Here is a 115,907-nt window from a genome sequence, read left to right on the forward strand (position 1 = left end):
CCGCTTTTGAAAAACAGCCTCTTTATTTAATGATTATAATGATCTTTTGCATTTAATTAATTATATTTTCTCAAAAGGCAGCCACAATGCGTGGGCAAATCCAAATTTTAAAGTTTTAGTAGTTCACATTCATTGATTAATCACACTCAAAATAAATGGCAAATTGTCGGCAAATATGGAGATTAATTAAATTTTAGTTCCCATTAAAAATTAAAAAAATGGGAACAAAACATCAATTTTGAACATTATCATAATAAAATCAAATGTAAATACTATCAAAATTAAATATTTTAGTTTAGTCATAACAAAAATGGAAGATTGAAAATCAACAATGTATAACATGTGGGCCATTGTTTTTTTCTCATAAAATTATGATTTTCTGAATTCTTTCTTACTCATTTTAAAATTTCACAAAATATTAAATTTGAATTAAATTCTATGAATTTCTAACTAATTTTTACAATTATGGGATTACTGATTAATTTATAAACTTGTGGGACATGCGTTAAATATTTATAAACGATTTATTGGGATGGGCATATTTGTAATTTCGGAAGGAGGGGGGAGCAAGAAGCGTGTGGGAGAGCGAGAGGCCGACATGAGGCGGTGGGGTCCACGGATGTCGAGCCCTCTGCCGGCTGCCATCGTGTGGGCCCCCACCTTTTTATGAGCGTCGGCGGAATTTGTGGACTACACTCTGGTTTCCTCTTTCCCCTACCTAGCTCACCTTCCTATTTATATCCTCTCATTTTTTATATTCCACATATTTACCAATTTTTATTTTTGTATTCCTTTTGGTTTGTTATTTTCACACCAACATCTACAATTATTGGTAATCGAATATTTCTTGTTTAAAAAAGTGTGGGAATGTTTGATTGGGTCAAGTGAGATTAAGTTGTGGGTGCAAATTAAAGATAAGTTGCGGAAAAAAGAATTCATTTCATCTTTGTTCCAATTCACTACGTGTTTATTCGAGATCGGTCTTAATTTCTTCCTAATTTGTTTTAGACATTAAATCATTGTGTTTCTTTCTGAGTGATGCTAAATGGCCATAATGTGGCCGGCAATAAAGAATTAATTTAGTCCATTTACATGTATAAAAAAATTAGAATTACCGATATAAACTTATATGTGTGTGAATAAATTTGTGAGTTGATACTTATCTTTGAATTCCATTACGTAAAACACATTAATATCACGAATTACTGTATACGTTGAGCAACAATCAAGAAATGACAGTAGTAATAAGTTGAGCAAAAACTACGAAAGAGCAACACTAACATGTTGAGCAACATATAATGAAGATGATATAAAAGTTAAATCAAGTAGTATTAAACCAAAAATTTGAAAAAAAAAATCAATTTTTTTGTTGTTTAATTAATTTATGGCTGGCCATAATATGGCCGCATAGCATTATTCTTTCTTTAATTCTTCTTAGACAAAATAAACGACTGTATATGATACGCGATAAAGATATCACACGTGCACACTGAACCAAATGCCTCAACTTTGTTACCTACTGTATGTTTTCATGTTTTTGTTGAAACCTTTTTCACACACGGAACCTCATATGTTTTTTTCTTCATTTTGTTATGTTATTTTTACACCAACATCGAGAATTCTTGTCACTTAGAATAATTTTTGTTTGTATAAAATATGTAGTGGGAATATTTGATTGGGCAAGATTTATTTAGTAGTGACAAATCCATAATATTACAGTGTGTTTATAATATTTTTATAATATAGTACTCCCTCAGTTTCTTTATAGTTGAGGCAAAACTTTTCGGCACAGAGTTTAAGAAATAGATATTGAATTTGTTAAATAAATAGATAAAAAAGTAAGAGAGGAAAAAAAGTAGAGATAATAAAGTAGAAAGTGAATAAAACAGAGAGAATAAAGTAAGATAGAGTAAAGTAAGAAAGAAAAAAAAGTTACCATATAGGAAAATGACTCAATTATGAGGGAATTTTTCAAAATAAAAAAAATGACTCAACTATGGAGAAACGGAAGAAGTAATAAATTAAAACCCGGAAAGGGATATTTAATTTAGTGGCCCTCTCTCTCAAAATTCGGAAAGTGGTATTCAATTTGCCTTGGGTTCTTTTATTATATGTAGGGAGTACATTTTTGTTCAAGGCTTTATTCCTACATTTTGCAAGGATATACAAGCATAGAAGATGCTATAGATACTCCATCACCTATAAAATATTATGGTTATAGTTTAGAAAAAGCTAAAACCAAGACCTAATTGCATTTTGTCGTTTCAATGTCCAATTATTCTCAATTAAAATAAACTCATTTTACAACCATTTAAATTTTAAACCTATCGTACAAAAATTCTACTAATTTTCAAAATTTAAAAATACAACCTCGATCTGCGTCGACGACCCATGTTCCTAAATACACGTACTAAACTAGGGTCATTATCATATCATATGCTTCTTTTTGTTTACATTCACAAAAATAGAATAATTCTCAAATGTGTAGGAAGAAAATAATGATCTTTCATTAATAATAAAACTGAAAATTTTCAATACATCAATATACCACACTATCCCCTATAGCCGTTAATACGATTTGGAAAATTTTATTAAAATCGATCTTTGAAACTCTCGTCAACTTGGTGTGGCAACTTCACCTTACTTTTTTAGGAGTAATGGTTTCACTATCGCACTTTGTTAAGCTTCATTGCAAGCAACAATGGTCTAGCTAACTGTGTCAAATCCTATGAACTTTATATGTCTTAACCTTTTGAAGCTGGTGTCGATATTTTTCACCATGTCGGGTTCTATGAATTTTACGTCTTAACCTTTCGAAGCTGGTGATAATCTCTTTCACATTGTTGAATCCTACTAGTTACATTTCTAGATCTGACATTGTTCTATTCCCCATTAGCAATAAGAATTGTTGCGTCGACACTAAAAAATTTGGTAAATTTTCACCGATTTTAGAGTTTGAATATCAACTTTAACATTTGTCTATAAATGGTTGAACGATTGATATGTTTTGGTTTTATAACTGAACTATTGATAACTTAGGTGAAACGACCGACCGTCAACTAAAATGACGTCACGTCGTAGACAATAAAATAAAATCTCGGTATAACAAACTAAACAAATTTTCCTTCATTAAATTATTATTTACCATATTAAGAGATTCGGGGCACAACAAATAAAACATTTAATGTTGATCGCTGCCAGCAATGTGACATAGCTTTGTTTTTATTTTTCTTACATTATTTTAGTTGACTTCAAGTAAATATACTCTCTCCGTCCCGCACTACTCGCACCTTTCCTTTTGGGCACGGAGATTAAGGAATGAGTGATAGAAAAAGTCAACAATTACGGCTGTAGGTATAAATTGTTACTAAAAATGGAAAGAGTGCAAATAACTTGGGACGCCCAGAAAGGAAATAAGTGCAAGTAGTGCGGGACGGAGGGAGTATATTCTTTCATTTCAGTTCAAATGATTGACTGATTTTCGGCGCGAAAATATTAAAAAATAGTTAAATTAGAGAAAAATAAAATAAGCGAAAGAAGTGGGACCTAGGCAAGGCTATAGTGGAAATGGTTGACGTGGAGAATAAAAAACAAAGCAGACGTAGGAGAGAGAGGACGCGGCGGTGGAGCTCGTGAGAGGCGGACGTGTCGTGACAGAGAGAGGCGGCCGGCAGAATCGGCTGTCACGTGGGGGCCGCCAACTGCTCAGAAGTTGCGTAATTATTCGCCACGTCTCACGTGCGCCCCACCCGTGTCGTCATCACAAGCATCCTATCCCAAGGCGGCTGCCCCATCTCTCTCCCTCATTATTCAGTTATCTTTGTTTTTTTTTTCAAATTAAACGTCGGTTTATTGGGTCGCCGTTAGTTTGCCATTGTAGATAGATGGTAGTTGGATAGCTGACGTGTCACTCTAACTATATCCATAAAATGCAAAATTAGTAGGATTAGTAGTCTAACTCGTCTAAAGAAGATAACTCCTTTAACATGAATTGAATAAAGCTAGACAGATGAAATAAATAGAGGTAAATGATTTTTTTAATAAAAAGAAAGTAGATTATCTTTAATTGAATGTCATTGCAAGTCTGTGCGCGTAAGTGGCTTGTGTTATGTCTTGTTGGAATCGTATGCTCGGTCAAAGGACTTTGACCAATAATATTTTCAATGAGACATTTAATTTTTGTGAAATTAAATAATATAGCGTCGATCTACGTTCGAAGTAGATGACCGTGGTATATTCATTTTTCTCAGATCTGATTCCCGGTGAGTGAGAAATAATGGATTAAAGTCGCGCAAAATTGTGAGCTAATTAAATGAGCTATGAGAGAACTCATGTGATTAATTAAGAGTTAATTATCCCACATTGAAAGTAACAAACTTATTAACAAGTATTTAATAAGAAGGATTATTACATGTAATAATTCTAGTGGACTAAGATGGGCTGTAGAGCCCACACGCCCTTCCCGCCGCGAGCCCGAGCCCGAGCCCATGTCCTTGGACTTGGACTTGGACTTTGTCGAGGGGCTCGGTGCTTGGGTTAGACCCAAGGCTGGTTGGTCTAGTTCTTTTTAGAGCACCAACGTTTTCACGTCAGCGAGCCAAGCGGATGACACCTCGTCAGTATGACGAGGTAAAGCCTACATGGCTGACACGTGATGAAGCACACGTCATGAACGAACCTAGACGCGCAGCGTGTCCCGATACGTCCGTCCAGGGTCAGCCTCTCCAGCTCTCGTAACGCCTTGTAACGGTCGGCGGTTACAGACTCGCAACGATAACATCCATTATGGCTGGTTGACCCCTGCAGTGGACTAAGCCTATAAATAAGCTAGTCATCCCATGCATTTCGACACCAATTCACAAGCATACACAACGTAAGATCTCTCCCTCTCTGCATTGTCTTTTCCGTCGAAGCTCTGCCATCTCCTCCATCCAGTTCGTCGGAGCTCTGCTGATAGCGATGCTGCTTCATCAGAGACGTAGCCGTTTTATCTTCGGGGACGAAACGCCAATCTGAGAGCACTACCGGGGCGTATCTCATCTTGCGGAAAGAGGACTCCTCGACTCAGCTAAAATAGTCATTATGGTTTACTGTTTCAATTTTTTCTTGTAATTCAATTTCAGTTATTTCATTTGTATTCCTTCTTTTGGAATGTATTATGTCCAGCTTATATCTTGTAATTCCAAAAACCAACATGTATGTGGCTTGCCACGCTACCTAAAATATCATTCCCTCGATCGTGCCTCAAATCCAAACTGATAAAGTGCACCGTTGTTAGTGCTATTAGTAAAAATAAGGGAAGTATTCAAGTCGTTCAAGCTTGGCTTATAAACTATTTTATATTAAGTATTTCCATTTTGACGTTTTCAAGATTACATTATGCAAATTAATTAAGACAAAAGTCGAACATTGTGTGGAAATAATATCATTGGTATGAGACGTAGGAGTGCAAAATTTGACAGATATCATGAATTTTATATTGGGAGAAGCCGCAATTACAAGTCCAATGTAGAGAAACTGATTTAACTGGACTTATTAATGTTTGGATCACTTGGCCCAGTGCTCAGTCCAGTTATTCAGTTTTGGATAATAATATTGGACTTCTACTTAGCCCTTTATTTTTAAGTAGTACTAAAAATTCTCTTAAAACACAAGAAAAATATTTAAATAACAAAAATAAATAAATAAATAAATAAAAATAAGATGAAGGTTCTCGAGTCCATACTATATCTACAAAGTATGGGTCCATGCCTCAATGTCTCATCAATTGCAACATTCAATGATCTAACCCTTTTTTTATATAAAAAATAAATGCTTATATATAAAATTGGTTAGCAACGTAGTACCAATGTAGAATAGAAACAACAATAAAAACAATGAAATTAAAACATACACACAAAATATACTCTACCCAAAACTATTGTAGAAGAGAAAACTACGAACTAACATAAGAAAATATGAGCAAAATAACAACAGACGTTTTCATTTTGTACACATAGGTGGTGTTCGGTTTCTAAGATAAAATAATACCAAGATACAATCTAGGATTGAATTGTGAGATTATTTTAGTCATATGGGGTTAGCTATGACTAATTATCCCATGATTATCCATCTAGGATTGAGTTGTGAGGTTGAATCTCATGAACCAAAAACACTACAAATTTAATCCCGTATACAATCTTGCAAACCGAACACCCCATATTAGATTGTTCTAGTAAAATTTTTCCTAAAACATAGTATCTCTCTTCCTCCAAATGGGTATAGATAAAAGTGTAGATGTGTTGAGACATGTGAGTGGTAATAATTAATGGAGGGCCCTAAATTGATGCTAAGTAGGCCACTTTAAGCATATGTTGTAGTTGTGGATAAAGTTGAGACATAGAGTTGTGAATTGAGGGCAAGAGTCCACCTAAGTTTGGAAAAATCCTCACATACTTTTTATTGTGGTCTCATCAATCAAGCAATGAATCTCTACCCTACTTCCCTTGCTATCCACCACATGAGCTCCCTTCCTAGGAAACACACATACATTGCATATCAAATTATTCATTTTCTTGTCCCAATGTCATTACACCATCCTCTTCTTCTACTATTTTCAACAACTTCATAAATAATACTATCTACATCTTTATGTCTATCTATAACTTATCAATATTATACTATTACAATATATATACTCCCATCCTCTGTCTCTTCTAAGTAGAAGATTTCTTATTCGGCAAAAGTTATGAACATTCCGAAAAATAAAATCAAATAGATTTCTCGCCCCCTTACGATATTAAATATTGATGCTGCAATTATCCAGCAATGAGACACATCCACTGTGAAATTTTACTATGCTAAGCTAAAAATTATTCTCCAATGTTGTTGTCAATATAGGCTTTGATTTGACAAAATTAATGATTGTCCTTATTAGTGGTGTGAAAATTTCTAGCCATTTTAGGTTATATCATCTGTTACTTTTGTAGGCTATTAAAGACTGAAAGTTTTGGTGTATCATTTACAATCACTATTTAATGTGACAGATCGCCAGCAATTCTAGCTGGTATTTTCTTTTGATTCAAGTAATTCTAGTACATAACTTTTTTTCTATTGTATATATCTCTCATTTATTAGAAGGCACACTTATAAATAATTAATTAATTGATATCATCCCCAGAGCCCGCACAGCTGTGTCAATGTACTAACTTTGAACTGAGATTTTTCTGATAATATCTATTAGTTACATTTAAAATCAAATAATTAGTATTCGAATTGACTGTTTTTAACATGTTTAAATATAAAATCAAAATTTGTTATGAATGTATTATTCGAATTGACTTTTATACATTTATAAGTTTAGTCTTCAGTTTCTTAGAATATGCAATCGTGCAATCAAAAAAGATAGTGTGAAGAGTTGCTCCAAATAATCTAATCTAGACATAATATGAGCACTTACAAAAATATAACAAATATAACAAATATAACAAATAATAGGTTATCCTAATCTCAGACTCACCACGTGGCGTGTTTGCATGTGTGCCATGTATGTAAGACTCATATTCCTGATTATTCCATCTTATTATATTTTTTTAAATTTGCATTCATTTTAATATTACAGCATAATGTACACAAATCTAAAATGTTTCTACAATAAAATAGTATAGTTAAACCAAGAATCTTTTCATTCCTTATATAAGTATGAAGTTCATCATAATTTCTTTTACTGCAGATATAATAATAACCCCATAAATACAAAACCACACACATTCTATTTCTTTTAGCTCACATGTAAAGTGATTGACCAAATTACAAATGATATTATACGATTTGGTATTATATAGAGACAATTATGCAATTAACAGAAGTAGATGTTCATTAATTAAGTACAAAAGGATCAGTTATACAATACATGATCACATTACAATCCACAGTGATCATCAAAACAAGAATTACACCTCCAAAATTCCCAACTTAATTAACAAGACACCTAATTTAAACAACAATTCCACAAAAATAATCACATCCTCATATATAAATCAGGATAAGGATCACGAACCCGCGCGATCCCGATAACTACCATTCATGTCAGCAGATCATTGACCCACCCGAGATCCGGCCCACCGGAGACACCCTCACCGGCATTAAACCTGCTTTCATTCATCAAATTCCTACCGGAATATTCTCCTTGGATAAACTTGCTCTCCCCGGAATAGAATTTGCTATGTCCACGGCTCACCGGAGTTGAAGTCGACGGCGACATCACAAACTGTGGCTCCTCCACATTGAAATTCACATCCAGCCACGGCAGGCCGCCCTGAGGGCGGCCTACCGCCTCGCTCGGGCTCATAGCCTCAAACGAGACCATGAGCTCTGCGAGCGCATCCTTGTACGAGTCCAAGGACCCAAAACCCATGTCATTACCTATGTCGCCCCTGTATAGGGGCGACATAGGCGGGGAGATGTTCTGGGCCATGTGGCCCATAAGGGTTGAAGTCGGCGACGACTTCAAGTCATGGTGGCAGTAGGCACAGCAATGGGTGGAAGATTTCCTCTTGTCGTCCGGGGCGAGTTCAGGGTCGGGGACGAGGCGGAGCTGGCGGGAGGAGTGCGCGAAGAAGCACACCTTCCGCTTGCAGGCCTTCCCGTCCTTGCAGGCCTCGGTGCGGTAGCGGGAGGGGTGGAGCCAGCACTCGAAGACGCCGTGCGAGAACTCGCAGGCGTCGCCCTTCCCACAGTGGCCCTTCCGGTACTCGGGGCAGACGAGCCCGGAGTAGCAGAAGCGCCTGGGGTCGCGGCGCCGGGCCTTCTCGCCCGGGTGGGCGAAGGGGCAGTCGGTCCAGTCGTGGCTGCGGCTCCGGCTGCACTTCCGGACCTTGAACTCGTAGATGCGGAAGTGGTCGGAGGCGTAGGGCTCGTCGTCGGAGTCGTCGGCGTCGTTGCACGGGAGGAATTTCGAGAAGGCGGCAGCGGTCGGGGAGCGGGAGAGGAGGAGCTGGTGCTGCCGGCGGGGAGGGATGTCGATGGTTCCCATCATCATATCATAAATAAATAAAAATTACCTTTTGATTTATAAATTTGTGGTGTGATGAGAGAGAAGGGGGTTTATATATTGAGAGAGAGGGATGGGCAGAGAGGTGCGTGGCGGCATAGTATTAGGGATGTTTGCATGCAGAGGGAGATAATGTGGCAGCTCACTAACACACTATTGCATGCAGTGATGCAAACATCTCTATTCATTTTTTTTCTCTCTCTTGGCCATGTTCTTGTAGTTTCCTAACAATTTTGATGCCATGGTTATATTTTAGTAATTTTTTTTGTGTCGTATGTGAATGCTATTCTTGAGAAAAGACAGGGTTGATTGTGGGTTTCAATTTTATTTTGTTTGGAGATGGTAACGTTTTTGTTTGATTTTATGTTTTCATTGTGATTGATCCGTGGCTATCTAATTCTTGTGGGCGGATTAGGAGTTATTTGGTGTAACTCTAAGACAAAATAAAAATAAAAATAATTTAAAGCAATTGGTAGAGGTTAAGATAGAATTGATTGATAAAAGTATGTATTTATCTTTCTAACATGATTTTATTTAAGAAGAATTTTAATGAAATGGGTGGAGCGAAACCAAAATATGAACTCTAGTAATAAATGAAAGTAAGGAGGTGTGACATGTAATGGACTATGTTGCATTTCCTACTTCTTTACTTGTTGGATATCTTCGAAGTCATTTTATTATATTTAAAATAAATGTACCTTGATATATAATAATTGAACACATAATGTATATAATAGAGAAATCTAATAAATGACAAGAATGCTGCCTACCACATATATGTTTGGATTTTCGTTGTAGAAATACTTGATACTAGCCATTTGTACTATGATTTCCATGTTTCTCTCTTTTGATTTTGCCAAAATTTGTGAAGTCAATCTACACACAGTTAAATATGACTTAGTCACTATATAAAACAAATACCCAGCACGGAATTCGTCAAAATAAAAAATAGAATGGTCACAAAAAGCAAATTCCTATGTCCGTCATGTATATAATATGATCCATAAATTGGATATCAGCAGCCCAATATATGGTTATAGCCCAATGTACTCATGTTTGCAAATATAAATTTTCGCTTTTATTCCTATTATTTTACGAGTAATTCTCTTAACAAAAATTTTTTTAATCTTAATTGTAAAATATATATCCATTTTCATAATCTCAACAAAAATGATCAATCGTCACCACACAAACACTAAATAAATTTAGAATTTATACTTCTAAGTTTATAATTAATTATTTCACAAAATCTAAAATGTAAACAATTAGTTTTGTGACAAGGATAAAATTGAAACCAACGTCATTATATATTAAAATCCCGAGATAGAACGCATAGTTGAGTTTATAATTCATCTAAAGAGGAGTGTTTATTCACAGTAATTTCGCAGTTATTTTTTATTTGAATTACTTATGTAATTCTATTTTATTACTCACTGTTTTTTAGCTTTGAATATATCTCTAGTAGTAGTATCAAAAGGATAAAAATATATTTATTAGTTTATAATTGAGTCTTATTTTTTTTTATTTGAGATTAACAACGAAAATAGTCGAATATATTAAGTTTTTTTTATATAATAAAATAAATTTACTAATACTTTTATCATTTTCTTCTCTATTCATATTTATTATTTTATATTATAATTATATAGTTAATTATTTGATAATAGAAGAAGAAAGTATAATTTTATATTCTATAAATAAATAAATAGATAAATAAATAAAATACAATAAAAACTTCAGCTAGGCCTTTTGTCTATATCACACTCTAAGAGCATCTCCAGTGGTCGGCGGACAAGCAATAGCCCAGCCATAGCCTAGCCATGCCACATCAGCAGCACTAAATTCCTCCTGCCACATCAGTTGGACAAGCAACTGGACAAGCAATAGCCCAACCATAGCCTTGCCACATCATCAACACTAAAAACAAATAATTAAACAATAATACAAAATACGGAATTAAATTTTCGCCGATCGGGAGGCTACAATAGCGGCGAGCCGATCGGCGAAAGAATCGGCGAGCGCCCGGGAATCGGCATACCCTCGCCGAAATTCTCGCCGATTTGGCGCTCGCCGGCTGCAATAGTTCGGCTAGCGCCAAAAATCGGCGAGCCGCTCGCTCGCAGACCATAGGAGATGCTCTAATGCCACTGATACATTAATTGGCTACAGTAGAGGTTGTTTTGATGGACGCTGAAACGTGTCATCAAATAAAAGGAGTATTCCAAAAATGGATAAGTTAATGAAATTTTGTCGTGTAGTGAAGGCTCAAAGTTTGGGCCGAACCTCTGCCATTGGGCCGAGGAGCGTGTGATCTGCACGTGGGAATACTACGTTTCAACATGAGAAATACAATATGAGAAATCAAATGTTTTAAATTTTGCAAAAATTAGTGATGGCTTATTATAATGGAATATCCAAAATAGGAATACGATTATGGTAATGAAAGAAGTAAAAATTATCATTACTTAATTGGTAAGCCATTTCTTGTTAACCAAATAAATTACTGTAAGAAACATAATCAAAATTTTATGATTGACATCAATACATGTTGGGTTGATGATACATTGATTTTTAGCCTATTTATTGTTTATATCTTAATTTTGATAGTTACCAATCATATCTAATCATTTTCCACTTATCAATTATATCCTAATTATTTCAATTTTTGATTTAATAAATATGCAAAAAAGGGTAATATCTAAATATGCAATTATAAAATTCACATATTTTGTTATAGTAGTATACAAAAGTATGTCATTCAACATGCAAAAATCAAGGGATTCTCAAGTAGAAAAAAATATCATTCAGCTTCTAGCAAATTAAATTCAAATCCTAAGTAGCTAGCTAACTAAGGGAAAAACCTATGTAATCAAACTATTGAAACCTAACGACGACGCAGGAGATGTCGTCCCTGCTTTTCCTCGACAGCGCCTCATCAACGAGATGCTTCGCTGCTGCGTGTGGCTCCTTGATCGCCTTGATGGAGTTGACCGCGTCCTGGTTCGACATTACCTGCAGAAATTTAAGGGCAAGTAAATGAGCCCTCAGTTGCGAAATCGACTCAAGAATGCGTATAAGGATATTTTTATGGATAGTATCGCACGGTCCACACTCCATCGCTCGCTAATATTAAGAACTCAACATCATCATCTATGGTCTGAACTGCTATATCAGGCTCCGAGGTCACGTGTTTCTTCAAGCTCTTGTCGCCAAATGCTCTGGCCACCGCCAGCTGGCCATCTACGCGAGGAACGTCGCCTGTGACCATTGAGAAAGAAATGGCACCAAAACGTTAAAATTTATGGAAAAAAAGAGGGATTATTTGGTAGAATCATTAAATGAGACAATGTAGTACGTACCTGGCAGGTTTGACACGAATCCACCCTTGCTCTCGATCATCTTCTTTTCCCTAGTAGGGTCGTGATCAACAGATAGTTGTTTAGCGACGCCTTTCTTGCTGATTACAGCTCGGGAGTCCCCCACGTTTGCAACCACGAGCTTCTGTCCGTTGATCAAGATTGCATTTACCGCTGTCGACCCTCCTTTGCCCAATTCAAAGGACTTCTCCAATATTTCTTTATCTGTCTTCTGATACGCACTCTTTATTGCGATTTTGATGTCAGTCCAGAAATCACCCTGCTCGGAAAAGAAGGTTATCGTGCGAATTTAGGAAATATACGAACATTCCAACAAAGGAAGCGTTGCACCCTACCTGCTTCAGAATATTGTCGAAGAGGTTCAGTTGCAAGTAGTTTGCAACAGCATGCCCCATGTGTCCGTCATATATAGCAAACAATCCCAACGCGTCCTCGTCTATCATCTTCTGTTCAGAGACTAGATAGTCTTCCATGGGACGATTCGACTTTCCTTTCATTAGATAGGAGCCATGTGTGACTTGTCTTGAGAATTTGCCACCGCCTTTCTTTGCATCCGGAGTCAGAGGAGAGGAAAAGCACGCCTTCTCCTAAGCACGAAAAAGAGTGAGAGATAGAGTTAATACCAACTCGAAATGCACAAATGCTTAAGCTACATACGCGAAAAGCGCAAAGCCAGGCACAAAAGTTACAAGGCCTAGTCCTTATCTACCGAAGTTATTGCACGAGACACAACACAGATGCTACCACCGATCACGATCAAGAATCAGAAGACAAGTAAACGACAAATAACGCTCTTTTTAGAATGTAACCGGCTAAAAAGTGCATCAACATTTCAACGTCTCAACCTACATAAACAGAGTTATTGCCTCTAAGCAAGATAAGCAACAAAAAAGAAGTTTCCGGACGATCAAACTAATATACAACGAGGCACTGCTCAGACGCAACAAAGAACGAAAAAGTTGCACGAGAAGCTGGACTTCACTGCAGGCTGTGCTGCAACTTATCATGATCAAGAATTAGAAGACAAGTAGGCGACGAAAAAAGCTCTTTTTAGAATGAAATCGTATCAACGATTCAACATCTTCATCGGAATAAACAGAACACAGCATTCAATGTATCAGATTGGCATCATACAGAATGCCTACATCCCTTACACCATCCACATTTCATCACAGTGAGACAAAAAGCAAGAAATATACCCGAAATTCGAATGCATGAGTTCTTTGTGCTACTAAAATGCTGAATTTAAGTAAGAAAATGCAATTATAACAATAAGCCTCTATAACCACTTTGATCATATCTTTGTACAAATTTCAACACTCAAAATCATGCATTCGAATTTCGTCTAATTCATGATTCAAACTATGCTGATTGATCAAATACTAACCAAGAAACCCCCCTAGAAACACACACACAAACACACACAAATTGTGAAAAATTGAGTAAAGAAAGTTAGAAAATACAACAATCAAGAACTCCAAAAATGAACTACTTTTTCCGACATAATAGAAATGAGAAATTGCCCATTAAATAATAAATAGCATGAGAGAAAGAGAGAGGGAAGGAAGTAACCTTCATCTTGTGGAGGAGGTCTCTACCTATCATGGCTGTCTCTTTCTCCAGAAATCTTGTATTTTGGAAGCTACTCTAAAACTCATGAAACCCAGAAAACTATCGAATTCGATTATTTATAGAAGCACAAAAAGATTGGATTTTTATAATGCTTCTGTTCCGAAATTGCTGTTACCTGATTTTAATTATCTATAAAGATATTTATCAACCGTTGACCTCGCGATTCCTTTCACAGTTCGCGTCTTGGTTTTACTTTTTTTTTCTGATAAATTGAGCAATAAAATAGGAATAAAAAGGTGTTTAAATGAGAAATGGGTTAGGATTTATAGAGATATAATAGGGATTGGTTTGTGATTTTATAGTATTTTTTTAAATTCTGAAATTTGAATTTGAATATTTAACGTGTGGATATTCTTATCTTCTTTATTAAGATTACAATAATTTTTTTAATGTTTTAAATTGAGAAAATAAATATATTCTGTTTCATCAATAAAAAATATCAGCAATAAAAAGCATTAATTGAAATAAAAATCCTCTTTGGGTTCTTTAAAATCTAGCGATATACACTCAATGTGATTTTTATATTCAAAGCTTATTTTCATGATAGTATTAGTATCATTATAATTCATATCAATCTTGTTAATGTTGAATAAATATATTATATTTTTGGATAATAATATTTAGTTAAATTTGATTATCTTAATCTAAGTTATATTGATGTATATATTTGGTTAAAACGTAAACTACAAGTATGAAAAGAATATCATTTTCCAGATTATCATTCAAGTTTCCCAAATTTATTGTATTACGCGTATATATCAATATCTAATTTATTTCTAATATCTTACAAATTTGGGAGGTAGGGAATAAAATACATATATAATCTAAATGTCTAGGTACAAGATTGTTGGTTCAAAATTTTATGATAGAAAAATCACTAATTGCAATATCACATATGTCAACTTTTTCATCCAGGGATATTAAAAAAAATGAAATTTATGAGTTCGGTTCAGGTCCGTAGCTTAAAACTCCAAATTTAATATAGTTTTTCAACACTCATGAAATGGCAGTGGAAACGGTCGACCCATCCCGGTCCAATGCCCGGTCCCGTTGGACCTTCGTTGTATTAAAATCAGGAATTTAGAAGAAATTTTGCAGTCACCAACAGTTTTTACACATCTGAATTGTTGATTTGTAGTACTATATCTTAACATTAACCATACCATGTATTTGAATTTGATAAACATATAGAAAAACTAAGTATAACTTCTTTAAATAATTCCACCAATAATGGAAACAAATTTACTAACATATACTGATATCCATACTACTACTAACTATGAATCAAATAATGGTAGAGACTAATCTTTCAAACGATCCTGCACCAAAACAAACAATTACTTAAATTAAATAATAAAAACAAATTGAACATAAATCAACTTTTTGATATGTGTATGTTTATTTACCTATAGCAATTCATGCGCTCCTAAATCGGAAAACTCAAGTGTGTGTTGCACTTGAGAGGCAGTTCTCAGATGCGCGATTCATTGAACGGATTGGAGGCTTTATAACTCACAAAATGCTCTATACATTTGCATATTCTTATAGAACCACCCGTTTCTTGCTTCGCCATAGAATTCAAATTCGTTACACTATGGCAGCACGTTGGTGTCGGGCTGATGCCTTCTCCTTGAATATAGTCCCCACATCGGCTAAAATCGTCGAACACGTCTTTGCAGCCTTTGCATGGCCATGCTGCGATTGGTCTCGATAAAGCGAATGCAAGAGTGAAAAGAAGAATAAGATGATTCATATTGGTGTTGTATAAGTTCTTTACATTGATAAAGAATGCGTTTGATGTGTGTATATATAGGTATATTGTAACAAGCCTTTATCTTCGAAGATTAATTAGGGTTGTGCATCAATTCAAGAATCGTGAATATATTTCATTTTCTACTTTAATTAAATTGTTCATGCGTTTTGTGTTGCCGATGGATAGGACTAAAATGTTGGGAGCTATTTTGGATTAAGCATTTGATTAATTGATAGGAAGTAGGGGATAATTATCATTCTAGTATATTTTATAAAAAAAAATATACTCTCTCCGCTACGTCCCACAGTAAGTGAGACATATTTCTCTTAATTAGGTCATCCCAACTAAATCATGATGCTTTTTGACTGAAACAAGAGAAATGTCTCATTTTTTTCACCTCTCTTACTTTTTTTTCTCCATTCTACTTTATTCTCATTTTAATTAACCACTAAATAACCCTACCTAAAATTTTATGCCCTAAAATCTTAGGGTGGAACGGTGAGTAGTAAATTTTTAATATGTAAAATGCGATTGCTTTTACAATTTTTATGTTATTAGGGCATCTACACTGGAACCAGAATTGGGGTCTATTTTCTTAAATTAGTTCAATTGCAACTAAAATCATGATGCTGCGACTGAAACAAAGAGTTAAATTACAACATTATGAAATTATAATAGTAACTTTTTTTTATTTATGTTCCACGAATACATCGAAACAATATAATAATAGCCCTTATTTATGTTTCGCGAATACATCGAAACAATATAATAATAGCCCTTACAACCTTATTACATGACATAAACATACTTTGAACAAGTATTAACCAAAGGGTAGAGATTAATCTTTCAAACAGCCCTGCACCAAAACAAACAATTACTTCAATTGGATAATAAATCAACTTTTAATCATACATAAATTCTTAAGATATGTTTATTTACCTGTTACAGTTCATGTGCTCCGAAATATGAAAACTCAAATGCGTGTTGCACTTATGAGGCAGGTCCTTGATGCGTGCAGCAACGAATCGGTGGTGTCTATAACTTGCAAAAGACTCTATGCATTTGCATATTCTTACCGAACCACCCATTTCATGTTTCGCGATGACATTCAGATTCGTTACACTTTGGCAACACGTCCGCGTTGGTTTGTTGCCTAGCCCTTGAATATAGCTCGCACAATGGCTAAAATTGTTGAACACGTCTCTGCAGCCTTTGTCGCGCGACGCGGTGATTGGCTTCGAGAGAGCGAGTGCAAGTGCGAGCGTGAAGAGAAGGATAAGAGGCTTCATATTGTGGTGTATAAGTTGTTATGTTTGAAAAAGAATGCAGTTGATGTGTGTATATATAGATATATTGTGACAAGCTTAGTTAGGGATGAAATATTCATGCGTTTTGTGTTGCCGGTTGATAGGGCTTAAATGTTGGAAGTGTTGGTTAGATTAAGCATTTGATTTATATGAACTTTTGTAGTAGTAAGTTTTAAATAAAATTACAAAATAATGTTAGTACTTCAATTGTTTTTATCCTTGATCAATATCATTCAAGATTATTTTGTAAAATATATAATTTTGAATATCTTGAATAATCTTCATTTTGTAGAAAGATTTACTTTTTTTTCTTGTGTATTAACATATTTTCATTTATATATATGTGTGATCAATTATATAGTTAATGAAAAAAATTAATAATAATAATAATAATAATAATAAAAAATTAGTATTTTCATTTATAGGAAAAACGCGTAGCCGAAAGGTGACGACTTACACAAAAGTTGATAATCTTCTTGACCAACTTTCTAATTTTCACATTAATTTAGAGGCATCGCACAAAGCCAACATTTGAAAGGTGACATGTTAATCAATTTCTTAATTCTTTATTCAAACAAAAAGTATCAAGAATATACTACTACATCTTATTAGTAAAGATTTCACAACTCGATTCGGAAAAAATAATTAAAACTTACATCTTTGATTTTAATTGGCCTTATATTAGAACATTAATATCCACAATTAGAGGACAAAGAATGTTGGTAGATAGCTTAATTTGGGCCTTCATACAAATGGAATGACGTGTTAGTATATTAGTAGTTTATGTACTAATTTGGATTTTAATTTTAGTTATTGTCCCTATAATGTATCTTTTATTCTACTAATACAAATTCTTAATGTTACATAGTAATAATATATTCTGTAACTTCTTTTTACCAAAACATTATTACCCAAATAATTAGTAGTTTATAGCCATGCCTTTTATTCTACTAATACAAATTTTTAATGTTACATAGTAATAATATATTCTGTAACTTCTTTTTACCAAAACATTATTACCCAAATAATTAGTAGTTTATAGTCATGCCTTTTTAAGAGTTTCTATTTTTGAGGACTATTACCTAGGCCTGGTTCAGGCCCTTCTTCCAATTTAATTTATTCAAATAATTGCATTAGAGTAGGGGTGAGCAAAAAAACCGGAAACCGAATATCCGAACCGAACTAAACCGAAATTTTAAAATTCGGTTCGGTTTTAAAAATAAAAAAAATTCGGTTTTTCGGTTCGGTTTAGTTCGGTTCGGGCGAAAAAAAACCCGAAAAACCAAAAAACCGAATTATATATATATTCTATTAATTTAATATATTATATTATATATAATATATATTCTACTATATAATATATATTATATGTATTATTAATTTTATATTATATATAAATATTCTATTAGTATATATAAAATAAAATAAAATAAAATACACATATATAAACATATATTTATATTATATTTATTTTTTTCAGGATTTTCGGTTTTTTTTTTCAGGTTTTTCGGTTTTGTTCGGGTTTTTCAGTTTTTTAAGTTCGGTTTTCGGTTTTTCGGGTTCGGTTTGGTTTGGATTTTGAACTAAATTTGGTTTTTCGGTTTTGGTTCGGTTTTGGCAAAAAACCGAACCGAAACCCGAATGCACACCCCTACATTAGAGCATCAACATCGGTGACACCACGCCGTCTGTCTGTGCTAGCGGCGGGGCGCTGCTCTATTAACCGAGCACGTCCGTGCCAGCGAGCAGCACACGTGTCAACGCCTGATTGGCCAACGACAATGCAGTTGGAATTTCTTTTTTTTTTTAAATCGGATTTTAATTTAAAAAATCCGATTAAAAATAAAAAAAAAATTCTCACTTCCCAAAAAATTATATCCGTTTTCTCCTCACTTTTAATTTATTTTCAAATTTTCCCCAAAAATTCACATTTTCATCTATAAATACCCCCACTTCTACACAAAAAATTTCACACCACACTACACAATTCTCATCTAATTCTCTCATTTACATTCTTACAATTCTCAAACTTTCTTTCACTCTTACAGCAAAAAAATGTCCGGCTCCGGCGATCACCCCACCGACTCCCGCGGTTGGAACCACGAATGGTTCGGCCCGCAACCATTTCCTAGTCCGGAAACGGAATTTTCGGCCCCTCCTCAAACCCAAAGTTTGCAAGCTCCGGGTGGCTATCGGCCTTACCCGGTGGACGACCAAGATGCCCCCGATGGGCAATACGGGTGGGCACCCGAACCACCCGTACCTAGAGTGGGAGGGAGCTGCAGCTCTCAAACTCCTCATCTTCCTACTCGTGGTGTCCGCACCCCGTACACTCCGGGGGAGATGAATCAATTATTCAAAGCGTTTTTGTCTATCTCCGAAGATCCGGGGATTGGCACGAACCAATCCGGGGACCATTTTTTGTGGCGCGTCTGTCGCCGGTACAATCAAAACCGGTTGGCTGGAACAATCGAGCGCAATGAGAGTATGGTGCGTAATGCCATATACAGAGCCAATGAAGAAATCTAAAAGTTCCAGTGGTATTACCTCCAGGAAGAGCGGTCGGCGGGGAGCGGCAGAAGCGAGGTCGACATCATCAGTGCCGCGTTGGCGACCTACCAATCCCAACACTACAAACCGTTCAAGTACCTCAATGTTTGGCAGAAGGTGCGTGTGCATCAAGTATAGGGGAGACGTATCATCCTCCTCTAGCTCCTCCAGCAAACGGTCGAGGTCGGTATCCCTATCCGACGCCGGCTCCGATGAGGTGTCCACCCAGCTCGCCGGAGCTAACTTGGGTAGCCCCGACGCCGGCCCGAGTAGTTCCCAACGCCGGCTGCAAGGAAGGAAGAAGTCGATGGCCAACCGCCGTCGCGCCGCGACTCCATCCGCCCCCGATCCCTTTGTGCCACCTCAACCCCCCACCAACTCGTTGTGGGGGGGTTTTGTCCCAACTCAATTTGGCCGATAGGTCAACTATGACCCCCGAGCAACTTCGATCGCATGTGGCAATGATATGGGGTCTCCAAAGAACATTGGGGTAGAGCCAGATGAATAGTCGGGGGTATTTTTAACCTTTAATTATGTAATTTTTATTTTTTAGGAGTTTAATTATGTAATTTTTATTTTTTAGGAGTTTAATTATGTAATTTTTAATTTTTAGAATTTTAATTATGTAATTTTTATTTTTTTTATAATTTGTAATAGTATTCGAGTAATTTTAATGCATTTTAATATTGTGGAAATGTTTTTATTTAAATTGAATAATAGAATGGTGGGACCCTTGAACTTGTCCTTGCGGAAGAGCACGGATGTGAGTGTTGTGCTCTTGCCTAAGGACATGGAGTAAAAGTGGGTCCGAGCCCACATCCCTACTCGTTGGCAAGAGCACGGATGGGGATGCTCTTGAGACATTCATACTTTTTAGACAACAATATACATTTTGTATACTTTTAAAATCATCAAACAATTATATATGTCAACTACAGCAAAAAAATAATCATATACTCCAAATAATTTGAAACTCTTTGTATGCTACTACGTCAACTTTATAGTAACATTTAATAAAAATATTTAAAAATATTTAAGAAATTCGAGACATGCATAAAATAAATACTGTCCATCTATCTTGGTCCATTCTACATATACTTACCAAATGGATTTAGATTACCAAATGGGTTTAGATTAGATTAGAATGAATCCAAATTTTTTAAAGAAAATTAAGCTTGAACTTATTCAGTCATGAACCAAGATTGGATCGACCTGATCCATTTAAGGATTCTAGAAGTATAACACCAAGGATTACAAATAAATAGATGTGATTATGTGATTAAAGATGCCTTAAAGTTTTTTCCTGATTAAGTAAAAACAATACACACCACATAAATACATGAATAAACTGCAAAATTATCCGAGATTTAGGAGTAAAAATACTACCTAAACAGTTTTATTAGTAATTAATTTTACCATCCAACTCACTACCCTAAAATGGAATCTACTTTAAAAAATATAAAATAAAATAAAAATGGAATCCACTTAATCTTTGGTCAATAATTTACATGAATTTAATTAATAATTTTATCGTAGGAGTATATTTTTACTCACAATATTATAATTTCAGGTAAATAAACCATGCATACACCATTAAAATACAAATTTAAGTATGTAATTATTTGAAATACATTGAAAATACACCATAATTAAATGTTTAATTTTAGAATTAATTTTGTTTCCATGTAAACGGTCACCAGCTCCATTTTCCCCTTTTTTCAAAATTTCGACCGTTAAACAAAATTTCGACCGTTAATAGCCTTCCCCCTTCTCTCTCTAAACAACGCAACACAGCGCCATTTTCTTAGTCACTGATCGTATATACAGCCGCACATTTCTCTCTCTTCCCAGCAATCTGCGAATTGCCGGGACAGTTGGTTAATCGATCGACAATACCCGATAGAATATGGCAGCGGTGGAAGAGTCGAGTAATCTGTTCGTGGTCGACGAGGCCTATGAGTTCTCAGCGCCGCGATTTCATGATTTCATGGCGGAGGAGACTGATGAGGAACTTCGCAGCGCGGAGCTATGGTTCGAGAGCGCCTTCACTCATGCCCCTTCTCGTGCGTCCGATTTCCCCTCTTTTTGCTTAATTGGATATACTAATTTCCATTTTCCCTAAAATTTCACTGATAATGACTTGAATTGTATGCCGATTACGGAGGCATGGATTCTGAGAGGATCTCTTTTTGGATCGCTCTTCTACATTTGTCAGTTGTCACGATTTATTTAGAGTTCTAGGGTTTGCATTCTGTGATTTCTCAATCGGAGAGAGGGGGAAAGATTAGGATCATAATTGACATCTCGCATCATTTATCTCTGAGTTTTTGACAAAATCATTTATCTTTTGAATTTCTTGAATCAATTGATGTTCTATAATGTTCTTCAGTGGCTTGGCAACGAGTGTTTCTGGAAATTTGTGAATTTGAGTGAGGATTCATATTTAGCATTATTTTTGGATTTGCAGCGTTTATGCCTAGAATCAGATCTACCAGAACAGTTCAACAGATTCTTTGCAATTTCAATGAAGATGAGCAAATTCAGAAGGTGGAATTTCTTTTTATCATGTTTGTGGATTCATTGTCTTATCAATGTGATGATGGATATATGTGACAGATGTAAAATGTTTCAACTTGTTTCAGCCACCGAAATCATCTGAAAATGCATCGAATTCTGCTCAAGAATCAGCTCCAAAATCACTAAACCAGACACTGTTAGTAACATTTAATTACTGTGTCTTGTTGCTGTTATATTTCTTCGGAGGAAGCGACTCAATTTTTTCCTGCATTACAGAGATAAAGTGATGGCAATTTCAGCTGAAACAACGGAGAAGACACCTAATATAGAAAACTCATGCTCTCAGGAAAAGCAAAAGTAGGTTCATTTCTCACTCACCTGTTCTTATAATGTTGGTAGCCTCTTAAATAGTCTAACCAGCAACAAATTTTCCGGTTCCGATTTCTCAGCGGCCAGGAGATTTACTGCACTCCAGCACCACAAAAGCAGGGGGGTGATAGGAAGCTTCAGACAGCAAAAAAGATTGCTAGTATGCTGAAAAATTCTTCAGCGACCAGTTCAAAGAAACAGCTGCCAAAATCACAAGCCAAGAGTGCTAAACCTGCTAGTGTTAGGAGGTGTGGAATTGTTTGTTTTAGTATTTTTTTATCACTAGTTAATCATTTATCACCATGTGCTAAGAAATTGTTAATTTGTTCAGGGACGGTAATAAGAACATTGTTGGAACTCCCGGCTTTGCCCATGAAAACCATGCCATAAAGAAGCAAAAACTGGATGGAGGAAAATCTCGACAGGTAGATATAATGCTTATACCGGAGTGTCTTCATGGTTTTCGAAAATTCACATTTTTAACATACGGTTTTTCAGATTCTTGGAGTCAACAAACCTTCAAGCCTTTCTCACAAAACAAGAACTGGAATTGTCAGCAGTAGCAGCTCCACCTTCTGCCCTGCAACTGCTAAAACTTGTAAAGAAGATAGAAAGGTATGGTGTCTGTCAACATTAATTCAAGCGTATTACTTTGTTTTTCACCACGAATGTTGTTATTAGGATGATTTAATCATATTCTTCGTGTAGATGTATGTCCGAGAACCAGCAGCACCATTTGTTTCTATGGCGGAAATGATGAAGAAATTTCAATCAGGGACGAGAGAGATGCCTTCGATGCGTAGCAGCTGCTCTCTTTCTCAGAGCGATGCCGCTGGAGCAACGCAGAGGAAGCATAAGCTTGTGCTCACAAGGCCTAAAACACCTGAATTCGAAACATCTCAGCGCGTGCGTTCTGTTAAAATCAAAAGCTCAGCGGAAATTGAGGAAGAGATGATGGCTAAGCTTCCCAAGTTCAAGGCTCGTCCACTAAACAAAAAGGTAGAAAATCTTCAATTTTAACAGTCTTTGAAACAAATTTTCGACATGAGTGTTCATCCTTCCTAATCTGGTTTTATCTTGTAGATCTTTGAAGCCGCAACTTTACCGCCATTGCCAAGAAGCACACCACAGCTTCCTGAGTTCAAGGTAGATTAATGTCTCTTATCAGTGAAAGCCCAAAAAAGTGAAATATTATTCAAGCAGATTATATAAAACAATGTCTTCATTTTGACAGGAATTCCGTCTAGAAACAATGTCAAGGGCCACTCAGAATGCAGAAACATCCTCTGTGGCTTCGGTTGAACCAACAGAGGTATTGAGCCTCAGTTCATGGTCTCAAATGTTTAGCTTATTCGTTGACTTGTTTCCACAATGCATTGAAACTCAGCATATACACACACCCTTGCTTTTTATGCAGAGCCATCAATGGAAACCACGTCATCTTACTGCCCCGAAGTCACCTGCTCTCCAAACATCTCTCCGAGCGCGTCCTCCCAAGATCAAGAGTTCCGAGGAGTTGGAGAAAGAGGAGCTTGAAAATATTTCACATTTCAAGGCTAGACCATTGAATAGAAAGGTAGATTCATGACCTTCTGGGGAATTTTTTTCTGTTAGAATGCTGTCTTTTTACTTAACCACCATTATATAATAAATTTTTGATTGTTCAGATATTTGAGAGCAAAGGGGAGATGGGAATGTTCTGCAACATGAAGAAGCAAGTTACCATTCCTCAGGAATTTAATTTTGCCATAGATAAAAGGATCCCTCCACCAACTTCGGTGGTTGATCTCTTCGACAAGGTAGCAGCAGAACATGTTTTCCCAAGTCTCTTTTGTTAGTTATGTAGCTAAACACTGAATCCTTTTCTACTCCTTTCAGCTTTCAATATGTTCAGAATCTCAACGTGAGAAGCCTCTCACTAGAAACACTACACCAAATCCATTCCATCTCCACACAGAGGTATGAAATATCTTCTCCATATAATCATGAATTCACCGGTGTTATTTTTCCCACTTCGACTCATGTTTTTCCTTCGTCCGATCAGGAAAGAGGGGCAGAGAAAGAGCGAAGGATAGCCGCAGAACTCATGCAGAAACAGTTAGAAGAGGAGAGGGCTAGGATACCGAGAGCTCATCCGTATCCTTACACAACTGATTTTCCTGTGGTATGTATCCTTACTCTTTACCGTTTATCTCTGACTCATTAATGTGACCCCAACCCTTAAGAATGATAATCTTGACATGTAATTTTCTCTATTGCAGATTCCGCCAAAGCCAGAGGCAAAGCCATGTACGAAACCAGAGCCATTCGAATTGGAAAGTTTGGCGAGGCATGAACAGGAGATGCAGAGAGAAATGGAGGAAAGGATGAGGATGGAAATGGAAGAAGCTGAGAGGAGAAGATTCAAAGCCCATCCTATCTTGAAAGAGTACGAATTCAATGAAAATTAATTTCAATCATTACCATCTTCCTGTTTTCCTCTTATCATGGCTCTAATTGATCACGTTGAATCCAATTTCAATCAGGGACCCGATGCCACTCCCAGAGAAAGACCGAAAGCCCCTCACAGAGGTTCAAGGATTCAATCTACACCTCGTGAACAGGGCTGTTGAGAGAGCAGAATTCGATAAAAAGGTTACTTTCCTTTCCCTTTCCCTTTCCAGCTTCAATAAGCGCAAATTTCCTTGTCAACGGTTGTATTTTTACCATTCTTACCAAGGGTTGTGTTTTTTACCAGATTAAGGAGACAGAAATGGTCTACAAGAGATACAGAGAGGAAACAGAAGCTGCAAGGATGGTGAGCACATACATTTCATCGAATCCATTCAGCCTTTATGTCATTCAATAATTATTGAGAATCAAGATTTTAATTCATCGTAAAAACACACAGATGGAGGAGGAGAAGGCCTTGAAACAGTTGAGGAGGACTATGGTTCCTCATGCAAGACCAGTACCTAAATTCAACCACCCTTTCTTACCACAGAAGTATGCATCTCTTCAGACATCAATTTTTTTTGTTTCCTACGTTGCGCTGTTTCTGATATCATATTTACCGAATGAACACAGGTCTACTAAAGACACCACAAAACCCAAGTCACCAAAACTGCGTGTGGATTATAGGAAGGAGAAACGAAGGATGGTCCCTTCTGGTAAAGCTTCGGGTGCAGCAGCGTGCTATATGAGGTGACCTGTGATTGGTTGTGTAGTTTAAGTCACCTTGAACTATAACCATTATTATTCATTAGGATTGTGGGACGTTGGTTGCTCCAGTCCTATAATCCTGTATTATTTTGTACAAGAGTGTGATGCTATTGTAATGCAATACAATACAATACAAATACTTCATCTGATCTTATTGTAGAAATGAAATTGCAAGAAGCCAAATATTTTGGTCAGTGTTATAACAACTCTTCAGTTTTGTATAATATACTCTTTGTATCAGGTAAATTCCGAATTATCATATTTATCTAATCGCATGGCTTGATTTGCTATCTTGTTTGATTGACTTAGTACTGTCATCGAGTTGCGAATACAAAGTGAGAAATCGACAGGAACAACGTTGATTGAATGGAGTAACAAATCTCAGTAAAGCACAAAGTATATATGGCAGGATTTCGATAGAAGCCTCGTCCGACAGTTGACATAACAATATCACTATCTCCAGCCATTACAAGTTGTTCCTTCTCCAACAACCTCTATCTTCCTGGTGACAGATTCTTGCACAGTTCCAGTTTTACCTCTCGGGTACGGAATGGGTACAAGCATATCCTTCCTCCACCTTTCCACTCAAGAGTTCTTATGTGTTTCCACGCGCCCTGAAAAGTGGACAAATTCCTTTTCTCAAGTCTTAAGAACGCATGCAAGATTCGTCTTAGATCTTGGTTCGGTTTATGCATGGCGAAAGGGGGTATTGGAATGGTCTTAGCTCCCGACTAAAATCGTCTCAGATGAGTTTAGTATCTCTTCGCATACCAGAGAAGGGTTGAGACAGAGGCAGAGCCATCGTACGCCATGCCAGAGACTGATTAATGGAGTTTTTAGCCATACTCATGAAAATGTGGTGGGATCAATCGACCCCGCCCGGCTCATCGAGTCTGCCACTACCTACGTGATAAATAAAGAACCATTATTGGTCGTTAAGAAAAAACACCATGTGTAGCATTGAAGAGTTGTACCCTCAAAAAGTACACATCTTGGACCCAATGAGATTAATTCTTAACATAACAAGGTACAACCAAGACCCTGAAAAATTGGTTGGCCTCATCTACCCGTGCAGTGTGCAATGCTATACCCCTTCCCCACCACCACTAGTGCATGCATGAGAGGGTTGTACCTTCGAAAGGGCAGAAACCACATGCAAATCACTACATTCGAAACATAGTGAAATCGACCACGTTTCGATCTTTGATTGAACAAAGGAGATCTAGCCAATGAGAGAATAGGAAATGTATTTATGAAATTTACGAATTTCACACAAAATCACAAACCCTAACTTCAATTTTTGTGCAAGCCAACGTTTTGCCCTTTATTTGAACTGTGGAGGGGGCCACCTCCACTCACGAGAACTTTGATCCCTCTTTTGTTTTTGTTACTTTATTTTTTTTTCTTTTTTTGTGAGAATTTAATTCGTGGATGAGTTCTTGATGAGACATGCACCCTTGTTAGGGTTCTCTCTATATCTATTTCTATCTCTAGATTGTTATGCTTGATGATGATAAAATGTTATGTATTGAAATATAGTGTTGTCGGATTTATAGAGAAAATCATATTGAGTTTGGGAAAATATTAAATAAGAGTGTGGAGCTTATGATTTTGCTTTGTATTTGTGTTCTTGTTTCTTCATCTATTAGACTATTACATCAGCTATTTATAGGATTGATTCCTATTATAAATGAGGAATATATATAAATGAAATGCTAACATTCTACTTTAATCTTGATGTTTTACTTTATTGAATAGGAAATTATAGCTGAAGTTATCTTCTAGATTCTATTCACGACCTTGCTTGAAAATGATTTGTTCTATAGGCTTGTATAACTGTATCTTTGATTTCTCAAGAGATAGGAAACCATGTCCAGTGAATGAATCGTGGCTGCCTTGCCAGAGTGTGATTAACAACGTCTATGTTAGGTTTCTTTCTGGCCACGGTGTGGTAGACTATTGTTCCTGGTTTGACTTTGGTCCAACTTAGATGGCTAGACAACTATCTGACAGATTTTAAATAATACCATCGATTCTATTCTGGATTACTCTTGGTTCTTGGTTTCGCTCCCATTTCACCACCCTCACTTAAGCTGAATATTGTATTTAACTTACTATGACCTTCTATTTGTTTCATATTTCTTGTCTTCATTCCAACAAATATGCTCCTAAACTGAAGCGCAAAAATAATGAGAAATCGACGGAACCTCCAGTTTCATTTAAACGTGATGGCAAACCATAGCTAACCTAGATAACCTGGGATCACAATTACGGTTGAATCGTTTGCACCTCGTTCCATTTCCAATCCGGAATCAGCAGTAAACCACGGTTAAAATCGTGCATGTCTACTCGTGACACATCTATGCGTTTATATGAACTTTATCCATGATTTTATGTAGCAAGTAGTACTATATAATATTACTAGTACTGCCATTGAGTCTAGTATCGATGCTCAAGAATAGTATATATGTATATATATACATGTGATTTATCAATTTATAACCAATAAGAGAAAGCATGACAACGCCATGGACGATTGTAATCCCACGTCCATTTCTTTGATGTGATCTTTGTACTCACTCACTATGTAGCTTCCCCACATACACAAGAATAGAGATAGATACCTTGTTCTTGACATTCCACTTCACACACACACACACACACACACATAACTAGAGAAATTTATTTTTTTAAAAGAAAAAAATTGTGGTCCTCAAGCATCTCCACCTTTCCTCTCAAAATTCCCACAACCCCACCACCCAATATCTCCCCTCATTTGATCAATACTACTACTACTACTATATATATATGTATATTTATTAAACATTAACATGATGAATGAGAGCAAGCCCAAAGAGGGGGAGATGATGAAGAGAGACAGTGGCGACTCCGACGATGATGAGGTGGTGCCCGACGAGGAGAAGCGGAAGAGGGTCGCCGGCGCCAAGAAAGGCGGCGGTGACCCCTCCATGAAGAGCTGCCAGGCTGAGAAGTGCGCCGCTAATCTCACCACCGCCAAGGCATACCACCGCCGCCATAAGGTCTGCGAGCACCACGCCAAGGCGCAGGTCGCCGTCGTCGCCGGAATCCGCCAGCGCTTCTGCCAGCAATGCAGCAGGTTTTCTTCTCTTCTAGTTGGATTTAATATTTTTCAAATTTATACTAATATGTTATGTCACATTTTTGTTTTGAACAAAAGAATTAAATAATGTATCACTAAAAAAAAATTCACTTCTGCAAGAATTCTTAATTATTACATCTTGTACGAATAATTGGATAGGATTATAAGTAGTTTAATGTTTTTAATTTACTGAGGAAGATCATCTTAAAATGGTACTATTAGGTTATGATGACATGTGAACAAAAATGGTCGCAAACTTGAAAGTTGAAACAAAATTCAAGAGGATTTAGTCCCCTGTATTATTGTAACATATCACCAATTTGTCTGTCTGGTATCAAATTAAGATTAATTAAGATTATATAAGTTTAGTTGGTCTGTCTTGGTATCAAATTATTGCCCACTCACAATTTTTTTGTGTTTTTTAGGTATTTTTTATGAGAAAAGTTGAGTGCACGTAACATTAAATTGGACTACCTAGTACTTATCGATTATATACACCATTAAATTAACAATTTCATACTCGATTAAAATATATACCAAACATAATCAACTTTAACCCCATGAAGTTCTTGGGTGTAAAAAAGTACACATTAATTGTCATCGATTATATCCACCATCAAATCAACAATTTCATACTCGACTAAATATATAGTACTCCACCAATCATGATCAATTTTACCCCCATGAAATTCTTGGGTGTAAAAAAGTACACATTCATTGCCATTTAATTCCGTTCACAAAAAATAGTCACTTTCAATTATCTTTATTTACTAGCAATTATTTTTGAAACAATTTATGGTGCAGGTTCCACGAGCTATCGGAATTCGACGATGCTAAGAGGAGCTGCCGGAGGCGGTTGGCTGGCCACAACGAGCGGAGGAGGAAGAATCCGGGCGACGGTTCTCAGGCAGAAGGGTCCACTAGCGGCCGAATCAAGGGCGCCGGCGTGTGGGCAAGTGGATGATAGGGGAAGGATTCAAATGAGTGTCCAAGAAAATTCAACCTACAAACATTTCCATGTCCGATAAATTCACCTAGCTCCCTCTCTTCTGTCAATAATCTAATTATAAGTAGCATGTATTATTGAGCTGATCTCGACCTTAATTATTTTATAATTAATAAATGAGGATAATGAATAAAGTACGAGATGTGTGCTGCTCATTTTCTTATGTTTTTGTCCGCTATAATCAAATTTCAATGTAATGTGTGTATTTTGTGTTTTCATGCACATTATTCAAACTAATAATGCGAGCAGCTTAGATGATATTTGATGAAATCAACTAAATATGAAAGCATTTTAAATACTATGCACAGTTGACATGAGCTTCCATAGTCTATTCTTAAATGTTTTTGTATGTTGTTGCTGTATCTGTCTTGAATGGTTAATTCGAGTTAGTTGCATTTGGCTAGTTATGGAAATATTAGATGCAATATCTATAAATGGTTCTTGGTTAGGTAGGTTACTTAGCGGGGCCGTCCCGACAAAATCAGAGGCCCTGTGCAAAAATCTAAAATGAGGCCTACCACTATAGAAAAAAAGACAATGCGTTTGCGCTGCTCCCAATCGCAATGGCCGACGATGGCAGGCGCTGCAGAAGCGATCAACGATGGCTCTGGTGAGCTGGTCCCTGTTGCGGCGTTCGTCGATGAGGAACACCGAACACGAACAGGCGGCTCCCAGGTCTACGATCGGGAAAAGAAACCGATCAGAATTGGAGTCACGATGCTAGAAAAAGGCCTGGGCGTTGCTATAAAAGAGAAATAGATTTGTTGGGCTGAAAAAATAGGAATACATGTATATGGGCTGAAATATTTCAGAGGCCCCTGAAAATTGGGGGCCCTGTGCGGTCGCACAGGCCGCACGGGCCAAGGGACGGGCCTGTTACTTAGGCAGGATAGTAAAAAGATGAAGTTAATCTGTATCTTGTGTGTGTGTGTGTTTATTTTGTTGGATGATCTCTTATTATACTAGTATCTGTTAGTATTTTAAAATACACACAGCATGTGAAAGTTTTGGTCTAGTTTAAAATACACATTATATACAAATACATTTAATGTGTGTTATGCGAATATTGGCATTTGGTTTTAGATGCTTAGTGATAGAATAATGCTACTATTTTTTTTATGTAGAGCCTGTTTAGGCGTTGAGACTCAGAATTTAGCTTTATATTAAGCCTATTAAATATACTATTACTTGTTTACTTTGTGCCAGATCATTTCCCGGGTCAAATACATGTGATGGCATGATTAAAAAAATTGTCTATACATTTTGGTTATACTTGAATTCAAATGTTGACACATGTTAACTGTGAAACTAAATCTGTTGTTAATTTAAATTATTGATCTATCAAATTTTGTTATAGTCGTAGCTTCGAATTATATCCTACAAAATCTCCAAAAGAAGCCGAATCATAATCACCAACGACTTTCCACTTTCCTTTATGCCGTGACACGTTATTAGTGGGGTATAAAATTTTAACACTTTCCAATTTTTACAGAGGAATAAGAATCTCAATAACCACCGCCAGCAATGATATAAAGAAATGAGTCATCGGCTATAATATGATTTGTTATAATTTCGATACAAAATTGAAATTAATTCGTTCGTTATTGTGAATAAATATTTAATTCGCCTAAAAATATAGTAGGTGTAGTACATTTTTTTATAATGAAGGTTATGCTTTCTTTGTTCCATAATAATTGGAACATTGATTTTATATATATAGATTAAGGAATAATTAGTTAGAAAGTAAGTCGAAGAAAAACTAAATTAGAGAATAATAAAATAGGTAAATAGAAAGAAAATAAAATAGAAAACAATAATAAAAATAGGCAATTGAAAGAGAGTGAAGTAGTGGTAAAATTAAATATATAGTTTTTGTTATAAAGAAAAATGACTTCATTACAAAAAATATTAGAAAATGATTATCTAAGATTGGACAGGCGAGTACCTATTATGGACTATTGTGTATTTTAGATTTGATTCAAATCGGACCGTCAACTAAAATTGATATCAGACGAATGGTTTTAGTTTAAGAACCGAAATCTCCTCTCATGGATTGAAATGGAACTGGCGTGTCGTTCCTATGGATCCGGTTTAGAATTTTTGAAATTGTTATTAGTGATTAACCACCAACTTTATGAAAAAACTATTAGTACTAGCTAAAACTATTTTAAAAAATTAATGATTTGGAAATGAAATGGACTTTTCCGTTGGGCTAATTGTGGTTCTAATATTTTTGGGAAGCACCGAAACTAGATGTTGTTGAACATGCGGTATTGTTATATCTCTCTCAATTAAGCAAAAAATGGATAATACTCCCTCCGTCCCGTGCTACTCGCACGTTTACTTTTCGGCTCGTCACAAAGTCCTTACACTATTTATAATTTAAGTTAGAATTAATGCATTTAATTAATATGTTAGTTTAAGTTAAGAGCTCTTTTATTAAGTGATGTCTCATTACACCTCAAATTCTTTTTTAATTACAAAAAAAATCAATCCCAAATTTACGGCCTAAAATGAAAAGTGCGAGTAGCATGGGACGGAGGGAGTAATATAAAGTGATTTGAGGATTAAATAAGATTAATAATTTATAAATATTTCATTAATCAAAATTAAAAAGAAAAAGAGTTACTACTACCGCTCTGCATTGAAGAATTTCATGACCAAAATCGGCCAATCAAACCAACCATCACGTTTCCCCTCTCCCAGCCGTCCGATCCCCTCCCTATCGACGGCTCCCATCTCGGCACGTGCCGCCCACTTATCTGGATACAAGCGGCCACAAACACCGCCACGTGTCGCGTCACTGCAAAATATCACACCCCTCTTTCCTTCCTCTCTCTTTCTCCTCTTCTCCAGCTCCTCCAATCACCACTCCGCCGCCGCTCGCACAGCCCCCCAAAACCCACAACAATCCCAAACCATAAAACAAAAAATTTCAAATCCACCCCTTTCGATACACCTTTCCGCCAAAAACCCCTCTTCCAACATCAAAATTCCGCCCTAAAAATCCGATCTTTTTCACTAAACATCAAATTCCCGCTTCGGAAAACTCCAATTCGGAGCTTCAGTTGTCGATTGATCGGGAAAAATGGCGGATTCGGACAACGATTCGGGCGGGCACAGCAACAGCAACGCGAGCAGCCGGGAGCAGGACCGGTTCCTGCCGATCGCGAACGTGAGCAGGATCATGAAGAAGGCGCTGCCGGCGAACGCCAAGATATCCAAGGACGCGAAGGAGACGGTGCAGGAGTGCGTCTCCGAGTTCATCAGCTTTGTCACCGGCGAGGCCTCCGACAAGTGCCAGAGGGAGAAGCGGAAGACGATCAACGGCGACGACCTTCTCTGGGCCATGACCACGCTCGGATTCGAGGAGTATGTGGAGCCACTGAAGGTCTACTTGGCCAAGTATAGGGAGATGGAGGGGGAGAAAAGCTCCGTCGCCGGAGTCAAGGAGGGCGGCGGTGGCGGCGCTGGTGGTGGTGGAGGGGCGGTGGGCTCTGGTGGGGGGATTTATGGGGGTAATGTGATGGGGTATCACCCCGGAGGGCAGATGTACGGCGGCGGCGGCGGCGGTGGAGGGGGTTTGGGGAATATGGGGGGATACGGGGGCGGCGGCGGCGGGAGGCCAAGGTAGAGATGGTGGTGGAGATGGAGATGATCAAGAATGAATTGGTGACTGTTTTTTAACCTTTTTTTAAAATCTATGGATTTTGTGTTTGTTGTTTGGGATTAGCATAACTGTTTAGTGTAATTTGGGGATTTGATGTTGATGATGATGATGAAGAAGAAGATGAAGCATAGAGTGATAGAGAAATGGTGTAAACTTGACTTTGTATTTTGTAAAATTTAAAAAACAGATTCATGTTTGGGTTAAAGACTGTGTTTTTATGATGTGGTTTCTTGAAATTGGCTTTGTTTGGTTTTGGGGATATTGGTTTTGAGTGTTCTGTTCTTACTTATCTGATGATTTGAGTGGTTTTGTTACTTATTTGATGATAATGGATGGGAAGCAAACTGGTCAGATTTGTTGTCTGAAATATTGTATTCATGAAATGGCATTGGAAATTGGTCTTGTGGTTCTTTTGTTCTCTATGCTTCTTTTATCCCTTACTCTTGGTAGGATATTTACATTCTTGATGAAATTATTAGTGAAATGTCTTTGAAATATTGGAGTGTTTGGACCAATTGGACAATTTCTTTGATGTGTGTTGGATTTTCTTGTGAAACATGATGCTACCAACAACCTAATATATTGGTAGTTAGGTATGTTGGTTATTTCTGTGGTGCTGTTTGTTTAGACTTTAGAGCAATGTGAACTTAGAGCAACTTGCCTTGTGTTCCGGCAGTTGGGGCTCACTCTGAGGACACCAGCTCCTATAAATGTGGCGGTGTCGGTCGATTAGGGTGTTATTGGCGGCGTGGGAAGATAGAGATCGGAAGCGCTTCGATAGAGTGCAAAAGAATTATCCTTAGTTATCGGCTATGGTTTTTAGTTTGTTAGTCATAATTCAAGTAGGAGTCTTTAGTTGGTGTGTGTATCTTTTAAAGTTCGAGTTTGTTCCTTTCAATTATTCCGACTATGTGAGTATGTTTTTTATGCCATTACATAGCCTTATGTTTTTGGTTCAACCGATTTTCATTTGTATCAGACATGTTTTGAAAGTGAAATTGAAATGGTGCATGAACAAATTCAAGAGTGAAGCATTTGTAAGTGCTAAGTTTGGAAATCAAAAGAAAAGAGAGAAATCAAATTACACATTTTGATATCTATCAGATAGAAAGTCAAATTGATTTACCAAATTTATGACTATTAATATGAAAAAGTTAACATAGAAAACAAAGAAATCAATATATAATCACTAAAACACAATTTTGTATCCTACTATGATATTATGTCATGTCCAAGTCAATCCAATCAAATAGCAAAGACTAAATTGTTTTTACCCTTCCACTATAAATTCCCTGAGGTTATTTTCTAATACCTTAAAATTTAAGAAATACTGAAATTCTTATTGGGACTCACCTGTCTTCTTAATTTCCACCATCAGAAAACTACACAAAGGGAGACATGTCATTTTCTTTCAAATTATCCTCTTCTTAAATCCACAACATACTCAATTAATCATCTCATGTATAGTACTATCATAATATAGCTAATATCTTGAAGTATTTAATAAAACTATTGCACAAACTAGGATTGTCTTGATCAATTTTAGTGCTCTTTAACTATTTAGACTTCCCAACATGAGTCGTGTGGTTGTGGATTCAGAAAACATAACTTGTTAGAATCAAATATGGTAAAAGAAGGTCGTCGATGATACTGTGAGATAGAAATGATGCAGCGGCTGAAGTGGTAGTATCAGGTCCTTTAGCTATTGTTCTTGAAAAATGACCCGGTTTGGCCCATTGCTCGAAAGAAGTTTTTACGATGTCCTTATATACCAAGATATATTAGCAGTACTGCATCAAATTAAAGCTGCAGTCGTCGATTCTCTCAAGAGATCACAATGACCACAAGCAATCATATTAATGACGAGAAAGTTTGACAATACAGACGAAGAACGAAAAGTAAACCTTAATTATGAAGAGTTGGGGCAAAGATGCCCCATTGCGTACTCGACAAGAACTCTAAAAACCGTATTTAATATATTTCTCTGACTCTTATGGACTGGCAGTTAAGTTGGTCGACCCTCACCTCACCTTAGCACATCATTATACTCATGCACACCACCTGCCCCACCCAGGATTCTTAGTTCAAAACCACAAATGATACTATCATGATATCATCAATATAATAAAAGACAAAATACTACTTTGAAAACGAAGATCTAAGTTCATCTTATCAAGACATGAAAATGGTAAAAACACAATCATGTTGGCTGCCATTTAGTGATGGTATAAGGTCGCTGTAATTGGTAGTTGTAACAATGAATATTGAGAAATCATATCCACCTCAAATCTATATATATTCTTATACCAAACCTAAGACATCTCCAATAAAGAAATAAACCTTCATCATCTAAATCTAATCACCCTAACCAATCAAAATGCCCTCAAACCCCCTCTCCCATGCCACACTATTCCTCCTCCTTCTACTCCTCTCCACCACCTTAGCCAAGAACCACCACTCTCCGGCCGCCGGGCGCCACCCCCACCACGCCCCGAAAAACGCGACGGCCGTCCGGCTCCGCCAGGCCTATGACGCTCTCCAGTCCTGGAAGCGCGTCATCTACTCAGACCCGCGCCAGCTGACCTCCAACTGGCGCGGGCCAGACGTCTGTGCCTACCGCGGTGTCTACTGCGCCCCCCACCCCAACGACACCTCCATCACCGCCACCGTCGCCGGCATCGACCTCAACCACGGCGACCTCGCCGGATTCCTACCCGAATCCCTGGGCCTCCTCTCCGACCTCGCCCTCCTCCACCTCAACAGCAACCGCTTCTGCGGCATCCTCCCCTCCTCCCTCGCCAACCTCTCCCTCCTCTTCGAGCTCGACCTCAGCAACAACCGCTTCGTCGGCCCCTTCCCCGCCGTCGTCCTCGCCCTCCCCTCCCTCCACTTTTTAGACCTCCGGTATAACGAATTCGAGGGCCCCGTGCCCCCCGAACTCTTCAACAACAACAAACTCGATGCGATATTCATCAACAACAACTGGCTGACCTCCGTGATCCCGGCCTCCCTCGGCTCCTCCTCCGCCTCGGTTGTTGTCTTCGCCAACAACCGCTTCTCCGGCTGCCTCCCCCCGACGATCGCCAAATTCGCGGACACGCTAGAGGAGCTTCTTCTCATCAACAGCAGCATCTCCGGGTGCCTCCCGGTGGAGCTAGGGTTTCTGTACAAGCTCCGCGTTCTTGATATCAGCCAAAACGACATCGTAGGGCCGATTCCGTACAGCCTGGCGGGGCTGGCCCACCTGGAGCAGCTCAACCTGGGGCACAACCGGCTGAGCGGGACGGTGCCGGAGGGGATATGCGCGCTGCCGAATTTGGCGAATTTCACCTTCTCTTACAACTTTTTATGTGAGGAAGAGGGGATTTGTGGGAATTTGACGGCGAGGGGGGTTGCTTACGATGATCGGAGGAATTGCTTGCCGGAGAAGCCGCGGCAGCGGAGCGAGAAGGAGTGTGAGGCGGAGAAGCCGGTGGAGTGCTTCGAGGGGGAATGTGGGGGGAGGGAGATTCATGATGGTGTTAGTGTTTCTGCAACTTCGCCGCCGCCGAGTTGAGTTTTGCGGCGGTGGTGGCTGAGAACCATCTGGAAACTTCCTCTGTGTACATAGTTTTAGTGTAGTGTGACTTATTTTGTGTGAAAATTGGAAGTGGAGTAGTTCTTTTTATAATGTTGTGTGAGTAATTGTGGATCTATTTGTGTAGTGTTTACTTTGTTTATGTGTGATAAATGAATAAAATTATTGATTGTATGAGTAGTAGGATTCAATAATAAAAGGGAAATTGAAAATTTATAAAGATTTGTTAAATTATGAACTTTATCTATTAATTAGTACTATAGAAGTAGTAAAAAGGTTCGATCTTGATATATTGTTTGTATTTTTCAATCATGCAATATCATTTTTCTTGATATCTTGTGATACAACAACATTTAATTTTTCCATCGTTAAATCAAATACAATTACGCTAAAAAGTTTCGCCATGAAGTAATTAAGAACAAATTACAACTTTGTGATTTTTCTGATTAATTTTCAAATTTTCTTGCAGTTTGCCCTTAGAAACCCTAACTATTTCTCTAATTGAGTATAATTAATTAAATGAAATAATTTTTTGAAAATTAAACCAAAACATAGAATTAAAATGAGTTGACACAAACAATAGGAAAACTGAAAGTGGTAAATCAATGAGACGTAAAAAGATGGAATGCAGATATCAAGTGGGTGGTTGTTGGTTTAGCATTTGAATCTGTATCTCAACTTTGATGTGTTTACCGTTTAGTATTCTTTTAAGTTAATGATGTTAAAAACTAATATACTACTATATTTTGATGTCTTGGAATAAAAAATAAATGCATAAAATAAAATACATGCATTAAACAACATTTCTCTCTCTCTCTCTCTATATATATATATATAATCAAAATCAAAACTACAAACTTTAAAATATTTAAAAAGAAACTAATTACTAATTAGAGAGTAAGGTACATTGGAAATCATGATGAATTAAATTACAGATTCGATTGAATTTTAAATTATCGATATGAAGATATTGACAATATTAATATAAATAGTCGAATTAGTTAATCATAATAATATGCCGAAGTACAGGGCACGCTAATGCTCTTGATTTAGAGAGAATGAAAAAGAGTAACAGATTTGATGTCGTAACATCTCACAATAATTAATTAAAACATGTGCAGCCAACAAAAATAATATTTTTAACATAAAACAAATATTCGTCCCTTTTTAAAATTATTTTAATTAAATAGAATAGGTTGGTAATCAGTTTTAATCTTACCTAATAGCGTTATGCCGCAGTACCATTAAGTTATGTTTAGAGAAATAATAAAGAGTAAAGACTATCGACTTTGACTAATTAAATAAATAAACGAATGGCTAACTAGAAATTATATGACTAAACAACGATCCATGCAGAAATTATGACAGCCACAACACTCAATCCCACTGCCAAATTATATGAAACTCCAGAAGCCGGTGCCGGTGCGAGGTGGGGCGGCAGGAACACTGACACGATATGATCCTCTGGTGATTCAGCTTCTGGTGGTGGTGATTGGGGAGAAATGGGGGCAGGATGAGGCGGTGATGTTGGAGAACGTGACGGTGGCAGGGGAGGCGAGGGCGGTGGTGTGGGTTTATTATTTTCCGGGGTTGGGGAGTGAGGCGAAGGCGCGTGGGTTGGTTTTGGGGGAGATGGTGAAGGAGAGTGAGACAATGGTGCGTGTGTTGGGGTTGGGGTTGAAGGAGAGTGAGACGAAGGCGCGTGGGTTGGGGTTGGGGATGAAGGAGATGGTGAAGGAGAGTGAGATGAGGGTGCGTGGGTTGGGTTAGGGGATGAGGGAGAAGGTGAATGAGAGTGAGACGAAGGCGCGTGGGTGGGGGTTGGGGGAGATGGTGAAGGAGAGTGAGAAAATGGCGTGTGTGTTGCGGTTGGGGATGAGGGAGAAGGCGAGGGAGAGTGAGACAACGACGTCTCGACGTCTGGGTGGGAGATGGGTAGTGAGACGAAGGTGAATGGGATGGGGTTGGGGATGAAGGGGAGTGAGACCAAGGTGAATGGGTTGGGGTTGGGGTTGGGGTTGAAGGGGAGTGAGACGAAGGCGCGTGGATTAGGGTTTTGGCTACCAGGGAAGGTGAGGGCGGGTGGGGGAGGGGTAGAGCGGGTTTATTAGTGGCGGGTGATGGGGAAAGAGATGGTGGCGCGTAAGAGGTTTTCTCTGCATGGGATGGGGAAGGCAGGAGGGTGGCGGCTGGTGGTGGTGGCTACGACTGGCGAGAACACGGATGATTATTCTTTGACCCTTTTCACATCTTTGATCGTGGCCACTGATGAAGAAGAAGAGACTGGGTCGATCGAACTTGAATATTGAGTTGCCATCATTTAGGGTTTGGATAGGGTTTCTTTTGTTGCATTTGTTGTAGTCATCTCCCCCCACAATTAGAACAAAATCATTTCCCTTAGGGTACTTAAAAACTGCAAAAAAACACCCACACATACATTAAAAAAGAATTTTATTGATCAACATGAATATTATAGTAGTTGAATGATATTTCTCTTTCATTTACAAAGATGAGAGATCACCATGCAGAACAAAATGTTGGTAAGGACTCCATTGAGCCTATTTTCTTACTACTCCCTCCGTCCAGCAATAGCAGTCCCATTTTTCCGTTTTGGGATGTCCGGGAATAGGAGTCCCGGTTCTACTTACTATATTTGGACAATTGAATTACCCTCCTCCTTCTCACTAATTTACTCAATTGCCGTTAAAACTCCATCGCACCTGATGATTCCGCGAATTTCTGATGATGATAAATGCTCGTAAAAATAAATTACGACACGGTGAATTTACGTGGTTCGATTTACTGAAGTAAATCTACGTCCACGGGAAGAAGGGAGGGCAAGATTGTATTGCTTGATCTGGGATTACAGCTTACAACACAGCCTTGCTATATGATTTTATCTCTAGAGAGCTTAACCCTTTTCTATCTGATCTAAGTTCTATTTATACATTGAACTAAGGTCGTGGTTTGCAGCCCCACTAACAAGATCGTGGGTGAGCAATAACTGCTCAATAACTGCTTCGTACCACTAAATAGATCGTGGGTATAGCGGAGGTCGTGGAGGCCTTTCATGAGTCCACTAACTCCTAGTTCGGTCGAATGCTGAGACCGAACTGCTGGACTTTACCGATCAGCTCTTGCCGATCTGAGAGGAGAGCTTGACTGGTCTGCTTTTACCGAGCTGTAGGCTGAGTCCGAACTCTTGGGTCGTGCCGAACTCTTTGGTGCCGAACAGATACTCTTTCTTGGGCTCTGGGCTGATGGGCCGTCACTGTTATTGGGCTTGCCATTAGGGTTTAGTTCGTACCCCATCACTACCCCCCCCGAAAAGCGAAGTGAATCACTTCGGCGAGGTGAGTCACTTCGGCATTCTGGATAATGGTAAGGGGGAGGCTGACGTCAGGGGACGTGCCTTGCGCGTGCCTGCATTAAATGCGACAGTAAAATCCGGCCGTTGAATCCTGAAAAGGTGGGATTCGAAACGGCGCAACGATCTCGAAATCTTTCCCGAATCTGATAAATATGCTCCTTTCTTCATCATTGAAGCACTTTTGCTGTTGCGTCTTCTATACTCTCTCTTTTTCGAGAAATTTTCTTCCGCTTTCAAGAGCTTCTTCCGACTTTCTTCATCTTCAAAAAGTAAGAAAAATGTCTTCTTTGGCTGCTTACTTCGGTATTTTTTCAATGTCCCTGCCTTCACAAGAACATCGATACCTGCAGCCAAGTTTCTGCACTCCTCAGTATCGTGACCGTGGTCTTGATGGTAGGAGCAGTAGTTATCCTGTGGTCGGCGCGCGGCTGATTTTGTCATCCGCTTTGGCTTTTCGAACAGGTCAGAGTGCAGTTCGAAAATTTCCGCTCTCGGCTTGTTCAGCGGTACGAACTGAGCGGGCGGCTTCTCGGGATTGAGACGAGGTCCCAATCTGTCTTGCACCGGAGCCCTTTGAATTCTTTCAAATGGAGTCCGGCGAGGATGCCCCTGATCGCTATGATCGGGCTTCCTTCTGTCTCCTCGGGACGATGAGCTGTCTAACGACCGTTTGCGACGGTCTGCCTCATCGGCCCGGGAGTACTGGTCCGCAATGTCCCACATTTCCTGAGCTGTCTGCGGACCGCACTCAACGAGCTTCCTGTAGAGAGCTCCGGGCAAGATTCCATTTTGGAATGCCGAGATGACAAGCAGATCGTTGAGATCGTCTACTTGCAGGCAATCCTTGTGGAATCTTGTCATAAAGTCGCTGATTTTTTCGTCGCGACCTTGACGAATGGAAAGCAGCTGAGCCGAAGTGATTCGGGCTTCCGCTTTCTGAAAGAACCTCCTGTGGAAGGCATCCATTAGATCTCGGTAAGATCTGATGCTGCCCTGGGGGAGGCTATCGAACCACCTTCTTGCGTTCCCGATGAGCAGCTCGGGAAACAGCTTGCACATGTGGACCTCGTTGAGACCCTGGTTCGCCATGTTATATTGATAGCGCCCCAAGAAGTCGTGAGGATCCACGAGCCCGTCGTAAGTCATCGTCGGAGTTCGGTAGTTCTGTGGTAGGGGAGTTCGGGTGATGTCGTCCGAGAACGGAGTCTTCAGTGCTCCGTACACGGCGAATCCGATATCTCGTCGGTATGGAGGAGATTGAGTTCTCCTGTGATTCCGGTACCGAGGAGGAGCTGGAATATGTGGGGGACGGGGATTCTTTCTCCTGGGAGATGCGACACTACTGCGGTAGTGACTTTCTTGTGCGGAGGGAGAAGGAGAATCCGTCGTTTTCGTCTCCGGCTGCTTTTGGCTTTTTCGCAGGAAGGTTAAGAATTCCTCCTGCTTTTCAGCCAAAAACTGCTTGACAGCCTCATTCAAATCGGGCTGCTGGGAAGACTCAGTGGGACGATTTTTGGAGCGGCTTGTTCCTTCTCCATGAGAACTGGTGGTGGATTTATCCCTAGGCTGTTTTCCCGACCTATGGGATGGATTGGCTTCCTCCTGGTTCTCACGGGCTGGAATACGGGTATTCTGCGATCTGGTATGCATTTTTTGGGTGGAAAAAATGGATCAAAAATTCGCTTTATCACAAATTTTGTTCTTTGGTTCCCACAGACGGCGCCAGTGATGATTCCGCGAATTTCTGATGATGATAAATGCTCGTAAAAATAAATTACGACACGGTGAATTTACGTGGTTCGATTTACTGAAGTAAATCTACGTCCACGGGAAGAAGGGAGGGCAAGATTGTATTGCTTGATAAATGCTCGTAAAAATAAATTACGACACGGTGAATTTACGTGGTTCGATTTACTGAAGTAAATCTACGTCCACGGGAAGAAGGGAGGGCAAGATTGTATTGCTTGATCTGGGATTACAGCTTACAACGCAGCCTTGCTATATGATTTTATCTCTAGAGAGCTTAACCCTTTTCTATCTGATCTAAGTTCTATTTATACATTGAACTAAGGTCGTGGTTTGCAGCCCCACTAACAAGATCGTGGGTGAGCAATAACTGCTCAATAACTGCTTCGTACCACTAAATAGATCGTGGGTATAGCGGAGGTCGTGGAGGCCTTTCATGAGTCCACTAACTCCTAGTTCGGTCGAATGCTGAGACCGAACTGCTGGACTTTACCGATCAGCTCTTGCCGATCTGAGAGGAGAGCTTGACTGGTCTGCTTTTACCGAGCTGTAGGCTGAGTCCGAACTCTTGGGTCGTGCCGAACTCTTTGGTGCCGAACAGATACTCTTTCTTGGGCTCTGGGCTGATGGGCCGTCACTGTTATTGGGCTTGCCATTAGGGTTTAGTTCGTACCCCATCAGCACCCCAATTTTATTTCACTCTCTCGGTCTCACTCTCACCCTCTCACCCTCATTCTCCCTCAGTCTCTCACCCTCATTCTCCCTCAGTTGCGGTTTCTGTAAAAAATCATGGATTAAATATGCCCGGTCAATGGATTTTGACCAAATAATAAATGTGACGAGACATTTAATTTTGTGAAATTAAATGACATAGCGTCGATCTACATTTTACGTAGGTAAATGTAGTATATTCACTTTCTCAAATCCGATTTCCGGTGAGTGAGAAATAGTGGATTAAAGTTGGGCATAATTAGCTTTTAATTAAAGCTTGGAGATGGAGCTTAGGGAATAATTAACTAGTGTTAATTATCCCACATTGGAGGATTAACACATCTTTAATGTGTATAAATTAAGTGACTTTATGTTACTTAATAATTATAGTGGACCAAGATGGGTGAAAGAGCCCACACGCGCGCACACGCGCGCGCCGCCGCCGCCCGCCCGCCCGAGCCCGAGCCCGTGCCCGTGCCCGTGCACGTGCTCGTGCTCGTGCTCGTGCTCGTGGTCGCGGGCGCGGGCCGCGGGCCTCGGGCCTCGGGCCTCGGGCCCGGGCCCGAGCCCGATCCCGAGCCCGATCCCGATCTCGATCCCGATCTCGATCTCGATCTTGATCTTGGACTTGGACTTGGACTTGGACTTGGACTTGGACTTGGACTTGGATCTTGGCAATTGGTCTTTGGGTGGTCTTTGGGCTTGGTGCTTGGCCCAAACTATTCTTTTTGGACCACCGCCGAGTCAGCAATCCAAGTGGCTTGACACGTCGTCAAGCGAGGCACAGTCACGGTTGCCACGTGAGAAATCCACACGCTCCACACACGGATGGCACACTCCTGCCACACGTCTGTAACCGACGTCGGTTACGAATTGCCATGATGACAGCCATCATGGCTGTTGACCCCCTGCAGTGGACTGAGCCTATAAATAGGCCAGCCATTCCATGCATCACTACACAATTCAAAAAACATTCTGCATCATAAGCTCTCGCCCTCTCCCTGCATAGTTTTTTCTGTCGAAGCTCTGCCCTCTCCTCCATCCAGTTCGCCGGAGCTCTGTTGATTGCGGTGCTGCATCAATAGAGACGTAGCCGTTTTACCTTTGGGGACGACACGCCAAACCGAAGAGCACTACCGGGGCGTATCTCGTCTTGCGGGAAGAGGCCTCCTCGACTCGGCTAATCACACTGGTTTAGTAGTTTCGATTATACGTTGTATTTTTAAGTTCAGTTCTTCCTTTCCTTTCTTTTGGGTTGTATTACGCCCGGTAGTTATCTTTGTAATCCGAGAAACCAACAATCGCAAGACGAGATAACTTGCCTTTGAAGGAATTTGGACTTCTAAACTGAACTAAAACTTTCGAAATATTAAACACCTTTGCTGGAGATGTCTACCGACTCCAACACCGCCGCTGCCACCACCGCCGCCGCCATTCCCTCCACCATGGCGACCACTGGACCGGTCAACACTTCATCGATTCCCTCGATGATGCCAACTTCTGGCTTCCCAGCCGCTTCATCCACCGTCCCTTGGGTTTGGGACAACCCCTTCGGGGCGTCCACTGGTTCCACCTTTGGTGGTTCGGTTGGTTCCACTTTTAGTGGTTCCTTCGGATCCTTTAATGGATCGAGTGTTGGTGCCTTCGGGCTCAATACTAGTGTTGGATCTTTCGGGATCAACACGAATGCTGGGGCCTTCGGGTCTCATGCGGGTGCTAGTCCCTTCGGGGCTGGTACGACCATGGCGGGCTCTATGCCCAACATGAATGGTGGGGGCTCTATGCCCAACCAAGTTGTTGGCTCCTTCGGGGGCAACGGAATTGGTTCCTTCCAAGGACCAACTGCGGCACCTTTGGCACCAAGAATGATGCCACCTGCCGAGAAGCCACCAAAGTTTGGAGGATCTGACTTCAAGCGGTGGTACCAGAAGATGTTGTTCTACTTGACAACATTGGGCGTCGCCAACTTCCTCACGGAGAACGAGCCGCCCGCGCCAAGCGACCAAGAGACTAGGCTCGAAGTCATGGCGGACTATGAAGCTTGGAGAAAAGGGGATTATCTATGTAAAAACTTTATTTTAAGTGCATTAGATGATAGCCTCTATAATGTATACTCCAATGTAACCACATCTAAACAAATGTGGGAAAGCCTAGAGAAGAAATATAGCATAGACAATGCTGCAGGGACTGAACAGGTTGTAGCATCCAAGTTTATGGACTACAAGATGGTCGACTCTCGACCCATCATGGAGCAAGTCCAAGAGCTCCAAATGATCATCCACTCCTTAGTGGCTGAAGGGATGACCTTGCCCGATAAGTTCCTAAGGTGCACGATCATTGACAAGCTCCCTCCAAGTTGGAAGGACTTCAAGAGTTATCTCAAGCACAAGCGAAAGCAGATGACCCTTGAAGACTTGATCGTGAAGTTGCGCATTGAGGCCGACGTGCGCAAAAGTGATCAAAAGGCTAAGGGCTTCACCCCAAATGAAGCCAAAGCCAACCTGTTGGAGCGGGGCGGTCCCTCCAACAAACGCCCTCGCCCAAACCGTCCAAACGACAAAGGGAAGGGAAAGCAGCCTTCAAAGAAGTTTGAAGGCGACTGCTACAAATGTGGCAAACCGGGCCACTTTGCCAAAGACTGCCGCAGCAAGAAGAAGAAGCCGGCAGCCCACGTCGTTGAGAAGGAGTTCAAGGACTGGGATGAGAACGACCTCATTGCAGTGGTCACTGAAGAGGTTAACCTTGTTGATAACAAGGGAGGCTGGTACATCGACACCGGCGCTACTGCTCATGTTTGCTCCGACAGGAGCAAGTTTGCCTCCTACACTGCTGTTGAAGGGAGGAAGATCAACATGGGGAATCAAGCATCGTCAGAAGTCCTCGGCGTTGGCAACGTGATTCTCATGATGACGTCTGGCCTAACTATCACTTTGAAGGATGTGCTGCATGTCCCGGACATCCGCAAGAACCTAGTGTCAGGATCAATACTAGTTAATAAAGGGTTTAAACTTGTATTTGAGTCCGATAGGTTTGTCTTGTATAAGTTTGGAAAATCCATCGGAAAAGGTTATGTAACCGATGGGCTTTTCAAGCTTAGTGTAGCAACTCGAAGTGTTGCGAAGCCATTGGCCAATAAGAATAAAGCATCTACTTCCTCTTATTTGATTGAGTCTTCAAATTTGTGGCATTGTAGATTGGGACATGTAAATTCAAAAGCCATTAAAAGATTAGTAAATTTAGATTTACTAAAGGCTAATGAATTGGATATCCAAGATAAATGTGAAATTTGTCTTGAAGCAAAAATGACTAAGTTGCCGTTTCACTCGGTTGAACGAAGCACAAAACCCCTTGAATTAATTCACACGGATGTATGTGATTTAAAGATGTTGCAAACTAGAGGTGGTAAAAAGTACTTTATCACTTTCATAGATGATTGCACAAGATATTGCTACATTTATCTTTTAAGAAGCAAAGATGAAGCAATAGAGGCGTTCAAAAATTATAAGAACGAAGTTGAGAATCAACTTGGTTGTAAAATCAAAATGATTCGAAGCGATAGAGGAGGCGAATATGTAGCCCCGTTTGAGGAGTTATGCAACGCAAGTGGTATAATTCATCAAACAACTGCTCCATATTCACCACAATCCAATGGTGTTGCAGAACGCAAGAATCGAACTCTAAAAGAGATGATGAATGCACTGCTACTCAGTTCAGGATTACCACATAACATGTGGGGGGAAGCTGTTTTGACAGCAAACTATATCTTGAATAAAATCCCTCTCAAAGGAAAAGATGTTACTCCTTATGAGTTGTGGAAGGGAAGGAAGCCATCCTACAAATACCTCAAAGTGTGGGGGTGTTTGGCAAAGGTGATGGTTCCTCCGCCCAAAGAAGTTACAATCGGACCTAAGACGGTTGATTGCATCTTCATTGGATATGCACTTAACAGTAGTGCATATCGATTTGTTGTTCACAAGTCTGAAATATCGACTATCACAGTAGGAACAACAATTGAGTCGAGGAATGCTGTATTTCTCGAAAATACCTTTCCTTGCAAAGATAAGGAAAAAGTATCAACCAATTCTGAGACAAGAATTGAAGAAGCCACTAGTTCTAAACAAGTGGAAGAAGAAGCCACTAGTTCTAAATCAACAGATGCGGAACCTGAATCGCGCAAGCGTGCAAGGCCCGATCCAAAAGATACAGTACTAAGACGTGGTAATAGAGTCAGAACACCAAAAACTTTTGGTCCTGACTACATTGCTTTCATGTTGGATGAAGAACCAACATCGATAAAAGTAGCCTTTGCTGGCCCAGACGGGCTGCATTGGAGAGAAGCTGTTCAAAGCGAAATTGATTCAATTTTGCTAAACCACACATGGGTGTTGGTTGATTTGCCCGAAGGTGCTAAACCTTTAGGATGCAAATGGGTTCTTAAAAGAAAGTTTAAGGCCGATGGAACAGTTGATAAGTATAAAGCCCGATTAGTAGTAAAGGGTTTTAAACAAAAAGAAGGACATGACTTCTTCGATACCTATTCACCTGTAACAAGGATTACATCTATCCGGGTGCTTCTCGCTATTGCTGCATTGCACAATCTCGAGATTCATCAAATGGATGTAAAGACCGCGTTTCTGAATGGTGAACTAGAAGACGAAATCTACATGGAACAACCCGAAGGGTTTGTAGTACCTGGACAAGAGAAAAGGTATGCAAGCTCGTGAAATCCCTATATGGATTGAAACAAGCGCCATTGCAATGGCACTTGAAGTTTGATAATGTGATGTTATCAAATGGGTTTAAAATCAACGAGTGCGACAAATGTGTCTACATCAAGAGCACTAATAACGGTCATGTTATAGTGTGTCTCTACGTTGATGATATGTTAATCTTGGGTAGCAACACTCAAGTAATTAACGATACAAAGGCCATGTTAAAGAGAAACTTTGACATGAAAGACATGGGTCTAGCCGATGTAATTCTTGGAATGAAGATTTTAAGAACGAATGATGGAATCATCTTAACACAATCACATTATGTTGAGAAGATATTGAATAAATTCAAAGCCTATGATGGCGCGCCGGTTAAGACTCCAATTGAACTCGACGTTCACTTGAGCAAAAACAAAGGCGAGCCCGTTGCACAAGAAGAGTATGCACGGGTCATCGGGTGCATTATGTACTTGACTAATTGCACTCGACCTGACATTGCTTGTGCCGTGAACAAGTTAAGTCGTTACACGAGCAATCCAAGCAAAGAGCATTGGAGAGCTCTTGTGAGGGTTTTGAGATATTTAAAACACACTCAAAATCTTGGGCTACACTTCTCGAGATACCCCCCGGTGCTTGAAGGGTACTGTGATGCCAATTGGATATCCGATAATAGAGACTCACTTTCAACAAGTGGATATGTCTTTACTATTGGGGGTGGTGCTGTATCGTGGAAATCCACAAAACAGACCTGTATAGCCCGATCAACAATGGAATCGGAGTTCATTGCCTTGGATAAGGCTGGTGAGGAAGCCGAGTGGCTTAAGAACTTCCTTGAAGACATTCCATGTTGGTCTAAGCCAGTGCCACCAGTGCTGATTCACTGCGATAGCCAAGCGGCTATTGGAAGGGCAAACAATGGTTTCTATAACGGTAAGTCTCGACATATACGTCGACGACATAACACCGTGAGACATTTGATCACAACAGGGGTGATTACAATTGACTATGTGAAGTCAATAGATAATCTAGCGGATCCGCTAACCAAAGGGTTAAACCGTGATCAAATGAATAAGTTGCTAGAGGGAATGGGTTTGAAATCCACAAACTAAAGAATTGTCATAGTGGTAACCCAACCATGATGACTGGAGATCCCAAGAACTTGGTTCAAAGGGACAACTAAGCTATGAGAGTTCATGGAAAAACACTCAAACTATATCTATTCCCTAGAGAGCAATAGAGTGTTGGAGAACTTGCCTCGTGGTAAAGGCTAAGTCTATGACTTTTAATGGTTCTTAAGGATCTCAAAGAGATGGAATTCTCAAAGAGACCAAGTATGGCAAGGTACTTGACTAAGAATCACTTACGTAAGTGCGAAGTGTGGTCGCTTCATAAAAAACGCACTTATGAATCCAAAGTGGTGTCCAAGACCGCAATGGACACAAAACGTGAGAACGGATGAGGTTGAGGTGTTTAAGTGTTAACACCATTGTCTCGGTGCACGCCGTGGGGGATTAGTTCAAAGCATCGCGCTACTAAGCCGCCTGTGTATCCGATGGTGTCGACTATGGAGGGTTCAAAGTCAACAACTACCTATCCTTATGCTTATATACCTCGCGAGGGTTGAGCTTGTGTCTGCATGCATATGCATTCGGCTATTTCCACTCATGTGGGGGATTGTAAAAAATCATGGATTAAATATGCCCGGTCAATGGATTTTGACCAAATAATAAATGTGACGAGACATTTAATTTTGTGAAATTAAATGACATAGCGTCGATCTACATTTTACGTAGGTAAATGTAGTATATTCACTTTCTCAAATCCGATTTCCGGTGAGTGAGAAATAGTGGATTAAAGTTGGGCATAATTAGCTTTTAATTAAAGCTTGGAGATGGAGCTTAGGGAATAATTAACTAGTGTTAATTATCCCACATTGGAGGATTAACACATCTTTAATGTGTATAAATTAAGTGACTTTATGTTACTTAATAATTATAGTGGACCAAGATGGGTGAAAGAGCCCACACGCGCGCACACGCGCGCGCCGCCGCCGCCCGCCCGCCCGAGCCCGAGCCCGTGCCCGTGCACGTGCTCGTGCTCGTGCTCGTGCTCGTGGTCGCGGGCCGCGGGCCTCGGGCCTCGGGCCCGGGCCCGAGCCCGATCCCGAGCCCGATCCCGATCTCGATCCCGATCTCGATCTCGATCTTGATCTTGGACTTGGACTTGGACTTGGACTTGGACTTGGACTTGGACTTGGATCTTGGCAATTGGTCTTTGGGTGGTCTTTGGGCTTGGTGCTTGGCCCAAACTATTCTTTTTGGACCACCGCCGAGTCAGCAATCCAAGTGGCTTGACACGTCGTCAAGCGAGGCACAGTCACGGTTGCCACGTGAGAAATCCACACGCTCCACACACGGATGGCACACTCCTGCCACACGTCTGTAACCGACGTCGGTTACGAATTGCCATGATGACAGCCATCATGGCTGTTGACCCCCTGCAGTGGACTGAGCCTATAAATAGGCCAGCCATTCCATGCATCACTACACAATTCAAAAAGCATTCTGCATCATAAGCTCTCTCCCTCTCCCTGCATAGTTTTTTCTGTCGAAGCTCTGCCCTCTCCTCCATCCAGTTCGCCGGAGCTCTGTTGATTGCGGTGCTGCATCAATAGAGACGTAGCCGTTTTACCTTTGGGGACGACACGCCAAACCGAAGAGCACTACCGGGGCGTATCTCGTCTTGCGGGAAGAGGCCTCCTCGACTCGGCTAATCACACTGGTTTAGTAGTTTCGATTATACGTTGTATTTTAAGTTCAGTTCTTCCTTTCCTTTCTTTTGGGTTGTATTACGCCCGGTAGTTATCTTTGTAATCCGAGAAACCAACAGTTTCACTCTCTCACCCTCATTCTCCCTCAGTTGCGGTTTCACTCTCTCACCCTCCTCTTCCTCCGTGGAAATTTTAATTCACGCCGCCTCCTCTTCCTCCTCCCAATCGATGTCCACTGTAGTTCCTAAAACTCCGATGGTCGAAGCCCCTCCTGGACCGATTCCCCCAGATCTGGAAGCTTTGAAATTTTGAGCAGATTTGAAATTTGAAATTTTCACTTCCCCCTGTAATTTCAGCAGATTTGAACTCATTTTTAAGCAATTTGTAATGGAAGGCAATTTTTATATGTTGAGGGTTCTTTTTAAATTCAGTTTTTCATGCATCTCCATGAATATTTTCATGTATCTCCATGAATATTTTGCCAGCTTATAATTAAAATTGTCATTCTACTTAATGACATTGCAACGTTATGCAATGAAACAACAAAAAAAATTGGCAGCTTCTTGTTTGCAAGATGAAGTAAAACAATTAATGTGGGTCCCAAATTCCACTATCACACACCATTTATTATACACTCCAAAACTTTCTTAAAACTCGTGCCCTTTAGAAATGGGACTGCTATTGCTGGACGGATGGAGTATTAATTTAAAAATATTAATGTAGCATACAAAAATAGTATTTACCTAGCTCATCATTGATTTGGAATCGATTTTGTTGAGCCCAATAGCTATAGCTTTCGGACGGTGAAAGCATCCAACCATCGCGTTCACCCACGTGAAACACGTTACCACGAGCAAGAGACGAATTTAGTACAAATCCGATCAAGTAAACAAGCAACAAGCTCAATGTTGATTCACAAACCCCCATTTTGTGTACCAAATTACTAATTGAGTTTCAACGGATTGGTTTTGGATTTGAGATTAAAAATGTATTGAAATGTACGTAAATTGGGAAGTTGACAAAGGTAAAATGTATCTATATATTAGTACTACACAACGCTATTTATTGGTGTTAATTGTACCTTGGTAGAAAACGAAATTATTGCTTGACTATTTGACTGAATTTGATTTACTAAGAACTCTTCAAAGGCTGTGTAGTTATGAATCGTAATACATGGATATGGATTCATGCATTACATATTGAAATTACAATATAATATTATCGGTATAGAAAATTGGTAATTTTATTGTTCATATATAAAGATAATTTAGTTTTCAGTATATTTGTTTAATCGATATAATCATTCATGTTTAGGGATTTTGTATGGACTAAGATTTTATGTTTATTAGAAAACTTATTTTACTGGACATTATCATTTAATATGAAAATTTTCATAAATACCAAAACTACCAAGCTATAAAAATATTATCAGTTTTCCTTTATATTAATAATACCACTGTATCCCAAAAATAAAAATTCCAAACTTCAGATCTGATTTACTATTTTTATGATTTTTTAAATATTGGCGTATAGTACTATTTAACAATCAACTGCGTAATTTAGCCAATTCCACATTTGATTATGTCCATAAAAATAAATGTAATAGAGTATTTTAAGTAATATGACTCAGACATAGCTGGCGAATTAGACAAATTTGCAACTTTTAAGTGAAAAGTTAAGGAATTCAACATGTATTTAAGGATTGCAAAAACTGGCAAATTTAATTTTGACAATATCTGTATAAAACTATATAAATGAGGGATCGCAAAAATTACAAATCTGTGAAAAATATTTTAGTTTCTTTTGCTATACTTATAGAAAATAAAGTCTATAATCCATATATAAAGCGAAATAATCGATGGCCTGAAACAATTAATTGATGGTTTAGGAGTAAATTAAATATTATTTGGGCTTCCATTTACACATAAACTTCCTATTCAATCTAAGCCTTGATCCAAGCTATATTTTGGGCTTGAGGCCCTTTAAAAAAATGTACTAGCAGATTGTAAGTTTTTAAATATTTTATTTTGATTGGATTTTAATACCCGTCTCATAAGTTTTATTTCGCAAGTGAATATATATACTATTATACTATTTCATTTTGTATGATTTGCGGACTATTGATTAAAACACGAATTAATCCAAATATCCAATATATCCGGCTACCTTTTCAAAGCATCTAACAATCACAAAAATATTATACTCCTTTCGTCCCTAAAAGTATAAAAAAATTTCGTCCCCAAAAGTATAAAAATTTGGTTCAATACGAATTTTAATGTATAATTAATAAAGTAAGAGAGATACAAGATAAATGGTAGTGTTAGTCAAGAGTGAACTCTCTATTATCATTAGTAGTATAGTGTAATGACTAATGATATAAGTTGTAAATAAAATGATTTGTAAGAGTGACGTATTGTTTAACTATTCCAAAATATGTGCTTGTATATACTTAGGATAATAAATCATGAATGTTTATAAAAGTGTAACATTTATTGTACTATCTATTTCAAAAAAAAGTGTAGCATTTATCATAGAATAAAGTTGTCATCAATATACCTAATGGTTATTATTATTCCTTTATATCATTTGTTTAGTTTTATTCAAAGACGAAACATAATCTATGGAGAAAACGCCTCTTTGTTCTTTTCAAAGAATTACTTTTCTGATGTATTATCTTTCCCTAACTAAATTGCAGTCAATTTCCACTGATAAATGTTACTATATTTGAAATAAATCCATAATAAATGGGAACCATCTATTTATATCCTAAGCCATTGGTGATTTAACAAAAAATATCTTGAACTACTAATAACTACAATAAACTACACTGTAAATTCGTCGCAGATCAAACAACGTGATGTTTTTTCATTAAGTTTCACATAGTTAATTTATTATACAATTATCAATAGTTTATAAAAACTTCTTTTCCTTTTCTTTTTTAATCTCCCATGCTTTACTACTGCATAATTTGTTTAGTTTTTGTTTTGCTAGATATTTGGATAAAAGTGTACAGCATGACCATAAATAAATACTCCATGAGATCGTGTGCTCCATTATAATGAAAAATAAATAAATTATTTGCGTTGAATATCCTAAAAAGGTGTTATTGGTTTGCTTTTTATGTCACCTACTTTCCGTATGTACTCATCAATCATTATCATTTAAAAATGTACATATATCTAGAATAATACTCCTATTAATTAACAATATTAACTATCACTTCTGATAATAAGGCATTACTCAAATTAATCTGTGTTATTTAGTATTATACCCCACATGCCAACTCATCGAAATCGAAAAATTGAAAATATTAAATATAATAAAACAATTTAAAAAATTATACTGGCAACATTATAACGATATTCTAATAAAGGCGTTATAATTGCTAAATAGGTGAAAAATTTATCACTAAATTCTCTATTAAACCTTATTTCATATTTTGAAAAATTAAATAGTACTCCTAGTTTTTAGAAAAATATTAATAATACTTCCCTATTTATCTCAGTTCTTCCATTTATCTTCTTGACTCGAGTGTTACCTAACAAGTGGAGTACAAAACGTCTTGATACAATTTCACAAATTCAGTAAAAAAGGGGTTTCAGTTGAATTAATTAATGATTAGATTCTATGTTCGTTTTTGGTTCGAATCGACTGGTGGAGGTCAAGCATGATAATTGACTGGTGGAGGTCAAGCATGATTTCGTTTACAACCCAAATACTACAAATTGATAATTTCCTTTCCCATTTTTCTTTTTGTTTGGGTGGCAAACAAATGATTCATTAGGTTGTTAAACTCTCCCTTTCTCTGTATACCGATCGGTGCATTTCATCCCTTTTCTTGTTGAGTTTGTTAGCAATACGTTGTTTGTTGGACTCTTCTTTAACCAAATAAGCCACCGATTGAAGAAAGACATGATTTTTAGGTTTTTCCTGTGATGGGCTTTGGAAAACTCGAGAAATCAGTTGACGGCTAGGATTTTAGCTCAGCTCCTCGATGGAAAGTTGGAGTCTTTTGCGGTTTCTGATTCGGAGTCTTTTTGGGGTATGGTCCATTTTAATGGTGATGTTGCCTGTGAATGGCTTCAGGCCTTTGAGGCAGAGACGGTCTTGGGGTGAAGAGGTTAGTGCTATGTGTGTGTGTGTAGGTTGAATTTCTATTTTATGTTGGAGCAGTGCAATGTTATTAGTTGTGAATTTTTATGTGGTATGTGGTTTTATTATGTGAATTGGGAGTCTAATCTCTGATTTTTGTTAATTCATAGGAGGCTTAGTGAACTTCCAAAGTCAAATTCTTGCTTTCTGTGTAGCTGTTAAATGTGTGAAAGGTTGAAATTAAAATGGTGGTGAAAAACAGCAATTTCTCGATTTTTGGAAGAATGATTGCAATTCCATGTTTTGTTTTGTTTTATGGTTTCTTTGCTTACTAAATGACTGATGATGGACAAATCTGTGTTTCTTTGTTTCTTTTTCCTGTTTGTGTGTTTCATAGGAGTAACATTATATGGATGCTGTAGAGTGTAGAATATAGTTCATCTGTGTTGTAGTTCTTGAGGGACAGTTGGATGAATTATTTGAATGGTATATGCGAGATTATTATGAGATTTGTAGTTGCATGATGTCGGCACATAATGTGTGTATGCTGCCTTTTGGGTTGCCAACGAGTCTTCAAGAAATGTCCCACCAAGATAAAGAGGTAGTTGAGTTGATATTACGTCCAAAGGGTTATAGAACAAGTGGAATATTAGTATAATTCATGCATATTTGAAATAAGTAATGATGAGACGCTTATCACCGATTTGGGTGAAGTGCTATCGAATGGTAGAGATAATTGTTGAGATGCTTATAGCGTGCATAAGGTATTCTTAATTGTATGATTAGAATGGATTTGAAAGAAGTTGATATATTCTGTATTATATGATTGTTCAAAACTTTACTGGACGCAGATGCAATACAAAGTTGTGTCAATTATTATCATGTCATCGATTTTCATTCAAAAACTTTGCTGAATGGATCTTCAGTGAGGATTATTAATTTTCTGGGAAATCCTTGAATGGCTATAGCTTATAAGATGTTATGTCTATTTAGTCCCGCAGACTAGAGAATCTCAAACTGTCTAACTTTCCCTGTTTGGGGTGTAACACTAAGTTGTTACCAACAATGCCTCTGAAGTTAATAATGCGTCTTTGGCTCTTTTCTATTTTCATCAACTTATCCATGTGGGAAATTCTGCTTCTCTGGAAGTGTAGACAGTGCAAATGCTTACTATAGTTTGATTCCTAAACTGAATTGACCCTTTGCAATGCAAGCTTTGGTTTGCAAGTCAATGGTTCTTTTTTTTTCTTTTCAAGTCGATGGTTCTTCACTATCTAAAAGCTGCAGAGATGACGGAGAGATAGTCTAGCAGAATTGAGTATGAATGATCTCAATGTCTAAGTTCATTTGGATAATTTGTATGTGCGGTTGGGAAGCTATAGTGTGCTTGCTTAGTGTGAGATCGATGGATAATAACAACTTATGTTTCTCACTGACTCACCATAAATTTTATGTCTTACTGTGCTTATGTCTGGGAATTACCTTTAATCCATATTGTTAAATCTTCTTGTAATCTTTTGGGCCCTTTTACTTCTTGCAGTGGCTTCCTATTGGCAAGGACGATCAAGAATTGGGACCGTTTTCTTCTTGGAATGTAACAGGGACCTATAGAGGTTTGTAATTTATTTACCCATTATATCACTTAATGATTGTTCATTTGCATGAATCATGTATGTTGAATTAATTTACATTTCTTCTGTCATATGTGATATGTTGCAACTAAATAAGCGAGACACTTCTTTTTTGCACTTGTTTGGGAAAATGATTACTAAATAGTTAAGTGGAGAGAGAGTAAAGTAAGAGAAACAGAGTGCAAAAAAGAAGCGCATCGCTTATGGTGGGGTGGAGGGAGTATCAGTTATTAGTAATCCAGTACTTTGGAAATTTCTCCTTCTCAAAGGTTCCATGATGAGATTTCTGATTTTATTTCTCTTGTTAGCAATATTGCATCTTCTATGTTAGCAATCTTCCATAGCCGACTACTTGCAATTATTGAAGAACTAATGAGGTGTTTGGCATGATTCTTACCTAAGTTTTACCACATTTGCAGTTTTAATAGTGGATTTGTATATGAGATTCACCATAATCTCTCAAGAGTAGAACAGAAACATATTGGTTTTGTGCACTGCCGAACCATATCTCGTCTGTCCTTGCGAAATGCAAACTACGAATATGATTTTATGAATGTTGGCACTTGCTGCCATATTTGATTGCTAAGCGTTAACGTTTGCTGGATATGAGTAATCGTGAGGGTCCTTTATATTAGAAACAAATTTGAAAAATGTGAATAAAGATTAGTTAATTTGCATAAGATGAGTTTCCTTGTTTTGATTAATAAGTGGGAGCAGGGGAAATGGAAGAAATTGAGAAAGAGATAGTGTGAGAAAGTAAATGCATAATTTTAATTTTTCCATAAAGGAATGTTTAGAACCACAATGGAAATTAATTTCTCTCTCATTCCCTTTGTGACTGTTGGGTTCAAGAAAGAGGAATCTCAATAAAATCCTATATCTACATAAATATATAAATCACAAAATGATAGATCATGTTCATTTGTTCTCGTATTAGTAAGATGAATACACTATTAATTGTAGTGCGCTGAATTCTCCTTGTATGTTAGAAATCGCAGTTCATGGAGAAAATAGAATGGTGAGTGGGCTTAGGCGTTCTCGTTTGGCAATATTTTAACCTTGCTATTGACAAATTTTGATCGTATTGTTTTAATTCCTTGGCATAACAGATCTATTACATTTTATTGATAATTTTCGGGCTATACTCAGTCTTGTTGTCTAATTTGGTTGACCTTTATGTGGTGCAGGGAGTTGGAAGTTTCCAGATTCTGCCAATAGCTCTTCCAAGTTTGCTGATTTTAGGAAGTCCAATGGCAATTCGATACTAGAACTAATCAGTACACCAACAAAAATAACCGGTGTACACTATGTGCAGGTAACTTGGTTATACTTATTTCTTAACTAGTTGGAGACATGACATGGAACAGACCTTCTGCTCATTCGTTGGACGAGTGTGTTCATTTTGGAGATTAATTGGTTTTTTGAATTTTGAAATTTTGATACCTGATATTGACCTTCTGTTTTGGAAATTAATAAGAAATTGTGGCCTCTGCAGATTCTGGTTTAAGATATAGCACCACTATAACTCTGTTGTCTCTTATTATCAGCTGCACAGCGACCTCGATAAACTTTAATTCTCCAAGATTTCTTATATGTATTCTGTAATTAATTCGACTCTTTAGCTCTTGTCTTCTGATTGATTTTGTTTGTGCAAGCATTTTGTGAACTTGGTCATATATTTTGGTATCACGAGCTTGTTATTAGCTTCTCTAAATGCGGGTTCTGATTTCAGTTCACATGTTCCAATTGTAACTGTCGTCTTCAATGTGATATGCTAGGGAGTTATAATTTTCCATGACGTGTTTGACAATGAGAATGATGTTCACGGAGCTCGAATCAGGGTAGAAGGTGTGTATATTTGGCCTTTCAGACAACTAAGAATGGTGGCTAACAGGTAGATTCCTCTACTACCCTGATTCCTTTATTTCTACGACTCGGTTTACGTGTTCTTTGCAACTTAACTACCTAATTCTTGTTTAAATTAGCCACTAATCTCAATAATCATGTGGGGAAGAATGCAGATTGTGAATAAAAATGAACCATTGGTCTCCTACGGAATAAATCTTAGAGATAAATTTTCTGCGATGCTTCTACCCTTTCCCATTGCATCCTCATACATTGACATGCTAAAATCTGAAGTTTGACAATCTGCTATCAGGCAAAATTCTGTTTTCTACCACATGCATTTGAGTTCATCACAAAAACACCCCAACATATGGGCAAATATAATGCAGCCTCCTGAATCCTGCCTTGTTCAAAATTGGTCAATTGGTATGAATGATAAAGAAAGAACAATTCAAGAATTGATGATGAGGACGTGTCGGTCAATTGTAATCGTTAGACTGCCGAAAATCCATTTACTCTGAATTAGAGTTAGACACCTTTATACACGTATTTCTGCTTCATTTTTCTGGAATGCTTGTGATCCTATATATTTATCTTTTAATCCTCCCTCTGAATATTTCTGCAGTGGAAAAGAGAATGAGTTTGGGCAGGAAGATGATTATTTATTGTCTAACCCGTATCACTTGGTAATCACACTCTTACTTCCTCGTGAAGTTACTTTTTACCCTTCCACTAGTAAAGCATGATGGTTGTATTTCTTCTCATATGCTGCTTCAATTTAATTATACATACTCGACACTTTTTTGTTTCTTTTGAGTATGTTTTATAATAAAGAACACATTGCTGGAGCTTTTACTTTTTGAGGGCGCTCAACTTTTCTTACAAAAAACTTTGTTTAAGATTCATCAAGTCCTTTTTCCTCTAAAAGATCTGTTTGATGGAGATGTGTGTTCATATAAACCGAATACATGAGATGTGTGTTCATGTATTCTTACTTAATCGCTGTTATTACATAGTCGACTGTCTTGGCTACGATGACGAAGTTATTCCACCAGTGTTATGGTGTGTCCGAGTTTCGTGATCTTGAAATACACCTCAATGGTGGTTTGTTAAAAAATGCGTATTGATTGCTATGTTTTACAAGTCAACTTTTAACTTCTTTGGCATTTTTCTTCTTAGCTCAGCTCGGAGTTTTCTCGTCCCAGGTGTTTCAGGAGTCTCCACGAGAAAAAATCTGGAAGAGGAAACAATGTATGCTCCTTTGCTATTGTTTTATTTCATTATCAGTTGATAAACTTGCTCCCTAAATTGCTCGGTACTCTGTGTAGCCCCAATTTACGAAATGGAGAAACACTGCAACATTGAAATCGCTGCAAAAATTTCTCGAGCGTCTTCCAGAAAAAATGGTAATAAGTTTATCTGACTCTACAAAATGTGTTCTTCCCTTTCGTTCTATTTTAGCCTGCCTATTTGCCTAGAAAAATACAATCTCTAACTTGATCTATACGTTTCTTGTATGTAGGTGGAGATCAAGACAAGTTCTATCTAGAAGGAGTTATGGAGAGCCCTTCAGTGGATGACGATGTAGATTGCTTCTCACCCATGCTCTTGAATGCAACCTCTGTCAACGTCGAAGTCTACTATAACAAAGCAGTTAACTACACTTTGATGGTTACCTTTGTATCCTTTCCCATGTTGGTTGATCTCGAGTTTCTCAAATATTGTTTTTCATCCAGGGAAACAGTCTCATAGTTATAACTCCTTTGTTGGATTATTTAACCTTTTCATGTGCTAGATATCTTTCCTCGAAGTTCTATTGTTAATCCGGCAAATGGAACATAGTAACACCCAATCAGTAAGTGGCTCGATACTTGATGAACGACTTCCAAACTTAAAAGTCGCAATGAGTTAATATCTCTTACCAGCCAGTTTCTTTATAGCTAACTCGATAAAACTTTACAGGGGGCTGCCAAAGTTTCGCTTCTGATGATCGGGCATCAAGCTATAATGGATGCTTATCTCTGCCTTCTACATCTCACTGCCGGAATTTTAGTTGGTATGCATATCTTGAAAATAGTTACTTAAAGGAGGCACACTCCGGTGCATCCGGACTAACGAAACATCTTTCCTAACTTAATCCTTACTGTGATTAATAATCTCTAGTTGAGGATTCTTAAACCCCAAATTGGATTTGATTAGGGCAGATGCACCGTGTATCTGGATGCGCACAAGTTTTTGTGTACTACTTTTGAAGTTATACTAGCTTTTAATAGTCGTTCGAACTAAAATGTGATGCTTGTCCGTTTTGCAGAATCTCTATTTAATGCTTTTGCAACGGCAGCATTTTTCAAATTTGTGGTTTTCTCAATCTTTGAAATGCGGTACCTACTTGCGATATGGAAGGCGAATAGGCCATCAACTAACGGAGAGAATTGGGAGATGATGAGGCGCGAGCTCTCGGTTCTTTACAGTCGTTTTTGTAAGTAATATACTTTTATCAGCTGCAAATGTTTTGTTATCTTGTTACTAAACACTTAATCTGATGTTTCTCGCGTCCTTTTTGCAGACGGGATCCTTTTAGGTGGTATTCTTGTCATGTACGAGTTCCACAATTTTCTGCGAATCATCCTTCTCCTCCTCCACTCTTTCTGGATTCCACAGATAGTGATTAACGTAGTTCGTGACTCGAGGAAGCCATTGCATCCTCATTATATCCTAGGGATGACTATAACTCGAATTGCTATTCCCTTATACGTGTTCGGCTGCCCACATAATTTCATGCGAATAGAGCCAGACCAGAGGTGGTGTATCTCTTTGGCCTTTTTTATGGGACTGCAAGTTTTCATTCTTCTTCTCCAGCACTATCTCGGCTCCCGCTGGTTCATTCCTCGTCAGGTTCGCCACATGTGTGTATGTGTGCGTGTCATGCATGATCCGAGCTCTCTCTGATGCAACATTATCTGCAGATTTTACCGGAGAAATATAGCTACTATAGGCGATTCCTTCAAGGGTCAAACCACCACGCTACGGATTGTGTCATTTGCATGACTGCCATTGACCTCAGCCACCGCTCGAATGATTGCATGGTAATCCATCCGATATTCTTGTCAACGTTCTGAGATCACGTCCTCTTAACCGTAATCTTCGACTCTGTCGTTCTTTCAGGTGACGCCGTGCGATCATTTCTTTCACGGCAGCTGCTTGCAGAGATGGATGGACATAAAAATGGAATGCCCGACATGTCGCCGCCCCCTCCCACCTGCTTAGAAATGTACATTTTGGCACTACACAAAATCGAGCTGCTCTGCTAGTTAACAGTGGTAAGATGTTCCAAACCCTAGTCATCGGCGTTCTTGCTTCCTTTTCGTTTCATAGTAGCGCGAATACCGTGTTCTAACATGACCTATATGACTGTTTCAAAAATGTCCCAACCTTTATAGAATTCCGTATTTGACCTTCACAAAAACTTGTGTGCATCCACCCCAGTTGGGGTTCACTGATCCCCGATTAGGTTTTACCAATCACAATTAGGGTTCAACTAGATCGGAAGCACCAGAATGTACCTCTCCGACTCGTTCCCCTCCTTTTTCCGGTGATGGATCAAATTTTCAGAGAAATAACCATTCTTTATATGCATTTTTGGTTCCAGTTGAGGAATGACCCCAAGGCATAGCTTATAGATTCCCGACCAGAAGCAGGCGAGACGACAACCTATGAAGGCGACTGCGCCATGTATACTGTATGTAATAGGAAGGCAGCAATTAGAGTTCCAACTTCGTTATTCCCATATTTAGGTAGGTTAAGAAAACACTGTTTTAAACTCTGCTGATACAATTATCTCAATATATTCTGAATGTATATATACACTACTTACACACATACATAATTTCTTCAATCAAGTTTGCATCGGAGAGAAGCTTGTACTGCGATCGATATACATGTGTTATTCGAAGTATGGAGGCATGAAGTAGTTCGTGTCAGGGTCAGTTGCGTTGGGGTCTTGTTGTCGAGGCTTGCCCAACTTGGCCCGACGCACGCTGCAAACTAATAAAGGCTCAACTGTGACATTAAAACATTGTCTAGTCTCAAAGTTGAGATGATTGATGAAATTATGATACGTTTGTAATGGGACCAAAGTTGTGCACTTGTCCAAGCAAATATGACAATATGGAAATAACCAAGCAAATATGTCAGACTATTTGCAGAATTATGAGAATGTTGGATGTAAAAACTTGTGAATTGATTTAGTTATAGCTTAGAGCTGTCTCTGTTTTTTCACATGTGTGCAAATTAAATTTCAAGATTTTGATGATTAATTGTTGTAGATATGCATACGGTTGCTGATTTATTCAATTTTTTTGGAGACAGTTATTCATATTTATTATGGTTAGATAATATGGCTGTCAGGTGAGTGGTTGGCTGTTTGTTTATTTTCCCCCTTTAATTTCTTCCTAATCTGTACGCAATGCAGTCGCGAATTTTAGCCAGATCGATGGCCGAGAGGGCGTGACTGCATTCCCGGACCGGAACCTACAAGTGCGGATATATTGATAAGTGCGTGTGCATGCCATCCGCGCCTCACGCCCAATCAGACGTATGCAACATGCGTGGTTGCGCACATAACTATTTGTTTCTTTTTCTCTTTTGTTTTTGTTTTTTCCCTTATTTTTATATTTCTTTTTCCCTTACTTTTAATTCTATATTTTCTTTTGCCCCTATTTGTTGATAGAAATAAAGGTTAAATATATTTTATTATTTGAAATTATTAATTTGTTGGCATAAATGTATTAGTTTTTCAAAATTAAATGTGTGTAGATAAAATCGTGGTATTCAACATAAACATAATGTATAAATTGTTATTATTTTATTATGTAATTTTTCTAATTTTAGTAATAATTTATTTCAATATTTTTATATTATAACAATTAAAATAAATATTTAAAAATGGAGACAAATAAAATATGATAAATTACAAAAGTAAATGGTGAGAATATGAATGGTAGAGATTTGGTTATGGATTTTTGTTGTTCTGCAGTTAGTATTTTTTTGTAGAATTCGAGATTTTGATCTAGCACATCAATGATAGAAGTCTGAGTGGAATTGTGGATGTATTGGTGTATTTAATTTATGCAATAATTATTTTATAATTTATCAATTTAATGAGGTTTTTTACAATTCGATTACATTTAATTATAAGATTTTTAGTTAATTTTAGTACTCCTATAATTTATTGATTCAATAAAGTAAGTCAACCATATTGACGTGAGTCAACAAACATAAATAGAAAGGCTTGCAATAACGCGTGTAATATAGTACTCATAAATATTTATAACCTAATTACTGAAAATCTTTTAACAGAGACAATAATATCGTGTACTTATGGAATTCACCTAATATTATATCTTTGTTTACCTATAAACATTAAAGCCCCCCAACCATCAGAGTTAAATAATTGAAAAACCATTCTCATGATAGTTATAATGAATAAAAGCCATATATGTACATTTACTATTAGACAAAAACATACTAATGTCACGGTTGGTATGGGTGTTAATAATGCTCTACCATCTATCTAAAGCAAAAACAATATAGGAAACGTGCTCAAGAAAGCGAAAAAAGGTTAATAATTGGTAGTTTGAATTATTAACTTTGTAGTTTATAATGCCAAAGTTTGGAAAAGGAAGATGAATATTGTGGTCTTGTTGTTTCTCATGCCCGAGGGTTGTTGTTTTGGTGTGTTTTCGTGTCGATCTAGTTAATTTGTGCGATCTTCGTGGATGTCGCACAAATTTCTCCTACATTTTGCGTTTTGTTTTGTTGCAGATGTAACATACTTACTCTCTGTTTTTTACTGATCTCATGTTTACTTTTTCTATTTGTACTCGCGTTCTACTAACTTATTCAGATTATATTTTATTTACTAAAATAACTTTTAATAAGAATAATTATCACTTGCAAATATTACTTTTGGTTACAATAAATATCCTTTTTACTCCTATCAACAATCATTTCTATCACACCACACACAAAACTCGTGTGTTGGAATATATACTAGTACTATTTTGCAGTAATATATTACATTTCACTAATATTGGTATATGTCAAATTTATGTTTATGATGTTATTGAAAAAATATATTAATGTATATTTTAAGATTATAAATAGTACTAATATTGCCACCTAATAGGAGATAAAATATTATTGTAGGTGCTTTACTCTTCATAATTCTCTGAAGACAAGTGTGACCTAATTTGTGTATATAAGTATTGTACCGTAATGTATTTATGGAACCCAACTGCTTTTAATTTATTAATATTTGTCGGTGAAAGTGAAAAATCAAATTAAGTGGTCAGTGTAATAACATAAATGTTGCACTAGACACAGAAAGAAAATAATAAAGAAAAATACAACTATTTAATGCTACTGTTAGCAAGAAGATGTTGATACATCAATTATATTCCATTTTCATTAGATATATATATCTCGAAGGTGTATATATATCAATTAAAGTAGACACCAATCCAAATTCAGCAAAAAAAAAAGTATATATCCCATATGGCTTGTATCATTTTCCGACTATTGAATGTCATCAATGCTCACCAAATGCCACATGAAAATTATAATTTAATTTTATAAAGATAATATTCTAGCATGAAAATATAGTTGTTTCAAGTTTCTATGTACGTATGTTAATTGTAAAATTATTACTACATATATTTCGAATTTTAGAACTCGTTACCATTATCTACATACATAATAAATATTGCATAAATATTCTCGTGCATTGCATAATAAAGGATCAATCTGATTTAAAATCATTTGTGTTCTTTGTATATAATTGAATAATTTAAATTCCCCGCTTCTAGTGTCATTTTGTTTTCTTCTTTAACATCAAGTACTATATATTTGGTTGCAAATCATATATATAGAAATTTGGGTGATTAAATTAAATACTACATTGTTCAAAATATTTACTTTTTTTATTATAAAAACAATGTGAGATTAATATATTCAGTAAGTCGTCGCGTTTGACCGATGCAAGTAATTAATAGTTAAAAAAAGTGGATTACCACACTTCATAAATATTTGGATCCTTTCACTGCAAAACACAGCTCACAGTTTCATATCAATGGTACCCAATATTAGGTAAGTTGGCGTCACTAAATTTTTCTCAACTACCATACAAAAATACATAAAATTAAAGCCCCTTTTGCTCGGCTTACATACCAAAACATTTAGAATGCGTATTTGTATATATACCGTTGATTATTGTTAATAATCAGACTAAAAAACAATAGTCATCAAATTGGCGTCAATAATAAATAAACACAGAATAACAACTTACCAACAAAGAACAAGCCAAAAAAGGAGTCGAGAATATCAATAAGTGACAACGATGAAGAAGACACTCGTAAGCTTCATATTACACCAAAGACCGAGGACGAGATAATATATCGGTATTTCATATTAATTTAACCGAGGCAATTAATATTCGACCGTAATAATTTGAAATTTTCAATGTTCATATTTGGCTTAATCTTCTTAAAACACTTAAAAATTAATTACTTTTTTATTTATAAAAGTATGATATTATTTCATACTCTGTTGAATTTACCTTTTCACCTTTAAATACGATCTCAACTTCCAAACACAAGAGGCAATTTACTTTCCAAATTAATGCACATACATACATACACGTTAATATGTATATTGTTGGTTTCTAAATTAATACACAAGAACAAGAATGCAATTAATATTCACTGGTCTCATTGTCATATGCACTATTGATTTAAATAAATTTTCCGAACCGTCTGCAATAAATAAAAAGGCACCCACTATTTCTCCCCATTGGTATATAAATAATTGAGATGAACACAGCCTATTTATATCTACCTTATAAAGAAATATCTGAAATTATACCCTAGTTGAGTTTTCATTGGGCAACAAACAAGAAAAAAAAAGTTGATTTTTTTATAGGAAAATAATTTTTTTATGGAGGAATATTCGGAACCAGTGAGCCCAACTGGGCAATACTTCACAAGCTCAGTGATTTCAGTGAGTGTGATTGGTGTTCTTGAATCAGAGATCCCAATTGATAATTCCAACTCTTTGTCTTTGCTTAAAGATGTGTTTCTTCCCATCAACCCTCGTTTCTCCTCTCTCATGGTACTCTCTCTTTATTGTTATGTTGGTTTTGTTGCTTTTTAAATTGTGATAATCGTTGAAGAGCTCTTGACTTTGCATGTTTTTATATATTTTTTTTCTTTTATAAAGTCTTTAAATTCATCCAAAATTCATTTTATATTATTTTGGAAAAACATTTATCAATGTGCATCATTTTATAAATTTATTTTCGAGTAACATTTTGAAAATATATGTCTCTATCAATTTTTTTCTACGTCCACCTTGTATGTATGCAACGATACATTTTTTAGATCGGAGATTTTCCAAAAATTATTTTTAGATTCTATATGTGGAATGTTTGGTTATGATGCTTAAGAGTTTAATGGTAATTACGACTTTTTTTGTTTAGCTTAAAAGTTTATGTTTTAATAGTGGGGTGTGGAATTAAATTTAATGAGATACATATACGAGGAGTGTGATTTTTTGATTAATTAATTCAATCACGAGTAACTATATATAGTTCTTGAAATTATATTAATATATACGTTGCTTACTTTTTTTTATTTTCTCGATTTAGATGATCCTAATACAAATTTACTTTTTGTAATCTGTAACCTTTGGCCTTTTTAAAAGTATCCAATTTAATTACGCTCATTCATCCGCCTCAAAAAAGGTGTAAATAAATTATAAATCTCAACCCATATTTTATGATCCACAAGATATCTATTTATATTGGATTTAGCTAGGTGGGTGCATCATTTACCATCCACCCTCCACATGTAGTTTTCCATAAATGCATCTAATAAATTTCAAATACTGACTCATCAACTTTATTTTGTTGATAATGTGATACATTCGCTAGCCCTTTAGATTATTTGAAATCTTGGATCTATTATTTTGAAAAAAGTCGTTAGATTGTTAAATCTTGAATTCATTAGTTTAGAGTAAAAAGTTTTTTGAATTCATTAGTTTAGAGTAAAAAGTCTTATGAATTGAGTTGCGTCTCATCGACGTTGTTCAACTTATTATTATATGAGATACACACTAGCTAGCACTTTAGATTATTTGAAATCTTGAATCCTTACTTGGAAGAAAAAAGTCATAAGCTAGCCCTTTAGATTTATTAAACCTTGAATTCATTAATTTGAAGAAAAAATTCTGATGAATTGAGTTGCGTTTCATCGACGTTCTTTAACTTATTATTATATAGTATCAATATAATAATAATGATTTCATTGATATTGCGAACATATAAATCTCATATGAATATTGATCTTATAATTATACTCCATATAACATATTGCTTGATTACATATTATCTATGAGATATTGAGCCCCATATGTATGTGATTCAAACTATTATTCGTTTTTGGCACGGGTTTTAATAAATTAAGTAGTGCATAATACCTAACACACTTAGATCTAGCACAAATATTTGTGATGTTATTATATCTCAAACACTAACAAATTGACTGGGTTAAAATAGGTCAAAGACAAGAACGGAAAGAAGCACTGGAAAAAGGTCAATGTGAAGCTCCAAGACCACTTACAACTCCCAAAATTTCCCGAAGGAAAGACTCCGGAATTCTACGATGATTGCTTGAAAGATTACTTGTCTAGAATATCATTGGAAGAGTTTCCCCAAAGTAGGCCACTATGGGAAGTTCATGTCTTCCAATACCCCACCAAAAATGCAATGGGAAATGTGATCTTCAAACTTCACCATTCACTTGGTGATGGCTTCTCTCTAATGGGGGCTCTTCTCTCTTGCATGCAACGAGCCGACGATCCGCGAATTCCACTAACGCTTCCCAGCATGATTCCGACCGGTCGAATAGTTGGTGGTGATCATAGCTTTTGCCAGAGAATTTCTAAGAATTTTTCTGGAATTGTCAATACTGTTGTGGATTTTGGGTGGAGTTTGTTGAAGAGTAGTGTGCTCGAGGATCACAAATCTCCGGTGAGGTCCGGTGAGGAAGGAGTCGAGTTTAGGCCGATCACGATTACCACCTTGACCTTCTCCCTTGATCAAATCAGGCAAATCAAGGCCAGTCTTCATGTGGTGAGTTTTCGTGTTATTCTTTTGTACTTGCTACTTTGTTAAATTTTTATCAATTCAACTTTCAAGGGTAGATATGTCATTTCATAAACATAGAAACAAGTCTATATTATTTAATTTTACTTAGTTTTGAATCGTCTCTCTCTCCATATATATCATGGATAAATCGAACTAATTTAAAAATTATGTAAAATTCAATATTAAATAAGTTATTATAGTTGTTTATTTGAAATTATACATAGAGAATATGAACAAATTATGCATAAATTTAAAGTAAATTAAAAATTAATAATACTATAAATAAATCTTAAGTTATTAGAATTAAAATAACTTGCATTATTAGTTATGGATTGACAACGCGTTATTACTATTACTTTCCTATTTATTATTTCAATTGGTGCATACCGCTAGCTTTCAATGCAGAATTTATTCGATATTTTTTAGTTAAATTTTGTGACAGTAATTAATTTCGTTGCATGGAATTAATGCTAGTATTTATTTAAACGGTCAATAATTAATGCCGTGAACAGTCACTCAAAATTTCAACTTTACTGTATTATACTATTTGAGATCAATTTAAAAAATAATGACTATAATCTTTAATTTCTATATAGGTGAAAGGGTAGTGATCAATAAATACCCCTAGTGCCATATTTTGACTAATTGGTACAAGATCATGACTACATTAGTCAGATTGATGAAATAAAATACGAGATTGAAATACGTGACACATGTTGTTATACAGAGTTTAAATGATGTGGTGTGCGGAGTGGTGTTCTTGGGGATTAGACTCTACATGCAGGCAATGAAGCAAGATCTCACCGATGCAAAATCAACTGCATTGGTTCTACTCAACACGAGGAACGTCCGCACCTACAAATCCATATCCGAGATGGTTGAACCCGACGATGACGAATCAACATGGGGCAACCGGTTCGCCTTCCTTCACGTCCCTCTCCCGAAAATGGCGGCCAACCCGCTCAATTTTGTGCTCAAAGCGAACAAGTTAATAAGGAGGAAAAAGAATTCCGCAGCTCTGGTTTTGACTGGAAAACTACTTGATGCATTGAGGAAATTGAGAGGCCCCGAGGTATGATTTTTTTTAAAATTTTAATGTGGTAATTAAACTCTGTTTTTTATTGTTAGTTTAGTTTGCTACTGTTACTTAGGTTTGATAAAAAAGAATTTCATAAGTAAGGTTTATTTCAATTTTTATTTTTTATATTGTAGTAGTTAGTTTGTAATGTTTAAATGTTATAAATATATTACATTTGAATTTTAACACCAAAATTAGAATAAATCACGACTGATGCTAGGGTTTGAGTTAGTGAAGTTTTGAATTGTCGAATTACAACCAAAATTTTGCGGCATTGAATACTATAGTACTAGACTTAATTACATCTAACCACAAATTTTACATTCCATTGCATGTCATCGTACATATGAATAGATGAAATTTTCTTCGTTATTAAATGGCTTAATAGTTGTCGATTGGTGCAATATAATTAGATATAGTCGTTGTTTGCTTTTGTGCATTATGTGGTAGGTGAGGTTGGCGAATAATATTAGAAACTGTAGATGAGGTTGACGAATAATATTAGAAAGTATAACGCACTTTACGTGTTTCTTGAATTTATCTCTACTTTTTATATCTATGACTTGGTATAAGACCATTTGTTTTTGCCAATATATTGATTTTGTGGCAGGTAACGGCGAAATACATTCATAGTACTCTAAAGAACACGAGCATGACAGTTTCGAACATTATGGGCCCTGTGGAAAGAATGGCTTTGTCTAATCATCCAGTGAAAGGCTTGTATTTCATGGTCGTCGGCGTTCCTCAGGTCTCTCTCTCTACTCCCTCTGTCCCATTAAATATGCAACATTTGGGAATCGGCACGGGTTTTTATGTAGTGTTGTTTTGTGAGTTAATGAAGAGAGAGTAAAGTAAGAGAGATGAAAAAGTAGAGATATAATTGTTTCATTTTTAATGGGACAAACTAAAAAAGGAAAACGTTTCATTTCTAATGGGACAGAGGGAGTATATATTAATAACAATTTCTCTCTGTCTATGAAATATAGATGTATGGTATTATGCTTAATTATATTTATAAATATATTGCAGAACCTTACTATAACAATGGTGAGCTACATGGGAAAGCTGAGGATGGCTTTGGGAACTGAAAATGGGCTCATTGATTCTCCCAAATTCAAGTCTTGTCTTCAAAATGCCTTCGATACAATTCTCAAATCAGCCATCTCCTCTACTGCATGATTATATTTAATCATTTTTAACTAATTTACACGAACTATTAATAGCTATAACAAGGTGACAATGTCTTTTATATCTGTGACACATGAAATTTGTATAATTCACATATCAACAGTCATGGAAATAATTATATTGTCTACACCTAATTAAATTTATAGTATTAATTTTCTTACGTACACTTTGCTGGCGTCGACAAGAGTAAATGTATATCAACTTCAATGGTAATCTAAAGCCCAGATTAGAGTAAGAAAATAGATCTAATGATATCTTAAAATACTACATCCTATTTTAAGTTTTTGACAAGTTAATATAAATTTTATAGTTTACACTATAAGACGTGATTGATAAATGAGAATTTGGTGGAAATATTTTTTCCACTCCGGCCCACTCGGCCCAATGTTTTGCTTAGGCAGGAGGTTTTTTTTTACAAATTTCATCATCATATAAAATTGAAGAAAATTTAATTTGTCATATGTTCCAATCTTGTTTTTCACTGTTGCTTGCTAATTTCTCTAAAATTCAACGACACAAATGAGTACCGTAAATTTAGAGGTCGGGCTACGATGGACTTGAACTTGACGCGTTCTATCGCTTGACCAACTCACACGCAACTATTTTTAGTAATGATTTTGTTCTAATAAAACTCAATAAATTAATTCACGAAAATTATGCAGTCATTATGATTAATTACAGTAGTTTTGTAATTAGCAAATTTATGCCTCCAACAGGTGGGTGGAGCATATGCATCGCCATTAATTAGGCGTATATGGCTGAAAAAAACTTTTCATAACACGCTGAGAATGATTTTTGTGCTTAGATTTCACGCCAATATTCACTAGTGAATTGTCGCTAATTATCAACGAATAATGACTTAATCCAATAAGATATAATCCTAATTTATATGTTAAGAAAATTCTCAAATTGAACACGAACTCAACATGCTATATTCAAACCCATACACGATATGTATCCGTTATCGACACGATCGTAATGCGATAATGATTGGAACCTAATTTACACGACTAATACCTAATTACGCAATTAAACATGCATGATTTTTAAACCTCATACATAATCTAAAGCTTATTTACACAAGCCTATAGAATAATATTAAAGTATGGAATATGATACGAGACATTAATGTCATATCTTCCATATCTTTTATTTAGTTATCTTTTGATTCATAGTATCTTTTCATAAATTGTTTTCTTGTTCCATAAGCTAGTATTCTAGTATTATAAATAAGGACAGATTGTTATCATTTTATTCATTCAGCCTCCTTAACGTTTGAATTCCACACAATCAAGAAACCGAAGCCCCGTGGTCGGCGAACGCCCAAGAGGTTTGGGTCAGCGAAGACGTCCGGCAAAGGGGTGATGGGATCAAGAGAGGTTCTCGTCGGCAGCGATAGAGAATTAGAGTTTGGTGATTCAAGCCAAGTTGGGCGAAGTACTGATTTCATTAATTGGTTGAATGAATAAAATAATAACAACATATCCCTATTTATAATACTAGAATACTAGCTTATGGAACAAGAAAACAATATATTAAAAGATACTATGAATCAAAAGATAACTAAATAAAAGATATGGAAGATATGACATTAATGTCTCGTATCAATATGTTCTGAAACATTACCATTAGGCCGTTTGATCACCAAATTACGAACTATGACCGATTTATGGTATTTACACGAACTTAAAAATTATCAAAAATTGATTTAACTTTTATCCTATCGTCAGTTTCATACATTTACGGATTTTCTACAAATTGAATTTGGCGTGAGAATTCAAAATATGGTGTAAAGTAAAAAATCAGACATGATAACCAAAACTATATTGCCAAGGCGAAAGCTCATGATTTTTTGATCACTTTTTATTTGATATGAGATATCAAAATTTAGTAGTAATAGTTCATTATTTTAGCACGGCGATGATAAACTTTAACTACTCTTAATAAAGACTAGGGCATAGCCTTGGGGCAACAAGAACATCTAATGGAGTGGCTTTGCCATTTGTCAACCTATAACTATGAGAACTTTTAATTTGATATGAGATAAGTGGTAGTTCATTATTTTAGCACGCAGTGATAAACTCTAACTAATAAAGACTAGGGCATAGCCTTGGGGAAACAAGAACATCTAGTGGGGTGGCTTTGCCATTTGTCAACCCACCACTCTCACTCATGTCTACCTCTTCACCATTTGGAGTTGAAATGTCAAATGCTTGTAGTAAACTAGCTAACACCAAGTGCAACATCCGCATACCATAATTTATCCCGGGGCATATTCTCCGGCCGCCTCCAAACGGGATGTAATCGAAATTCGGACTTTTAACATCAACATGTCTATGGGTCGTTAGAAATCTCTCCGGTCTGAACTCCAAGGGGTCCTCGGACCATATTTTGGGGTCTCGGTGCAACTTCCATATGTTGACGAATAAGATTGTGCCTTTAGAGACGTTATAAGTCCCTAAAACGCAGTCCTGCGTGAATTCCCGGGGACCACTCAAGGGTGCTGCCGGGTACAACCTCAGAGTCTCTTTAACAACGGCTTGAAGGTATACTAGTTTGTCAATGTCTGAATCGTTCACTCTCTTGTCTCTCCCTACTTGGTCATCAAGTTCTTGCTGGACTTTTCTCAAGGCATGGTTGTTGTTGAGTAGCAAGGCCATCGCCCACACTAACATGATTGAGGTTGTGTCACTCGCACCTGATATCAAGTTCTGCATAACAATATACATATTTTTACCATTTACACGAGTATTTGATCCCATCAAAAAACATAAAAAACATACCGAACAAGTGGATTTGATTATGATGTCCGAATCATGCTGATTTTGAAACTTGGTACCTCGTACAACACAAAGCATCACATCCATAAAATCTTTACCCTTGTCTAAAATCTCTCTTTCCCTATGTTCCTCCAACCATTGTCCAACTAACAAATCCAACTCCTTTGAAGTTTCCTTCATTTTCTTCTCATATCCACCTACATCCAACCACCTAAGATAGGGCATGATGTCTCCCACCACAAACACCCCGGCCAAGTGGAAGAAATCCCTCATCACACGTTGGCACCGCCGCGCCTCGTCGATGTCACCGCCGCCGGATCCAAAGCATCTCTTCCCCACCACCATCCTCAACACCGTATTCAGATTCAAATCCCCAAACCACTGTTTCATCTCCACCGATACACGTCCCGCCACGTTAGCCTTCTGACTCCAAACACCAAAAAGTTCATTTATTGACAAATCAGTCTCTGACACCAGCACATGTTTTTGTAACTCAAGTCTACGTGCGGAAAGTAACTCCGTAGAGACCACTTTCCGCACTTCCCGCCAATATTGCCCGTACGGGGCGAATCCAAACATCGCCATTTCGTAACCCAAGTTTCTAGAAGAGGCCGTTTCAGGACGGGACGAGACCGCCAAATCGCACTTGGTGAACAATTCCTTAGCCAGTTTCGCGTCGCTCACCACCAGGGCTTGGCGGACCCCGAGCCTGATTTCGAAGATCGGGCCATGCTTATCCGCCATGGCCCCTAAGGCGATGTGCGGAAGCTTGCCACCGCTCATGACATGGAGATGGCCCGTGAATGGCCACGCTCCGCCGGCTTTTGGTGGCGCGTGGCTTCCGCTCGTGATATGATCAGTAGAGTTTGTGTAGAAAAAATAAAGAAACAGAGGCAAGACTGTGATTAATGCTCCTACACCAATGAAAAAGCTTAGATCCATGAATGCATAAACTTGTTTAATTTTAGGTTGACGCATCCAATTTATGGCCTCGTACATAATGTGATTGGTTCCATATTTATAATGTGAAAAGATATTTTGGATACTAACCCTATATTCAACTTAAATATTTCTGTTTGAGTTCTGATATTGTATAACTTTCTACGTCATTTCGCTCACCATTTTAATAGTACATTCTAAAAAATTAGCCTATTTTTTTAGTTTTTTTTTAAAAAATTATCATAAATTATATTACTAATAAAGTGAATTTGACTATCATAACACTATTTCAACTATTTTTACTTATTCTTTTGTACTTTATCAGTTTTATATTTAAACATTTATTTTTGAAGTTTTATTCTTAAAGGACAGATAATTGATAGTGTGTATTTTAAAGAGCGCCGATTAGCTTCAATGCGCCTAGCTGCTATAATTTGCTTATTTGACAGATTAAAATAATGAAATATATTGTTGGCCTTGAATTAATTCACCCATATATTTAAACGTTTATTATTTTAGAATAGATTTACACTTCACCATAGCAATATATTAAAGTGCAGCCCGTACAATAATACATCGATTTAACATAAAGTATAGAGTGTAAATTTTATATTAACTTGAGCCAAAATAAGATAGGGTATAGAGTATAATAGCTTGGCCAAACTCCCAAAATTGCATTAAATAACCCCTATAAATATTGAATTAATCGACATCTATACATTTAAATATCTACGAATTAGGATAATTTTATATTTCAAACTTAACATAACAATATATTGAGATGTACACGACATCTTTTTAATGAATTACAAACAAAAATATGGCCCATTAAATTTCAAGATTTGATGTCAATAAATGATAAGTAATGTAAAAAAAAATGTCAACGGATGTGAACCGGGTTTTTTTTGACGTTATTTGTTAGTCAAATCTAAAAATCTATTGGTTCAGATTTTAATTTGTAATTTGTAGTATAGTAGGGCCCACAATATATTAAAGTCTCTATAATAATATATCGATATATAGTGAAATGATATGTTACATACCTTATGTGAATTTCATCTATGAGTATTACGTTCGTTTAACATACGTTTAGCATAATTTATTTTGTTTTATACAATCAGTTTGACTCTAACACATTAAAAATTATTATTCACATTTTTTAATTTTATAATTTCTATAAAAATCAAAGCTCGATTTGTTGTTTTGTTCATTTATTTAATGTTATAGAAAAAAAAATCAAACTTTAATTTTTACGAAATTTGTAAAATTATAAATGTGAATAACAATTTTTAATATATTATTCAAACTAAACATATAAAGCAAATCATGCTTTAAACGATCATAATGCTCACGGATGATGCTGAAATAAGATATAGTATTAACATAGCTTTACATAACAATTATTTATTTAAAAGAGTGATTAATATATAAAATAGGATGGCGATTATAATGTTCCCGAATAGTACTAGAATACTTAACTAGAAAAGTTCTTGATGCTAGCACGTACAGTTGAATTAGTCGACAATAATGAAATTAAATAATAACATGACATACACACGGCACAATTTCTCCTAAGTTGCCGCTATGAGTAAATGCATCAATAATGGTACATCTCTTAGAGGGGATGTAGAAAAAAATATTAATAAAGACTATGTTCAAAATTTTGTTACAAATGGAGTACATATTTACTTACTTTAAATTATTTATAGAAGTTTTAATATAATATTTTACATAAAATTTAAATAATTTTGACATTATTATAAAAAGATTAAAAAAAATATACACGTAGACCTCCCTTAACTAAACTGATGTCACTTTTTTCCACATTTCTTATTCACCTCAACTTAACCGTTAATGTTCTCCTCACATTTCATTATTGTCTCTATTTAGGGCAGGTAATTCGGTAGGTTCGGTTAGAACCGAATCGAAAACACGGTTAACCGAGCCAAAGCCTAACCGAGACTGAAGCACTGGAACCGAAACCGAATTGGCCTCGGTTCGGTTTGGTTCCTAACTGAATAGGGTCGGTTCGGTTCCGGTTAACCGAACCGGAACCGAATTAAAAAAAAATAAAATAATGTATTTTACAGGTATTGATCCTTGGACGTTGCACACGAAAAATTCCCACCTTGGCCACCACTTGCGCTGCATTGCGGTTTTAGTGTTTAATCTGTTCTTTAATTTAATAATCGGTTAAACCGATCGGACCGAGAACCGATCAAGACATGCAGAATTTGGAACCGAATATAACCGATAACCGAATGGGACGGTTCTCGGTTAACCGAATATGACCGAGAACCGAGGTGATCGGTTCGGTCATCGGTTAACCGACTAACTGAATTATCAGCCCTATCTCTATTGCTACAAAATGAATCTCCAACCATTAGGCTATAAGTAGCTTTTTGCATTATTAATAAATTAAAAAAATTAAAATTAAAATTAGATTGTGGAATTTGGGTTGGGCTTTGAAAATATAGGCCCAAACAAAGTAGCCTTAGTGATCTGGCCCAGTCGACCCATTGGGTTTCGCATTAGGGCTTCAATATTCCTATATAAATACATCTTTACTCATCTCTGATTCTCAGCTCTCCAGCTTTCTCTCAATCAATTTCTCTGCAACTCTCTTTTTTTCTTATGTTTTTATGTGTGTTTTGATTTCTGATGTGGAGGATGAAGATGATGAGTAGAATTTTTGTGTGATGGTGAATTCCACCTGATCAATTTAATGTTTCTCACTTCGCTACGTTCTTTCTGATTCGTCCTTTCATTTCTTCTTTTATTTTTATTTTTTGGTTTTCAGATGATGAATTTTTCATGATTCGTCCTTTCATTTCTTCTTTTATTTTTATTTTTTGGTTTTCAGATGATGAATTTTTCATTGATTTCTATTTTGGATTTATATGATAATAATATTTCGATGAGAAGATGATGAGACATGAATAATCTTAGGACACCTTCTGACGCAGACCGACAATGCTGCGAATGAGAAAAGATACATCGTTTCTGATTCATCGATTTAATTTTTTTTACTACTGCGGATTTACCGTAGTTTATTTTATTTATATTTTTATTGCAGAATACTCCTATTTCAATTGGTTGCAGTCAATTTGCTTTAATTACGAATTTTAAAAAGTGGTTAATCTATTCCAAAAGGATAGTTGCTGGACAAGCAACAACTAATTGGATATTTTACGCATAATTTAAGTATTACTACTAAATTACTTTCAAATTGAGTTATGAATTGGGATTATAATCAATATCGTAACCTTTAAAATAAGAAGGCTGATTTTGATTCTTAACATATTGTGATTTTTTTTATTTTAGTCTAAAATATTATCTTTTGAATTATTTGGTCTCTCATAAATAAAAGCGGATCACATTTGGTCTATTTTTTATGGTTCCGTATCACATTTGGTCCATTTTTTATGGTTCTGTCAAATTTGATGGAAACCTTAAATCCAAACCTCCCTCACCATCTCTGCCGCAGCGTCCACCTTCCATCACCCCTCAGCCTCACCCATCGTCGCCACCGTCTCATCCCTTAGCCTCACCCCTTCCTTATATCATCTCCCTCGCCACCTTTGCCACGACGTCCACCTACCTCGCCTCGCTCAACTCAACAATCAATCCCTGTAGACGCTTTTCGGTGTTGCCGCAACCACGATTTGAGAGGAGGACCGAAGTTGTGGTACGGCGGAGCTTGGCGGCGGAGATGCTGGAGGGGAGAATTTTAGTCAATTTTTTGACGGAACCGTCCAAAATTGACCAAATGTAACTTATTTTTATTTGTGAGAGGCCGAATAATTAAAAAGATAATATTTTGGATCAAAATATAAAAATTGTAATATGTTAAGGATCAAAATGAGCCTCAAATAAGAATATTAAGTTATTAAGTTAAAATTTCAATTTTCTCACTAAAACACTAAATTGTTAGTATCTTTTAATTATGTTCAAAATAGTGCGTTGATTTGCTCACAAGTAATGAGAAAAAAAAATTTATTTGTGAGATTGATTTGAATTTAAACAACTTTAGTTCTTGAACTAGCTATTGTTTCTATTAAAAATTTGTGATCGGTAAATGTTAATCATAGCACATACGTGCGTTTATATGTTTAAAAATGTTAAATGTTGCCTCATCCAAAAAGACAAATGGCCTTGAAACGAAAATCCCCCTCTCAGAATTGTATTAGTAGTAATACTTTGTACTATAGTAAACTCATGATTTGAGCACAACACAACTTATGATCTTTTGCAGTGCTAATAATTTGTCCCATTTTAGACACAACTACATTTTTCCAATTATGATGTCAATATTTTTCATATAAGCTATACAAGCCCACATCCCTATTTTTCATGTGTTATGTTAACATTTTTCATTTCAGGCCTAATAATGATAAAACTAGTTAACTTTAAATTTGAGGAATTACATTAATTGAAATAAAAAGTTACAAAAATTAGATGCTCCTTACAAAAAATTACTCCTTTCATCCCTGAAATTTTGTCAAATTTTTTCATTTTTTGCCGGTCACACAAAATTTATTACATCTCAATTTTTTTTACCATTTTTTGTAATGGACTTCATATTTCACAAACTTTTTCAATTCATTTTTCGTTACATATTTTAAAATCTGTGCCCAGTTAAACTTTGATAATATTTAAGGGACAAAGGGAGTATACTAGTATAGTACTCCCTCCGTCCCGTGCTACTCGCACGTTTGCTTTTCGGCTCGTCACAAAGTCCTTACACTATTTATAATTTAAGTTAGAATTAATGCATTTAATTAATATGTTAGTTTAAGTTAAGAGCTCTTTTATTAAGTGATGTCTCATTACACCTAAAATTCTTTTTTAATTACACAAAAAAATCAATCCCAAATTTACGGCCTAAAATGAAAAGTGCGAGTAGCATGGGACGGAGGGAGTATTAATTTAAACTCTTAAATTATAACTTATATGTATCCAGTAAATAGATGTTGGGTACAAATGAGAGGATATTTAAAATAAAATTAGAACATTAAAATAATAAATAATTATCAAAAAACAAAAAATGTGATTATAATTTCCCTTTTCGATTATGTCATCAAATGCGTGTTATTCAGCACGATTTCTATTTCTTTCTGCACTTATAAAAGAAAGAAAATTGTTAATTTTTCAGCAAAACCGACTCTGACTGTGATAAAATTCTCTCTTTCTCTTGCTCTTCCCATTAAAATCTTGCTGTTCTAAACTTCAATCCGCTTCAATTTTCGACTGTTAGCAACCGCTTTTAATCTCCGGGTATGATTTAATCTGGTCATTGTTTTTTTCGCTTTTACGGCTGTGTTTCGTTTAATTCGATCGCTCCAATTTTTCTGTTAATTTTCTCGATTTGGAGCTTGCAATCGAAGCTTGTGGCTCTTTCTATTTTGTTGATTGTTTTGTATGTGCCTGATTTCTTTAGATCTTAAGATATAGCTGAAATGACAATTCCACAGCTTGGTTCTTCGATGAGACTGGATTTTTTAGGTCTTTTATTTAACTGAAATCACAATTCCACCAAATTTATTTATCACGTACGGATTTAGGACGAGATTCAATCGAATTTCTGCTGATTTTTATTGTATGAAGCAATTGAACTTGATTACTTGATGATTCTCTGTTCAAATAATGCCATGTATATGTGCTGGAATTCGTATTAAACTTGTTAGCGGTTCGGTTTTGGTGATGATTTTCTGAGGAGATCAAGGAACTTTTGGTATATGTTTTGAGTCTAAAACGCCTAATTTTACAAATTAATGATTTGGTGGATATGTGGAGGCGATGAAGAATTAATTGCTTGCTTTGTGTGTGAATTCTATGATGTGGAGCATGATGTTGATGTTGTATTCACAATGTAATATTACACATTATCTGTGTAGTTGTAGTGTGCTTATATTTTGTTTCATTTGGTCGAGTAGATATGGCGGAAGACTCGGGGATGTTTACTGTGTCCCAGACTATTGGCAGCGTCCTATGCTGCAAATGTGGTATCACGATGCAACCAAATGCTGCAAATATGTGCACTAGATGCCTACAAACCGAAATCGACATAACTGAAGGCCTTCAGAAACAAGTTACCATCGTCCATTGTCCTGAATGTAATAAATATCTGCAGCCCCCAAAGACGTGGACTAGAGCAGAGCTGGAGTCGAAGAAGCTCCTGTCGTTCTGCATCAGAAGGCTGAAGAACTTGAACAAAGTGCGGTTGGTAAATGCGGAATTTGTTTGGACTGAGCCCCACTCCAAACGGATTAAAGTCAAGCTGAAGGTTCGAAAGGAGGTTCTCAATGGTGCAGTGCTTGAGCAGTCTTACACTGTCGAATATGTAGTGCAGGATCAGATGTGCGAGACTTGCTCGAGGGCGCAGGCTAATCCTAACCAGTGGGTGGCTGTGGTGCAGCTGAGGCAGCACGTTTCTCACAGGCGCACTTTCTTCTATCTCGAGCAGCTTATTCTAAAGCAAGATGCTGCGAAGTCCGCCATCAGGGTGAGGCAGATGGACCAGGGCATTGATTTCTTCTTCAATAACCGGAGCCATGCTTTGAAGTTTGTCGAGTTCTTGGGGAAATACGTTCCAATAAGGACGCGTAGCGACAAGCAGCTTATCTCTCATGATCCGAAGAGTAACAGTTACAACTACAACTACACTTTCTCAGTCGAGATCAGTCCCATTTGTCGTGAGGATTTGATCTGCCTGCCTCCGAAAGTTGCTGCTGGCCTGGGGAATCCCGGGCCACTCGTGATATGCAACAAAGTAAGCAGCAGTATATCTTTGTTGGATCCATTCACCCTCAGGCAAAGCTTCCTCGATGCGGATCAGTATTGGAGGTCGAATTTCAAAGCCTTGATGTCGAGCAGACAGCTCGTGGAATACATAGTGCTTGATGTTGAGGCCATATCCTCGGAAGTCAATGTTGGTGGATCCAGATGCCTCCTGGCCGACGCCCAAATAGCCCGTGTATCGGATTTTGGGAAGAACGACACCATCTTCAACGTGAGGACGCATCTGGGGCACATCCTGAATGCAGGCGACTACGCCCTGGGTTACGATTTATGCAGCACCAACAGCAATGACATCGAATTGGACAAGTACAAAGGCCTTGTTCTCCCGGAAGTGATTCTGATCAAGAAGAGCTACGAGGAGAAGCGTCAGAAGAAGCGTGGGAAGCCCCGGGCCTGGAAGCTCAGGTCCCTCAACATGGACGTCGACATAGCTGCAAAAGGCGGCGGAGTTAGCGACGAGAAGATGGACTCAGAGTATGAACAGTTCTTGAGGGATTTGGAGGAGAATCCTGACCTGAGGTTCAATTTGTCTCTGTATCGGAACAAGGACTACCAGGCATCGGAAGTGGCGTCCGTGGTGGATGGCGAGGATCCTCCTTCGATTCCCTTGGACGAGCTGCTCGCTGATCTCGATTTAAGTGATGGCGACGATGATGACGAGACGATCGACCTTGATAGCATCCGAGGGTGATTGATATTTTGCATATGGTTATCCAAGTTTAATGTCTGTAAACTCTTTCAAGTACTATTTGTTTTTTTGTGAGGTTATCAAATCATACTACAAGAAAACAAATACTCCCTCCGCCTATGTAGTTGAGTTGTATTTCTTTTGGGTTGTCTCACTGTAGCTGAGTCATTTCTTTTTTTTGTCAAAAGGTATTTTACTATTTCTTCACTTCTCTACCTTTTTCATTTCTACTTTATTCTTCTTTTACTTAACTCATTCAAAATAATTTTTCTTAAATCTCGTGCCGAAAAGAAAAACCTCTACTACAAACGGAAGGGATGGAGGGAGTACTATAATAAAAAAAAATAACAAAAGTTTCATAACGCAAAAATGCTTAAAGGGTGTTTCGGGGATGAAATGAGCTGATTAATTTCAGTTGTTCTCTTATAAAGAATTAGTGATTTTTTTTTATTTAATCTCAATATACGGCTCAATAAATTTGGTATTTTTACTTAGAGCGGCCAATAATGTATAAAAAATATTTTAAATTTGTAACTGCTACTTTGTAATTAACTTCTAGTCACTAATGCGATCAATTAAAGCTACTTGAGAAGGTGATTTACGTCTATATATATCTAAAACTACTATAAATTGCTATAGCTACTGTATATACGTTCACTCTATCTTTGTTTTACAAAGCCACGTTTTTCAGTAAAAAATATTTTAACTCGAATCACACAAGAAATTTTGGGGCATACATCATGAATATTTCTTCACTGATTGGACTTTTTTTCCTATTTTTGTCCATTTTGAAGGTCCATGTAAATGGAAAAACAAACAATTTCATTGTCACTGAATTTGGTGCTGCAGCATATGGAATAAAAGACAGTAAACAGGTAACTTTAATTAATATAGGGCATAAATATACATAAATATATTTGAGCTATGCAAGAAAAATAGATTGATTGCATATGTAATTTATGTATGCATGCAGGCATTTGCAAACGCATGGAAGAAAGCTTGCCAAACTCCGGGCGGCATACTGGCGGTTCCTGCCGGAAAAACTTTCCTTTTAAGTGGCGGAGACTTCGTGGGCCCATGTAACGGCAAAACCATATTCCGAGTAGACGGAACCATAGTTGCCTCGAATGACCCTAAACTCGATGATCGTGACTACTGGATCACTTTCGACAACATTGCACGCCTCATTGTTGTTGGAAATGGCGTATTCAACGGCAACGGGGCATCATCGTGGTCCCGTTGTGGACCGTGGAACTGCAAAAGTCGTCCCACGGTAATTTTATGTCTTAGTATAATTTAATAATAATAATAACAATAATAGAAGAAGTAGTTAATTGGGTGTTACAAAAGTAACAATATTAGGATGTTACAAAAGTTATATTATTAATTGTGACATTGACTACTAATGTTGGTACAAACTGCAAACAGTCATTGAAGATTCATAACGTCAGACATTCTGTGAAAGTGTGTCCATGCAAACTACTGGAGCTCGGCTTCTGAGCTCGGAAATGAAGCTCGGCTTTGAGTCCGGTTGTGATCGAGTGGTGGAGCCTCGGCAGCTCCGAGAAGAGATCAAGAAATAAAGCTCGGCTTTGAGCTAGCCGAGAAAGGCAGTTCGGTTGATAACCGAGAAAGGCAGTTCGGTTGATAGCCGAGAAATGCAGTTCGGTTGCTAACCAAGAATGGCAGTTCGGTTTTAGCCGAGCAGCGGTTATAACTAACTTTGGGAAATAGAGTTAGTTGGATTTTATTTCTTGATTGCATCTTGTATAAATAGCTCGATAGAGCTCAGTAGTGAGAGACGCAGAACACAGATTACACACACAATTAGAAGAGAATTCTTGCACTAGCTAGCGTTTGCTTAGAGTGATAGATTGTGAGTGTGAAGTTCTTGTATTGAGAGTTCCATCAATAAGATTCCGGTCATCTTCTCCGTGGACGTAGGTGGATTATCACCGAACCACGTTATATCGTTTGCGTGCTTTATTTCCTCGTTCGTGCGTGTGTGAGATCGGCGGTATCACGACCCAACAAGTGGCGCCGTCTGTGGGAAGGAGGAGAATCGTTGGAAGAAGTCGGAGGATCAGTTCGTGAAGGGATATGCAGCAGTCTTGGAGAAGGAGATTAAGTTCTTGATCACGTCAGTTGAAGGGACGACGGTGTGGCCAGTTTTGGTTCGTGCAGCTTTGAGCGATATTGTTGAGAAGTTTTCTGCATTGGCGATTCATTGTGGAGAGAGCTCGAAGGTTCATCGATCAAGAAAGAGGGAAGTTCTTGGTGATCGTTGGTGTAGCTCGCTCAATGATCGTTGCTCATACTGATGATCCATAATGGGATCGAGTATGGCGATATGCAACTCATTTCCGAAGCCTATGATGATGTTGATGGATATTGAAGGCCATGAGAGCCTTGATGAGATGATGCTTCAGAGGCAGACGACGATGGTGAGATATCTTGGATGGTGCAAAGAAGGTGTTCGATAGAATGCCTGTGAGAGAAAAGGTATGCTGGAACACTGATTGCTTGGATGCCGAGAAGGGCGTTGGATTTAGCAGTTCGGCACCAAGCTCAGCAGTTCGGCACCAAGTCCGGCAGTTCGGCACCAAGTCCGGCAGTTCGGTACCAGGCTCGGTAGTTCGGCACCAAGTCCGGCAGTTCGGCACCAAGCCCGGCAGTTCGGTACTAAGCTCGGCAGTTCGGTACTAAGCTCGGCAGTTCGGCAGTTCGGCACCAAGCTCGGCAATTCGAGCAGAGCGTGTTCGACGAAATGTCTGAGAGAAGTTTTTAGTCAGGGAGCTGTATTCAGTTGTTGAGTCTCCGAGGTTGAGCTTCTTGGTGAAATGAGGAGATTGGGGATAAGGCCAGACATCATCACGTACAACACGCCGATCAATGGATGCTCGCGGGAATGCAATTTGGAGGAGGCTGTGAAGCTTTGTTTGTTGAATTGTCCGTGAGAGAGGTGCAACAGCCGTGTCATCCTAAGCGGTGAAGGTGGCATAATCTTGACAGAAATTTGGTTATCACTTATGAGAGATGTGTGATATCTCTAGGGATCAGCAACTCCAATTCTGAATCGGGGAAGATTCAGATTAGGTGGAGGTTTTGTCGTCCGGTGGAGGCGATCGTCCGGTGGGGGCGTTGTGGCTGATCAAGGAAGTGATAAAGGAGGATCTGGGTATGATTCTCGGAGTCAGGATGCTGACAACAATAGTCAAGATTGGCGCTACTCGGACATGAGATCAACAAAGAACAAAATGATCGAAAGATGTGTTGTATCATCTCAAAAGGTGGAGGATTGTTAGGAATTTTGTGATGATAACAACTAGTGATGGTGCATCGGAACCGAGCGTGGAGTGTGCAACACATGATCAAGAAGAAAGAGTTCAAGATTCAGTTGTGCAACGGCTACAGCGGCAGTTGCAACTGCATGAGGTGATGCGATTCCTATAAGTATGCTGCAAGCCACAGAGATCATTTGAGAGAAGAAACGAGAGAGAGAAATCAGCTGAGAGATCATAACAACAATCAATAGCTAGAGAGAGAGATACACACTATCTTTGTGAGGAACTAGCTTGTATAGTCTTCGGTTCGATGTGAGTTCATATGCGAAGAGAGAGTAGCTTGTTCTTGAGTGTGTGATCTTGTTGTATGATTGTAGTTCTTGATCGTGATTGAAGTAAATCGATCCGTTACTCTCCCGTGGATGTAGGCTTACGCCGAACCACGTTAAATCTCTCGTGTTCTTATTTCCGTTTCGATTTTGCTCCGATCTCGATTTCCAACAAGTGGCGCCGTCTGTGGGAAGACTTCCACGATTTGCCGATTGATTGGTTTCTGGGTGAGTTCGTGTCTAGAGGTTCCGTTGTATAAGCTGATCTTGGCGATTGCCCACCGCTCGTTTTGAGAAATGTCTACAGCCAAGTTCGAGGTGGAAAAGTTCACCGGGAGAAACGATTTTGGGCTGTGGAGGCTGAAGATGAAGGCCATCTTGATGCAGCAAGGCCTATGGGATATCTTGAAGAATGAAGGTGACGCTAAAGAAGGCAAACCTGATGCTGATGAAAAGGAGAAGCAAAGGCTTCAAGATATGCAGTATAAGGCTTATAGCACCCTGATCTTGAACCTCACGGACAGGGTGCTAAGGGAAGTTTCCAAGGAGGAGACGGCTGCAGGAGTATGGGGGAAACTTGAGTCATTGTACATGACCAAGTCTCTGGCGAACCGGTTACATTTGAAGCAAAGGCTTCTTGCTTTCAAGTTTTCAGATGGGAAGAGCATTTCTGAACAGCTCGAGGAGTTTGGGAAATGCATAGATGATCTTGAGAATATCGATGAGGTCATTAAAGATGAGGATAAGGCATTGATGTTGCTCAATTCCCTGCCTAAAAGTTATGAGCACTTCAAGGATGCAGTGCTTCTTGGAAGAGAAACCAAGGTCACCTATGAAGAGATTCATTCTGCATTGAAGATGAAGGAATCGCAGAAGGCTAATAACAAACAAACTGATCCAGTAGCTGAGAGTCTGCATGTGAAAAATAATCAGAATAAAAGGGGTTCCAAGAAGAAGTTCCAGAAGAAGGAAGAAGGTGGAGTATGGAAGGAGAAGAGAAGCTGTCACTACTGTAAGAAACCGGGCCATTTAAAGAAGCATTGTTTTGCTTGGAAGAGGAAACAAGAGCAAGAAAAGGCTGGGAACATAGAGACTGCTGATCTGGCTCAGGATGTTGAAGATAATGAAGCTTTGAATATCCACTCAGGGGCCAAGATTGAAGAATGCTGGATCATGGATTCAGGGTGCTCCTTCCACATTTGCTCACACAAATCTTGGTTCCAAGAATTATCAGCTTGGGAAGGATCAGTGATGCTAGGAAATGATCAAGTGTGCAATGTCAAGGGCATTGGGAACATCAGATTGAGGATGAAGGATGGGAGTATGAAGACTCTCACAGAAGTCAGATTCATTCCTCAAATCAAGAGAAATTTAATATCTCTTGGAATGCTAGAGTCAAAAGGGTGCAGATTCAACTCTGGTGATGGGATCCTCACAGTAACAAAAGGCACCAGAATTGTGATGGAGGCCCAGAGAAAGAACAGCCTATACTATTTGCTGGGTGAAACCGTGGTTGATGCTGTGAATCTTGCCCAGACAGAAGACCTGCATCTATGGCATGCCAGGCTTGGACATGTGGGTGAGAAAGGCATAAGAGAGCTGGCTAAACAAGGAGTGATGAAGTTAAGTGCATCAGACAGCCTAAAGAAATGTGAATCTTGCATTCTAGGAAAGGCAAAGAAGCTGCCATTTTCTGGTGGGAAACACACTTCATCAGCCCCATTTGTGTATGCCCACAGTGACTTGTGGGGGCCATCCCAAACTGAATCCATAGGTGGAGGTAAGTATTTCATCTCCATCATAGATGATTACTCAAGAAAAGTGTGGATTTACATTCTAAGAGAGAAGTCCCAAGCTTTTGAAAAATTTAGAGAATGGCATGCTAGATATGAGAATGAAAAGGGCTCAGTGCTTAAATATCTAAGGACTGATAATGGCATGGAGTTTCTGTCTGCGGAGTTTGATAGTTTCTGTAAGGTGAAAGGGATAAGAAGGCATAGGACCGTGCCAAGAAATCCTCAACAGAACGGGCTGGCAGAAAGAATGAATAGGACATTGCTAGAAAGGGTGAGGTGCATGCTATTCTACTCTGGAATGCCAAAGAGATTCTGGGCAGAGGCTGTCTCTACTGCAGCTAATCTGATCAATAAGTGTCCATCATCTGCTATATCCAATGAGACCCCAGATCAAAGATGGTATGGAAGCCTAGGTGATTACTCAGCCTTGAAGGTGTTTGGGTGTGCTGCTTATGCACACATTAAGCAGAGTAAATTGGAGCCAAGGGCAAAGAAATGTGTGTTGTTGGGATACCAAGATGGGGTAAAAGGATACAGATTGTGGAATTTGGATAGAGAAGGCAGAAATATCATTGTGAGCAGAGATGTGACATTCAATGAAGAGGAGATGCCATTTAAAGATGATGGGAAGCCCTCTGGTGGTGGCAGTAGCTCTGAAATGCAAAACCTTGAGTTTGGTGGAGAATCTGCTGGAACAGACACTGATGAGGATGTTGTGATCACAGGAAATCAAGAAGAAGGTGGAGCAACTAGCTCTCAACATACTCAGAACACAGGTGAGCAGGAGTCACCAGTGCAGCAAGCTGCTGCAGCTCAAGGGGCCAGAAGAAATCCAAGAAGAAATGCAGGCCTACCTAGCAGATTCTCAGATTATGACATGAGCTTCTTTGCTCTATGTGTAGCAGAAGTACTCATGTTTTCAGAACCCTCAACCTATGAAGAAGCCATGAGTTGCAAGGAAAGTCAGAAATGGATCAAGGCCATGGAAGAAGAAATAGAGTCCTTGCTGAAAAATGGGACTTGGATTTTGGTGACTGATCCAGGGACTCAGAAGCTGATCAGTTGCAAATGGCTGTTTAAGAAGAAAGTAGAGGTGGGGGAAGTTGAAAGCATACGGTTTAAGGCAAGGCTGGTTGCTAGAGGATTCACACAAGTAGAGGGTATTGACTACACAGAGGTGTTCTCTCCAGTGGTGAAGCACACTTCCATTCGGATCTTATTGGCCATGACTGCTCATTTCAACTGGGAGCTGCATCAACTTGATGTGAAGACAGCATTTTTGCATGGAGATCTAGAGGAAACGATCTATATGATGCAGCCTAAGGGTTTTGAGAAGCCGAGAGAAGAAAAGAAAGTTTGCTTGTTAAAGAAAAGCCTATATGGGCTCAAGCAAAGCAGCCGGCAGTGGAACAAGAAGTTTCATGAGCAGATGGAATTGATGGCATTTGAGAGATCCAGTTTTGATAGCTGCGTGTATGTCAAGAGAAGTGGAAATCTAATACTGGCCTATCTACTGCTGTATGTGGATGATATTCTGCTGGCAGGATCAAGCAAGAGTGAGCTGCTGTCTGTCAAGGAGGAGTTGAAGCAGAGATTTGATATGAAAGATCTTGGGGAAGCCAAGAGAATCTTGGGTATGGATATTGTCAGGAACAGAAAGAAGAAAGAACTGAAATTGGTTCAGGCTGATTATATCAGAAAGGTGGTAGAAAAATACCAGGTAAGGAGTGAAAAGTCAGTATCCACTCCATTGGCTAGCTGCTTCAAACTCAGTAAAGAACAGATGCCAAAGACAGCTGAAGATAGAGAAGAGATGAGCAGGATACCCTATGCAAATATAGTGGGAAGTGTGATGTACTTGATGATATGTACAAGGCCGGATGTGGCTCATGCCATAAGCGTTGCAAGCAGATATATGGCTGATCCAGGTAGGGATCACTGGGCAGCACTAAAGTGGATTCTGAAATACCTGAAAGGGTCTGTCATGGTTGGCTTGAAGTTTGGTGGTGGAGTTTGGTCTGAGGAGAGGGAAGTCCTAGAAGGATTATGTGACTCGGATTATGCGGCTAACTTAGACAACAGAAAGTCTCAGAGTGGTTACATCTTCACACTATATGGCACAGCAATCAGCTGGAAATCAAATTTGCAGTCTGTGGTTGCACTGTCCACAACCGAAGCTGAGTATATTTCTCTGACTGAGGCTGCAAAGGAAGGAAAATGGTTGCAAGGAATCTTGGAAGATTTAGGAATGAAGCTGGGAGCAGTGAAGATTAACTGTGACAGCAACTCGGCTATATGTTTAGCAAAACATCAAATGTTCCATGAGAGGTCGAAGCATATAGATGTGAGGAGACACTTCATCAGAGATGAGATTCAAAGTGGAAAGATCAATGTGGTGAAAGTTCCTACCGAAGAAAATGCGTCAGACATGTTGACAAAATCTCTGCCAACTTCGAAATTCAAACATTGTTTGAAGTTGGTTGAGATTATGGAGTGTTGAAGCTTGTAACAAGGATTGAGAAGGGAATCCAGATATTGATGGAGTTTTGCAAGGACAAGGTGGAGATTTGTGAAAGTGTGTCCATGCAAACTACTGGAGCTCGGCTTCTGAGCTCGGAAATGAAGCTCGGCTTTGAGTCCGGTTGTGATCGAGTGGTGGAGCCTCGGCAGCTCCGAGAAGAGATCAAGAAATAAAGCTCGGCTTTGAGCTAGCCGAGAAAGGCAGTTCGGTTGATAACCGAGAAAGGCAGTTCGGTTGATAGCCGAGAAATGCAGTTCGGTTGCTAACCAAGAATGGCAGTTCGGTTTTAGCCGAGCAGCGGTTATAACTAACTTTGGGAAATAGAGTTAGTTGGATTTTATTTCTTGATTGCATCTTGTATAAATAGCTCGATAGAGCTCAGTAGTGAGAGACGCAGAACACAGATTACACACACAATTAGAAGAGAATTCTTGCACTAGCTAGCGTTTGCTTAGAGTGATAGATTGTGAGTGTGAAGTTCTTGTATTGAGAGTTCCATCAATAAGATTCCGGTCATCTTCTCCGTGGACGTAGGTGGATTATCACCGAACCACGTTATATCGTTTGCGTGCTTTATTTCCTCGTTCGTGCGTGTGTGAGATCGGCGGTATCTCGACCCAACACATTCCACTATCAATGGCATAACCTCTCTAAATAGCAAGATGTTCCATATTGTAATTTACAAATCCCTTTACGTGAGGCTAATAAATCTCCACATAATGGCCCCACCAAATAGCCCGAATACCGACGGAATCCACGTCAGCAAATCGAGCTACGTGAACATCCTCCACTCGCAAATAGGCACGGGCGATGACTGCGTGTCGATTGGGGACGGGGCCTCAAACGTCAACATCACGGACGTCGCATGTGGGCCCGGCCATGGCATTAGCGTCGGAAGCTTAGGTAGGTACAAGGAGGAGGAGGACGTTAGCAGAATCACCGTAAGCCACTGCAGTCTAACGAATACCGAAAATGGATTGAGGATCAAGACGTTGGCCCCTTCCCTATCCTCGAAAGTTGTGTCCGATGTCACGTACAATGACATTGCAATGAACAACGTGAAGAATCCGATCATCATCGATCAACATTACTGTCCCCGTGCGAACTGCCTTGGAGGGGTAAGTATAATTTACTCTGTCTTACTTTACTTGAATCATTTCCTTTTATAGAAAATGGAAACAACACTTTCTCTTACTTTATCATATCTTCGCTTAACTCACATATCAACATTTGTATAAAACTATATGCTAAACATGAAATGTACAAAATAGAGTCAGATGTACGAAGTAGTTAATATATATATATATATTCTCAATCGAATGTACAGGGTGAGTCAAACGTGCAGATAAAGGGGGTGAAGTTTATAAATGTACGGGGGAGGTCAGCGACTGAGGTGGGAGTAAACCTACAATGCAGTAAAACCAGACCGTGTCAAGACCTATTGTTCTATGGGTTACAATTGACTCTCGATGGCCGAAGGCCAGCGAGCGCGTCATGCAAGAATGTTAACGGTCGCTTTCAAAGCTCTAGTCCTTCCCGTTGTACATAGATTCGATTGATATTGAAGTACGATAGAAGGGTCGGATTTAGTGTATAACAAGGTGAGTTCGTTAGGAGGTCTACGACATTCGACTAGTCTACCAACTAAATTGAACTAATAAAGATCGAGATAAAAATGGTATATAGCCATAGCCACAACAACATTCGACTAGTCTACCAACTAAATTGAGAACCTACATATTAATAGTAATAATTTTCTAATGTATTACATAAATGATGCATTCGTTTCATCATTTCAAAAATTCTCAATCAACCAATTATCGATGGATCATAGCCTATTTAATACATAGAGGAAGTAGATTAGGACAAACAGGATTAGATTCTAGAAATAGACCACCAACGTTAGAGCAACTCGCAATCGCTGGATTCCCATTCACATTTAGCTCAACACCAGAGAACTCCACATCTTCACACGGGTTCGATTTGCTACATTTGACCTTTATTCCCTCCTCTGTCGTCGAACTCCCTCGTACGTTGATGTACTTAACACCCTTTATTTGAATGCTCGACTCTCCCTGTGCATATTCGATAATATATTGTCATGCATTTTCATGTTGAGACTTTGTGTCGGAAACGGTTAATTGTCTGTAAATACACGAACTATTAATTCAATTTTTTATAGCATATTTCTATTCCAATAAAGTTTGTACTATTAGTGAAATTCAATAGTACAATTGAAAGATCTTGGAAAAAATTAAATTAGAGTTTTAGTAGACTATAGACTATACCTCTTTTTGACATTCATCATGAGGGCAATAATGTTGATCTATGATGATTGGGTTTGTAACATTGTCCAATGTGATGTCAGCATATGTGATATCAGAAACAACAATTGATGATTTAGAGGGTGCCCATGTTTTGATCCTTAATCCATTGCTTGTATTGCTCAAGCTACAATTCATCACTGTTACTCCACTGATATCTTCCTCATCACTATACTTCCCTAGGCTTCCAATGCTGATGCCGTGGCCGGGCCCACACGCGACCCCCGAGATGTTGACATTTGCGCACCCGTCTCCCAACGATACGCAGTCGTCGCCTGTGCCTATGACCGTGTCGGCGATCTTCACGTCTCTCGAGTTGCTGATGTGGATTCCGTCGGTGTTCGGGCTGTCGTGTGGGGCCGTGATATGGATGTTTTCCACATTCACATTTTGGGAATTGTGGATGTGGAAATGGAACATCTTGCTGTTTAGGGAGGTTATGCCTTGGATATAGGCATTTGTCACATCATGAATCCTTAGTGACTATTAGAAAACATGTTTATTATTTGATGTGATGATCGAGGCAATTTGGTAAGGTAGATAAGTCATATATGTTGGAGTTATATGACCAAAATTGACTTCGTATATTCTTATTATGTTTTGTTTATTTACCTTCTCTAGTGTTAATTATATGACCAAAAATGACTTAAATATGTTTTTATTATGTTTTGTTTATTTATCTTCCCTACCAAACATGCACTTAACGTTACAATTACAAAAAAAGGCTTACAGCAGGACGATGGTGACAGTTGGATGATCTGTCGCATAGGGACCAAGACAAGGCTCCTTTGCCGTCAAAGACGCCTGTTCCGGAAAGTACGAGGTCATCAATCTTATGAAAAGTAATCCAAAATTCAGTATCGTCGAGTTTCAAGTCCTCGGAAGCAACTAGGATTCCATCCATTTGAAACAGGGTTTGGCCGTTGCACGGCCCTTCGAATTCTCCACTGCTCACTAAGAAAGTTTCTCCGGCAGGCACCGTAACAACGCCTCCCGGAGTTTGACAAGCGTTCTTCCATGCATCTGCGAATGCCTTCATGAATGAATAAATATAATTTGGTAAATCAATTAATTTTCCATAAGTACATGTAAAAAAATTTCTCTGTATAATGTGCATGACAATATGAAATGTCATCAATTTCTAAATTGACCTCTTTGCTGTCTGTTATTCCATCTGCTAGAGCACCAAAATCAGTGATGACAAAGTTATTGCTTTGTCCAAATACACCTAGTACAATATTCCAATTGAACAAAAATACCAATAACATGTAAATCCATGGACAAATACTATGAGAATTCATGATTGGTCAAATTTCTCATGTGCTAGGTAGAAGATTGTGTTTATATGTTAAGGAATAGTTGAACGTGTTCGTACATTTATATATACTCTACTATTTGGACTAAAAATGTGTCACCATTAAGGATATTAATGTGAAATATTATGGCATGCATTTTTTATCTAGCCATATTTATTGGGCATAGCAAATTAGGTAGCAAAAAACCTCATGCACCCTAATAAATTTGAGGATTTTTAATTGTTTGCTTGGTTTGTAGATTATTACTACATGATAACTAAATTACTCTTTCATTGCCATGTGATTTTCTACAAACATGTTACATGACTATCTTTTTCACTCGGAGGATTTACTCCTTATGTATATTTTTCTCTTATATCATTTCCCCTCTCTTTAACTCCAAATAGATCAATCTAGTGTGAAAATGACAGGTTGGTTCGAGAAAAATCTGAAGAAAGAAAACACATGATATCCTTCTTTGATGTGTTGTTTGTTTGTCCTTACTTGAGTTTCACTAGTGATGCTTTTTTTTTTTTTTGTGTTTTTGGGCATGTAGGTGAGATAGTTGCGTGATAGACTGTCTTGTTGTTGCTCTAAGTCTGTTCTTTGTTGTGTTTTGTTGGATTTTCAGCTCATCAAGTGATTTGGTTTCGAGCATTTTCTATGCATAAAAAATAAGTCGAGAGTTCAAGTCATCTTGAATGCGTGTATGTTGGGATGTGTGTGAGATGAACTCAAAAGATGACCATTGTCTAGTTCATGATCTTCACATTCATGTGATTACGATGATTCATCAGTGCCAAAAATGGTTAGCCGAATCAAACATTGCACGAATTATCATCATTTAGAACCGGACCGATACCCAAAATGTCTTTCTAGTTACTTCTCAATGTCCCGGCAATTAACGGAACGTGACAAGCAGATGATTAATCATCTACTTCCAGAATAAATCCAAGAATTTATTGGGAATAATATCAGTTCCACACTAATTCTTAATCCAGATCAGAATATTATATTTCTTCCCAAAATTTCTCAAAGAAACACAAAGATCTTGATACTTATATAACATGAAATAAATAATTCATTACCTATATTACCTATTATAGGATTATGAAATAAAACCCATCCGATCCAAATAACTGAACATACAATCAAACTGGATGAAGATTTTATAATGTTCAATTCCATTTCTTTAGTTATCACAGTTTGTTAATAGAACAAAATTCGAACCAATTAGTTTAGGTATACAACTAAATGTTATATTTGCAACTAATGAATAGAATAATCTTTATTGCAAGATAGCTTCATTTTACTACAAAAAGTACATAAATACACTCTCGATACATAATTATGAACATTTGTTCATTGTGATCATGAACTCCTGCAAACCAGGCAACAAAACTTCAGGGATTTCAAAGCCCCAATTTATCTTGGAATCAATTTCATAATCCCATAAACTAATATCAGATTCAACCACTTCACTCATTGAAGAGGCCCCTTTATTACATGCCAACTCCTTCATCTTTCTTGTAATCGTTGCACCATCAAATCCAGGTTTTGGATTCACAACCTATATAAAAACAATCAAACATGAAATATAACAAAAATAAAATCACAAAAACAAAAAAATTATTGATTTTTAGCAAAATTAATTACCTTATCATGGAGAACTTGGATGGATGAGTTTCCATCCCTAGCAAAGCTTGCACTTGCAATCTCAACTCCGTGTTGATGAACTAATCGTACAATATCGCGAAAACTAGTGTAGTTTTGAAGATCATTTGCTAAGATGACATCAAGATTTGGCCCCATATCTTGAACTTCAACTAGAGGTGATGATGAACTTGCATTATTTGTTGCTTTATTTTGGATATTTGTAACACATGAATTATTGATTAGTTGCTTCTTTTTCTCTAATAAGAGGTCCCTTTTTTGCTTCAATTTCTCCAGCTTCGTCGTCATGCCCTTGATATGCTCCACTGCTTCGTCTATTTGATCCGGCAATGGCGCCCCATCCACCTGCACAGAGGCGAATGCAGAAAAAAATTGATAAGGGCTTCGTTTTCTAAAATTTATTCGAGAATATATTTTTTAGGTAATTCAAATATAGGGTTTTCGAATAACTAGATAATTCGAAGACTCTATAAAATAAAATAAAAAATTGAAAAATAAGTTTGGTAAGGGTTTAAGCCCTTCTTCACTCAATACATAGAATGTATGTCCGTATAATTCTATTAATTTCATTTTTCCATGTCGAATTCAAGTAAACAAAAACTAAATTTTCCCCTTTTCTCAAGTTTCAACCTTTTTTCTAACCCTAATCAAATTATTTAATAATTCAAATTAGTTAATAAATTAAGATGAAATACTAGAGAGAGAGAGAGAGAGATATTACCGGAGAAGGTTGGTGTGGGAGGAGAGAAACGAGTTGGTTGTAGAGATTCTTCATTTTAGTTCTTCTATTTTTCTCTATGATTTTCCTCTCAATTTTTGGAGCTGTGTCTGAATTTGAATTTGATCGAATTCGACGCGGCTTCCCCATTTTTGGCTTATTTTTAGTGAGATTTAGGGAGAAAATTCTCTTGCTTTCTAATGGAATTTTGGAATTAAGACAGAAGGTAGAACAGCAATAACTGTATAATTTGGAGAGAGATAGAGATAGTGAAAGGAGAGAGAGGTGTTGGTGAAGATAATGATGTCAGGTAAGAGGGGTATAAATAATTGAGTGATGATAAACCATCAAATTATATGGTTATATTAAGAATTTGATGTATTAATTATATATTAAAATAATAAATATAGTAAGTGGATAGGTTAAAGCCTTTAACCTCATTTTTTATTTTTATATATGAATTTTCTATCTATTGTTTTTAAAATTTGAATTAAAGTATGCACTAATTACATTTATGGTTCCAAAAAAGTAAAAAATTATACCCAAATCATAAATATATGACCATAATATTATGCACTTTCCATGTATTATATATGCATTCATATATTTTAATTAAATGAATAAATAAACCTATTTTTTTAAAATAAACTAATTTTTGGTTGTACAAAATTTGGCCAGATAGATTTGTTGTAAATAATTTGTTGGAAATTATTAAAGTGTATTAAAGAAAGAATTGAGAGTGAAAAAAGTTTAAAAGGTGAAACGTCAGAAATTTGTCGTCAGAATTTCGGTCATCAGCAGACGAGTGGGAATTATTTTTATTTTAATTATTGGAATCGATCCCAAATTTTGATAGTGTCACGTCACTTTTATTATTTTGGGCACATGGATTTCATTTGACTTAATTTAAGACACGTTTTCTATATATGAGTATGTAAATTCTGAAGCTGCTGCGATCCTTGGTTGGTGTTTATAAGGAAGCTCCCCTGTTTCGACTGTGATTAATTGATTTCTTTTTAATAATTACATTATGTGTGTGAAACAACGAATTACTATTATTTGTGTGGCAACTAGGAATCGCACAATAATGACTTTTACTAACAAATAAGGTGGGGTTCAATAGACTGATTCACATATGATCGAAATAATTCAGTATTTGAAGTTGTCGCGACTCTTAGAGCATCGTTAACGAGGATGGCCGGGCCGCAAATCGCGAGGCCCGGCCCGGCCCAAGCGTTGGAGGAGGTGGAGTCACGGCCCAGGCCGGTCCCGGGGCCGCATTTGCAGCTCGGTGATGGTCCCGCTGCCCGGCCTGGCCGGCGATGGAGATGAGGGCCGGAGGGGGTTGGGCCGCTACTGTAGGGGAATTTTCTGAATTTTTATGCATTTTTTTGAGGAAGAAGAGGGAGGAAATGTAGAAGAGGGGAGCTGGATGCAATTTTCTAATTTTTAAATTTTTTTTGCATTTTTTATGTTATAATTTTTAGTTTTTTTTAGTGTATAATTTATTATTTTTGAATTAAAAATAAATTTCTTGTGTTATAATTGTTCGCCGTTTTCAATTTTTACAAGTATGAATTTCTCGTGTTATAATTGTTCAATGATTTCTATGTTGTAATTTTCAATCTTTGATCGAAAATTAACTTTTCCGTGTTATAAATTTCCGGTGTTTTTAATTTTATGTGTAAAATAGTGTTATTTATTAGTTGCGGCTCGGGTTGTGGCCTGCAGGGTTAGAGCAGTTGCGGCCTGGGTAGCAACTGTAGAGGAATGATGACGTGGAAGGGACTTGGGGCCTGAAATCGGGCCGGGGTTATTGATGCCATTAGGTGTTACAATTATGTCCAAAATCTTTGGGATTGGAATTTATTTTCCTTCATCGTCTGACATACAATACCAAGGGTGACCATCAACACATCGCTCTCAATTTTTCTTTCTTTTTCAATTTTTTTCAAAAACTATGTCGCTGTTCTAACCTTTTATTGCATTCCCTCAAGGACTGGAAGTACTATCCATATAATTGTGGAAATAAAATTGCAAATAAACAAAATTTTGCAAGTTGCAAAACCACTAAGTGGAATATTACGTCTCGACCATTATTGCAAATTGCCAAGTACAATCATGAGCATATAACGTAATGTAACTTAACACAACACAATTAAGTAAAACATGTTGAATTATGATTTGAGACAAATATAATAAGACAGGGGTGGAGCCCAGCTCATGTTCAGCCCATAACTATAAGCTCATTTAATTGTGATTATTGGTATAATTACCTTCTTGTATAAATTAATTTCTTGATCCAAATTCGATTCACTTTTATCGATTAAGAAATGGTATGTTATTCTCCCTCTATTTCATAGTAATAGAGGCGTTTCTTTTCGGCACAGAGATTAAAAAAATTATGTTAGGTAAGTTAAGTAAAGAGATAATAAAGTGGAAAATGAAAAATGTAGAGAGAATAAAGTAAGAGAGAGTAAAGTAGGTGTGGAGAAATATGTTGACTTTGACTAAAAATGGAAATGACTATATTACTATGGAACGTACCAAAATAGCAAAATGACTCTATTACTATGGAATGGAGGGAATATACTTTATGTCGATTAAGAAAGGGTATGTTATATACTTTATGTTAGCATCGTTCATATTTAGTCAACGATAATATTAAGTGTTTTTGTTTTATCCATTTAGTTTAATTTTAATTCATTAGTTTTATATGAAAATCAAAATTAAAAATTATTCATGAATGATACTCATATAAGATATACACTATAACATTTTTCTTGATATATATAGTAACTTTTTTTCTCAAAAACAGATGATAAAGAAATACTCTGCAACTTTAAATTTATATTAAGAAAGACAACTCTAAATCAGCTTTATTCATTGGATCGGCTGTCTCATGCTCTAAAATGCTTATAATTAACAAACGGGCTAGTCATTGAAACTTCCAGTGAAACTGCCTATAAATCAATTCATTTTCTTTAGCAAAAAAAGTTGTAACCAAAAGCAAAAAGAAGATTGCGTCCGTTTGAAATTGAAAGTGCTAGTTTGGTATAATAATTTACTCATAAATTAAATGATTAATCATTATATATACCAAACTAGCACTTTCAATTTCAAACGTGTGTCAAACATCATAGCCCCTAAGCTTATTAAACCCTTAGGGTAAACAAGAAACGTGTGTCAAACATCATAACATGGTACATCTTATTCGTATGCATTGCAGTTCACATATTGTGCATTATATAGTTAATAACATCCATTACTCGTGACAATTTGGTGAATTATTCGTATCGTTTTATAATTTGTTATTAATGCGTGCGTACTATACCCTAGCCCCTAAGCTTATTAAACCCTTAGGGGAAACAAGAAACGTGTGTCAAACATCATAACACAGCACATCTTGTTCGTATGCATTGCAGTTCACAAATTGTGCATTATATAGTCAATTATATCCATTACTCGTTACCATGTGAAGATTACATACGTGTCTACGTACTATACCCTAGCCACTAAGCTTATTAAACCCTTAGGGGAAACAACAAACGTGTGTCCAAACATCATAACATGGTACATCTTATTCGTATGCATTGCAGTTCACATATTGTGCATTATATAGTCAATTATATGCATTACTCGTGACCATGTGGTGCATTATTCGTAGCGGTTTCCAGCCATTATTAGATTACTATTGTACCCTCATAATGCACAAAATAGGACAAATAATGCAACACATGATTAATTACCCAATGTTGATCTTGACCGTTAATTTCTCTAATCTAATGGCTGATAAGAAGGAAAAAAGAGGAAATATAGGAAAAGGAAATGAATACATCCCTATATATATATATAATATATATATATATATATATATTGCCTATGAATTTGGTCACCGTAAAAATCGACATGTGCGTATACATTTGTTGTTACGTAAGAATTATGATGCTCCAAAATTGGAGAATGACGTGCACTAACAATCTCATCTTTCCACCTATAGAAAAGCACAACACTTTAATTAATTATTTATTTATTCTCTTCTTTTTTTATATAATTTTTCTAATTTGTATTGATCAAATGAGTATAGTGGAGATCGTAGGTCGTGCTACAAGTAAAGTAGAGGAAGACTTTGACTTGGAAATTCTTTTCAAATTGGTAATGCCTTTCACTTTATTTTATTGCACTTATTCATGATTTCACATCAAAACGATAGGAACTTTTGATGACCATAATATATCATGTTTAGTTATTAATTTTGATGATCTAGTATAATCTTGAAGTATGGAATGTGATAAGCATTTTAAGCTCCAATTGCATAAATATTCATTAACAAAATACAAATATATATTTTCCCAAAATGGAAAACCAACTAGTATAATCTTGAAGTATGGAATGTGATAAGAATTTTAAGCTCCAATTGCATAAATATTCATTAACAAAATACAAATATATATTTTCCCAAAATGGAAAACCAACCTCATCATGGAATTCACGACAGGATGCATAACGCCATGCCTTTAAGGGAAACCAAAATAAATTTATTCGAGGTTTATTTGCTTTTAAGTATACGAAACTTTCAATATTTATGTTTAATTATAGGTGTACAATTTTTTTACTCTACATATATGAACTTTAGTAGTAGTATTTTATAGTATACTTTTTTTCTCTATTTGTTTCCGAACTGAAGCTGCCGTAATAGTTGGTATTGTCAATATGGAAAAACGACAATCATTAAAATTAAATGGCATTGTTTTATAATTTGCATAAACTTTTGAGATTTTCTATGTTGCCCAAACTCTTGAGGTACTCTGATTTTTTCTAACAATGGATGTTTTTCCAAAATCATTTATTATTCAGATCAGTTTGAATCCTGGGTATGAGTGCATGTTACAAGCAACATGTTTCTCTGTAGTAAGATTGGATTTCAGTGTAAACCATATTAAAATTTTGTTAGAAGACTCAGTGAACTCGATTTATGCATTTGCCCTACCAATAACAATTTGAAGACAAAAAAAAAATAAAATCTCAAAGCATAATATCTCATAAAATTCGCCCTTGATCATGCGTTCAAGACTTTACATATAGACCATGCTTGTTCAATAACACAATATTTGTGGTCTAAAAAGGAACAAAAGTGATACAATTTCGAAATTAAAGAACTAAACTATAGCAATTCATGAAACAACTACCGTCCAATGTCTGCAGTTTACTAAAGAAAGTCCCAAAGGTCATGTATTAGTAATCGATCAAAGAAAATTTGTAAAAAATTAGAAAATATAGAAAGTTCGTGTGCTTACAGGAAAATAAGGTGGCATATTGTCTTGACAAGTTTTCAACGCAAATTTGTAATGTATAGTCCAAAGCAACTTTAGTTTAATCGGAAGCATTCACTGAGGAAAAAATATTTAAAAAAATTCCCAAAATTCGCATATTTGAATTTTTAAAAAATAGAGTATAGTGCGAGAACAAAAAATATTAAAAGTTAGTATATGTATAAATAAATGACTCTCTGATTAATCACAAATGCTGATAACAGCCGGTTCCAAAACCGTGGATTTTGAGGATGACACATATTTTAATGCCAAATTGATGAAGTGAGAGAGATTTTTAAAAAATAGATTATAATATTATTTCCTCCGTCCACAAAAAATGATCTCATTTGTAGAGACACAAGTTTTAATGAGAAATTTGGTCAAGTATGAGAAAGTTTTCATTTTTAAAATGGAAAAATAAATTTTTTTATGGACAAAATAAATATTAGTGAAAAATGAGGTTAACCTTGTAAAATAGCAAAACTTACTTAAATATGGCAAAAGACCTATTTTTATCAGAGAGATAAAAAAAGATTATTTTTCTTATATAGAATATATACATTCTAGAGAATATTTAACTATTCTAGCTAAACGATGGGCCACATTGATCTATCATCCAAAATTTTATGGTCATTTTTTAATAATTTAAGAAGGAACACTAATACTAAAATAGTAAAAAGGCAACGTCTAGAAATTCAAGACTTCTCGTAAAAAAAGTGGCTTTGTTGGTAACTAATTTGATTCAGATAAAAATGCATCAACTTTCACTTTTTCTGTTTTTTCCTCTTAACTTTATTTTTTGAATATAAATGCATGAACTTTGAACTTTTATGATTTTTCCCCAAAATATAATTTTCCCCAAATTAAAGCTGAGGTGTCCATCGGAAATGCCAACATGGCAGACACGTCGGCAATCAAAACGACATCATTTATATTGAAATGAGCTAATTTGCTTGTAAAATACACAAACTTTTGATATATTCTACTATTTTCCTTGAACTTTTGAAACCTTTTGAATTTCCCCAAATCGAATGAAACTTTCTGAAATTTCACCAAACTTTATTTGCTAAATAAATGTCTCTATGTTCCTTGCAAGATATCATAAAAAAAATCCTTAAAAAATGTTATCAAAAACTCAATTTCATTCCATTATTTATCAATTCCAAACCTTTTCTCCAACAAATTTCATATGGATAAATGATGGAATGAATTTGAGTTTTTGATAATGTTTTTTTTTAGAATTTTTAATGAAACTATCTTGCAAGGAACATAGAGACATTATTTAGCAAATAAAGTTTGGGGAAATTCCAAAAAGTTTCATTCGATTTGGAGAAATATAAAAAAGTTTCAAAAATTTCATGAAAAATAGTAGAATATATCAAAAGTTTGTGTATTTACAAGCAAATTAGCTCATTTCAATATAAACGACGTCGTTTTGATTGCCGACGTGTCTGCCATGTTGGCACTTCCGATGGACACCTCAACTTTAATTTGGGGAAAAATTATTTTTTGAGGAAAAATCATAAAAGTCCAAAATTCATGCATTTATATTCAAAAAATAAAGTTCTGGGGAAAAAACAAAAAAAATTGAAAGTTCATGCATTTATAGGCAAATAACCCTTTTTAAAATAAGACAATTATTCGTGGACATTCCAAAATGGAAAAATGATTTTTTTATAGACAAAATAAATATTAGTGAAAAATGAGGTTAACCTTGTAAAATAGCAAAACTTACTTAAAAAAGGCAAAAGACCTATTTTTATCAGAGAGATAAAAAAAAAGATTATTTTTCTTATATAGAATATATACATTCTAGAGAATATTTAACTATTCTAGCTAAACGATGGGCAACATTGATCTATCATCCAAAATTTTATGGTCATTTTGTAATAATTTAAGAATGAATACTAATACTAAAATAGTAAAAAGGTGACGTCTAGAAATTCAAGACTTCTCGTAAAAAAGTGGCTTTGTTGGTAACTAATTTGATTCAGATAAAATGTGTCTCAAATTAAGTAATGTTATTTTAAACAAGAATTAAGAAAAAGTTATAAAAGAGATATGTTATCTACTTAAGGAATTTCATGGAAGATACATGGATTTCCACTCTAATAAATTAATTAGTAACGGCTTCCTTTTGCATATGCTTTCTCTACGAGATACATTTATTTATCCTATTTTATGTTTTAAAGTACTTCTCAAAAAAAAATTATGAAAAAAGTAATAATAGCAGTGATATTATAATAATATAAAACATGATTCATGTTCTAGTGAAGAAAGGTTATAATAACAGCACTCATGGATTCACGTTTAGTAACTGTTTCCTTTTTATCAATTAGTAACTGCTTGTATTTTCCAATATTTATTTGTTTTTTCTATTGTGATTTTGAATAGAACATATAACCGAATTTGATTTTTAAAAAATCGTGGATATGATGAAAGTTCATTCATTTTGTCCAAACTTTGTAGTGTATGAGAGAAATACAAAGTTTACTGTATATAGCACGTGGATTTACAGTCAATTAGCCAAATTTTATTCATAAATTATTATTATAACTAGGGATGATTGTCATTTAATTTAAAAAATTTATTAAATTTTATTTAATCTTACATCTTTTAAAGTTAAAATATAAAATGATAACTTTTTAAAAAATTTCTCATCCCAAAATAGTCAAAAGACTCAAAATTGTAGCCAATATGACAAAGTAAATAGAGTCTTTAATCAAATATGTTGATATATTTGAAACGACGTAATTTTGTGGATATATTATATTTTAAAAGATACTATATACATTCTTGTGTTTAAAAATTAAAAATTAAAAAATCATGTGGAATGCAGTAGAATGACGCAAAGTTGTGATTTAAATAGTAATTTTTTCTTATTAGTAATTACTATTACTATTATTATTATATATAATATCATAAAGAGAAAACACAATGTATGAACCATAAAAAAAGACTTGAGACATGGAAATTCGTTGAAAGGCGTTTTTACATCTTTTCACACTTTGTTTTAACGGATCATTCTTTCTACTGTAATATTCCATTTTCATTATTAAAATATTCGCAGCTAAACTTTTCCGTCGAATTTCGATAGAATATAGTAATGAAGCATAATATAACTTTCCCCTTTCTTCTAAGATGTTATATACTTATAGTATATCTGTATATATAGATTTATTTATATTTATATGATAGATATTGTTTAAAAAAATGTAGTCTATTGAATCTTGTGATCTAACCGTTAGATTAATGTCACGTGTCATCTAATAATGTACTACTTTAGTAAGGATGTTTTATATAACGAATATAACCACTTTCAATTATGAACAAAAATCTTTGAAATTTATACTAAAGGATTTTGGTTTTGAACAAAGAAGTAAGGATCATAATTTTAATTGTTATTATCATTTACAAGAGAATTGTGATCAAGCCAGCCACAAGCCCACAACGTACATCAGCCACAAATTTAAAAGACCATTTTCTTTACTCCATTATTTACAGATATCATATCACTTTCACAACCTATCGTCTCTTCTCTTAATCATTGTGAATCTTACATTTTTATTTTCTATTCATTTCTTATTCTATTTTCATTAAAAATTTAACATTATAAAATCCTTAAAGAGTTGATAAATTTAGAACTGTCACAATAAAATCTTACTGCTAGCTCATTTACTTGCTTCACAGAACCAGACTTTAGCCAGTCCATATCGCACAATAAAATAATTTTATAATTATTTAAAATTCCAGTCATAATTAATATATAGACCCTCCGTCTCATGCTAATAAGGGAACATTTAATTAACTCTAATATATTAATTAAATACTTTAATTCGTACCTAATATCGCAATAATGCATACAGTTTGGGACAGAGCTGAAAAATAAAAATGCGAATGGTATGAGACGTAGGTTATAGTTTTATAAAACTTTAGCTTTTGGTCATGAACGTAATTAGTTCTTGCTCATTATATAATAATATAAAATTATTAAAAAATAAATTTAATACTAATAAAATGTTTTAAAATATTGGAATATTGAAGTCGTCCTTGATTTCGACCTCACAGAGTCACAGTCCAATTTGATTTTGAAGAAGAAGACGATGACGTCAAATAACCTTATTCTTAGAATTTTTTTTCTTGTGTAAAAACCTTCTTTACAATGTTTATGCTTATTCATTCACTTTAAATTGGAAATCATTTCCACCTCCAAAATTATATTTTGAATCCACTATTATTTCGACATACAAATATTGTTGATGAATAATCAGATTAAAGTGTCATTTGCTATTGTTGATATGATAGAATATATTTTGATGACAAACGTAGCAAAAACACAATTTTATGACATGGTTTCCACTCACAAGTCTACTATCATAAATCACACTGTTCCAATTTCGGCTGATCATGAAGTGAAAATTGTCCAAGTGGGATCTTGACTTGCAGCCTAACCAAACAAGGAAAAATAGCAGTGATTCCATTGAAAATTTGGAAGATAGATGATACTATACTATATAAAAACACAAATATCAGAAAAGATAAAAAAAAATTCTTGTTAAGAAAAAGAAATGAGGTTTAATTAGGCAAATACTACAATAATTGAAATGCAGCCGACGTTTGGAGTTTCGTCTTTTTCTTGGAATCTTACTTTGGCAGTTAACTCGTCCACGCTCAAATGAGAAACCAATGACTTCATTTATTCAAAATTGGCATTTTCTTTGTCCTGTTTTTTTTAAAGAATAAATAAATAAATAAATAAAACTTGCCATATTTTGATAGGTTCTGTATTGTATTTATAAACGATGGTTAGATAACACTTCCAAAGTTTGTGAGTTATTTATGTATAGATGTTGCTTGACATCAAAACAGTGTAATTTTAGGACCAAAAATTCCAATCGCAAAAATACAATATCATCAAAAACTTTCCACTCAGATATAAATTTCAATGTAGTGATTAAGCTAGAAGAGAATGAGGCCCAATAGTGAAATCAGGTCCAATAACAATAACTAGATAGCCCAATCAGTTTGGGTAAAAAGCTCATACATGTAAAACATTTCAAACTACATTGTTGTTGATTAATTTATATCTTTAATATGGAAGGGATGAGCAATATACTATGCTGTATAGTAAGTACATCACATGGGATCAATGTCACATAAGCAAATTATTCAATCCCAATCTCTTGCGAATATATTTTTAAGTTTCAACTTTCAATCCTACCAATATATACTCCATTAACTAAAAATCATTCCAGGTAAGAGTTACACATTTCTATGAATGGATGAAATAGAGTTTTATGGAAACTAGTCTCATTTTGCTACTCCTCTGTCCGCGATTAGGAGTCTTTTTAAAAAAAAAAATTGTTATGTCTGCGAGAGTAGGAGTCTCGGTTCTTTTTTACTATAAATAGTAATAGAACTCGCTTTTTATTTAGTGTTAACACCCGTGCTATGCACGGTACAAAAGATATTCAAATAATAAAAATATATTAATAGATAAATATATTAAAATAAAAAAATATAGAGTAAATAATATAAAAATATATTTACAGATAAGAATATAAACTAATTATAAAAATTATTCATAACATTATAAAAAATTAAAAATATTATAAACAATAATAAAAATAAATTTGTACTTCTCTCGACATACTCTAAATGAAACTTTTCATACTCATCATACATTGTATATAATTTTAATATATGAGTGTAGTAATATTAAATAAAAGAAATAACAAAATAGGAGATGTGTGGATGAAATAGAATAAGATATACTAATAAAGGAAAATGTTCTACTAAATTCAAAAGAAAAAAAATCAAATAATTTGAACGAATGAATAGTTCATGATTTCGTTCGATCAACAAAACATAGGTATTTATAAGTGCAAACAAAAAAACTTATAAAAACAACAACAAACATTCATAAATTTTGAATATGTTATTTGTAAACAACATTAATAGTAAAATCACTCGACTATCATTTTCATCTCCACAAACTAAAATTTTCAGACCTTCACTGCTCGTGACTTTAGATATAGCAACATACAATTGTCCACAACTGAAGACAGATTTTTTCAAAAAGGGTTACACGTTGTGTCAATTTTAATTCGCTAATTTTTTTCATCGATACAAAGAAATAGAGTATTAATAAAATTAAACGGTTTCATAAATAAATATTTCTTTAAAAAATAGATTAAAGTACTATAATTCAACCACACTTTATATATTATAAAATTAATTATCAAAGTTAAATTTTATTATAAATAGTGACAATTAGTAAGTAATGTTCAAAACATTACATCCATCAAGATAGAATACTAATATCATAAATCAATAAATTATAGTAATAGTTATAATATGTAGAAAACTTCTTGGTAAACATGATAAGAGAATCAGAAGAAATCGTCGACCTCGTCATTGTAGACTAAATTTTCTGTTACTTTTGAAAATACAACATACAATTGACCATGACCAAAAATATATCTTTTCAAAAATAGACTAACAGGAGCAAACTAACACCGAAATAAAATTTTCACAATCAATATATTATTCAATTTAGCCAAATTTTAAAAAATTAATATATGATAATTTATTCAAATATTATAATATTTTGAGAAGCCTAAAAAAAATCAAAATATATGAAAATATTATAATATATTTTTAATTTTTTTAATTTTTTTTATTCAATAAAAACTTGATGGAGTAAATGATGAACTATATTCACTAAATAATAAACTAAATGAACGTATGTTATGGAGTAATTTTTCACATTTATTATATACCGAATTTACTTCAACTGAAGGATAATTATGTCATAACACATTATGAAGTAATAAACTAACGGAATGAAATAATAAACTAACGGAATGAAGTAATAGCATGACTGAATGGAGTAATAAACTAATGGAATGAAGTAATAGCATGACTGAATGAAGTAATAAGTTCATTACTACTGTTTGACGTTTAACATAGTTAACATTGTATTTCAATAAAATGTCATATTTACTTCATTACTAACGTTCATTTGGTTCATTATTTATTGAGTATAGTTCATTACTACCGTTTAACGTTTAACACTAAAATTTGTTGTATCATTGATGTATTTCAATAACATGTCAAAATTACTTCATAACATACGTTCATTTAGTTTATTATTTAATCCGGAAAGTTTTTATTGAATAAAAAAATTAACTTTTTTTTTAAAAAAATTTAAAAAATAAAAAAATATAAATTTTTTTAAAATAAAAAAAAATTAAAAATAAAATAATTATAAAAAAAGTTTTTATTGAATAAAATATTAAATTAACTGTAAATTAATCCTAACCACAAGATTAAGAAAATGGATGGCCCTTATTTAGTCTCTAGTTCAGTCTTTAAGAAGGATTTGACATTGATCACAACTCTTATATAAATTTCATTAAATATAAATGAAAAATCTATAAATCTTAAACAATATACCAAATAGTAATAAAAAATAATAAATGAACATATAAATTTAATTACTTAATTCAATAGAATTTAATTTAAAAAATATATACAAAGTCCAAAAATATTTGAACCAATCAATTATAATTCCTAAACTCTAGAAAACTTTTTAGTAAATAATATAATAACAAATCAAAAGTAACATCAACCTCGTCTAAACTAAAATCTCATGACTCTTGAAAATATAATTTGCAACTTACCATGACTAAAAATAGGTCTTCTTTTAGAAATTGACCAACGTGAGTAAGTGATTGGCAAAATAAAATTTCCACTATCAATATATTCACTTAAATCAATAAAAAAAACCAACCACACTTAATTTACTAAATAATAGTCAAAAAATTTCATTTGTAAATATAGAATAATAATATCATGATTCAATAAATGATAGCTTTAAGACATAATATTAGAATCCAACACACAACTTAAAAATTTATTTTAAAAAGGGTACTACTAATTAATTCTACACTAAAATATAAAGTTCAATACACTAAAATTCCAAACTAAAGCCCAATAGTATAAACTAATAGCCCAATGGTTTACATGGAGTAAAATAATTCAAACCCTACGCGTCGCGCCACTTTGTCTCCATCTTCCTCTTCTTCTCTCTTTTCTTTGCTCAAACGCCACAATCCCCACTGATTTCCCCTTCTCCGGTCGCCCGCGCCGCCATCCACTTCTCCCTTCTGACATCGACGTTTGCCTTCTCCAGCCACCATCGTAACTCTGATGGGGTCTCCGCTGTTTCCTCTCTTTGTGGGTTTTCGATTTGCGCCGACCGAGCCTCTGAATCTGACAGCCGTGGTTGCAGCGTCTACATCCAACCTCTGAATGCGTCCTCCGGTGGCTGTCGATGCTGCTCCAGGTCGAGACCGTCACTGACCTTTCGGCTCCCTCTTCCTTCTCCTTTCTCTATGTTTCTCTATCTGTGTTTCATTTTGCAGACTCAATCACAAAATTAGTCCACCGAATCCAGATTCTAGTCCATCTATTTAAAAGTGTTTCAAATCTTCTTTAAGAAGCTTGCATTTGGTTGGACTATTTGAGAAGGCACTATTGCAGCTGCTTTTTTCTATCCAATAGTTGCATTTCTCAAAATGACCAAAAGGGCAAACAAAATAGCTTTACACTTTCCCGCCAAAAAGGGCAAATAAGTCTTTTCATTAAACTGTCACTTTAGATTATGATAGATTAATATAAACATGTGAGACTCAGATTCCACTCACTTTTTCCCACCATTTTTCTTTATATATTTTTTAAAACCTATATCGGTATAAATGAAACTCCTAATAATAGATAGAGGGAGTAATTTGATTACCTCACTAAAACTATGGCATCTGAATTTGAGACAGCTGACTCCTAACAATATGTACTCCATTTAACAAATGATGCAAGCATAAAAGAAATATTTATTTTACTTACTATCAATAATAATTCATGATATATCTAGTCATGACTCCAAACCCATTATAAACTAACTAAGATGAGCTTCATCGTCACATAAAAAAAATTGTGTATTACATAATCCTATTTCCGGAAAATATAATTCCAAACTTTTTCTTGGTGGAGGTTGTCATCAAAACCCGAACCATCGCCGTCGAGGAGGAAACGCGCTATCTTCGTTTCCTACGAAGGTTTCATGCCGTTGATGGCGAGGAGGAGACGCGCTAGCTTCGTTGCAAAGGAAGGTCCCGCCTCCTCCTCCTCGTCATCGTCCATGAGATCAGGCTCTGGCATCGCAGTCTCATCGCACGATATCTTCTGTCTCTTCAAAACACCTTTTCCATCTTCTTCATTTGGGTGATGTACCTCGGCCGCCCTCTTCTTTGATGCAACCGGGCCCACCGGAACACTAACGTCAGTATGATAAAACGACGGATCGCCCTTACCATCTCCAACCTCCACATGATGTGTAATTTGTGGCGGCTGGACCCAAACAGTGTCGGAACCGTTTCCATGCAACTGCGCATGCACACCAGAAATATCGAAACTGCCATTCTCCACAAGTGAACGCCATGCCAGCTGGCGACGGACGCAGAAAAAAATTAGTGTATGCGAATTTATATAAAATTTGAATAAATTTTAAAAACTCCACGAAATTAAATAAAGTTAAAATAAGCACCTCATTTGTGTCCGTCATTGGCTGCTGCACAGTCAGAATATTGGAGCCGGTTCGGTAGCTGTTCACTGCTCGTAAATCGCGTATCAACTGGCGGATACAGAAAATAATTTACGTTAACAATTTATACTATAAAATTTGAATAATTTAAAAACATTGAATAATAAACACCTCATTTGTTTCCGACGATGACATTAGTGGAGTCAGATCATTGAATACGCCGCCATAGGCGTCTTCCGGCAGTGAACACCATGTCAGCTGGCGGATGCAGAAAAAATATTTGTGTAAGAGTTTATATAATAATTGAATAAAATTTGAAAACTATGGAAAATTAATTTAAAAAAAGCACCTCGTTTGTTTGCGCCAATGACTGCAGCGGAATCGGATAGACTACACCACCATAGTCATTCTTCGGCTGGCGGACGCAGAAAAAAATATGTATAAGAATTTATATAAAATTTGAGAACTCTATCAAAATAATTTAAAAATATAAGAACCTCGTTTGTTTCCGCCAATGGATGCGAAGCATGTGTCCCGCCGGATTTCTTCTTTTTCACCGATTTGGTGATCTTGCACACAACGAAATCGGCGGCGTTTGGTGGCCGCTTGACCTAATAAGGTCATCGCTGAGGGAATGTTTGTGCATAGTCCAGTGCCCGAAATAGGTACCCGAGCCTGGGTGCTCGAAGGCGAGCATCTTGGATTGGCCGATGATTTGGCCGTTCTTGGAGTCTTGGATCATCTTGGGGCCCGTCTGGCCGCCCCAAGTCCCGGTCCCCGCCCTTCGGGAAACCCTCTTCGAATTTGAAACCCTCGAGAGGAATGTGAAGGCTTAGATGGTGTACTTGACAACTTGTTTTCTAACTCTCTCTATTTCTCTCAACTCTCTTGTGTGTTATGGATTAAAAGTAGTTCTATGATCTTGTCTTATGTCTATATATAAACATAGGGAGTTTGCTTACTTACCATATACAATCTTCTATTTTTTTATATATATCTATATAGTATGTTCGCACTTAATTTTCAGCTGTTATATACTTACGTTTATTATCCAATCAAGAGTGTTTAGGAGTTAAAAGTTATGGAAATTAAATCGGTCCTTTATTCTGATTTTGTAACTAATTTAACTGATGATATCTAAATACTATATCTACAAATTTAGTAAATTGAGTGACAAGTATCTGTTATTTTTATAATTAGCATAGAAATTTGTGAGATCAAATCTTCTAAAAAAAAGATACAGTACTACATATTTATTCGGTATATATCAAAATAAGGGATATCTTTCGTAAGATTTCAATTTAAATCAAATTAAGATGTTCCACAACATATTTAAATATTATGTACGAAAATTAATATTGCGTACATTACAATCTATTAATATAGTTTGGCCCTTTTACTATTTTTATGGTTGTGATTCAAAATTGTGAACTCAATTAATATCAATATATTAAATTTTAAATTTCTTGTGATATAGTATTAAAAACTAATTTAACACTAATATTTTATAAACTAAAAGATTTTTTTTAAATATGTATAATTCGGGGTATTAAATAAATAATTTAGGAAAATGGATTAATATTTTGATGGAGGTGCTAATGCAATTGTAACATTTCAAAAATTAAAATTTAAAAAAAAAAATAAAGTTTTAAAAAGTAAACTTAAAAACTCAAATCATGAAAGTCACATACAAGAAAACGTTATCATTACTCTTGGAATAGAAATATTTGGAGCTAAGACAAATCGATTAATATGCGAAGAATATAGTTATATAAATTTTTTTTGGCGAGGATACTGTTAGGCCTCGAATTAGCAAAGATAATTTATGTGAAAATAATTATACTAGTAGAATTAGTTATTTATAGTATAAGTACTAGAAAATTCTAAGATAGAGTTGTGATGCTTATATATATCAGAGATGTGTAAACATTTTTCGGAAGTTATAAGCATTCTACCATATATTAAAACTTTCAGGAATTAGAGCATTCTACTCTATAAAAAAAACACTCTCACGTAACTCTCAACTCTCGTGCAAATAAACATGTAGTGTTGCTATATATATATATATATATATAGGGAGATGATCAAAATAAGTATGTGTTTAAATCCAGAAATGCAGACCAAATCTTGGCCCTAGGATTAGATGATCTAATGGTCAATAATTAACCAAAAACACGGAAGGTCATAATTAAGCAATTTTAGGTCATATTATAATATTTGAGTTTAATGTCATGCTAAGATCGTTTTAGGTCATGCTTTGTTAGCATGACCTAAAAATTACCTAATTATGACCTAAAAGTGACCTAATTATGATATTGTTCTGCGTTTCTGTATTTAAATCTAGTTTTGCATAGATCAAAACCCTATATATATATATATATATATATATATATATATATATATGGATGTGCTTAAAAATAATTTAAAAAACATATTTTCCGAATAGTTTGTGTGTTTTACCATTTGTCGTAACAATTATATTTATATATTAATTGAGTCCACAACTTAAGAATCTTCATTGTGTCGGAGATGAAACTCCAACAATTGAGTCGGAAAGTACGACACCTAATTACGGTGTGCTATAAGATTCGATCGTGGTCCATAGATGAAAGAGAATTCCATTTACACATGTACACATAAACTTAAGATATATACAAATATTACCGGTGTATATTACCGAATATTACCAAAAAATTTAACGAATATAGTAACAAATTTACCGGTATATGTTACCAAAAAATTTAAGTATCGAAAATCTAAAAAAGAACAATAAAACTGAAAAATGGAAGGGAGATAAATAGGTACAAAAAATAAATGAGATATAATTATATTGAAATTAGTATAAATGCTAGGTTAAATAATAATTAATACTAATTTGAAACATAATAATATACCCTAGGAAATCATCAAAGTCGTTCAAACTCCACTTGTTACGATTCATAATCCTCCATAAGCAAATTCATAATCCATAAGTAAATTCATAATCAAAGCAATATAATCCATAAGCAAATTCATAATCCTCCATAAGCAAATTCATAATCCATAAGCAATATAATCCATAATAAACAGAACGCCTACACCATGTCGACTCCGACAACAGAAGTGAAGGGACCAGCGGAAGCAGCGTGAGTTGAGAGACTGACTCTGACATCAGGAGTGGAGGGAATGGCTCCAGCATCATGAGTGGAAGGACATGCGGAATCGGAGAGACCGGTCGGCACCGTGGTGGAAATTAGAGTGGCCCCGAGGCTGGATCGGTCGGCGGGATGGCTGGCAAGATGTCCTCATCGAGGAACTTGTACACAAGGTTGCCGCCTCTAAATCCATGTCGCCGTTGTTAAAATCTCTTCCGAAAGAGCCTTATCCTTCTTAATTATGTCGGTGAGTAACCCCCACCAAATTAGAGTAAGGGAGAGTACAACTTTCAACCCAGTTTTCAGTAGCATGTGTTGCAAATCTAGATCTTTAGGCATCCCAAAGTCCCCAGAATTGGGTAAGAAGGAACCCATGAACATGACTCCAATGGAATACAATACTAACGATAAAGAAAGAAACACCTTCCAATGGGATTAAATTTGCTGATCTTTCGAAATTTGGGATTAAATTCGGTGACCTTTTGAAATTTAGGACTAAGTTGGGTACGTAGGAACCTACGAACATGACTCCAATAAAATAAAATGCGAACAATGAAGACAAAAGTGTCCCATCTCTATAGATCTCTCCTCATCATCGGTTGTTGACTTGATATCATCAAATGTCCGATGGAGTTCGATAATGTGCGGGCCGATGTCGGCGTGGTGAGCATGTATGTCTTCCAAGCCTTTGATGGCATACACAGCAAGTTGCGTACAAAGTAGGTTGCAGTTCTCTTCGTTGGCTCTCCCCTCAATCATGGACCTCGCCTTCTCGACAATTTCATCTAGGAAGTTCAATTTATCTTCCAAGACTCCTTGTGGGGTTGGTGGAGCTGCGACATCGTCGTACTTGATGTGAAAGTCCACTTGTTGAGCCACAGTGTACAAACGCTGATTAAGGCGTGCACAAAGCACTGGTTGAGGTTGGTAGGAAAAAGGGAAGAATCAAGAATATCATCTATATACACAAATTCAATTCCCAATTTTAACTCAAATATGAAAAAAAAGTTGTCAACAATGGCTATTTTTTTTACAAAATTAAGAACTAATTGTGGTTATTTTTTTTGTAGGTTTGGTTGGCGGTGGAAATGGAGTAACTACCTTTTGCATTTCTGCGAAGGAGAAGCCATTGAAGAAGAAAGTCAAGCAAGAGATATTCCCTTGTGATCAACGATGGTAATGATATATTGTCAATCAACAGAGTAACAATCCATACATTTATTGTTTTATTGATTGTTTGAGCTTATAATAATGTAAGTAGCAGAATTAATGTAATGACCTTCGACAAATAAGGGAAAGCTCTAATCTTGACTTGTCGCATGTAAAGGTAAAGCTCTAGGGTAAAGCTCTAACGAGAGAACTGAGATTGTCAGGGGTTAGAAATTTGAATAACAAATATAACGAATTACCGGTATATGTTACCAAATATAACTAATATTATTGAAAATAATATCGGTATAACGAATATTACCAGTATATACCAATAGTCTAAAATATGTATTGAAATGAATACGTATTGAATTTACGGTAGTATATCGTATGTACAGATTAAATAATAATACTCCCTATGTCCCATTAAAAATGAAACGTTTTTTTTTTTAGATTGTCCCATTAAAAATGAAATATTTCATAAAATGGAAACAACTCCATCTATATTTTTTCATCTCTCTTACTTTACTCTCTCTTCATTAACTCACAAAACAACCCTACATAAAATCCCGTGCCGATTTCCAAATGTTTCATATTTAATGGGACGGAGGGAATATAATTTAATATTTTGGATTAAATCGATAAATATATTCATTAATAATTTATATATATCTTACTTTACCTATTTTTTCTCATTCTCTCTTACTTTACCAAATTTCTATTTAAAATCTATGTCGTCCACAAATAGGACTATTTTTTGTGGATGGAGGGAGTAAAATATACTATCACGCACTTTATGTTATATATTTACAACCTAACAAATTTGATTGCAAAATACTTCAATTACAATAAATATTTTAAATCGACTGCTTGTCTAAATTCTTGAAGATTTTAATATTTTACTACCCAATTTCTAGACTTTCACAAAATTCCAATAATAATATTATTGACTTTCAGAAATCCTAAATCATATAATAAAAAATCGTATATTTAATTTAATCTAAAGGTTTCCAGAGTATATAATTATTTCTATTGCTTAAGATATAATATTTCCCATAATAGTGTGATAACAATAAAAAATGAAGATTTTAGGTACTTTCAAGC

At 36.5% G+C, this 115,907-nt stretch overlaps 14 protein-coding genes, 1 long non-coding RNA gene and 3 other non-coding genes across 22 annotated transcripts; 11 read left to right on the plus strand and 7 right to left on the minus strand.

Moving 5' to 3' along the window:
* Positions 1-7,942: 7,942 nt before the first annotated feature.
* Positions 7,943-9,013, minus strand: LOC121746124 (zinc finger CCCH domain-containing protein 2-like). Its single transcript, XM_042140039.1, has one exon. It carries the CDS (start codon positions 9,011-9,013, stop codon positions 8,063-8,065), a length of 951 nt encoding a protein of 316 aa, XP_041995973.1. The 3' UTR covers positions 7,943-8,062.
* Positions 9,014-11,723: 2,710 nt separating this feature from the next.
* Positions 11,724-14,215, minus strand: LOC121743199 (probable protein phosphatase 2C 58). Of its 2 annotated transcripts, XM_042136432.1 has the most exons (6): positions 14,156-14,215; positions 13,981-14,079; positions 12,744-12,995; positions 12,391-12,667; positions 12,135-12,289; positions 11,724-12,043 (listed from the first exon to the last, which is right to left on the minus strand). In XM_042136432.1, the coding sequence occupies exons 2-6, from the start codon at positions 14,011-14,013 to the stop codon at positions 11,906-11,908; spliced, it is 855 nt and encodes a 284-aa protein (XP_041992366.1). In that variant the 5' UTR covers positions 14,014-14,079; positions 14,156-14,215; the 3' UTR covers positions 11,724-11,905. The 2 variants fall into 2 exon arrangements, with proteins under 2 accessions (XP_041992366.1, XP_041992367.1); XM_042136433.1 differs by lacking the exon at positions 14,156-14,215 and having other exon boundaries at positions 12,744-12,992; positions 13,981-14,146.
* Positions 14,216-15,230: 1,015 nt separating this feature from the next.
* Positions 15,231-15,797, minus strand: LOC121744326. The gene is made up of 2 exons (XR_006038550.1): positions 15,447-15,797; positions 15,231-15,359 (listed from the first exon to the last, which is right to left on the minus strand). It is a non-coding gene; the product is annotated as an uncharacterized LOC121744326 (long non-coding RNA).
* Positions 15,798-16,457: 660 nt separating this feature from the next.
* LOC121744173 (protein ARABIDOPSIS THALIANA ANTHER 7-like) lies at positions 16,458-17,102 on the minus strand. The gene is made up of 2 exons (XM_042137620.1): positions 16,733-17,102; positions 16,458-16,649 (listed from the first exon to the last, which is right to left on the minus strand). Exons 1-2 carry the CDS (start codon positions 17,080-17,082, stop codon positions 16,640-16,642), a joined length of 360 nt encoding a protein of 119 aa, XP_041993554.1. The 5' UTR covers positions 17,083-17,102; the 3' UTR covers positions 16,458-16,639.
* Positions 17,103-21,431: 4,329 nt separating this feature from the next.
* Positions 21,432-25,920, plus strand: LOC121742910 (protein TPX2-like). The gene is made up of 19 exons (XM_042136039.1): positions 21,432-21,713; positions 22,118-22,197; positions 22,293-22,363; positions 22,444-22,524; positions 22,617-22,784; positions 22,868-22,961; positions 23,035-23,151; positions 23,245-23,535; positions 23,620-23,682; positions 23,771-23,848; positions 23,954-24,112; positions 24,204-24,335; positions 24,415-24,495; positions 24,581-24,700; positions 24,798-24,964; positions 25,062-25,170; positions 25,274-25,333; positions 25,427-25,521; positions 25,603-25,920. Exons 1-19 carry the CDS (start codon positions 21,557-21,559, stop codon positions 25,721-25,723), a joined length of 2,244 nt encoding a protein of 747 aa, XP_041991973.1. The 5' UTR covers positions 21,432-21,556; the 3' UTR covers positions 25,724-25,920.
* Positions 25,921-27,531: 1,611 nt separating this feature from the next.
* On the plus strand, positions 27,532-27,753 carry LOC121746270. The gene has a single exon (XR_006038973.1). It is a non-coding gene; the product is annotated as a small nucleolar RNA U3 (small nucleolar RNA).
* Positions 27,754-28,270: 517 nt separating this feature from the next.
* On the plus strand, positions 28,271-30,027 carry LOC121743049 (squamosa promoter-binding protein 1-like). The gene is made up of 2 exons (XM_042136229.1): positions 28,271-28,855; positions 29,663-30,027. The coding sequence occupies exons 1-2, from the start codon at positions 28,569-28,571 to the stop codon at positions 29,820-29,822; spliced, it is 447 nt and encodes a 148-aa protein (XP_041992163.1). The 5' UTR covers positions 28,271-28,568; the 3' UTR covers positions 29,823-30,027.
* A 2,627-nt stretch (positions 30,028-32,654) lies between these two features.
* On the plus strand, positions 32,655-33,665 carry LOC121746125 (nuclear transcription factor Y subunit B-3-like). Its single transcript, XM_042140040.1, has 2 exons — positions 32,655-33,494; positions 33,611-33,665. Exons 1-2 carry the CDS (start codon positions 32,953-32,955, stop codon positions 33,663-33,665), a joined length of 597 nt encoding a protein of 198 aa, XP_041995974.1. The 5' UTR covers positions 32,655-32,952.
* A 2,209-nt stretch (positions 33,666-35,874) lies between these two features.
* Positions 35,875-37,331, plus strand: LOC121743653 (leucine-rich repeat extensin-like protein 4). Its single transcript, XM_042136981.1, has one exon. The coding sequence runs from the start codon at positions 35,912-35,914 to the stop codon at positions 37,088-37,090; it is 1,179 nt and encodes a 392-aa protein (XP_041992915.1). The 5' UTR covers positions 35,875-35,911; the 3' UTR covers positions 37,091-37,331.
* Positions 37,332-53,981: 16,650 nt separating this feature from the next.
* Positions 53,982-62,255, plus strand: LOC121746170 (transmembrane E3 ubiquitin-protein ligase FLY2-like). Of its 4 annotated transcripts, none has more exons than XM_042140081.1 (16): positions 53,983-54,540; positions 56,053-56,125; positions 57,331-57,458; positions 57,922-58,037; positions 58,614-58,674; positions 59,173-59,239; positions 59,317-59,394; positions 59,511-59,668; positions 59,784-59,843; positions 59,951-60,044; positions 60,300-60,467; positions 60,555-60,883; positions 60,955-61,074; positions 61,154-61,308; positions 61,638-61,782; positions 61,889-62,255. In XM_042140081.1, the coding sequence occupies exons 1-14, from the start codon at positions 54,415-54,417 to the stop codon at positions 61,253-61,255; spliced, it is 1,680 nt and encodes a 559-aa protein (XP_041996015.1). In that variant the 5' UTR covers positions 53,983-54,414; the 3' UTR covers positions 61,256-61,308; positions 61,638-61,782; positions 61,889-62,255. The 4 variants fall into 4 exon arrangements, with proteins under 4 accessions (XP_041996017.1, XP_041996015.1, XP_041996016.1 ...); XM_042140082.1 differs by lacking the exon at positions 61,889-62,255 and having other exon boundaries at positions 53,983-54,204; positions 54,344-54,540; positions 61,638-61,887; XM_042140083.1 differs by lacking the exon at positions 61,889-62,255 and having other exon boundaries at positions 53,982-54,540; positions 59,194-59,239; positions 61,638-61,887.
* A 3,638-nt stretch (positions 62,256-65,893) lies between these two features.
* On the plus strand, positions 65,894-70,615 carry LOC121743236 (wax ester synthase/diacylglycerol acyltransferase 3-like). The gene is made up of 5 exons (XM_042136478.1): positions 65,894-66,154; positions 67,599-68,174; positions 68,917-69,261; positions 69,878-70,015; positions 70,297-70,615. The coding sequence occupies exons 1-5, from the start codon at positions 65,981-65,983 to the stop codon at positions 70,444-70,446; spliced, it is 1,383 nt and encodes a 460-aa protein (XP_041992412.1). The 5' UTR covers positions 65,894-65,980; the 3' UTR covers positions 70,447-70,615.
* Positions 70,616-72,379: 1,764 nt separating this feature from the next.
* LOC121743235 (cytochrome P450 CYP82D47-like) lies at positions 72,380-74,210 on the minus strand. Its single transcript, XM_042136477.1, has 2 exons — positions 73,239-74,210; positions 72,380-73,166 (listed from the first exon to the last, which is right to left on the minus strand). Exons 1-2 carry the CDS (start codon positions 74,175-74,177, stop codon positions 72,543-72,545), a joined length of 1,563 nt encoding a protein of 520 aa, XP_041992411.1. The 5' UTR covers positions 74,178-74,210; the 3' UTR covers positions 72,380-72,542.
* A 2,632-nt stretch (positions 74,211-76,842) lies between these two features.
* LOC121746258 lies at positions 76,843-76,936 on the plus strand. Its single transcript, XR_006038961.1, has one exon. It is a non-coding gene; the product is annotated as a small nucleolar RNA R32/R81/Z41 (small nucleolar RNA).
* Positions 76,937-77,088: 152 nt separating this feature from the next.
* Positions 77,089-77,189, plus strand: LOC121746256. The gene has a single exon (XR_006038959.1). It is a non-coding gene; the product is annotated as a small nucleolar RNA snoR31/Z110/Z27 (small nucleolar RNA).
* A 2,117-nt stretch (positions 77,190-79,306) lies between these two features.
* On the plus strand, positions 79,307-81,870 carry LOC121745361 (60S ribosomal export protein NMD3-like). Its single transcript, XM_042139233.1, has 2 exons — positions 79,307-79,451; positions 80,111-81,870. The coding sequence occupies exon 2, from the start codon at positions 80,113-80,115 to the stop codon at positions 81,664-81,666; it is 1,554 nt and encodes a 517-aa protein (XP_041995167.1). The 5' UTR covers positions 79,307-79,451; positions 80,111-80,112; the 3' UTR covers positions 81,667-81,870.
* Positions 81,871-82,403: 533 nt separating this feature from the next.
* LOC121746126 (probable polygalacturonase At3g15720) lies at positions 82,404-83,984 on the plus strand. The gene is made up of 3 exons (XM_042140041.1): positions 82,404-82,538; positions 82,637-82,936; positions 83,718-83,984. Exons 1-3 carry the CDS (start codon positions 82,404-82,406, stop codon positions 83,982-83,984), a joined length of 702 nt encoding a protein of 233 aa, XP_041995975.1.
* A 7,444-nt stretch (positions 83,985-91,428) lies between these two features.
* LOC121746127 (polygalacturonase-like) lies at positions 91,429-92,956 on the minus strand. Its single transcript, XM_042140042.1, has 3 exons — positions 92,648-92,956; positions 91,882-92,400; positions 91,429-91,668 (listed from the first exon to the last, which is right to left on the minus strand). The coding sequence occupies exons 1-3, from the start codon at positions 92,954-92,956 to the stop codon at positions 91,429-91,431; spliced, it is 1,068 nt and encodes a 355-aa protein (XP_041995976.1).
* A 1,535-nt stretch (positions 92,957-94,491) lies between these two features.
* On the minus strand, positions 94,492-95,877 carry LOC121744108 (transcription factor bHLH162-like). Its single transcript, XM_042137547.1, has 3 exons — positions 95,608-95,877; positions 94,869-95,231; positions 94,492-94,782 (listed from the first exon to the last, which is right to left on the minus strand). Exons 1-3 carry the CDS (start codon positions 95,752-95,754, stop codon positions 94,561-94,563), a joined length of 732 nt encoding a protein of 243 aa, XP_041993481.1. The 5' UTR covers positions 95,755-95,877; the 3' UTR covers positions 94,492-94,560.
* Positions 95,878-115,907: the final 20,030 nt, after the last annotated feature.

The sequence above is a fragment of the Salvia splendens genome, chromosome 8 (genome assembly GCF_004379255.2).
Source record: "Salvia splendens isolate huo1 chromosome 8, SspV2, whole genome shotgun sequence".
NCBI lineage: Eukaryota > Viridiplantae > Streptophyta > Magnoliopsida > Lamiales > Lamiaceae > Salvia > Salvia splendens.

Coding starts and splice junctions, on each gene's coding strand:
- LOC121746124 (XM_042140039.1), bottom strand. CDS start 9,013: ATGGGAACCATCGACATCCCTCCCCGCCGGCAGCACCAGCTCCTCCTC.
- LOC121746170 (XM_042140081.1), top strand. CDS start 54,415: ATGGAAAGTTGGAGTCTTTTGCGGTTTCTGATTCGGAGTCTTTTTGGG. Junction 60,045..60,299: donor CACTGCCGGAATTTTAGTTG/GTATGCATATCT, acceptor TCCGTTTTGCAG/AATCTCTATTTAATGCTTTT. Junction 60,468..60,554: donor GGTTCTTTACAGTCGTTTTT/GTAAGTAATATA, acceptor TCCTTTTTGCAG/ACGGGATCCTTTTAGGTGGT.
- LOC121743236 (XM_042136478.1), top strand. CDS start 65,981: ATGGAGGAATATTCGGAACCAGTGAGCCCAACTGGGCAATACTTCACA. Junction 66,155..67,598: donor CTCGTTTCTCCTCTCTCATG/GTACTCTCTCTT, acceptor GGGTTAAAATAG/GTCAAAGACAAGAACGGAAA. Junction 70,016..70,296: donor TGGTCGTCGGCGTTCCTCAG/GTCTCTCTCTCT, acceptor AATATATTGCAG/AACCTTACTATAACAATGGT.
- LOC121743199 (XM_042136432.1), bottom strand. CDS start 14,013: ATGATAGGTAGAGACCTCCTCCACAAGATGAAG. Junction 12,290..12,390: donor ATTCGTGTCAAACCTGCCAG/GTACGTACTACA, acceptor CAATGGTCACAG/GCGACGTTCCTCGCGTAGAT. Junction 12,044..12,134: donor CGAGCGATGGAGTGTGGACC/GTGCGATACTAT, acceptor AAATTTCTGCAG/GTAATGTCGAACCAGGACGC.
- LOC121745361 (XM_042139233.1), top strand. CDS start 80,113: ATGGCGGAAGACTCGGGGATGTTTACTGTGTCCCAGACTATTGGCAGC.
- LOC121746126 (XM_042140041.1), top strand. CDS start 82,404: ATGAATATTTCTTCACTGATTGGACTTTTTTTCCTATTTTTGTCCATT. Junction 82,539..82,636: donor GAATAAAAGACAGTAAACAG/GTAACTTTAATT, acceptor GTATGCATGCAG/GCATTTGCAAACGCATGGAA. Junction 82,937..83,717: donor ACTGCAAAAGTCGTCCCACG/GTAATTTTATGT, acceptor GTCTGTGGGAAG/GAGGAGAATCGTTGGAAGAA.
- LOC121746125 (XM_042140040.1), top strand. CDS start 32,953: ATGGCGGATTCGGACAACGATTCGGGCGGGCACAGCAACAGCAACGCG. Junction 33,495..33,610: donor GGCGGCGGCGGGAGGCCAAG/GTAGAGATGGTG, acceptor ATAACTGTTTAG/TGTAATTTGGGGATTTGATG.
- LOC121746127 (XM_042140042.1), bottom strand. CDS start 92,956: ATGAAGGCATTCGCAGATGCATGGAAGAACGCTTGTCAAACTCCGGGA. Junction 92,401..92,647: donor ACTGTCACCATCGTCCTGCT/GTAAGCCTTTTT, acceptor GTTTTCTAATAG/TCACTAAGGATTCATGATGT. Junction 91,669..91,881: donor ATGATGAATGTCAAAAAGAG/GTATAGTCTATA, acceptor GAATATGCACAG/GGAGAGTCGAGCATTCAAAT.
- LOC121743235 (XM_042136477.1), bottom strand. CDS start 74,177: ATGGATCTAAGCTTTTTCATTGGTGTAGGAGCATTAATCACAGTCTTG. Junction 73,167..73,238: donor TAATCAAATCCACTTGTTCG/GTATGTTTTTTA, acceptor ATTGTTATGCAG/AACTTGATATCAGGTGCGAG.
- LOC121743653 (XM_042136981.1), top strand. CDS start 35,912: ATGCCCTCAAACCCCCTCTCCCATGCCACACTATTCCTCCTCCTTCTA.
- LOC121743049 (XM_042136229.1), top strand. CDS start 28,569: ATGATGAATGAGAGCAAGCCCAAAGAGGGGGAGATGATGAAGAGAGAC. Junction 28,856..29,662: donor TTCTGCCAGCAATGCAGCAG/GTTTTCTTCTCT, acceptor TTTATGGTGCAG/GTTCCACGAGCTATCGGAAT.
- LOC121744108 (XM_042137547.1), bottom strand. CDS start 95,754: ATGGGGAAGCCGCGTCGAATTCGATCAAATTCAAATTCAGACACAGCT. Junction 95,232..95,607: donor TCCCACACCAACCTTCTCCG/GTAATATCTCTC, acceptor GCCTCTGTGCAG/GTGGATGGGGCGCCATTGCC. Junction 94,783..94,868: donor TCCAAGTTCTCCATGATAAG/GTAATTAATTTT, acceptor GTTTTTATATAG/GTTGTGAATCCAAAACCTGG.
- LOC121744173 (XM_042137620.1), bottom strand. CDS start 17,082: ATGAAGCCTCTTATCCTTCTCTTCACGCTCGCACTTGCACTCGCTCTC.
- LOC121742910 (XM_042136039.1), top strand. CDS start 21,557: ATGGCAGCGGTGGAAGAGTCGAGTAATCTGTTCGTGGTCGACGAGGCC. Junction 23,152..23,244: donor CTTGTAAAGAAGATAGAAAG/GTATGGTGTCTG, acceptor TTCTTCGTGTAG/ATGTATGTCCGAGAACCAGC. Junction 24,113..24,203: donor CTAGACCATTGAATAGAAAG/GTAGATTCATGA, acceptor TTGATTGTTCAG/ATATTTGAGAGCAAAGGGGA.